This window comes from Pimephales promelas, chromosome 2 (genome assembly GCF_988280905.1).
Source record: "Pimephales promelas chromosome 2, fPimPro1.hap1.1, whole genome shotgun sequence".
NCBI classification, from domain to species: Eukaryota; Metazoa; Chordata; class Actinopteri; order Cypriniformes; family Leuciscidae; genus Pimephales; species Pimephales promelas.
This window is the reverse complement of record NC_142770.1, coordinates 1313255-1457433: the sequence shown is the minus strand read 5'-3', so window position 1 is coordinate 1457433 and position 144179 is coordinate 1313255. Positions and strand designations below refer to the sequence as shown.

At 38.5% G+C, this 144179-nt stretch overlaps 5 protein-coding genes across 34 annotated transcripts in view; 4 read left to right on the top strand and 1 right to left on the bottom strand.

The window, feature by feature from the left end:
• The window catches only part of ptprsa (protein tyrosine phosphatase receptor type Sa), a 363573-nt gene extending 309275 nt beyond the window's left edge, over positions 1-54298 (top strand). For 13 of the 27 annotated variants that reach the window (XM_089133590.1, XM_089133584.1, XM_089133581.1 and 10 more), the window contains 21 exons: positions 5694-6281; positions 7080-7174; positions 8503-8756; positions 9743-9830; positions 10180-10404; positions 10498-10658; positions 11238-11252; positions 13928-14043; positions 17276-17323; positions 23458-23555; positions 26568-26691; positions 31417-31592; positions 34233-34352; positions 36767-36921; positions 37191-37476; positions 39744-39922; positions 40002-40128; positions 40211-40336; positions 45077-45231; positions 50737-50872; positions 50988-54298. In XM_089133590.1, coding sequence (XP_088989716.1) covers positions 5694-6281; positions 7080-7174; positions 8503-8756; positions 9743-9830; positions 10180-10404; positions 10498-10658; positions 11238-11252; positions 13928-14043; positions 17276-17323; positions 23458-23555; positions 26568-26691; positions 31417-31592; positions 34233-34352; positions 36767-36921; positions 37191-37476; positions 39744-39922; positions 40002-40128; positions 40211-40336; positions 45077-45231; positions 50737-50872; positions 50988-51056 — 3341 coding nt within the window. In that variant the 3' untranslated portion in view covers positions 51057-54298. The remainder of the gene's footprint in view (positions 1-5693; positions 6282-7079; positions 7175-8502; positions 8757-9742; positions 9831-10179; positions 10405-10497; positions 10659-11237; positions 11253-13927; positions 14044-17275; positions 17324-23457; positions 23556-26567; positions 26692-31416; positions 31593-34232; positions 34353-36766; positions 36922-37190; positions 37477-39743; positions 39923-40001; positions 40129-40210; positions 40337-45076; positions 45232-50736; positions 50873-50987) is intronic. The other 14 variants (XM_089133664.1, XM_089133656.1, XM_089133661.1 and 11 more) reach the window with 9 other exon arrangements.
• A 12595-nt stretch (positions 54299-66893) lies between these two features.
• On the top strand, positions 66894-82336 carry tbxa2r (thromboxane A2 receptor). 2 transcript variants are annotated; one of them, XM_039683003.2, is made up of 4 exons: positions 66894-67050; positions 71920-72773; positions 77395-77531; positions 79694-79894. In XM_039683003.2, the coding sequence occupies exons 2-4, from the start codon at positions 71964-71966 to the stop codon at positions 79773-79775; spliced, it is 1029 nt and encodes a 342-aa protein (XP_039538937.2). In that variant the 5' UTR covers positions 66894-67050; positions 71920-71963; the 3' UTR covers positions 79776-79894. The 2 variants fall into 2 exon arrangements, with proteins under 2 accessions (XP_039538937.2, XP_039538936.2); XM_039683002.2 differs by lacking the exon at positions 77395-77531 and having other exon boundaries at positions 66898-67050; positions 79694-82336.
• Positions 82337-83468: 1132 nt separating this feature from the next.
• Positions 83469-92211, bottom strand: gipc3 (GIPC PDZ domain containing family, member 3). The gene is made up of 7 exons (XM_039682885.2): positions 91844-92211; positions 90607-90792; positions 88201-88381; positions 85297-85406; positions 85130-85211; positions 84312-84465; positions 83469-84165 (listed from the first exon to the last, which is right to left on the bottom strand). The coding sequence occupies exons 1-6, from the start codon at positions 92126-92128 to the stop codon at positions 84314-84316; spliced, it is 996 nt and encodes a 331-aa protein (XP_039538819.2). The 5' UTR covers positions 92129-92211; the 3' UTR covers positions 83469-84165; positions 84312-84313.
• Positions 92212-94003: 1792 nt separating this feature from the next.
• Positions 94004-111948, top strand: LOC120486523 (GRAM domain-containing protein 2B). 3 transcript variants are annotated; one of them, XM_039682596.2, is made up of 13 exons: positions 94004-94199; positions 102758-102907; positions 105271-105331; positions 105426-105498; positions 106589-106692; positions 106932-107030; positions 107340-107411; positions 107512-107583; positions 109129-109225; positions 109321-109389; positions 109478-109577; positions 111089-111196; positions 111285-111948. In XM_039682596.2, exons 1-13 carry the CDS (start codon positions 94108-94110, stop codon positions 111298-111300), a joined length of 1113 nt encoding a protein of 370 aa, XP_039538530.2. In that variant the 5' UTR covers positions 94004-94107; the 3' UTR covers positions 111301-111948. The 3 variants fall into 3 exon arrangements, with proteins under 3 accessions (XP_039538530.2, XP_039538531.2, XP_039538532.2); XM_039682597.2 differs by lacking the exon at positions 94004-94199 and adding an exon at positions 98272-98409; XM_039682598.2 differs by lacking the exon at positions 94004-94199 and adding an exon at positions 102109-102514.
• A 2520-nt stretch (positions 111949-114468) lies between these two features.
• Positions 114469-119602, top strand: gpr35.1 (G protein-coupled receptor 35, tandem duplicate 1). The gene is made up of 2 exons (XM_039682203.2): positions 114469-114597; positions 118515-119602. The coding sequence occupies exon 2, from the start codon at positions 118522-118524 to the stop codon at positions 119455-119457; it is 936 nt and encodes a 311-aa protein (XP_039538137.1). The 5' UTR covers positions 114469-114597; positions 118515-118521; the 3' UTR covers positions 119458-119602.
• The last annotated feature ends 24577 nt before the right edge of the window (positions 119603-144179 follow it).

The window sequence follows — 144179 nt, the reverse complement described above, 5'->3', positions numbered from 1 at the left end:
ATCATGGGGGTTTTCCTTCTTAAAGGAGTAGTTCACTTTTGAAAAAACTTTAGCTGATAATTTACTCACCCCCATGTCATCCAAGATGTCCATGTCTTTCTTTCTTCAGTCGAAAAGAAATTAAGGTTTTTGATGAAAACATTCCAGGATTTTTCTCCATATAATGGACTTCAATGGGGACCAAACGGTCCAAGGTCCAAAAGACAGTTTCAGTGCAGCTTCAAATGTCTTTAAACGATATCAGACGATGAATAAGGGTCTTATCATGCGAAACGATCGCTTATTTCAAAACTTATTCCAAAAATGTCACTTTTCTAAGGACAAATGCTAGCCTTGCTCTATTCTCTGAGGCGCGTTTGTAACGTCACGTAATACGTAATTACGTTCAAAAGGTCACGGGCGACGTAGCCGGAAGTACAGAGTCAGTGTTTACAAGTTGAACGCATAGGAGAAACGTGCAAACTAACTCAAACGCCGTTTACAAAAAAAAAAAATTAAAAGGTAAAACAACGATGTCGGACGATTTTGATTCTGTACTTCCGGCTACGTCGCCCGTGACCTTTTGAGCGTAATTACGTATTACGTGACGTCACAAACGCGCCTCACAGAATAGAGCAAGGCTAGCATTTGTCCTTAGAAAAGTTACATTTTTGGAATAAGTTTTGAAATAAGTGATCGTTTCGCATGATAAGACCCTTATTCATCGTCTGGTGTCGTTTAAAGCCCTTTGAACAGTTTGCACTGAAACTGTCTTTTGGACCCCATTGAAGTCCATTATATGGAGAAAAATCCTGGAATGTTTTCATCAAAAACCTAAATTTCTTTTCGACTGAGGAAAGAAAGACATGGACATCTTGGATGACATGGGGGCGAGTAAATTACCAGCAAAAGTTTTTTCAAAAGTGAACTACTCCTTTAAATACACCATGGTATTACTATAGAAAAGTGAATACCATGCTAGTGAAACATCATGCTAATCCCATGATATTCTTTAAAGTACCTTTTAAGCAGTATATTATATGTAACCGTGTCGTAGCCTAGCTGTTTTTTTAGCGCTGACGAGACAGGTGCGCCGATCCCAGGTGTCAAGTGTGACAGTTCTCAGCGCTCGTCTCTCTCCCCCTGTGATGTTGGCGCTCAAAGGAAGGATGTCCCTGTGCTTCCCGCCTCCGAAAGTGTGGCGAAACGCTTACAGCAGACAAAAGAAATAAATAAATAAACAAGGGCAGACTCAGCCCTGCTTAAAGAAGCGGCATCACGCTCTTTCAAGTGCCAGAACAGAGGGAAGGCTTGACCAATGGGGCTCTCCGGGGCACTTTCACGCCTCATTTCCGCGACATAATGCTGTCAGACGATTTAAGCCCCGGCCTTATTGTATTGATAAGGGCCGACCCGCCCCTTTCAAACCCAGAACCTTCCTTAAGTCTCGCCTGTCATCCGAGAGCGCCGTCCGTCCCCGAGCTGCCATTCTGCCTGTCGGAGATACACTTCAGAAGCGCGACTCAGTCAGTCAGGCTCTACGCTCACGCCGAGCCGTCATTCAAGCTGCGAGCGGCGGGATAATGTGCGCGTTAGCGTTGAAGTGGGTCAACAACAGCAAAAAATCACAATGATAATATACATTTATTTTAATAGTGCGGTAACACTTTACTTGAAGGGGTGTGCATAAGACTAACATGTCATGCAACATTTTTAATGCAAATATGACATTGTTTGAGTGTCTTTGTCATGACAACTTGACATTACTAAGACAACACAACCTGTCATAAACATGATATTTCAGATTAATGATCAAACTTAAGAAACATAAACATGCATAAACCCTACTCATGTAAACCCTTCAAGTAAAGTGTTCCCCATTGTACATCAATGCAAATCGGGTTATTTTTGAGTCACGTGTCGGCCGTATTGACGGACATTATTAATGCTGCGTTATCGGTTAACCGCGCTTTAATCTCACAGCAGATGTCCTTGTATCGATCTAATTGATGCTCCTGTTGTCCGTGAGGAATGATTGATTCTGTTTTTGCTTCAAAGCCGACAGATTGATTGATGTGTGCTCCGTCAAACGCCTTCGTCGTTAATACGCCGTATCTTTCGCGATGTGCATTAAACGCAAACTGCATCGCCTTTAAGTTTGGAGTAGGAGCCCGTTTCCTCCGGTCTCCTCAGCCGTGTGGGAGATGAGCAGATTGCATGCTAATGCCGAGGCTGGAGGTGTTCTTCACGACTGCCCGCTTGGACGGCCGCCACGGCTCCGGATGTCTCACAATCCTCCCGGCACTGTGGTTATTCCCTCAATTAATCAGCCCACTTAGGGCCACTCGCTCCAGTCCTGATCGTGGAGTTGTTGGTCTCTGGAGCTTCTTGTCCAACCGCGTCCGAAGCCAGGATACTGACCTTTCTGAAAATTGAATTTTTTGGGATTATGGGATTACAAACAGGCATTGTGGCGTTCATAATAGATCCAAAATTAGATAATACTAATAATAATTCATCACATACTAAAGATCTTCTTTAGTTGCCGCGTTAAAAAAAAAAACGTTTGCTGATAATTTACTCACCCCCATGTCATCCAAGATGTCCACGTCTTTCTTTCTTCAGTCGAAAAGAAATTAAGTTTTTTTTTGATGAAAACATTCCAGGATTTTCTCCATATAATGGACTTCAATGGGGTCCAAAAGACAGTTTCAGCGCAAACTGTTTAAAGGGCTTTAAACGATTCCAGACGATGAATAAGGGTCTTATCAAGCGAAACGATCGCTCATTTAATAAATAAATAACAAAGTTTAAGTGAAGAGTCATTTGGTTGATTCAACGAACAAAATGAACGAATTGACTCGGAAAAAGATTCGTTCACAGAACGAACGCTCATCACAGAACAGAGCAAGGCGAGCATTTGAGCTCATAAAACTTCAACTTTGTTATTTATTTATTAAATGAGCGATCGTTTCGCTTGATAAGACCCTTATTCATCGTCTGGAGTCTGAACGGTTTGCACTGAAACTGTCTTTTGGACCCCATTGAAGTCCATTATATGGAGAAAATCCTGGAATGTTTTCATCAAAAACCTTAATTTCTTTTCGACTGAAGAAAGAAAGACTTGGACATCTTGGATGACACGGGAGGGGGGGGGGGATAAATTATCAGAAAGTTTTTCGAAAAGTGAATTTTAACATCTAGCTAGTACCTTGCCGCATTTTCTATTTTCTTTCGAATAATTAAAGACTTTTAATTACGTCGCCCCTTTCGTTATCCCGTGCTGAGGACATTAAGTCGGATGGTTATATTGCCCTTGTCTTTTGTATATTTGATATCAGTTCGGCCCAGAATGCAGCGCTGCAGTTTTTTCGGGGCTAAGTCATGTCAGCTGGCAGTCGTGCTTTATACGCCTAATATAACTCACTGTAAGTCCTGTCGGCAGGTTAATTGCATGTTAGCTGAAGGTTATTTTATTTTGTTCTTTTCCGCAGCCGCACTGACGCTTCTCCTCTACTGGAGATGAGAAGGACAGGGAGCGAGGGGGAAGTAGGGAAGGGGAGGGCGTGAGTTTGAAACGCAATCCCATCTTAATCAGTGGCTGCGGGTCAACAGTGGCCGTTAATGCAAGGCCTAATGGGAAACGTGCCTGTGGTCCTGTGGGGAGGATTGTGTGTCGTCCAGTGGAGTGGACTGGAGTGCTGTTGGTGAGGGGAAGCGCGCTACAATCACACCGTCTCTGACCCTCCATGTCCTCTCGCTGCGGTAGATTGTGATGAGCTTCATCAGCTCGCCTCTTTCTCTGGAGTCATTTGTCCTCATGCCCTCTGTCTCTATCATACGGCTGTTAACCCACCCTCTGTTCAACAACCGTCTAGTCACTTCTGTTTTTCAGTGGTCAATTTCAAAATGTTGGGCTATTTGTCTTCAATAACATGTCTCCTTTCAGACTTGTGGTGAAAAGAAAGTCCAAAATACACTTTTAGGTCTTTATTAGGTCTGTTTGCGTCAAAAGTTGGCGTTCTAAGTCATCCCGCTGCTCTCTCTCTCTCTTGTCGGATCCAAATATGGTCATTTCCTTTTTTAGCAGCAACCAATCGAGAAAGTACAATGGGGCATTTAACTCTAAAAGCGAAATCACATTGGCTGATGTCAATTCTTTAAAGGCCATTTTCTCAGAAATCTCCACTTCAGCATTGCTTACATACACCAAACTCTCCAGTTGTATTCCTATTGTTCGAATATCGTTCAGATTCTGATTTATACAACATTTTATACCTAAAAACAGGGAGAAAATTATTTTTTTATGGTTGCTGAGATTGTTTGTGATAAAAAGAGATCTACCTTTGAGAACTTTGACTCTAATATGTCAACAAAATTCTTTATCCAATGTTCTTCTAGAAATATATGCAAATTAGTGCATATTTAATGAGATCATACCTAATTTGCGTATTTAAAGGATTAGTTCACTTTTGAAAAAACTTTTGCTGATAATTTACTCCAAGATGTCCATGTCTTTCTTTCTTCAGTCGAAAAGAAATTAAGGTTTTTGATGAAAATATTCCAGGATTTTTCTCCATATAATGGACTTCAATGGGGACCAAACGGTTCAAGGTCCAAAAGACAGTTTCAGTGCAGCTTCAAATGTCTTTAAACGACACCAGACGATGAATAAGGGTCTTATCATGCGAAACGATCGCTTATTTCAAAGCTTATTCCAAAAATGTAACTTTTCTAAGGACAAATGCTAGCCTTGCTCTATTCTGTGAGGCGCGTTTGTGACGTCACGTAATACGTAATTACGCTCAAAAGGTCACGGGCGACGTAGCCGGAAGTACAGAGTCAGTGTTTACAAGTTGAACGCATAGGTTGAACGTGCACACGGTTTACAAAAAAGAAATTAAAAGGTAAAACAACGATGTCGGACGATTTTGATTCTGTACTTCCGGCTACGTCGCCCGTGACCTTTTGAGCGTAATTACGTATTACGTGACGTCACAAACGCGCCTCACAGAATAGAGCAAGGCTAGCATTTGTCCTTAGAAAAGTTACATTTTTGGAATAAGTTTTGAAATAACCGTTCGTTTCGCATGATAAGACCCTTATTCATCGTCTGGTGTCGTTTAAAGACATTTGAAGCTGCACTGAAACTGTCTTTTGGACCCCATTGAAGTCCATTATATGGAGAAAAATCCTGGAATGTTTTCATCAAAAACCTTAATTTCTTTTCGACTGAAGAAAGAAAAACATGGACACCAATTATCAGCAAAAGTTTTTTCAAAAATGAACTACTCCTTTAAACATAAATATTCCAAAAACTTGTAATACAAAAGATATTTGTCTTAATGTCAGTAATCAACTGGGGAAATTTCATCCCGATATCTATTAGTTAATTTTCCCCCCTATTGACCTGAGGCGTCTCCCCTTAACTGGAAATATAACAGTGTTGCTGTTCAGACGTAAGACTGTGATTTTGAAACATTTGCAGTTACTCATAGAGTTTATACGTGTGGTTAACACCTTTATGGCAGTTCCACAATAAATGCATGCTTATGCAAGAGTACTTTACAGGAAATGGGTTTGTAATCCTTTTAAATTCGTTTCAGGTGCCTCAACTTTAGTAGGGAGTAACAGGATGAAAAGACATTTGGTTTTGATACAGCAAACTTAAGTGGGATACGGTTCATTTGAACTCTCTCTCTCTCGCTCTACAGTGCCGGGGCCTCCCTTTCTCTCCGTCAACCAAAACTCAGAGACTACCGCGTTAGTACGCTGGCAACCCCCAGATTTCATCGCCCCTGGTCTCGAGGTGCAGGGCTATCGGCTGCAGTTCGGCCGAAAAGACGTGAGCCCCCTGGCCACGCTGGAGTTCGGCCCTCAGGAGTTCGAATACTCCATTAGCAATATCCACCGAGGGGCCGCCTACTTGTTCAAAGTGTCCGCCAAGTCCAAATCGGGATTTGGCGAAGAGGCTACGCGAGAACTTAGAGTCCCGGAAGAGGTTCCTCGAGGGTATCCTCAAATAACCGAAGGGTCCAACATCACCTGCTGCTCGCTCCAGTTCTCCTGGCTGCCTCCGGTGCTAGCGGAGCGCAACGGCGATATAACGGAATACACACTGGCCTATCAGGAGGCGGGAATGGCTCCCAAGGAACTTCGCCTTCCGGCGAGCAAGAACAGCTACACCCTCAACAGCCTGAGACCCAACGCAGTGTACGATGTGAAAATCCGAGCGCACACCAGTGTAGGTCCAGGGCCCTACAGCCCGCCGATCCAGTATCGAACAGTGGCCTACGAAGCAGGTAGGGGTTGCTCATTTCCCCGCCTCAAGGGACAAGCACCTACACCCGATTATATAAAGTTCTCTGGGAGCCACATACCTCACTAACACCCTCCCCCACGACAAGGTAAAATGAGTCAGTAAGCTAAAGTCAGTCAGTTTTGAAAGGGGAGGAGCGTCAATTTCTGCGAGGTAAGTGCCGATTGGTCAGACACGCCCAGCACATTCACTCATCCAATCACAGAATGTCCCTAGTATCAAAGGCAGGCGAGAACCACGTCTATCTGAAGGGTTTTTTCTCATTTATTTTTCGTTTTTTGGTCTCTTTTCTGTACTCACCTCCCCCCCCCCCCCCCTCCGCTCCCACACTGGGATGGTTTGAAGCATGGTGTCCCATGATGCACTGCTAACAAGTGTGGGCATGACAATTGCAATTGTGTTTTGGGGTTTGTCCTCGTTCCTGTCGGGCTTCCTGCCACGGCAGTGCCTATCCAAATTTAAGAGTGCGCAGAAGCGTAATGTTGGGGGAAGCATTCAGGGGGGATTATGGGAACTTCTTGTTGGGGGGCGGCACTGCCGGGCCAGGGCAGGCAGAGTACTGTGCGATCCTGTGGTTCTGTGTTCACCAGTCCAGTCTAGCGTGCTGTTTGTCCCAACTGAGCGCCTCCCTCCCTCCCCTTCACAGCTAACGCCACACTCCGCTCACTCCGAGGGACCAAAGCCCCGTTCCCTTGGGAAAATCATTCAGTCAGCCTTCTTTCCCTTCAGTCCTCCTGTACTTGTTTTTCTCAATTTGTTTCCTCCATTCACTTCTGGACAGATGTTCCTAAGAACTTCACCGTGAAGCTGGTCACCAAGACCACGGTCCTGCTGACCTGGAAGTTTTCCGATAGCCGTTCCCCATACCGATGCATGGTGAGTGATTAAACCGATGCATGGTGTCAATTTACGTTATTGTCAGTCCCTCTAGAAAATCGCGACTATTCGATCACTGAATTCAATGCAAAATCAGCCAAAGTCCGGGGGCCGCATTTTTTCAAATACGCCGCGCTTTCGCCGCATAAATTGCAAAATATGCGGGGTTTGCATAATTTCATAAAACTCGCATTTTCGTTGCAAAAAAAGTCACATGTATCGTAGCAGAAAGTTGAAAAATGTTGCGTTTGCTTCACACAAGAGCAGCCGTTTCCCCCGGTTTCCATGGGAACGTTATGAAGTTCCGCACATATAACACTGCAGAGAGCTCTTAAAGGGGCCACACCTTATTTGCATGGTGTCAATTTACGTTATTGTCAGTCCCTCTAGAAAAACGCGATTATGCAAGCGCTGAATTCAATGCAAAATCAGCCAAAGTCCGGGGGCCGCATTTTTTCAAATACGCCGCGCTTTCGCCGCATAAATTGCCGAATTCCGTGCAAAATATGCGGGGTTTGCATAATTTCATAAAACTCGCATTTTCGTTGCAAAAAAAAGTCACATGTATCGTAGCAGAAAGTTGAAAAATGTTGCGTTTGCTACACACGAGAGCAGCCATTTCCCCCTGTTTCCATGGGAACGTTATGAAGTGACGCAATTACGCGACGCCAGACGGACTCACGGAGGCGATTGACATCTCACAAATCGAACTCGTATAACTGTCTGTCGCACGTTCTACCGTCACATCGTTACTTAATAAACAACATAAGATAAAAGAAGTAGCATCAAACAGACATGGGGTGTTCGAGGCGCACATATAACACTGCAGAGAGCTCTTAAAGGGGCCACACCTTATTTACAGTCTGAAATAAAACAAGATGAGAAAGTAAATATTCCCAGCACTTTCTACGATGTAGTATGCTTGCATATCAAAGGAATGACTCTTACATTAGCCTAGTGAGAACAGGATGTTGGGGAAATCCCTTTTTTTTCTCTTTTTCATCAAACCGCAATTTTTGCAAATTCCTGCAATTTCATCGCATAAAATTGCATAAATATCCCGCATATTCCATCGCATTTTTAAAGAAAACGAGCCGCGTAATCGATCAATTTTTCCCCGCAACAATCACAAAAAAACTCCGCGTTTTTCTGGAAGGACTGAATACTATTATGGTAAATGTTATATATAAATCGCACATTTTTTCACAAATTTTTGGAAATTACCACCTCAAAATCAGTCATTTTGATTGCAAAAATCACAAAAAAAAAATCGTGAAATCCTGGAGGGACTGTATTGTGAACACTTTATCCACGCACATCTTCCACAGATTGAGTACAACCGGCAGAAGGTTGACGTTGATGCGAGGATGACCAAAGCTCTCATCACCAATTTACGACCCAACGTCACCTATGAGTTCAGAATCACCTGTCAGGAGAGCAGCGACGGTGGACCCAAACACAAGCTCATCGCCCGAACGGCGCCGGCTATCCTGATCCGAAAGCCTGAGTTGGACCTGAAAAGAGAGCCGGACAGTATGCTGACCATTCTCTTCCCGCCGCTGGAGGCCAAAGACTTGATCAAGTGAGGAACACCGACCTCTACCCAAGAGTACATGTGCAAATGATGGATCCGTTTTTTAAGAAAGATTATGCTGTTGTTCTCTATTGTGCCCCTTGTGGCCATACTGAGAATGCAGAACCTGTGTTAAAGGAGTCGTTCACTTGTGCTGATGATTTACTCACCCCCGTGTCATCCAAGATGTCCACGTCTTTCTTTCTTCAGTCGAAAAGAAATTAAGGTTTTTGATGAAAACATTCCAGGATTTTTCTCCATATAATGGACTTCAATGGGGACCAAACGGTTCAAGGTTCAAAAGACAGTTTCAGTGCAAATTGTTCAAAGGGCTTTAAACGACACCAGACGATGAATAAGGGTCTTATCAAGCGAAACGATCGCTCATTTAATAAATAAATAACAAAGTTTAAGTTTCAAAAACTCAAATGCGTTCATGCGTTCGAGTCATTTGGTTAATTCAACAAACAAAATGAGCGAATTGACTCGGAAAAAGATTTGTTCATTTTGATGAACGAGTTCGAACAGGAGAGTCACGAACGCGCATCACAGAACAGAGCAAAGCGAGCATTTGAGCTTAGAAAACTTAAACTTTGTTATTTATTTATTAACCGAGCGATCGTTTCGCTTGATAAGACCCTTATTCATCATCTGGTGTCGTTTAAAGCCCTTTGAACAGTTTGCACTGAAACTGTCTTTTGGACCCCATTGAAGTCCATTATATGGAGAAAAATCCTGGAACGTTTTCATCAAAAACCTTAATTTCTTTTCGACTGAAGAAAGAAAGACGTGGACATCTTGGATGACACGGGGGTGAGTAAATTATCAGCAAAAGGTTTTTTCAAAGTGAACTGCATTCACATGGTTGCATATTTTTTCAGGTTTTGTTTAGCTAGATATTCCCATTTGTAATGCTCTGATGGATACAGAAATGTAGATAATGTGTTTATGATCTACTAACGATTTCTGTTGTTCACCATCTTGACCTCTTGCAGGGCGATCTATATCGTGGTGGTTCCTCTGAAGAAGGGAAGAGGACCGATCAGACACATCAAGAACCCAGATGAGCTGGACCTGGAAGAGGTGAACATGCCCTTTTTCCCACAAGTCTTTGTCCTTGAGTCGCAGACACAGTGGAGCCACAGCCATGGAAAGTGTTCTCGCAGGAGCATTGTGGGATTGTTCCCGAGGGGTTTGTCAGGGAAAAAGGGGACAATTACACAGCTCTCATCCTCACCCGCTGGCAAACTGCAACGCTTAGCCACTTGACCTTGAGCTGTGTTAGGTTACTTTATTCATTGGGACTTAGTTTTTAATAGTAGATAGCCCATTTTTGGCCCACTTTGGCACGGTTTGATGCAGATTTGGTCCATATGTTGTGTTTTAGATGCTGGTTTCAGTTCTTCTCAAGCAGTTTTTTTTTTTCCCACAGCTGTTGGGCGAAAGAAGACTTCAACGTCACGCTCGCACCACCCGTCAGCTCAAGCAGGTGGACGGAAAGCGGCCCTACATCGCTGCCAGCTTCAAGCCCTCATCCATGCCGTCGTCCTTCATCCTGGGCGACCAGAGAGTGTACAGCGCCTTTGAAAACAGGGCTCTGGACCCTGGACAGGAATACGTGTTGTTCATCCTAGCTGAGCTTAACACTACTGGAGGGGTGAGGGCCTTTTTAATCCATCACAAATTGGTGTTATGGCAACCGAAAAGTGACAAATGCACATGACTTTAACCTTTTTTTGTGCTGGTGCAGAAGTCGTTTGCATCGAGCCCCTATACGGACCCAATCATGGCTCCTGATGTGGACCCTCAGCCCCTGGAGACGGGAGGAGACGGACTCATCTGGGTGGTGGGACCCGTTCTCGCTGTGGTCTTCATAATCTGTATTGTGATTGCGATTCTCCTCTACAAGAAGTGAGTGGACTTATTTTTACATCCTATTGAATTTATGCTTGTATAGTACCAGCAATCTCCATTTCTGACCTGATTTGTTCTTTATATGGAACTATCGTCAAGCTAGCGTTGTGTAAATGCATCATGAAATGCTAAAAGAATGATTTTAGAGAGCCGTTTGCCTCGTGTGGAGATCTGAGGAGAGCAGTCAATTCGATCTTATCAAAATTTAACGAGGTGATGGCTAATAGCTAATAGCTATTAGCTTCAGAGCACGGCCAAAGCAGATCGCTTTGACTTTTAGCATGCTAACGTGCGGAAGCTATTGCTCATTAGCACCTCACGGACGAGGTTAAAAGCGAACGACTCCTGGTTAGCATTTTCCTCCCTCGGCAGGCCCTTGAGTTTGACCTCTGGTGTCTGGAGATGCGCAAGCACACATCTTTACAGGTCTGTCCAAATGCAGATGAAGCTAATCCGCCACTGCTAGCCTGCCCTGTGAATTTAAATGAACTCTATTGATTTTTTTCTCTCCCTTCTTCTCTTGTTGTGTTTTCTCTCTTTTATATATTTATTTCACTTCAATGCTTTCTTTGGAAGCAGCAAGCCTGACAGGTAAGGCTTAGCTGTACTTTTTTGCTGTTTTCAGGGGGCAAAAGAAAACAACCTGCCTCAGCATAAAAGCGAGTTTTAATTAGATGGCACTGAAATAGCGGGTTCAACCAATGTGCCCCTCGGCTGTGTTGTGCTGTGGACAGAGCTTTGTTTGTGCTAGCATCTAGCTTCCTCTATATTAACTATAAACACAGTGTGTGTGTGTGTGTATATATATATATATATATATTAGTGCTGTCAAATGATTAAAATAGTTAATCGCACTAAAATCATAGTTAACTCGCGATTAATCACATTAAAGTCGTAGTTAACTCACGACTAATCATATTAATGCCATAGTTAACTCGCGATTAATCGCATTAAAATCATAGTTAACTCGCGATTAATCACATTAAAGTCGTAGTTAACTCACGACTAATCATATTAATGCCATAGTTAACTCGCGATTAATTGCAATTAATATCATAGTTAACTTGCGATTAATCACATTAAAGTCACAGCTAACTCACGATTAATCACATTAAAGTCGTAGATAACTCGCGGTTAATCATATTAATGCCATAGTTAACTCATGATTAATCACATTAAACTCATAGTTAACTCACGATTAATCACATTAAAGTCGTAGATAACTCGCGATTAATCACATTAAAGTCATAGTTAACTCGCGATTAATCAGATTAAAGTCATAGTTAACTCGCGATTAATCACATTAAACTCATAGTTAACTCACGATTAATCACATTAAAGTCATGGTTAACTCGCGATTAATCACATTAAAGTCATAGTTAACTCGCGATTAATCACATTAAAGTCATAGTTAACTCGCGATTAATCACATTAAAGTCATAGTTAACTCGCGATTAATCATATTAATGTCATAGATAACTCGCGATTAATCACATTAAACTCATAGTTAACTCACGATTAATCACATTAAAGTCATAGTTAACTCGCGATTAATCACATTAAAGTCATAGTTAACTCGCGATTAATCACATTAAAGTCATAGTTAACTCGCGATTAATCACATTAAAGTCATAGTTAACTCGCGATTAATCATATTAATGTCATAGTTAACTCGTGATTAATTGCAATTAATATCATAGTTAACTTGCGATTAATCACATTAAAGTCATAGTTAACTCGCAAATAATCACATTAAAGTTATAGTTAACTCACAATTAATCGCAATTAATATCATAGTTAGCTCGCGAATAATCACATTAAAGACATAGTTAACTTGCGACTAATCATATTAAAGGGTTAGTTCACCCAAAAATGAAAATTAAGTCATTAATTACTCACCCCCATGCTGTACCAACCCCGTACTATTTCTTTTCTTCCTTGTAGGCCAGAACGAGACTTCCTTAGATTTCCACGACGCATGCGCGAGAATTGCGATCTGAAGTGGTGTAAGCTGGTGTGAGCAGATCGCAATTCTCGCGCATGCGTCGTGGAAATCTAAGGAATTCTCGTTCTGGCCTACAAGGAAGAAAAGAAATAGTCGAATAAACTCGTTATTTTTGTTTGTTTTTTCGCACAAAAAGTATTCGCGTCGCTTGATAAACATATAGTTGAGCCACGGTAGTCACTTGGGATATTTAAACATTTTCTTCATTGACTTTCTGGGCCGTCAAGAGGCAGTCCCTTAGGAGCCAATGTGGTAGTTATACAGCTCTCAAATTTAATCAAAAATATCTTCATTTGTGTTCCGGAGACGAACGAAGGTCTTACGGGGTTGGTACAGCATGGGGGTGAGTAATTAATGACTTAATTTTCATTTTTGGGTGAACTAACCCTTTTAATGCCATAGTTAACTCGCGATTAATTGCAATTAATGCCATAGTTAATTTGCGATTAATCGCAATTAATATCATTGTTAGCTCACGATTAATCACATTACAGTCATAGTTAACTCGCGATTAATCACATTAAAGTCATAGTTAACTTGCAATTAATCACGATCTATTCCATAGTTAACTCGCGATTAATCGCAATTAATGACATGGTTAACTCGCGATTTATCACATTAATGCCATTGTTAACCCGTGATTAATCACATTAAAGTCATAGTTAACTCGCGATTAATCACATTAATGTCATAGTTAACTCACGATTAATCACATTAAAGTCATAGTTAACTCGCAAATAATCGCAATTATTCGCACATTTTTATCTATTCTAAATGTCCACGCTCACCATCCACTCAAAACGTAATGTTAACCAACTATTTGGCGGCTTGCAAGCCCAAACGAGTGTCTGCGGCGTGCTTGTTGTTTTGTTTCCGGTCTAGCTAGATCCGCTTGCGCTTTGGTCGACGAAGCAACAAAACGTCCTCGCACGGCGAAAGCCATTGAAACGAATGCGTGCATGCCGCATCCTGTTGCTAAAGCATGTGAAAAAAAAACGTTTGCTAGGTCATTAATCGCGCGATAAAATTCACGCCGTTCACATAGGTTTGCGTTAACGCCGTTAATAGCGCGTTTAACTGACAGGCCTAATATATATATATATAATTACAGATGCACCGATATATCAGTCAAAAATCACTAAATTCAAATAATAAATGTCTTAAATGTGACATGGTAGATCGCTGTAGCGCCTCTTGTTCTTCTTCCATCTCATTTTTCAGTTTTCATTTAGTCACCACGTTTCCCTTTCCTCTTTTAAAGCAGCAAACGGAAAGAGTCAGAGCCACGGACGAAATGCCTTCTGAACAACGCCGAGATCACCCCTCACCACCCCACTGACCCCGTGGAGATGAGGCGCATCAACTTCCAGACCCCAGGTACATAGATACTGTCCTCCTACTGTAATCTGTCATCTCACCAAACCTGTCATATCTATTTTTACATCATATTTCACCCTCAAATCAAAATAATTACGAATTTTGACATTATTTTCCTTTGAAGTGTGCAGGAGTGACATATATTGTCAGTTAACTTTAATTTAACTGTCAGTTTCAGCTGCCATCTCTGCCTATGCGGTTTATTAGTTAATAATTGTGTGCGGCCTGTCAATCATTTTCTGTTATATTTGGTTCAACAACTGAGATGTGTTTCCTCTCGACGATCTCGTGTCTCGTCCGAATCCTCCAGTTCAAAGAGCGCTCTCATTTTCGTCGGCTTTGGACGTTAAACCCAGTCTGACATTTCTCCGCGGCTCCTTGAAGTGAATCTGTCCGCTCTCTCCATCAAACAGCTCTGGTTTCAAAGGCGGTAATCTGGCCTCGGCCGGCAGAGGAGGTCGTAACTCGGAGCTCTCCTCCTTCAGCGGAGATAAAACGAGAGCCGGATGAGAAATGGAGGTGGAGAACGCGAGAAAGCCTCTATCAGAACCTCATTTCCCATAATCACCTGTCCATTGTGGGGCATCTTGTCCGGCGGCCGCCTAATAACACATCTGAGATGAGCCTGGCGAGCTTTCATCTTACTCCTCGCCTCTCTCGTCTGCTTCAACGCTATCAGAGGTTCGCCTCGTTAAAGTCGTCCTCGTCGGACTTTATTAATTGAGGAGCGTTCGATTTGTGACGCGGCGTTGTTCTTTTTAAGCGCGGGATGTCATTATCTCTTTTTATTTAAGAGGACATTTTAGCTCAATTAACTGGGACGGGGAAACATTGGCGACATTTCCATTAGCTAATAGGGTCCATTGTTCAGAGGAGCACACTTCAGTTCACATGGATGACTGGCACATATGGCTCGACCACTGTGCTCATCCTAATGAGACGAGACACACGCGTTCTGTTTGTTTCGTGGCACATTTAGGGGTCAGATTGTGCTTGATTCCTCCTCTTTAGTCTGCTTGTGTTGGTATTATTAAGTCATTTAGAGCACAAAGACGTTTATGAGCAAACTGTTTAACGTGACAGCGCTCAGGGTGTCTCTAAGCCTGTGATGAATCGTGTCTGTGAATAGAAGATTTGTAATCCTTGTCTTTTATTTATTTATTTTTTTGGCTGCCTGCTAAAATCTTGATGCATATCACTGTATATTTATTTTTGTATTGATTTCTTGGTTTATTCTCTTTTTCCAAGAAATATGTCACATTATAAAGGAAAAATGGCTGTCATATTGACGTTTAATATTTACATAAGACAAACGATGCTTATTGTAAATACTGTTTAAATCTTGTAATTAAAGCGATGCACCGATGTAGAACATTTTAAAACGGTAACTGATAATTATTTTAATATTTGTTTAAAAAACTGTTTTTAATGAATAATTTTTTTGTTAAAACGAATCAATTATTTTTAAAATATAATCAAAAAAATTATCTAAATTAATGTTTAACATTTATTTGTTTTTTTGCATGCATTAATATTAAAAAATTTAAGTTATTAATAATTTGAATTTTAATGATAATTCATCCACTCAATAAAGTATTAACCTTAATTTCTGCTTTACCAACGCACTTATTTTCAAATTTTGGTTGATGTACATAACCGATAACTATTTTTATGTTACAAATGATAAACGATGGGACTTTTGAATTTATAAATCTGTACAGTTTTGCCTTTTTTTGGGGCTGATGTAAATATGGTCGCCATCAAACATAAATAAAGGGGAAAAATATATAAATAAACAATCATTTTTTACCTATATATGTTTTATGCATTCATAATATAATGCTAATTAAAATAATAATCAAGTTTTAGCTTTAATTTGTACTGGCATTTTGGCAGATATAGATAACCCATAACTATTTTTATGTAAGAAATGATAACCAATATGACTGTCGAATTTATAAATCTTTACTGATTTACTTTTTTTTTTTTTATTTTAACTAATGCAAACATGACCACCAATAAAACATACATAATTAAATAAAAAAAACATCATAATTCAAGTATATATTTTTAGCTTGACAACAGTCACGTTAGCCAGCATACAGCATAAAACGTAATTTTTTGTCGAAAGTCTACTTAAAGGGATAGTTCACTTTAAAATTAATTTTTGGTATGTTTTATCTTACCTCAAGGACGTCCGAGATGTAGTAGATCCGCAGTATTTTCAATTTTAATATTTTTAGGTCAAACCGTTCTTGTCTGTCAGTCATATAATGGAGGTCTATGGTCACCACCTCAAAGAGCATGCACAGAGAAGTCCAAATTAAACATGATTTAATGACTCGTAAATGTAAGTACACACTGATGGCCTAAGACACGAAACGAGCGGTTTGTGTGAGAAAACCAACAGTATTTATATCGTTTTTACCTCTCTGTGCATGCTCTTTGAGGTGGTGACCATAGACCTCCATTATATGACTGACAGACAAGAACGGTTTGACCTAAAAATATTAAAATTGAAAATACTGCGGATCTACTACATCTCGGACACCCTTGAGGTAAGATAAAACATACCAAAAATTAATTTCAAAGTGAACTATCCCTTTAAATTGCTAATTATAATGCTCTGATCCACTTGCTAACATGTTAATCTGACCCGTCTGCATAGGTGTCGTGCGCCTAAAGTCATCACAGATGGTTCAGACTTCAACAACAGAAGCTAAAGTCATTCCTCATCCGCTCGCTATGCAGGCAGACGTCGAGCGCTAAACACTGACCGTATGTGGTTTTACCGCTTCATCGACGCTGCCATCTGATATTTTGCGAATTTATTCCTTTAAAAAAACGAACATGGAGTCAGGTCGATGCTATAGTGGATTATATTGCGTCTTAATGTTGGATTTTACAAATGTCACGTGGTATAAACAGCGTCTCCACTGGTTCACAGCGTGGATCTGTGTGTGTAATAAACATCTGATGTTAGGTTGTGTCCTACTTCCACTGTCTGACAGACGGCTTGGCGTCGGATCCAACACGAGGACCCTCGCGAGGATTACCGCCTTCATTCAAAGCAGGGGTGGTCCTTAAAAATGCACAATATAGTGTGAAAAATTAATTAGGGGGAGCAGATGTATAAAAGAGAAGCTAATTCATTTCCATTTATTTCAATCCATTTCAGTGCATTTAAAAGGGATGCTTTTATTTTATTTTTGGTGTTTGCTGTTTTTCACAGATTCGGGCCTAAGCAGTCCTGTCAGTGAAGCTGGTTTTGACTATGAAAGTTAGTGCTCACATCTCGCGCTGAGCTTTGGTGTTTTCTGATCTTTTTTTAATGCGTCTGCCCCACATCCGAAATAATGGGTTGTGTTCTCCGACTACATTTGCATATGACTTCTGTTCCCCCTCCCTTCACAAATGCCGGATCTGCGCTAATGTTCACTCCCGTAACCCTGGGAAAGTTAAAAGGAGTCAAGCCTCAAATGAAACCTAAAACTGAATCTCATTAGCAATTGCTTTTCTTATAAGAGGTGCATAATTTAGGGTAAATATTACCTTCCTGTTGGTGCTTTAAAGACATAATGTTAGCCAGCATGAAGCATAAAAAGTTCATAGCGCATTGCATTCACTTGAAGAAAAAAAGTACTCTGTTTTTCTGACTTGATTATCTCAAAAACTAGTTAATTCAGAGAAACAGAGCAAAAACTTTTTCCCATGAAAAATTATCTCGTAATTAAATCGTTAATTCAGAAAAACAGAGCAAACTTTTTCCCGATATTACGAATTACGATAATTAACTCGTTAATTCAGAAAAACAGAGCAAAATTTTTTTCCCAATATTACGAATTACGATAATTAACTCGTTAATTCAGAAAAACAGAGCAAACGTTTTTTCCCGATATTACGAATTACGATAATTAACTCGTTAATTCAGAAAAACAGAGCAAAAATTTTTTCCCGATATTACGAATTACGATAATTAACTCGTTAATTCAGAAAAACAGAGCAAAATTTTTTTCACAATATTACGAATTACGATAATTAACTCGTTAATTCAGAAAAACAGAGCAAAATGTTTTCCCCGATATTACGAATTACGATAATTAACTCGTTAATTCAGAAAAACAGGGCAAAATTATTTTCCCGATATTACGAATTACGATAATCAACTCGTTAATTCAGAAAAACAGAGCAAAAACTGTTTTTTTTCATGAAAAATTTTCTCATATTTCTGAGATAATTAACTTGTTAATTCAGAAAAACAGAGTAAAAAAAAATTCCTGATATTATGAATTACGATAATTAACTCGTTAATTCAGAAAAACAGAGCAAAAACTTTTTCCCATGAAAAATTATCTCGTAATTAAATCGTTAATTCAGAAAAACAGAGCAAACTTTTTCACGATATTACGAATTACGAAAATTAACTCGTTAATTCAGAAAAACAGAGTAAAATGTTTTTCCCGATATTACGAATTACGATAATTAACTCGTTAATTCAGAAAAACAGAGCAAAAGTTTTTTCACAATATTACGAATTACGATAATTAACTCGTTAATTCAGAAAAACAGAGCAAATTTTTTTTCACAATATTACGAATTACGATAATTAACTCGTTAACTCAGAAAAACAGAGCAAATTTTTTTCACAACATTACGAATTACGATAATTAACTCGTTAATTCAGAAAAACAGAGCAAATTTTTTTTCACAATATTACGAATTACGATAATTAACTCGTTAACTCAGAAAAACAGAGTAAAATGTTTTTCCCGATATTACGAATTACGATAATTAACTCGTTAATTCAGAAAAACAGAGCAAATTTTTTTTCACAATATTACGAATTACGATGATTAACTCGTAAATTCAGAAAAACAGAGCAAAAACTTTTTTCTGTGAAAAATATTCTCGAAATTCTGAGATAATTAACTCATTAATTCAGAAAAACAGAGCAAAAACTTTTTTCCGTGAAAATTTATCTCGTAATTAACTCGTTAATTCAGAAAAACAGAGCAAATTTTTTTTCCCAATATTACGAATTACGATAATTAACTCGTTAATTCAGAAAAACAGAGCAAAATTTTTTTCCCGATATTACGAATTACGATAATTAACTTGTTAATTCAGAAAAACAGAGCAACATTTTTTTTCCCGATATTACAAATTACGATAATTAACTCGTTAATTCAGAAAAACCGAGCAAAAATTTTTCTTCCGTGAAAAATATTCTCGTAATTCTGAGATAATTAATTCGTTAATTCAGAAAAACAGAGTAGATTTTTTTCTTCAAGTGAATGCAATACGCTTCCGTATATACATATATATATATATATATATATATATATATATATATATATATTCATAAATATATAAAACATATATTCTTAAAATGTATATGCATAAACGATACACCCACAAATTTGTTCTGCATTATGCATTATGCAAATGCATCCTAATTATGACTGCTTTTAACTTTCTTTCGTAATGCGGCTTTTGATTTTTCCTTTTTGATGTGTTTAGTATTTCTGCTTGTCGATTGCTTTGTTCTCACTGGCTGTTGGCTGAACTCTATTAATCCACAGTAAAGCACTGCAGTCACAGCTGATGATGTCGAGACGGTTTTTGCACAGGTCTTCACATATCCCAGCATCCTCTTCCTGGCCTCCAGCTCAGCTGTCCATTTGGCCCCCCTCCCCCGATGGGGTCGCTCTGCAGGCAGAGATAACGAGCCGAATTAATTAAACCCTCCGCAAACAATAGTCCGACATTTGATACGTCCCTCCCGCCCCCCAGCGAGGCAGAGCAAAGAGAAACACGGCTCACTTTTTTTCTTGTTTTTATGGGGAAATATACCAAGTGTTTTTCCCTTTTATATGTAAATGAACAATCGCATAAAAAAAGCGGCGGAGGATATCAAAAGGATTTGTTATTTGCATCACCTGTCAAGCACAAATAAGAGACTGAAAATACGTAATTAGACAGTTTGCTTCTCTCGCGCTCCGTGATCTTGAGCTTGATTGCATGGGATAAAAAGAACGAGAGAAAGTCAAATCCTGGCAGAGAAAGCAGAATTAACAACGGGAATTTGTCCTTGAAAGAGTTATATAGCTTTCTTAAACAGACTTGAAATACACTTGTTAGTATCTGTCACTAAATACTTGAAATTGAATATGGCTAACCCTCTGGAATGACCTTTTAAATTTAAATTAAATGATTGTACTATATTTTAGTTTGATAATATTTTTTAATTTAATAGATTGTATTTTGGGGGGAATTTCAACCAGATCTCACGGCAATTCGTACGAATTTTACAAGGTGGCTAATTCGTAACAATTCGCTTGACCTCATACGTACGAATTAATAAGATTTTTGCTAAATCGTACATATTTTACAAGTTGGCCAATTCGTATGAATTCGTACGAATGACCTACCCCTGACCCCGCCCCTAAACCTACCCATCACATGGGTTTAGAAGAATCGTACAAATCGCACGAGTGAGATCGTATGAATTAGTACGAATTAGCCACTTTTTAATCACTCGTACGAATTGGTCGTGAGATAGCGTTGGGATTTTATGGTACTAAATAATATTTATGCATTAGTCATTACCGTTTTCACATTCATTTATGAAATTTCCAACAACGTTTGGTCTCTTTTTAAAGATGACACTTGAAAAAAAGTTGTAAAAAGTTCACTTGAAATTCAGTGTTTGTTGTTGTTTTTTTACCGTTTTTAATTTTTAAAAGCAAAAACGTTTTCCCATGAAAAATTCTGCTCGTTTTAATTAACTCGTTGATTAAAAAAAAACAGAGCAAAAACTTTTTTCCCTGAAAAATTATCTCGTAATTCTTAATTTTTATGTGAAACAGAAAATCAAACCCATAAATCTAAACAAGCTGTGTTTCATATATGAGGTTGATATCTAAATAAAATAAAATGGACGAAACCCGAACAGCACCGAAGAGTTAATTTTGATAACAGAGAAAACTTTGTGTCATCAGCAGAGGTTAAAGCATTTTTTTTGCTCCCCGATCGGATTAAATATAATTGATTCGGGAAAAAATTCCTGAGAACAAACAAATAACAGCCTGCTCATGAAATAGAAAAATGGATGACGAGTAATTGTTGTTGACACGGTGCAAAGTTGAGGAATAGGTTGACATTGGAAAGAGTTTGTTGGGCTTCGATTGGCCTTTCTCATTGCATTATGGGGGTTTTGTCATTTAGCATGCAGGTCTGATCTCAGGTTGTTTGCCAAAGTTGCCCTTCGCATCTTTTTCGGGAGTGCTTTGGCATACATTATCTTGGTTCACCTTAAGAGGTTAAAACTGATTCCAGACAATCTCTTGGCTGGTGAAAATAACGTTTTTAGACTTAAAGAAGCGTTAGCATCCGGTAATTCAACCAATTCTCCCATAACAAAAATGGGACATCTCGTTGAGTGATCTCAATCAAACCCAAGCAAACTCATTTGCAGCATACAACATTTAGAGAAGAAAAAAAAAACGTGTCAAATTGAGCGTGGCTAATGTGATTATGCAGATTATTTATGCCTAATTAAATCACAGTACTCTTGAAGGAAGATGTCAACTTTTGACCTCTGAAGTAGACCAGTGGCCTCTTTAAATAAGTTAGCGTCCATTTATTCCATTACTAATTAAGAACTAGATTAACTCCAGCACGGCCTAGGGTTTTTTGGCGGGGGTCTGAGCTAACGTGTGCTAACTGGTGCTTGATTGAGGAAAGGTCTTGCAGGGTTAGCATGGGTGGCTGCTTCTGTGACACGCTTGCTCAGCTTTGACTGATCTGAAGCTGAGAGCACCGGTACCATCAGGTCATCTTAACCCAGGCCAGAACTCTCGAATAAACCCCCCACCTTACCCTGATTACCCCCTTCATCAGCCCTCACCTCACGAGCTTTATTCGCCATCACTGCTCAAATGAAGGGTTACATAAGGAAATTATTGCAAGCCTCTGCCAAAAGGATTGCTGCTGGAAATATTAAGGCAAGACGTTTCCTCTGGGAAAGGCAATATTATATTTTTCTACCTCTCGCTTGCTCATATTTTTCGTGTTTAGTGTGGAAACTTTCCAGATTTTCCCCCCGCAGAATTCGTTTTTGGAATTTCGTTTGTACAAGATGACATGCAAACGTGTCTGTTTGGTGAAATACAAGACGGAAGCTTGTGTACTTTTGTGTTCAAGTCTACAAAAGTCACTCCCTACTTGACAGGATTAGAGTTATGGTTAGGAGAGGGGTGTCCAATCTTGGCCACTTTCCTGCCTGGATGTTTCTGGTGATCCGCAAGACCTTAATTGGATGTTTCGGGTGGCTTTAATTGGGGATCAATCTAAACCCTATTGGTAGGTAGGAGTGTACTCCCCTATTTTAGAGTAACTCTACATAGGGAACACAGATCCCATCACCATCGTTGTGAACAATGTACATGGGGTGACAAGCATCAATCTTTTATGGTGGTTTTAACCTTTTGTCTCGCCTCGGTGAAATAGATTAATCAAATGCAAATCTGAAAACTTCTATTATATTTTGGCTCTGTAGACATTAACTTATTTCCCAAAGGCTCATGTTTGGGGGCTGCCTTTGTGACTCATTTGTTTGTTTTCATTAAAGAGTTAAACAGTTGGGTTTTTACCATTTTCTAATCCATTCGGCCGGTTTTCTGATATTTAGAAGAATATCAGTTCCCAGACAGTTTTTGGTCCCATTGACTTCCATAGTATATATTTTTCCCTACTATGGAAGTCAATGGGACCAGAAACTGTCTGGTTACTGATATTCTTCTAAATATCGGAAAATCTGCTGAATGGATTGGAAAACTGTAAAACCCAACGGTTTAACTCTGGGGGAGTTGTAAAATGAGTCAAAAAAGTGGAGTATCCCTTCAAGGCAACCAAGCACATTGTTCTCTTTGTCTTAGTCCGTTGAGTACAAACTTATGTTTTGTCAGAGTGCATGCTCATCATTTTTAGCTCTAGTGGAGTGAGACGGAAGACATTTCATTGCTTTGGAAATATTGCAAAGCTATTAGGAACCATTTGACCCCTGTCAGCGTTGTAATTGGTCTGGGGTTTAAGTAGCACCTTAGCAATGGTCCTTAGGTCCTTGCCTTCATATTGTCTGTATAAAGACAGTCAGATTTTTTTGTATTAGAATGATCCTGATTGGACGGATTGATGATGTAGAGCTCTGGCCTGGTCACACTGTGTCCCTAACATCACCTACTGTTCCTCACTACAGTCCCACCTCATTATCTTCCCTGCTTGGGTGTCTTCCCCCACCCCTGCCCGCATTCTCCACCAGTATTTGGGATTTTGCTTCTAACTGCCTTTCTTGGCCATGGTGGTCTTAATGACCTTGTCTTTCTGTGTCGTCTTCTCCTGATTGGTGCACAGGTATGATGAACCACCCTCCCATACCCATCTCAGAGCTAGCCGAGCACACCGATCTACTGAAGGCCAACGACAACCTGAAGCTCTCCCAGGAGTACGAGGTATGGCGTTTTTTGGTAAAAATATTATTTGCAGGGTATAAAACTAACTTTCTGTCACACCAGCCAATAGTCGGTGACTTAGGATCATTTATATTATGTATTATAAATAGGGCTGTGCAAAAATTAATTGCGATTAATCACATCCAAAATAAAAGTCTGTGTTTACATAATATATTTGTGTGTGCTGTATATAATTATTTTGTATATATAAATACCTATGCATGCATGTATATATTTAAGAATTATTTGCTTTTAAATTCTATATATATATATATATAAATACATAATTTATATAAATATAAATATTTTATATATGAATAACACATTTTCTTAAATATATACATGCATGTGTGTGTATTTATATATATATATATATATATATATATATATATATATATAAATAATATTATGCAGCACACACAAATATATTATGTAAACACAGACTTTTATTTTGGATGCAATTAATTTTTGCACAGCCCTAATCATAAAATGTTTTTTCAAAAGCAGGCAGTAATGACATTCATTAGTGAAAATTCTAGTGCTGTCAAACGATTAAAATATTTAATCGCGATTAATCGCATTAAATTCATAGTTAACTCATGATTAATGAAAATTAATCTATTCTAAATGTCTTTTGATTTATTTTTGTCACATTATTTTTTCACTTCACTTCGGTCTTGTCAATGGACTTTTTAAACAACTTTTTAAAAGTTAACTTTCAATTCAGAATCTTATTGGCATCCATTTTGGCGTCTCGTGCTTGTCATCCACTCAAAACGTTACGTTAACCAACTATTTGGCCGGCTCGCAAGCCCAAACGAGTGTGTGCGGCGTGCCTGTTGTTTTTTTTTCCGGTTTAGCTAGATCCGCTTGCGCTTTGGTCGACGAAGCAACAAAACGTCCTCGCGTGGCGCAAGCCATTGAAATGAATGGGTTTCATAGCGCAACGCCGCGCATACCGCGTCAGGTTGTGAAAGCATGTGAAAAAAAATGACAAAGTTTGCTAGGACAAAAAGGCCGTTAATCGCCCGATAAAATAATTAACGCCATTAAAATGGGTTTGCGTTAACGCTGTTTAAGTTAAGGCGTTTAACTGACTGCCCTAGAAAATTCACAATTTTCACAATTTCAAGACCACAGCTAAAACTACAAGCCTAATTACTAACTTTAAAGCATTATTAAAGACAAGTGAAATAACAATAACAAGTCAGTAATAATCAAACAAATATTCAAAATTACAGGCAGAAGCACAAATAAATACAATATAACAAAGATACAAATTAAATAAAAAGTGCTTTCAGGTTTTTCAGGCAGGTCTTATACCTGAAGTTATTGAATAAAGTAACCAAATGTAAAATAACACTGCATACTTAGATAACACTGGCCTTGTTAGAATTCATAAAAATGTTACTGGCCAACGGCGATTGACACTGTTTTGTATACTCGCCAACACCGATTCATACTCTCATTTGGTGCTTAGTGAGTGTTAATTTTAGGCCCTGCTATATGAGATTTGTTTTTTTCATTCCAGTTACTCATGTGCCCAGGGGTTTTGCAGTGGCACGGATGTCTCTGTTTGGAGCGCTGGGCTCGTACATGTAGCGGCTGCTGATTAGCCCTTACTATTGCTGAATCAGCCTTAATTTGCATAGTGCAAATGTCGTCGTCCATCTTAAATCACAGTGTGCGGTGCCATCAACGCCCCCCGGGGCTTAATGCCATCCTAAATGGCTCCCAGCGTGAGCCAGACCCAAAATCCCAGCAGGAACATGGGCACGCTTGAGTTGAGCCATCCCGCTATCATTTTTGGAACATTGGCTTAGCATATAGATTAGCATTCGCTGCGTATGCTAGCCGACGGAAGGAAAGTCATTCTTAAGCAGCCTTGAATATTTAGTTTCTGACCTCGCTACCTGCAAAAAGTGAGTAAACAATGGCGTAAATTGTTACAAGAAATTTAAACTGCGGAGTAGGGAACCCCTAGAGGTTTACAGTAGAACTGCAAAGTTGAAAAACCCTTTAAACTTGCATTTCAAGTACATAATTGAGGTCCGCTGATGATAACGTTGGGGAACTGCCGCTCTATAAGGGAATGTAGTGTTTGATCTACTATGCTAATAATAGCTAGTTAAATCAAAGAGTGATGTTTGGTAAAAACGGGGGTAGAAAGGAAAAAATAAACATTAGAGATGATGGATGCTGATTTGGAGCAGAAAAAGTCCGATATGAGGATGTGAGCAAACTCCCTTCACACGTGATCCACTACATTACAACGCAGTCTGACCAGAACCAGACCAATGCGTTAAAACCCACAGGCGGTTGATGATAAGAGAGACGTGTTCGAGAGCATGGACAACCTGCGGAGGATCGGTGCTCTGTTATTCGTGCCTGTAATCATCGCAGGGTAAACAGTTACATCAAACCCCTCATTGTGGGTTATTTAGTCCCAGTTTCAGCATGCAGAGATAGTCGCCTAAATGAAAACATCCCTCAAGCTAGAAGAGCTGGGACGGAGCCATCGCCCGAGAACAGGCTCGGAATCATAATGGAATACTAAATTACCCCGACAGGGGAATAGAATATTTATTCAGAAATTCTCATATTGGGAATGTGGTGGCATTTATCTTGCTGGCGCCAGATAATTCACCCCTCACAGGAAGGAACAGACTCTTATATCAGCGTTCCCTTCCCTATTATTCACTGTCCCGACAAAGCTACCTGGCCGAACGCTGGTGAATATTTTAAAACGATAGCAGACGGCTTTTAATTACACTTTAATGTGCGGACTTTTATCTCGTTTGTCTCATTTCGTTCCCATCCGCTAGTTTTAGTCCTCGTGGCCTCACTCAACCCCGCATTCTGAGAGTTGAACTCTCCTCTGTTTCTCCACCTTCTTCTGATGTTCTGGCGGATGCGGACTCGCTCTCTTCTCACATTAGTATTCATGCCTGTGATGCCGAGGGATTGGGAAAAGCCCTGAGGGTGGTTTCAATCCGTGCTTTCTCTCCACAGTCCATCGATCCGGGTCAGCAGTTCACCTGGGAGCATTCCAACCTGGAGGTCAACAAACCCAAGAACCGATACGCCAACGTCATCGCCTACGACCACTCCCGCGTAATCCTGGCACCCATCGAAGGTCGGGCACAACTGCACACACACACACACACACACACACAGATTTTTAGAAAAGAAATCCGTCTCCTTAAAGGAGAACTCCGGCGCAAAATGAACCTTTGGTCTAATTACACATTGTTACCTAGTCAACCGTTATCTGAGATTTGTTTTCATGATTGCCGATTGTAAATAGTTTTATCTCTAAAAACAATTTAGCCTATAACGCTAGTATATAGGGCATAGAGTAATGACAAATAAAAATCGCTTGTTATTACCACTAACAAGGCTCAAAATAGCCCCACACCAACACAACAGCATAATAAGAGTCCCTACATTCAAACCGAAACATTGAGAACTTTGTCAGTGTCCACACAGTTTAATAAGAAGATATTTTATACACACAGTCAATTTCGCGAATACAGGAAGAAGCCATCTTTGAAAAACAGTCTCTACCAGTCGATCTACGAACGCCGATCCAAGTGCGCTGAACTGTGCAGAATCTCATATGGTCCGTTAACTCCGAAAGAAACACAAACACAAACCGTTTTCTTCTCTTCTATATGTACACGTAGACTACTGTTCGCGCTCACCGTATCACCTTATTTATATCTCACCAGCGCACTTGGATCGGCGTTCGTAGATCGACTGGTAGAGACTATTTTTCCAAGATGGCTTCTTCCTGTATTCTCGAAGTTGACTGTGTGTATAAAACATCTGCTTATTAAACTGTATGGACACTGACAAAGTTCTCAACGCTTCGGTTTGAATGTGGGGACCCTTATTATGCTGTCGTGTTACTGTGGGGCTATTTTGAGCCTTGTTAGTGGTAATAACAAGCGATTTTTATTTGTCATTACTCTATGCCCTATATACTAGCATTAGCGTTATAGGCTAAACTGTTTTTAGAGATAAAACTATTTACATTCGGCAATCATAAAAAAAAATCTCAGATAACGGTTGACTAGGTATCAATGTGTAATTAGACCAAAGGTTCATTTTGCGCCGGAGTTGTCCTTTAAGGTTTAAGAATGACTGCCCCCACAGATTTGTCTGGCTTCACACAAGAAAAGCAGTTTAGAGAAATGTATCCTAAAGTCTTTCAGAAGAAGCTGATCTAGCAAATGGGAGAATCGCCATCCATTTTTATGTCTTCATTATACGTTTTTATCCGTATAAATCAATTTATTTTCTCTTCTTCCCACACGATTTTATTGTCCGCTCACACACGCCAAAGAAACAGGAGTCAGATAATTCACAAGCAGTCAAAATTAAACCAGCAGGCAAATGGTGTTATCCCTTCAGTTGGGGTATAGAAGCTGTCAACAGAAAACCTCACTGTAAACGTTCCCATCACGAGGCGACTGTCGACGCTCTCTCAGACATTTTTCCCCGGGGTTCCCTCGCTCGTCGTCACGTCACCTTGATTTTTGCCACAGTTCACCACGACCCAATTTAGATGAGCAATAACGCAGCGTAACAGAATCATCACAAAGACAGCGCCCGTAAATGCATAAATTAATCAGGTTCGAAATTTCCATTTTACAGTGCAGTGATTTCGCCATTAGACACAGCGGTGGAACAATTCGTGCAGGCAGCCGTGCTCTGTTCACTTAGCTATGACTAAAGCCAAACACTCCCGCGATCGCTTTGTGAGACGGGGGAAGAGGCTTTTAATGGCATTCTTTTTTCCCCCTGATTGCTAATTTTGTCTTTTTCGCCGTCGTAGCGGGGGCTAGAAAATGAGCACAGCCAAGTGTTTCATTGTTCGTTGTTAAAGCACGAAAACAACAATTTAGCACCGTGGGCCTGTGTTTGTGATTGAAGCTTTTGTGTTGGATAAACTGTACAATTAAATATGCCTCTTGTAGGTTATTTGCCAGAGGTCTGAAGCGAGTGCGGACCCCGAGTGTAATTACAAGTGACTTGTTTCAGAGAACTGATGGAATTACTGAGGATTTGAACAAACCCCAAACCTTAAGTGTTGAGTTTCTTCTATTAATATCCCCCACAAACATAAATGACATCAAATCATATAAATATTTACATTTGCTTGTTGAATCGATGATTATGAGAACTGCATGTTGGTACCAAAACCAAGACAGTTGGGTTTTACCATTTTCCAATCCATTCGGCCGATTTTCTGATCAGTTTCTCATCAGTTTCTGGTCCCGTTGACTTCCATAGTTGGTAAACATATATATACTATGGAAGCAAAATCTGAAAACTTCTATTATGTTTTGGCTCTGTAGACATTAACTTATTTCCCAAATGGCGGATCTTTGGGGCTGTGTTTGTGACTCATTTGTTTATAGTCATTAAAGGGATACTCCACTTTTTTTGGAAACAGGCTCATTTTACAACTCCCCCATTGGGTTTTACCATTTTCCAATCCATTCGGCCGATTTTCTGATATTTAGAAGAATATCAGTAACCAGTTTCTGGTCCCGTTGACTTCCATAGTTGGTAAACGTATATACTACGGAAGCAAAATCTGAAAAATCTGGCTCTGTAGACATTAACTTATTTCCCATTGGCTGATCTTTGGGGCTGTGTTTGTTTATAGTCATTAAAGGGATACTCCACTTTTTTTTGTAAACAGGCTCATTTTACAAGTCCCCCATTGGGTTTTACCATTTTCCAATCCATTCGGCCGATTTTCTGATATTTAGAAGAATATCAGTAACCAGACAATTTCTGGTCCCATTGACTTCCATAGTATATATTCTTTCCTACTATGGAAGTCAATGGCACCAGAAACTGTCCGGTTTCATCTAAATATCAGAAAATCCGTTGAATGTATTCGAAAATGGTAAAACCCAACAGTTTAACTCTGGGGGAGTTGTAAAATGAGCCTATTTCCAGCTTTATTTTATAAGATCCCAATTTTGAGGGCCAAGGCCACATGTGGTTTTGAGAGGTCAAGTCAAGTATATTTATACAGCGCTTTTCGCAATATAGATTGCATCAAAGCAGCTTCAAGGTATCAATCAAAACATAAAAACAATGTTCATTTCTTAGTGGAAAAACATCCACGTTTGGTAGAGCTAATTGGTTAATTAATTTGAGTATCCCCAATTGAGCAAGGAACCGAAAAACTCCATCAAGTGACCTAATGGAGAGGAAAAAAAACCTCTATGGTAAAGATCTAGACCATAAGATTGTTACCTCTAGCAGTAGCACACAAGGGCTTTACCTTTATTCCCGCCGCCTCACCAATCCTGAGCTTAGACGAGAGAATGTTTGGCTGCTTTATGGGAGATTTACTGCGGGCCGCCCAGAGCGATGGCAGAAAGAGAGCGAGTCAGGGTCCGGCGTGGGTTGTGCTCGCTGATTTAGTCCTAGTCCAGCCTAATTCCGTCGTATAGCATCTGGTCCTAAATCAGCTGCAGTGGAAGCCGTTGGCCGGCCCTCGGAGAGCTAGAAAGGGCTGAAAAAGCTGGACGGAAGTGAGAAAAGGCAGTGAAGGGGCTCAATGGCTTTTCTTTCATGGGGATTATTTTCTATGATGGATATCTGTCACAAGCTCTGCAATAGCCTCTAACCAGACTGTGACTGTATATCACGTTAGTGGAGTCGCAAGTTTTTCACCAGTAAGGAGACTCACACAGCAACATTGTCGGCCATTTTGGAACTGTCGAGAAACGGCTATTAAACCACACTTTTAAAGTCAGCATATAAGGTTATTCCAGTGTTCTTAAAGGATTAGTTCACTTTTGAAAAAACTTTTGCTGATAATTTACTCGCCCCCATGTCATCCAAGATGTCCATGTCTTTCTTTCCTCAGTCGAAAAGAAATTAAGGTTTTTGATGAAAACATTCCAGGATTTTCTCCATATAATGGACTTCAATGGGAACCGGATGGTTCAAGGTCCAAAAGTTTCAGATGCAGCTTCAAATGTCTTTAAACGACACCAGATGATGAATAAGGGTCTTATCATGCGAAACGATCGGTTATTTCAAAACTTATTCCAAAAATGTACCTTTTCTAAGTACAAATGCTAGCCTTGCTCTATTCTGTGAGGCGCGTTTGTGACGTCACGTAATACGTAATTACGTTCAAAAGGTCACGGGGGGCGACGTAGCCGGAAGTACAGAGTCAAAATCGTCCGACATCGTTGTTTTACCTTTTAATTCCTTTTTTGTAAACGGCGTTTGAGTTAGTTTGCACGTTCAACCTATGCGTTCAACTTGTAAACACTGACTCTGTACTTCCGGCTACGTCGCCCGTGACCTTTTGAACGTAATTATGTAATACGTGACGTCACAAACGCGCCTCACAGAATAGAGCAAGGCTAGCATTTGTCCTTAGAAAAGTTACATTTTTGGAATAAGTTTTGAAATAAGCGATCGTTTCGCATGATAAGACCCTTATTCATCGTCTGGTGTCGTTTAAAGACATTTGAAGCTGCATCTGAAACTGTCTTTTGGACCCCATTGAAGTCCATTATATGGAGAAAAATCCTGGAATGTTTTCATCAAAAACCTAAATTTCTTTTCGACTGAGGAAAGAAAGACGTGGACATCTTGGATGACATGGGAGGGAGTAAATTATCAGCAAAAGTTTTTTCAAAAGTGAACTAATCCTTTAAGACATCGCTTTTGCATGTGAAATCAGATCTGATCGGTCATATGTTACAGTCTAATATTTGTGTTACACCAATCAAAATCCTGCTTCTTTATGATGCGTCCCTTTTAAAGTGAACGTGTCTAACTTTCACAGTTACCAACCTTCATGCTTCGTTTCAAGGTATCACAGGCAGCGACTACATCAATGCTAACTACATCGATGGCTACAGGAAGCAGAATGCATACATAGCCACGCAGGGGCCGCTGCCGGAGACCTTCGGAGACTTCTGGAGGATGGTGTGGGAGCAACGAGCCGCCACCGTGGTCATGATGACCAGACTGGAGGAGAAGTCACGGGTGAGGCTAGTCAAAAAACAGACTCAAAGGAGACTCATTCTTTCTTCAGTCGAAAAGAAATTAAGGTTTTTGATGAAAAAATTCCAGGATTTTTCTCCATATAATGGACTTCAATGGGAACCAAACGGTTCAAGGTCCAAAAGGTCCAACTGTTCAAAGGGCTTTAAAAGATTTCAGACGATGAATAAGGGTCTTATCAAGCGAAACGATCGCTCATTTAATAAATAAATAACAAAGTTTAAGTTTTATAATGCGCGTAAAAGTTCTGTGATGCACGTTCGTGACTCTCCTGTTCGAAGTCGTTCATCAAAATGAACGAATCTTTTCCATAGTCAACTCGTTCATTTCGTTCGTTGAATGAACCAAATGACACGAAAAAAGATTCGTTTATTTTGATGAACGAGTTCCAACAGGAGAGTCACGAACGCGCATCACAGAACAGAGCAAGGCGAGCATTTGAGCTTATAAAACTTAAACTTTGTTATTTATTTATTAACTGAGCGATCGTTTCGCTTGATAAGACCCTTATTCATCGCCTGGAATCGTTTAAAGCCCTTTGAACAGTTTGCACTGAAACTGTCTTTTGGACCGTTTGGTTCCCATTGAAGTCCATTATTTGTTTTAATAAAGTGCAAGTCGCCTTCTTGAGTCCTCTGCAGTAACTTCAGCTGTGAGCTATCCCTATTTTTCCTCCTGACACAACGCGTTACATAACCTTTGCATACGGAGCGTGCTGGTGATTCCTTCAAATACTGTCTAGCTATGCAGCTCACTAGATTGCGGAAGAGAGCTAATAGGCCGTCTCTTTTACCCTTGTTAAAAAGACTGAGCTTCATACTGAACAAATTGACATTATTCCAGTTGAAATGCCATTGCCGGTTGAATGGATGAGCAAAAAAAGATGGAAATTAAGACATAGGCTCTCCGATAACAACCTGGGAATCATCTCTCGGCTCTATCAAAGAGAGAGAAGACTTGAAGACTTCCTCAGCCGTGACGTCCAGAAGTTCATTGAAGACGATTCCGTCACGCCCTAGACTGTCAGGCTCAGCAAACTCAGTATCTCGGGACACCGCCTCTTGCTCTCTCTCACCATCTTAGCGGGCGCCACATGGTGTATTAGAGCTCTGTCACATGCGATCACAGTGAGCCATTCAATCTGCAGCATAAGCGCAAAGAACGCATTAAACCTGCGCATTTTTTAAGCACTGGGCTGTCGCATCGCATCAGGGCACAGGGGCGGCCTGACTGCTTGCCATGCTCCGTATTGAGCGAGTCTTTATTTGGGCTGTGGCAGGCCAGGGGTCAGGGGTCAGGTGGGAAAGGAAAACATTATGTCAAGGTAATTGATCTGACATGTGCAGGAGAGAAGGGTTTGTGATTGCAGGAGTGAAGTCTTACTTCTCATTTTAAGAATCAAAATGTCCTTGGAAAAGGCTTTTTTTTTGACTCCCTTATGGTGCGTTTACACCGTACGCGAATAGCGCGTCAGGCGCAAATGATTTCAACGTTAAGTCAATGCAGAAGACGTAAAAAAAATTCCTGCGGCGCAAATGAGGCATGGGCGTGCGGTAGACGCGAATACACCGCGCGAATGGTGCAAATTGAGCGTCTGGCACATCAAACGTGTTGCGCGCGAATGATTTAATCAGTGCTATTTGTGCACTCACGCGTTTGACGCGAATTCGCGCCTGCCGAGTTGAAAAATCAGAACTTTGGCATCAATTCGCGCCAAAGTAAAAAAAAGTTTCACTCTTGACGCGAGAATTAACACAAAGTGGTCAAGAGTCAAACTAGACGCGGTAGACGCAAATTTGATGCGCTATTCGCGTCCGGTGTGAACGCACAGTTTCTTCTCATTTTAAGAATCAAAATGTCCTTGGAAAAGGCTTTTTTGACTCCCTTATGGTGCATTTACACCGTACGCGAATAGCGCGTCAGATGCGAATGATTTCAATGTTAAGTCAATGCAGAGACGCGTTACACGCTTGAAAAAATTCCTGCGGCACAGCTTAGGCATAGAGTGCGGCGCGGTAGACGCGAATACACCTCGCGAATGGTGCAAATAGAGCGTCTGGCACGTCAAACGTGTTACGCGCGAATTATTCAGTTAGTGCTATTTGTGCACTCACACGTCTGACGCGAATTCGCGAGTTGAAAAATCTGAACTTTGGGGTCAATTCGCGCCGTAATAAAAAAAGAGTTTCACTCTTGACGCGAGAATTAACACAAAGTGGTCAAGAGTCAAACTAGACGCGGTAGACGCAAATTTGATGCGTTATTCGCGTCCGGTGTGAACGCACAGTTACTTCTCATTTTAAGAATCAAAATGTCCTTGGAAAAGGCTTTATTTTGACTCCCTTATGATTATTTGTCCAAAAAAAGATGAGCTGGATCGATGAGCACCGTAATTCCTCAGCACACTGAAATTTGCATAGAAATAGGTAAATGAGAGCCAAAGACATCCAATAAAGACAGAAAAACCAATCTGGGTTGCATTTCCCAAAAGCACCGTTAGCCAACTATGGTCGCAAGTTCCGTCGTTACCAATAGAGTTCAATGGAAATTGCGACCATGATGCTTTCGGGAAACGCCCCCTGAATGACATCAGATATGCTGACGTTCCCTCACCCTCTGCAGATAAAGTGCGACCAGTACTGGCCGAGTAGAGGGACGGAGACCTACGGTATGATTCAGGTGACGCTCTTGGACACCATCGAACTCGCCACCTTCTGCGTGCGCACCTTCTCCCTACACAAGGTAAGACTTTTTGTGTCCAGCTGTGTAACATGATCTCATATCAAAGAACACAGCCAAGCACACTGTGTACTGCAGGGCTCCAGTAGCTCCAACCCTAATTAAACTAATCAAGTTCTTCAGGAAACATTTGGGCAGGTGTCTCTGAGGGACTTGGTCTACACGAAAGATAAGTGCGCTCCCTGCTCCAGGAACATTTTGCTTTGGCTGTTTTACGTTGTGCATGGGCCTGTTATTTCCCTCTGGACTTCGGAGCAGACACATTACACTGTTTCGCCTTAGGACCCCCACAGACGCACGCAACCAGGATAATTGCAAACGGTTGAGGCGAACGAGACATTTGTTCCGTAACCCTCGCCGGGTTCTCATCTCCACTGCGTGCACCAACACACGCACATCTTTTTATAATCTCCTCGTTCCACATCCATCATCTTTTAATGTTACGCCTGCCAAAGAGAGGCACTTAGCTAAGTGGCCAGAGCAAAACGACTCCTTGCAAAATTGGCATCCCAGACGGCACAGCGGTCAAGTAAACATGAAGTGGTTGGAAGGGAGGAAGAGGAATAGAGCGGGGTCAGCCAGTTGCACGGTCAGACCGTAATGTGAATTAAAATGGATTGAGCTTTTACTGTAGTGAAGGGCGCCCATAAGACACGAGCCGAAGCATTGATTAAAGAGAGACTGCTGTAGAGAGCATGAAGAGTGTGCTCATGGTTACGGGATTAAGCTTTCGCTTTAAACCCACTGCAAAGAGAAATGAGATCTCTTCAATATCTCAATTGATTCTCCTAGACAGCACGGACAGTAATTGGATATTCCCTGATTTGTCCCCGAAAGAATAATCCGCTAGTTTCAGTAAAGATCTCAAGAGATCTCCTGAGCTATGCATAAGCAATTAAACTGTCTTCTTGGACGGTTTAGATTAAACATAATGGCTTATTTAGTCATATGGCAGTGGGACATCTTCGAATACAGATGTTTTTGTTGCACCATTGCATGGCTGAATAGTCAGAGTTTGCTTAAAACCCTTACACACACACACACTCGCTGGAACACTGAGGTTTATTTATGTGTGTGCATGTCCTGCAGTCGCACATACAGTAAAACCAGAGTCATGAATTCTTAAAAACAATCCTGCACAAGCCCATCCACTGCGGAGAAACACAGCCTGCAGACGACAGCCGTGGGGAAAAAGTATCCGGCAAAACTGGGCCAGTTTGCTCTTAATTACATCGTTTATTTATTCATTTATTCAAAGGGAGCCTCTGTTGAAACAGCAGCGACATTGAAATGCAAAACCTCCCTTTAAAGATGCCCAGAAATGCTAGCAGTGGAACTAGCAGGACACTGATGTCTCTCCCGCTTCTTGCCGAAATGTCCTATGCGGCAGACATGTTCCTGGCTCTCTCGCCCGTGTCGAAATACAATTTAGAAGACATTTCGGTGGTGCTAGAACACACGAGTACATGTACCACTGCCTCATGTCGATCTAGCATGACTTGTGAGGTGCTAACACAATTAAATCATGGGGTGGTGATGGCGGAGTGGATAAGACACATGCCTTTGGTGTGAGAGACACGGATTCGAATTCACTGTAGCCCCTTTTCCACCAAAGCATTTTGAGAGCCGGTTCTGCGCGCGAACCAGTTCTTTGTGTTTCGACAGCCAAAGAACCGGTTCTCGGCCGGGAAAACTGGTTCCAAAGCGGCACCAACTCTTTGCTGGACTAGAACCGTTCTTTTACCACGTCGGGGGCTTGGCCGGGTTTAGATGTGCTCTAAACATCTTTTCTGACCATAATAAAGGATCGCAAAGCCAGGAGAAACATTTGCAGAAACACGATAGAGTCCGCCTTTGTTGTTAAGCTTGAAGTTGGCGCAAGCCTTTTTATTTTTTATTTGAAACATAAGCAAAGAAAACAGTCACGATATAGAACAAATAAATGAAAAGAAAAAAAGACACAAGACAGGGGTACATAACTTATCAGAAAAGATTACATATCAAAAACGAAAAGATGAAAAGACTTTTTAAAGCCTTCTTGGTACACGAGTTAGAGATAATCACAAAGTAATGTACTTGCAAGCGTTTCTAGCGACGTACACAGTGACGTAACGACGTCGTTCCCTGGGCGCTCTAGTCAGTGGAAAAACAAACAGGTTCTGAATGGGTTCGCAAGTTGAACCAACTTTGAACCAGCACCAGTTCCGAACCAGTTCTTTTTGGGTGGAAAAGGGGTATGTGAGACACCAATGTACTCCTGAGCAAGACACTTAACCCCTAGTTGCTCCAGAGGCGTGCGAACTCTGTCATATATAGAAATTAAATAATAAAAGCGTCAGCTAAATGTAAATCATGCATTACTAGAACTAGGACTAGATGCATCACTATATAACCCATAGGACTTGCTCTCGTTTCAGAATGGTTCTAGCGAAAAGCGAGAGGTTCGACAGTTCCAGTTCACCGCCTGGCCGGACCACGGCGTTCCCGAGTACCCCACTCCGTTCCTGGCTTTCCTCAGGAGGGTGAAAACCTGCAATCCACCGGACGCTGGTCCCATCATTGCCCACTGCAGGTCTGAACCCTGTTCCTACTTCTCAAGGCTCCTGATGCCGGAAACTTTAGGTCTAGAGCAAAGTTCATAAACTAGATGTTCTCCTATGAAAACGTCTCAGGTTTCTCATGTAACCATGGTTCCCTAAGAAAGGGAATGAGGCACCATGTCCCCTAGAGGACACTGTGCATTCCCCATAGTGTCCTCTAGGGGACACATTGCAAGTTCCCATTGGAAAGGGAAGCCTGCAACTTTCTTTGATCCCTGATTTATACAACATGTGTTTACAGTGCTGGTGTGGGCCGCACAGGCTGCTTCATCGTGATCGACGCCATGCTAGAACGCATCAAGCACGAGAAGACGGTAGACATCTATGGTCATGTGACCCTCATGCGCTCCCAGAGGAATTACATGGTACAGACGGAAGACCAGTATAGCTTCATCCACGATGCCCTTCTGGAGGCCGTCGCCTGCGGGAACACGGAGGTGGCAGCACGAAGCCTCTTCTCCTACATCCAGAAGCTGGCACAGGTGGAGGTCGGAGAGCACGTCAGCGGCATGGAACTGGAGTTTAAGGTAACCAGAAGACATTGCAATTAGGGAACGCCAAAGATAGAGTCTTATTGTGTGCGACTAGCCAAGCAAAAGTAGTCCTCACCTCTAATTGCAACTCATCAGACGAGATGCTCTGGAAGGTGTTGATCAAGATAATCGAGAGTGCCACATCGGATAGTTAATAACATTCTGTCTCTCTCGGGGGCATGTGTTTGTTTTCCGAGGATGCAGATGTGAAAATCAAGCTCTAGTTGTGACAGAGTCGACTGAAAGTTGTCGCTGAGTTGAAGACAGCCAGAGAGGGATTCTGGGAAGGGTAATTAACACCCGATGAAGGAGAAGCGGATGCCTTCGCTAATTAGCAGACAGGGATTGTGGGATCCATTTGGCAACTTAAACACTCCTGCAGGTTTCTGGCCTCTAAGACCTTGAAAAGCTTCTCCTTCTTTCCTGTTTTTTTTCCCTCTTTCTGGCTTTGTCACTCAATCTGTGTCTCTTTCTTTAGCCTGGAACAAAGTAATGCTCACCAGCTCCTATGTAACGGGGTTTCAAAGCAATTAGTTGAGCAACGGGTCTCACTATCAATGTACCATTGCCATTTTTGAAAATTATCTAAACTTTCAGTAGTATAGCCTTATGTTTTCTGTCAGCTAAGGCCACGTTTACACAAAGCCGGGTATTTAGCGAAACGAATGTTTTCCCCCTCTCCGTTTTCATCGTTTACACACCCGCATAAATACGCCGTCGAGCGCCATCATAACTATGCCAAACCTATTGGCGGCAGTGTAGGGGTTAAGGATAAAGCCATGCGAGCCAATCAGAATCCTGGATTTGACTAGAGAGAACCTAAAGCGCCGTTTCTCCCAGTTTACACGGCAACACAAAACCGGCGTTTTCAGAAATCTCCACTTTAGTTTTTAGAAATAATCGTTTTCAGTGATAAAAACGCCGTTTTCGTGTAAATGAGAGGGCAAAACGCAGAGAAATATCTGCGTTTTCCCATCGTGTAAACAGGGCCTAAATCTCAATTAGCGATGTCAATTTGTGAATGAATGAGTTCTTTGTAAAGGTATCGTCAAAGTGCTTAGTAAAAGGTCTGAATTGGTTTTCCAATTAATTAGAATCAGTTCCTCACATAAATCCTTGTGAACATCGAAGTGGCGAGATGATTGGGTAGTGGTATGCATTTCTAGCCAGAAAATCAAATAGTGGCATGCTAAGCTAACAGGCTAATCGGCTAGAGGTATGATGAGATGGCACACTAACCAAGTAACTAGCTAGCTAGCTAAAAAACAGACTGAGGATAGGTTAATTTGACCATTTGTACGTAAATATGACATAATTGAAAAGATATTATTATCCTATTTACGTGGAAGGAGAGGACTCAACAGGAATCGAATATTTCCCAACGGCAGTATGAGAGATGATTTTATGTAAGTGTTAATAAGGCGCCTGAGTAATTGGGCTAACCATATCACAAACCACTTTTAAACTCGACGTGGACCGCTAAACCAGCCAGCTAAAGTGTGTGTGTGTGTGTGTGTGCGTGCTTATTATTTCAAGAGCTCGGTTCATGGCTGCCGCTTCCCACCGGAATGCCTCATGCCCTTCCAGGTCCCTCTTTGAAAGCTACTCAAAGACTCAAAGGAAAGACAAACAGCCAGTGGCCGCTTCTGAAAGAAAGAGAGAAAGACTAGGCCTGGAGCTGGAGCTGAATGGATTTATATCGGGGCAAAGGCATTACCTGGCAGAACAGAGGAGAGAGAGAGAGCGAGCGAGAGCAAGGCACCGTTTCTCGTCCGGTTAAAAGGAGACAATACTTCCAGACAACTGACCCAGAAACGGAGGAGAAGTGCGGCTACTGTGGCCTGGTTGATGCTAATTGATGGTTACAAGCTCTAATTTGGATCATGACATGAGAGTACGAGGTGAATGTGTGCGTACAAAACGGTGGTGTCCTGCTGTCACAATGTTGAACGGCATCCTAAAAGTGACAGTGACCCATTTCGCCGATTGTCACCAAAGTTTGGCCTGAGTTTCCAGTTTTTTGGGGCACCTGATGGACGAAAAACACTTTTTTTGTTAATTTTAACAGAATCGAGCGATGGAGGGTTCCTGCAAACTGGGTCATCCAGTCTTGCCCAGACAAACAGGTGGAGTGGGAAAAAACAGAGCCATTAGCCATTGGTTAAATGAGTGTCTGAGATTCCCATGAAGCTAGTCATGCCCTTCTGTGTTGGAAATTGGCTCAATTTAATCCTCATGTTTGTGTTTTTCTCTTCCCACAGCGTTTGGCGAACTCCAAAGCCCACACATCCAGATTCATAAGTGCCAATCTGCCATGCAACAAATTTAAAAACCGCCTGGTCAACATCATGCCGTACGAGACGACTCGAGTGTGCCTGCAGCCAATCAGAGGGCTGGAAGGGTCTGACTATATCAACTCCAGCTTTATCGACGGATACAGGTACGCCGACATTGAAGTCGTTTGTTTTGCCAATCCTGCTGCCTTTGATTGGTTGGGATTGACTTTGTCTTTCCTGTAGACAACAGAAGGCGTATATAGCCACACAGGGCCCATTAGCGGAGACCACAGAGGACTTCTGGAGGATGTTGTGGGAGAACAACTCCACCATTGTGGTGATGCTGACCAAACTGAGGGAGATGGGCCGAGTGAGTGTTGCTCTTCTTCAAGACCAGCGGCTTTTGGCTTCCGGATGATGGACTTTAATTGTGCTTTGACGTGTTTTCGCAGGAAAAGTGTCACCAGTACTGGCCGGCGGAGCGCTCGGCTAGATATCAGTACTTTGTGGTGGATCCAATGGCGGAGTACAACATGCCACAGTACATCCTCAGAGAGTTTAAAGTGACGGATGCCCGGGTGAGTCCTCTAGAACTGAATGTTCATACAGCTTACGAAAGGTATTCACTTGGTAAACAATTATTATTTTATGTTGAAAATCTGTCTAATTCAAAATTTAATGTGACTCGCTATTTCTTTATAATTCTTTATAATCAATTGCTCGGTGAAAATTGTTTCAAAGTAGATCCTACAACAAAAGTTTCAGGGAATACCATGGAAGCTTGTTTCCACCACAGAATGAAAAATAAAAAAGTTAATTGCAACTTTTTATCTCACAATTCTGACTTTTTTTCTCACAATTGCAAGTTTACATCTTGCAATTCTGACTTTATTTCTCAGAATTGTGAGATATAAAGTCAGAATTGTGAGATAAAAAGTCAGAATTGCGAGATATAAAGTCAGAATAGTGAGAAATAAAGTCAGAATTGCGTGATATAAAGACAGAATTGCGAGATATAAAGTCGTAATTGCGAGATATAAAGTCAGAATAGTGAGATATAAAGTCAGAATTACGAGATATAAAGTCAGAATTGTGAGAAAAAAAGTCGTAATTGCGAGATATAAAGACAGAATTGTGAGAAATAAAGTCGTAATTGCGAGATATAAAGTCAGAATTGTGAGAAAAAAAGTCGTAATTGCGAGATATAAAGTCAGAATTGTGAGAAATAAAGTCGTAATTGCGAGATATAAAGACAGAATTGTGAGAAATAAAGTCGTAATTGCGAGATATAAAGTCAGAATTGTGAGAAAAAAAGTCGTAATTGCGAGATATAAAGTCAGAATTGTGAGAAAAAAAGTCGTAATTGCGAGATATAAAGACAGAATTGTGAGAAATAAAGTCGTAATTGCAAGATATAAAGTCAGAATTGCGAGATATAAAGTCACAATTCTGAGAAATAAAGTCGTAATTGCAAGATATAAAGTCAGATTTGCGAGAAATAAAGTCGTAATTGCGAGATATAAAGTCAGAATTGTGAGAAAAAAAGTCGTAATTGCGAGATATAAAGACAGAATTGTGAGAAATAAAGTCGTAATTGCGAGATATAAAGTCAGAATTGTGAGAAAAAAAGTCGTAATTGCGAGATATAAAGTCAGAATTGTGAGAAATAAAGTCGTAATTGCGAGATATAAAGACAGAATTGTGAGAAATAAAGTCGTAATTGCGAGATATAAAGTCAGAATTGTGAGAAAAAAAGTCGTAATTGCGAGATATAAAGTCAGAATTGTGAGAAAAAAAGTCGTAATTGCGAGATATAAAGACAGAATTGTGAGAAATAAAGTCGTAATTGCAAGATATAAAGTCAGAATTGCGAGATATAAAGTCACAATTCTGAGAAATAAAGTCGTAATTGCAAGATATAAAGTCAGAATTGCGAGATATAAAGTCACAATTCTGAGAAAAAAAGAAAATTGCGACTTTTTATCTTACAATTCTGACTTTATCTCGCAATTACGACTTTATTTCTCACAATTCTGACTTTATATCTCGCAATTACGACTTTATATCTCGCAATTCTGACTCTATATCTCGCAATTCTGACTTTATTTCTCACAATTCTGACTTTATATCTCGCAATTACGACTTTATATCTCGCAATTCTGACTTTATATCTCACAATTCTGACTTTATATCTCGCAATTCTGACTTTATTTCTCGCAATTACGACTTTATATCTCGCAATTCTGACTTTATATCTCGCAATTCTGACTTTATTTCTCACAATTCTGACTTTATATCTCGCAATTCTGACTTTATATCTCGCAATTCTGACTTTATATCTCGCAATTCTGACTTTATTTCTCGCAATTACGACTTTATATCTCGCAATTCTGTCTTTATTTCTCACAATTCTGACTTTATATCTCGCAATTCTGACTTTATATCTCGCAATTCTGACTTTATTTCTCGCAATTACGACTTTATATCTCGCAATTCTGACTTTATATCTCGCAATTCTGACTTTATTTCTCGCAATTACGACTTTATATCTCGCAATTCTGTCTTTATTTCTCGAAATTACGACTTTATATCTCGCAATTCTGACTTTATATCTCACAATTCTGACTTTATTTCTCACAATTCTGACTTTATTTCTCACAATTCTGACTTTATATCTCGCAATTCTGACTTTATATCTCGCAATTCTGACTTTATTTCTCGCAATTACGACTTTATATCTCGCAATTCTGTCTTTATTTCTCACAATTCTGACTTTATTTCTCACAATTCTGACTTTATATCTCGCAATTGTGAGATAAAAAGTCGCAATTATTATTATCTTTTTTATTCAGTGGTGAAAACAAGCTTCCATAATTTTGGAAATTTTCCATGGATTTCACTACCATGGTATGTCAAAGCAATATTATTACCATCTCTCTACCATGGTACCCATATAGTGTTTTTGTAAAGACTGGTACATGTCCAAAAAAACGCAGTATAATAACGCGGTACCATGTTTGAAATAATCTAAATAACATGGCATATTGACATTGCGGTTGGAAATATTACTACATTCAATGGTACCATCCAAGCTACAACAACGATTATCATGGGCAAAACTTGGTAATATCATGGTATTTATGTGATAAGGGCAAAGAATGTGGGTAAATCATGGTATTTGATCTATAGTCTGAAATAATTGTTGCATTTTTAACGATTACACAGATCACGAAGTGTTTTAGGAGAAAAAGACATAATGTAATTGTGCTTTTTATGAGTCTCAGAGCTGACCGTTATCAGAAGCTCTCACCGAACGACTAGAGCCCTCATCAGTCGAGTGTCTTTCCAGAAAACCGCTAAAGCCAAACACTCTGACTGTCACCGTACGGGCAAACGAGCATCCCGAGCGTCGCTCACTCCAGCCAAGCACTTTAATTGTGATTGAATCATCCAGACAGACTCTCCAGTAATCAGCCCGCCGAATCAATGAGAACTTTAATCAGAGCCGACTGGTGGAGGCGGGGCCTGGACTGAGGCATGATGGGAGGATGCACGTCTTTAATCAAACCGCTCGCCCTGTAGGTTGTGTGCGGCCTCTTTTCCGCCTCGTTCTCTTTCACCCTTCGTGTTTTACAGCAAAAACAAACTACTTGTTTCAATTGATCAGAAGAGAAAGAAGAATGACTCGATCAGGCCTGGCCAACACAACCACTTACATAAAGAGCAACCGATTATCTGGTGTCTGAAATTTTTGGTTTGACTGTATATTGATGTTTAACCCTTGTGCATCCTTATGGACATTTTTGTCCTTTTCAGTTTTGTTTTTTTGATCACTTTGCCTGTGTTAAAGCTAACTGCAAAAAAACTTGGCACAGGTGTGTATTTTTATTGGAATTTTACTATTTCACAGTCATTTTCTTAAAAAAATATTTTTTGCATTAGGTACAAAAAAATACTCCCTCTCAGCACCTTTTGGACGAAAATGTCCCCATTAAAACTGCCATTTTTAATCCCCGGTTCAGTTAACTATAAAATTATGCAATCTTTGTTAAGAGGCTTTCATTCTGATTGCAAGGCTTCAAAATTTTATTTTTTACTATTTTTTTTTTATCAGATCGTGCCATTTTTTTTTTTTAAGTTTGGCCTATAAAACAAATATGGCTTTATTCCTGTTTTCTGCTTCGGCATATTATAGAGCCAACTGGATAAATTGTGCAACGATATTTGTATGGGTGTGTTGGTATGGATGTCAGAGTGTTATAAAAAAAATATAATAGAGAAAAACTGCAAATTGAAAGAGCTCCAGTGGGGTTTTGCTGGGACCCAATGGGGAAAATATGTTACTACGCCCAAACAAACTGTTACCGAAAGCTCATTTTTGGAGATATCATCCTCAAATTTGGAACACAACCTATTTAGATTTATGGCTTTGATTTTATTGCAGTTTTGAGTTCAACCTGATTTCTAAAATATATATATATATTTTTATAAAATATTTTTTATAAATAATTTTCATAAACTTATACCTATATAACTTTTTTGGGGGATTTACGTATTATTATTTTTTTACTTCAGCAATAATCTGCAACGGGTCTTCTTTAAAATGATACCAAACTTAAGTCTGTGCTCCAAAGAGTCCAGTTTTTTGACATGGACATTTTTGTCCTCTTTTTTACCTATGTGTAACTTTTTTAATTGATGCACAAGAGTTAAGCATTTGTTCTGGAAGCAAGCATATCAATCGTTTCGAAGAGCCAATGATTTTGGTTGACTCGTTTGATAATTGGCGGGTGTTTTAATGAACGAAAGGGAAATTCGTTGGATTAATCGAAACCTGTGAAAGCGAAATAAAAAAACGCCCAGCCTAGGAAATAGAAATGTAGAGGAAGTGCTCCGTAATGCATGTGTGATCCACAAAGCCTGTGATTGAGTTGGGACTGGGATCCGTCGGCCTCTCTTCACTGCAGGGATGAGTGAATATTTCCATTTAATTGTGCCTCGTTCTGCCTGAGCTTCCCTTCGATTGGGGAACAGGCCTCATCCTCTCATCCGTCAGTGCCAGAGCCGCTGGGTTTCTCCAAACCTCGAGTCGCGCCATCGATCACTCCGTTTAGCAGCGTCTCCACGAGACGACGCTCGTCACACCATCGATTTCCCTTAACCCAGAGTTATTCCAGCCAAAGACGAGAGAAGAAACAACAGGAGCGCGTGGAGTCGGCTCAGATCGCAGAGGAGATGTTCTCCCGTATCTGCTGTGCCTGTCAGCGGACTCGTCTTGACGTTTGCGTATCTGTGTGTGTTTGTTCTCTCGCTCACAGGACGGTCAATCCAGGACCGTACGCCAGTTCCAGTTCACTGATTGGCCGGAGCAAGGCGTTCCCAAATCAGGAGAGGGATTCATTGACTTTATTGGTCAGGTGCATAAAACTAAGGAGCAGTTTGGCCAGGACGGGCCCATTTCTGTCCACTGCAGGTGAGAACACACGCAAATGAGCTCGTTCACACATAGATTGTTTATTCTAACCAATTAGCATTTTATTTTATTCTAAGCTCACGCTGCAGTTTTGTCGACTGTCGCTTTAAATGCTTGATTGATTCCGATTGGCTGTCGATGTTTGTTTTATCGTTAGTTGTTCTGAAAGTGAGTTAATTTCATTGATGTTTCTCTGTGCCGTTATTGTTGTGGTGCGGACCTGCTATTCGTTTATATTTAGAACGATTTTTAGAACTATATTTATTGTTATAGTTATTCCATTACAAAGCATATATATATATATATCCCAGATAGCAAACTGACATTGAATCAACGTGGAAACATGACATCGAAACAACGTTGATCTGACATTGTTTTGCTCATCGAATTAACGTTGAACCAACGTCAGACGCGTCATTCTTTCAAAACTAACGGAAAATCAACTTGAAATCAACGCGTTGTTTCAACGTTATGAAAGCAAACCAATTTTCGATTTTCATTTAGCTTTGAAGAATGCCGCGTCTGACGTTGGTTCAACGTTAATTCGATGAGCAAATCAACGTTGTTTCAATGTCATGAGAGACGTCGTTTCCACGTTGATTCAATGTCAGTTTGCTGTCTGGGATATTAGGGCTGTCAGTTTAACTCGTTATTAACGGCGTTAACGCAAACCCATTTTAACGGCGTTAATTTTTTTTTCGCGCGATTTACGGTCTTTTTGTCCTAGCAAACTTTGTCGTTTTTTCACATGCTTTTGCAACAGGACGAGGCATGCGTCCTGATCCATTTCGGCATCTCGCGCTCGTCATCCACTCAAAGCCGGCTCGTAAGCCCAAACGTGTGTTTGCGGTGTGCCTGTTTTGTTTATGCTCTTGATCCGTTTGCGCTTTGGTCGAAGAAGCAACAAAACGTCTTCGGGCGGCACAAGCCATTGAAATGAATGCGTTTCAAAGCGCAGCACGAGGACGTTTTGTGCCGCACACACTCGTTTCGGCTTGCGAGCCGGCCAAATAGTAACGTTACGTTTTGAGTGGATGACGAGCGCGAGACGATTCTGAATGGAAAGTTTACTTTTAAAAAGTTGCCAGATTGTCCCATTGACGAGACCAAGTGATCTGTGTGTTTTGTCGTTGTGAACTGAGCGATCATCATCGCGGCACGTCCAGTCTGAAACACCACTTGATGATGGCCAATCAAACACACACACACAGATGATGCGAATTCTCCGCCCCCTCGTCAATATCAGGACCTCGTCAGTATTTCTTTCACCCTTTTTATGATAGACAGTGTTACATTGTGTGAGAGATTATTTATATATGTTAGTGTGAAATTGAGCACTATTCCAATGTTATTTTCAATAATAATAAAACATTTGCACTAAACAAGCCGATCCACTTTTCCATGTTGATAAGAGCATTAAAATAATGTAACAAAAAGAAATCAAAAGACATTTAGAATAGATAAAATGTGCGATTAATCGCGAGTTAACTATGACTTTAATGCGATTAATCGCGATTAAATATTTTAATCGATTGACAGCACTACTATATTTGTATCATATATGTAAACTAGTGCTGTCAAATCGATGAATTAAAAGTTTGATTATGTAATATGTGTGTACACAGACGCGCACACATACATATTACATAAACACAAACGTTCACGTTAGATGCGATTAATCGATTTGACAGCACTAATTTAAATATATATTAAACAAGATTTTTATAGACTAAACAAACAAAAAACATTTACTCAAAATTATACTTAACTGAAATAAAATGTAAATATATAAATTTAAAAATAAATTTCCATTACGTTTAATATAATGAAAAATATAAAAGTAAACCTGAAATAAAACTACATAAATATTTTTTAAAAGTATTAAAAATGACAAAATCCAATAAAAACATTTCAAATATTTATAAATCTGTAATAATATTTTAACGATACTAAAAAAAAAAATGTATATACCGTATTTTCCTAAATACGGTCACATCTGACCAATAAAATTATTCAGAAATAATATATTTTTTTTAAATAACAGTAAATAAAATACTGTATTTTAGTTTCCCTCAGTGACCGACAGATGTAATGGTATTAGGGTTACACTGATATTGTCCAGACTCTCTGTTTCTGCTGTAACTCTCCCTCGTCTGAGGATCTTATCGCTGCTGTTTCTCTCACACACTCCAGACGCAGTGATCGCTCACACCTGTTTCTGCTCACACACATCTGTGTTTATAGAGCTGCTGGAGTCTTCACTGGCCATTTATCTCTCTCTCTCTCTCTCCCCTCCGCTTCTCCAGCAAAGACATGATTTCATAGTCTTTTTTATCCTTTTTGGATCAGCATTGCATCACAAAACAAAAATACCTTTCTAAATCAGTCTTGTTTTCCAGTGAAAACATCTAAACATCATTAAAACGAGTTATTATATTTACTTGAGAAGCAAAATATCAAGACTATATTTTGATTGATTCTGCTCATCTCGTTTTTTCTTGCTAGAAAAATTCACAAACACAAACTCAATGAATTAAACGTGAAATAGTATTTTCATAAAACACACTCCAATATTATTTCTTTTATTTACAACTTTCTTTTGACGGTGTAGAAAAGGTGAAGGATACACTTGCGGTTGTAAACACACGCAGTTTTGCATTGAAAAGGATGTTTCACTAAGAAAAATGATTATTAGATGAATTCAAATCAATCAAATTTTCAGTGCCGTATTTCTCTCGTCTCCATCCATCTCTCCCCCAGATTTGATATCTAATAGAGCCACATGGTTTTGTCATTAATTGCATGATTACGTACACTGAATGGAAGTGTAAATCCTCTCATTCACTGCTCCTTCATGCCTGTCAGATTTGAAAGTCTATCTATTTAACCAGCGCTTCGCTGAAGTCTGAGACCACTTCTTTCTTTCTTCTGCCCCCTTTCTGGAGGATTCTGGCATCACTGACGGACAGGACCGTCAAAAGCATTTTGTTTTCCTGACAGTCACTGTTGGCTTCTCGTTAGATTCCCAAACTCTTGCGTCATCACAAACGCTGCGCTGTGATTGGCTCCCTCCCCACTTTTCCAAGCCATTTTTGTCACTTTCAATCTTGGCAAAGTGGAGGCAAAGGGAAAAATAAGCCCGTTGTCATATCAATTATTGTTGGCTTGGTGAAATCGCTCGGTGCCAGAGCAGCTTATGAAGGAGCCTTGAAAAATCAGACTTAGGACGCCTCCTATTTCCAGCGCTGTCACCGCGAGAGCGGCTTAGCATGTTCAGACCAAACGCCTGTGCTTTATGCTAGCGCTCTGCTGTTTATGTAGATGCCGATAAGGTGAATTCCTGAAATAATGTAGCGTGCCCTGTGTGTATATATATATATATATATATATATAGACACACAATGCACTTACAGTGTGACAAATGAATGGACACAATACTTTAAAAAATATAATAATCTCTCCTTATTTATTATTTGATCATTAAAATTTACTTATGTATTTATTATTGTTATTGTATTATTTTTACTTATTATTTGGGTTTATTTATAGATCATTAAAATATAAAATAATTAAAAGTGCAAAAAAATATTTATTTCTGCTGTTACTGTTTTACAAATATTTTTTTTTTCATTTTTACTTATGTATTTACTATTGTTATTGTATTATTTTTACTTATTATTTGGGTTTATAGATCATTAAAATATAAAATGATTGAAAGTGCAAAAAAAAATTTATTTCTGCTGTTACTGTTTTACAAATATTTTTTTTTTCATTTTTACTTATGTATTTACTATTGTTATTGTATTATTTTTACTTATTATTTGGGTTTATTTATAGATCATTAAAATATAAAATGATTAAAAGTGCAAAAAAATATTTATTTCTGCTGTTACTGTTTTACAAATATTTTTTTTCATTTTTACTTATGTATTTACTATTGTTATTGTATTATTTTTACTTATTATTTGGGTTTATTTATAGATCGTTAAAATATAAAATGATTAAAAGTGCAAAAAAATATTTATTTCTGCTGTTACTGTTTTACAAATATTTTTTTTTTCATTTTTACTTATGTATTTACTATTGTTATTGTATTATTTTTACTTATTATTTGGGTTTATTTATAGATCATTAAAATATAAAATGATTGAAAGTGCAAAAAAAAATATTTATTTCTGCTGTTACTGTTTTACAAATATTTTTTTTTTTCATTTTTACTTATATATTTATTATTGTTATTGTATTATTTTTACTTATTATTTGGGTTTATTTATAGATCATTAAAATATAAAATGATTAAAAGTGCAAAAAAATATTTATTTCTGCTGTTACTGTTTTACACAAAAAAAATAATTTTTACTTATGTATTTATTATGGTTATTGTATTATTTTTACTTATTATTTGGGGTTTATTTATAGATCATTAAAATATAAAATTCAAAAAAATGTATTTCTGCTGTTACTGTTTTACAAATATTTTTTTTTTCATTTTTCCTTATTTATTTGTTTATTTATTATTTTATTTGTTATTTATGGTGTATTTATTTTATCATTATTAATTTAATTTATTCTTCAATTATGTTTTAAAAATGGATTAAAAGCACAAAAATATATATTTCTGATATCTTAACTGGATGGAATTTTAGTGAGGTCATGTGACAACAATACTGCATACTATTTCACATATTAATTTTTAAAAAAAATAGTGTAACGCTTTATCTTAAGGTGACATAGTTACTAACAGTAAATTGTGCATAGTTGCAAGTTACTAACCCTAAGCCCAACCCTAACCACAACTCTATAGTAAGTACACATAATTAATCAATATTGCTCAGTACATACAGTATTTGAGTAAGGCCCTGTTTACACGAGAACGCTCGCGGGTGAAAACGTAAAAATATTTTATCGGATGTGCCTTTCGTTTACACGGCGACGACGTTTTTGAGGCTTAAAAATGCAAAAACGCTCTTAAAAACGCTCCACCGCCGCGTTCCCGTGTGAACGGTAAAAACGCAAAAGTCTGCTTGACAGTGAAGGTTGTACGCAGGCGCGTGGACTTGGTGTTGTTGTAGTATGCACTCCTAGCCGCCTGAAGTGCACACTACATTGAATTTCACACACTTTTGCGTCACCATTTGCACGCGGATTTCCCACACAAAACGCTCGTCTAAACGCAGAATAAAAAGTGATGACGCAACGCCACTTTTGCGTTTTCTCTTCAGAATCGTTTCCGAGATGAATGTAACTACGTCACCTTAAGATAAAGTGTAACCAAAAATTGTCTGTGTAAATAGCAGTCTGCTAATATCCCGTTCCAAACGCAGATTTGCACCTAAAATAAGATCAATTAATAGTAGGATAAGAAAATTTGAAAAATAAATAAACACAGTTATGTTTATAAGTAAATGCATCTCGTTTCAATGATATTTCCGATCATGAAAACGATTTTTGCAGAAAATATTTCTCAGATACATTACCAAACTGTACATGTTTTCCTCAACGCAGTGCCGGTGTGGGACGGACCGGGGTCTTCATCACGCTAAGCATCGTGCTGGAGCGAATGCGTTACGAGGGTGTGGTGGACATCTTCCAAACGGTCAAAATGTTGAGAACACAACGGCCAGCAATGGTGCAAACGGAGGTGAGAGTCTAAAGCTTCAGTTTTCATGCAGATCGCCTTGTTTAATCGCCGAACGGCTGGCGATTTGAATTTCTAGCGAGCGTTCATTCTCACGTCTTTGCGTTTTCCTCTACAGGACGAGTACCAGTTTTGCTATCAGGCGGCTCTGGAGTACCTTGGAAGTTTTGATCACTATGCAACGTAAAAAGCCATTTTTTGTTCCCCCCCGCCCCACAATCCCCCTCCCCCCAACAGCCTCCTGAGCCATAAAAACTTGCTTGAAAACATGAAACGATGACAACTATACAAAAATTCATACAATTTTTTTCAACGACTCGTCTTTTGGAACCAATCAAAACATGTCGTGAGAAACCCCAATCACACTGGAGAAGCGCAAACGGATCCCAAACACTTCAACGTCCCAAGCTCACGATGGAGGAACCAAACGTTTTGGCTCAGGCTGGAGGGTGGGAATGATGGCGGCGTCGGACCGCTAACCTTACCTCAAGTGTTCTGATGTGGAGGACAAACGTAGTTTCTTTCCAAACTAACTCTGTGAACAAAAAGTACACGAGTAAACGACACCGATAGATGGAGAGTACCTAATTGGTTGGTTGGCATCTGAAATCCTTGTTTACTGAAACGGACGTCAGTGGCGTCTGTATTCAATGGAGAAGTTGGAGGAAGGGTACAAACGAGACTTATTTTGCTGCTCACGTCTTGGGTTCAAGTGACATGTTGCCATTCGGACAAAATTGGGAGCCACTTTAGAGCAATTTCGAGGCGAACCGATCATCCACTTGAGAAAGTAACCCTCCCTTTGAAACCACTGGAGCTGACAAGCACGTCTTGAGGCATTTAAGGAAATGGTCGAAAACTAATCGGATCCCGTAAACACGTCCGTTTTTTTAGTGCATTCAAGGACACGCTAGAAAACGTTTCCACCAAGAAACGTAGCTCCTTGTTAAGAGCCAATGGGAGTTGAACTATTGGGTCAGATGGAGATTAGGGGCAGAGGAACCACCACTGAAGTCTCAAGTTACACCGGATAGGGGATGCGTGGCTACGTCTCCAGTGACCAACGTTCATTGCCATCGTTTCAACCAACTTTTGATCTTACAACTATGTTTTTTTTGGTTTCGTTTTGCTCTTGATACCAAACATGCTGCTTTCGCTCCATTATGCTGTACGTGTACATGTGAAGAGTCCGATTTAACGGATGAAGTGTGCGATGTTACGTGTGTTGGTCCCACCTCTCAATCCATTTCCTAATGCCCCAACGGTCGCCCAACTTTATTTAGTCATCAAAACGGCCCATTCCTGGTTACTTTGGGATTACTTGCGTTTCTTTTTTCTTTTTTTACGAACAGCGAGAAACGGGCATGTATTTGCGTCATGAAATTGCGGTACAACTATCTTGTGAATCTGTTGTTGTAGGTGGGACTTGTTTTACGTGCTCATGAGGGGGAGGGGTCTCCTCTCCGCAGTCAGTGCTGATTGGCTGTTCTGGAGAAGGCCTGAACTCGGAGTGTTCTGATTGGTGAGAGAATGAAAGGAGCCGTGTGTAATCTTATTTCCAAAAAGCCTTATTCTTGTAACATCATAGGGAAAAGAAAATGCATTACCGTTGTATTATTTTGACTATTATGACTATTATCTCCTTACTTAACAAACTTTTGATTTATTTCTTGGTTTAGTGTTTTTTTTGTTTGTTTTTTTTAACAAAGATACCGTAATCATTTTTTTTTTTTATTAGCAAGAAAAATAATGCTCATTTTGCTCATATTACGTTAAAAGACATTCTATTTTTTCAGTGTAGAAATGCTACGTGAGATGTGTTTGTGTGCATGTATACATAGACGAATGGGACATGAATGTATACATACACACTCACAATATATTTAAATGCAGAATATAAAGATGTATCCAAATCTTCATATGAATAGCCTTTTTTTCTTTTTTGAAGTGGGCACTCATTTTTATACCACCATGAAATTATTGCGTGTATGAAATCATGAATTTTAGTTTTTATTTCTTAAAAGAGTTCTTTGCGAGGAGAACTTTGACTTCCTGTCGGCCAATAATGAAGGATGGACTACGATTTCAATCCTATTGTTATTCATCAATAGTACTGGTATTAACTGAAGTATTACTTTTATAAAAGATGTAGAATTGGTTTGCTAAATATTCAATTGAACAAAAAAAAATGTACGTTCCAAATTTTACTAAAAAAAAACTCTAATTTTGTTACAACCCATCGTTGTGAAAGCGTTCATTTTTTTTTTTTTGGAATCTTTAGTTTTTTTACTTTTCAAAACCACCGAATGTTCGATCGTTTGTTAGATATCAACTATGATCCTAAATATAATGCCTGTAAATAAACAAATATATATTATATGTATTTGTATAATTTGACCCACAAGATGTATGTCTTTGAACAGTACTGAGATAAACTACAACAAAGAGTTTATGCTAATGGGAACCTTCCACAGTTTTGAAAGAAGCTTTGTCTCACGCTAACAGCTCTGTTTATCTCTCTTCCCTTCATTCCTCTTTTTTTTTTCCCCTGATCCATTTGTTCATTTATTTTTTCCCCACACTCTTCACTTTTTATTCTTATCTTCGCCTCCACACACTGCGGTCCAGTGGTGAGAGAAATCACGACGCTTCTCCTTCACCAATAAGACTTACTGCTAATAAGACTTTGCTCAAAAATAGACTTGGCTTTCCCCAAGCAAAATATAATTTCTCAATGAAATTTACCCGTTTTAAGCCTAAAGCAGTAATCATTTAGTGTTTTCCTCATTTTGAGTGAGATTCGGATGCCCAGTGCCTATAAAATGCCATTTGAACAGCGAGAGCGAATTGCCTTGAATCGATTAGCTTCACGTCATTATCGCTAGCATTATCTCTCACCACTGCCTCTGTGTTCCATCTTTTATTTAAAGTTATAGTTCATTACAAAGCTTTAGAAGTTTACAGATGCATGCCATGTTTCTTCATTTGTTTTTTTACTCCGTTGAGGGACGAAGTACGATCTGGAAATTTCAACGCTGCCTTTTAAACTGTTGGGAGTTTTGTGTGTTTCTAACGAACTTTTCCTCGGGAGGGAAAACGCGATGGACTAATCTACGACGGCAGAGGTGCTCAGAAGTTTGTCTTGATGCAAAGGACCTTGGACCTTTCGACAACAGGAGCCGATTGATTAGCGTGCAAATCATGAAGAACCAATATTCAAAAGTGAACGTATTAATACCACGGCCAACAACAACAACAAAAAAGAAGAAGAAAAAAAGCCAAACTCGAACGTGAAAATAGTTTTCTTTGTACAAAAGGCCAAGTGCTATCGCTTTCAAACTGTTACTTCTGATGGACACAATAACTGGTTTGAAACCACTGTGTATGTAGATATGTTGACTTTGTATTAAAGAACTGTTGTCTGAAAACGATGGTGTGCCTCATTTTTCGTTCAGTTAATATTAATAAGTCGCATCCAGCAACATGTTTGCATTACATTTCCACAAGATCATTAAAATTTCATTAGCTCGGTTTGACAAGGCAGATGGCGAAATGAAATTGCATATACGAGGACCAATCAGCTGTCATCGCACATGGCATCTCAACAGAACAATCAATTATTTCACAATCTGGCCTGATACCTGAATCATAAACACCTCCATAAGCTCAACATGCTTCATAATCTAACATCTCATCTTGATGCGTCCTGCCACCCGCGGCTCACAATTTTATTTTAACATGACGACCCCGGGATGTAAATGACATGTAGATTGCCAAGTTTGTGCATAAACCACTAGATAACGCATCTGATTAATTGTTTTTACAGCCAATTGACCTATGGCTAAGCCCCGCCCCCTCCAGTCACTCGGAAACATGGTCAAGTTACGTTAATGAAGCTAACCCAGATAGCAAACTGACATTAAATCAACGTGGAAATATGACATCGAAACAACGCTGATCTGACATTGTTTTGCTCATCGAATTAACGTTGAACCAACGTCAGACGCGTCATTCTTTCAAAACTAACGGAAAATCAACTTGAAATCAACGCGTTGTTTCAACGTTTTGAAAGCAAACCAATTTTCGATTTTTATTTCGCTTTGAAGAATGCCGCGTCTGACGTTGGTTCAACGTTAATTCGATGAGCAAAATCAACGTTGTTTCGATGTCATGAGAGACGTCGTTTCCACGTTGATTCAATGTCAGTTTGCTGTCTGGGAAGTGACATGATGTACAACGCAGCTAGAAGCTTAACGTTTTTAATGTTAGGCTAACGTTAGCCTAAAGCTAAAAAGCTAAAGCTAAGCTTAACTTAGAACAGATTGTTTAATTTATCTACGTTTAGTAGATACGTTTAGTAGATTCCAGAGCAGACACTTATCTCAGTTGAGATGTGGCTTGGGAGAGGGTAAAAAACACACACACCGTCACCCAGCCTCTCAAGAACCAAGTGTCGGAGCTGTATGAACCCCATACACACCGTTCGACCATTTTACACTTAAAATAACAAGAAAAAATGAAGGAAAACTGACTAACTGCAATACATTTCAATGGATGTGTAAGCAGAGAATGCGCGAGTGAATTGGGTTAGATGCGCACTGTGATTGGCTCATCGCGTTTGGGGGCGTGGCTTAGCGATAGGTCAATTATATGCATAATTAGTCAGTTGAGGTAGTGATCAGAACCACTTCATATGCAAAGTCAAGAACGAATGATCTTTTGCTTCATCATAGATTTGTATTGTGCCGGTTTGTGTTAATATCACGTGATTCAGTGCAAATCTTTTTGTCCCTTTTCTGAAGACAGTCGAGAATGGTTTGTTCAACATTAATTTGAATAGAAGTGTTTTTTTGTTTTGTTTTTGTTTTTTATTCCACTGGCTTGCGTCTCGCATTTTTAACCGCAATAAGGTGTTCTGTGTGAACCGGCCCTTAGAAACTTAATTTTCTAGACGATTCAAAAGAGAAGGTGAAGGAGATCCAGGGCTAATTGCTTTTCTCGTCACTCATCTAACTCATTAGCACTGTTCCTCGGGAGCCCATCAAAGCGCCGTTTGCATCAGAGCAGCCAAAAGCCATGGAAATTTCTAATAAATGAGATAGAAGTAAATTGGACCGTCCGCCGCCCGTGGCAGAGCTCAGCTACAAATGGCGCATCAATTGAATCAAGGCATGGAAAAGTAATCCTGGAGAAAGAGCCAGACATCATCTATGGGAGATGAACAAGATAGAATGCATTTTGCCCAGAATAATTGCTTAGAAATATTTCAATGCACTTGTATTCGGAACTAATCAAGGCTGAATACTTTCAAATGCATTTGATCCAACAATGCGGCTGATTTGTTTTCTTGAGATCTTTTGGATTGACGCAGCACTGATTCTTGAGATGTGGGTCAACAACATTTAATATTAGGCCTAGTTTGGAAAACAGCAACGTTTATACTTTAATGTGAATCGAAATTATAACTAGAATTGTGCACCAGTTTATTCAATTATCACTCGTAGTCTTTCCCTCTGAAACTAGCCTACTTGTAAGACCCCTTTATCACTTTTTACTAAAAAAAAAAAACTTTTTCTGATTTATTATGAAAATATTTTTGAAATTTGACTATCAAAGTCAGTCTTAATCTTGAACATCATATATCCACAATACCGGAGTTATGACATAAAAAGTCGAAATTGAGAGATAAAAGTCAAAATAATGTATTTTTTGTCAGTTTCAACATTATATGTCAAAATTCGGCTTTTCATTTCATAAATATGATTTGGTAGGCTATATCATAATTTTGACTTTCATTTAATAATTATGATGATGTAATTTGGGTAGTGGGCTGCCAACACCTCCATTCCAGATGTTTCTCAACGTGTCTGCGTATGATCGTATACTGAATTCAGCTTTAATTATCTCGGTAACAGAAAGGTTTGAGTTTTCTGTTATGTTATGCTAATCCAATTCTTATGCGACCTTAACCGAGCCCTTTTTGGGGAAGCAAATGACTTCTTTCTGAAAATTCGCTTGAATACACTTACGGTTTATCTCGGCGTGAGGAGAGTGGCTGCTCTCCGAGTTTATTATGCAAATGAGACAATTTGACAGATTGCACGCAACCCTTCATAATCACTGTTCACGGACGACTCGCTGCGGCAAGAGCCGTTTCGCATGTTTATACGCAGCTTCTGGGCTCTTTTAACTACATGTTCTCAAAAACACTTTCACGGCACTCACTGCTTTATCCCAAACATGATGGGTCAGCTGCTTTTATTGGTCCTGGAACTATCATTAACCATCAGCTTTATTGTGGGTGTATGACAGGCTACTGTAGCCCTACTATTTCAAATGTCCTTCATATCATTATCAATATCATATTTTCCATAGAACGTGAACTAACAACGTTCTAAGAACGACGTTGATGTCGTGAGTAAGTAACGGCTGAAGGGGTTAATCAGCCGTTACTCATCTCATTCACGATACAGCACATGCCTCGAGTACCTTTGCTTTTATAAAACGGTTACCAAACAATAAAAATATTACAGTTAAAAAAAATATATGTATTAGTGCGATTTTCATGAAGTAAAATCACAAGCCTTCCTTCCGCTAGAAAAAATAGTCCCTGACGTGAACAGCGCAACGTTCCAATATGCATAAAAAAACTCAAATAAAAACAACATAGATGCAGTGTTGCGCAGTGATACATAGAACCGTTGAGTGAAGCGGTCATGGCCGTGTACTTTTATCATGAAAAAACACAGCTATTGATCATCAGAATCAAACTAACCGTTCTATAAATGACCATATCGAATTTTCCCTTAACGTTCACACATAGATTTTTATAAAAACGTTCTGAGAACATTCAGTGCATTATTATTCAAATGACTCCTTGCAATAATTTACTTTTTCCTCAGCTAAAAAAAAAGTAACGTGTCTACCGCGCATGTGCTTCAGTCTAACCAACCCGATCTCACGACCAAGTCGTACGAATTCGACGAATGATTAAAAAGTGGCTAATTCGTAACAATTCATATGACCTCACTCGTACGAATTAATACGATTTTGCTAAATCGTACCCCAGACAGCAAACTGACATTGAATCAACGTGGAAACGACGTCTCTCATGACATTGAAACAACGTTGATTTTGCTCATCCAATTAACGTTGAACCAACGTCAGACGCGGCATTCTTCAAAGCTAAATGAAAATCGAAAATTGGTTTGCTTTCATAACGTTGAAACAATGCGTTGATTTCAAGTTGATTTTCCGTTAGTTTTGAAAGAATGACGCGTCTGACGTTGGTTCAACGTTAATTCGATGAGCAAAACAATGTCAGATCAACGTTGTTTCGATGTCAGTTTGCTATCTGGGACATATTTTACGAATTGACCAATTCGTATGAATTCGTACGAATGACCTAACCTAACCATCACGTGGGTTTAGACAAATATCGTACGAATTAGTACGAGTGAGGTCGTACGAATTAGTACGAATTAGCCACTTTTTAATCATGCGTCGAATTCGTACGAATTGGTCGTGAGATAGTGTTGGTCTAACTTGTTATTTGAAGATATTTAGTGTTTTAAGCTAATTTTGTTTGTTCATTTTGCTCTTTTGCGGGTTTTAGGGTTATAAAGCAAAAAATGAATGTGCGTTTTATAATTGCTCGTTTTTCATGTTGTGCAAATAGGCGTCGATTTCGGTGTCATGCGTCATCTTGGAGGTTCGAACTCACTTCGAACTCAATTGCGCTGGATACACGCTTCTGTTCATAACACTGCAACAACTGTAGTGTTTTAGTGGTAGTTTAGGTAAACCACGTAATGTTTTTTCATGTTAGGCTATATAAGAACCGTGGGGAGTCAACCCTCCGCCGCTCCCCTGTGAAGCAAAAACGCTTAATGAAAGATGACGTCCATAATAATTGGACTTTGGGTTTGATTTTTTTGACCGTTTTCAGTGGTTATGAGGAGCAATGTGAGAGGGAAAACATTGTTTAGGTACATTAAACCACGTAATTGTCCACATGGAGCAGCTATGAAGCAGATGTCTAATGCTTCTTGAAAACTTAAGGCTTATTTCTTCTTCAGGACATCATCCTTCAAAACATGACCACCGCAAAAGAGAAAATGCATCATTGTACTCAGCACAACCATGAGTGTGCTTCATTGGAGGATTGGAAGTGAAAGAGTAAGATTAAGAAAACCATTTCTGCTGTCTCTCTCTCTCTCTCTCTCTCTCTCTCTCTCTCTCTCTCTCTCTCGCTCGGGATTTTAGTTTTCTCCACTAACTTGACACTGTGCTGCCCTCTTGTGACAGACACTGGAAGCAATTTCATTTTTGGAAATGATTTACTGTAAAACGAAGCCCAAACGATTTCAGGTCCATATAAGGGACATATTGCTAATGTTGGACACTAAATATGCTCTTTATAATAAATATGAAACAATAGCAATCAAGTGACATGAGATGATATCTATTAATGGATTCTGTGGAAATGTCTGAAACAGAATCTTACTGTGGACTTTTCCTTATTTGTGGTTCAGCTTAGCTTTCGATACGTTCTAGTCCAACTGTGTTTAATATTTCACAGGTTTTACAGAAGCTAATGTGGATTAAGGTGGCATTGTGGGATATAACTGCATGACAGTTGACAGATAATATTGTTTTATTCTCATTATAATTATATTCCCTGGTGTTGCCAAATGTTCATTTGATGTTATCTGACTCAGCTCTCTCTCTCTCTGCTTTTACCCTGACTGCTCTACTATTTTGCTTAAGATGTGTGTCCTCGAGGTTGCACCCCTTATAACACATATGATAGCCTATACTGTAGTTTGGCTTCCACCACTGTCCCAGCAGAATTAAAAATGGCTCCCATTCTTATAAAAACAGGCCTTGACCATTCAAATTTATTCATTCAATTTTTATTTAATTCAAATTTATCTCATCACCAGCTCTGATTGGCCCAATCCCGGACATTTTGAGTAATCTCGAAACACATTTTCGGGGCAGACTCATCACGGACTAGACTAGGCTTGTTGTTTGTTTAACGACTACGCTCTGTTACCGGTAGGCGTGGCCTCCTAGGGCAGCGAAGCAAGTGCATTCTGGGAGTTGTTGTCTTTCATCCACATTAGCCAAAATTACATTTCCTGGCTTTTCTCAGTTTAGAAAGCTCCAAATTCAAAAATAAATTCACATTTCTTCGACATAAATGACCCATTTTAAATACACATTCATCTTTTCAGAGTTGAAGTATCGCTTTAAGGCACCTCCATATCTGTCTGATCTGTACTCTCCCTCAGATCAGCTGAACTCATCCCTCGTTTACGGTAGTCTACTGTAAGTGGGAGGTCATCCTCCGAAATTATGGAATTCACTACCCAATACAGTTTGTAATATTTGATCTGTGGGTACATTCAAGACTCGGCTAAAAACTCGAAAAATTACAACATGGTGCAAAAGCTCATTTATTTCAGTAATTCAATTTAAAAGGTGAAACTAATATATTATATAGACTCAATATATGCAAAGTGAGATATTTCGAGCCTTTATTTGTTATCATTGTGATTATTATGGCGTATAAAAACCTTTTCACATTATTCTAATTTTGAATTTGGGGTTTTCATATCTGTAAGACATAATCATCAACAATAGTACAAATAAAGGCTTGAAATATCTCACTTTGCATGTAATGAGTCTATATAATATAGTAGTTCCACTTTTTAAGTTGAATTACTACTGCAATGCACGATATTCTAATTTTTCGAGTTTTCGAGATTCTTCTAGTAGCAATAACATTGGTTGTGAGTTACCTGGTCTTTTTATACGTATTCTTCAGATAACATTTTAGTTGGTAATGTTAATTTTTTAACGTTACTGCTCGTTTGAGAACGTTCAGACGTCACATTATAATAATGTTTACAGAATGATCAAACGGATCGTCCGCATAACAAACAAACAAGAAACACTCAGAGAACATTAACGAAACCGTCTTAATGTGTTTTTTTGCTATGAGCTGCGGCAGATCTAATGGTCTAATGGTACCTACTTTGAAATATACCAATATTTCTCTGAATGCCATGATTATGTAGGCGGCTACAACCATGGTATATTTCCCAGAAAGGAAAACTGATGATAATAGCAGGCTTGGTTTCGTAAGCGGGAGGATGGACAGAACTGTGTTGACAGAGTGTGTTCTGCATGAGCTTCCTGAGAAACATGATAAGAAGATCCTAATGATGACGTGTGTGAGAGCTCAGATCTTCACACACACACCCGCACAGTGATTTCAACTTCAGACATTTGCTTGTAACTAGTCAAAATTAAACTTTTTTTTTTCAACACTGAATCTAATACGACACATATGGTCAATCTCAGGCAACTTTATTTAATTCTTTACAAGGTTTGTAAGCAGAAGATGGACGCATGTTTTCCTGTCACCGAAACTGGAGCATGTCCATTCATTGCTTTGTTGTCCCCTAAGAAAGTGTTTATTTGAAGTAAATTGTTGCACTGTAAAAAAAACTTAAAGTAACCTGGTTGCCTTAAAAATTTAAGTTGATTGAACTGGAAAAAGTGAGTTAATACAATGAAGGAGATTAATTTTACCATCAAAAACTCAAAATTATATGTTATCTAAACTAAATAAATTATTTAAGTTGATTTGACAAAAGAAAAAATGTTGTGATTACTACACTGTAAAAAAATATTGTTGGTTTAACTTAAAAAAGTAAGTAACCTGGGTTGCCTTAATTTTAAGTTGATTAAACTGGAAAAAGTGAGTTAATACAATGAAGGAGATTAATTTAATCATCAGAAACTCAAAATAATACGTTATCTCAACTAAATGAATTATTATAAAGTTGATTTGACAAAAGAAAATATGTTGTGATAACAAATCTTGAAAATATTTTTTACACTGTGGTTATTTGTTCAAATAATTGATATTTGTGACCAATATATTGTGGCGAGGTGTACTTTAATAAAAAAACACAAAGCCATTTTTCATTTTAAAAAAGTTTCTATTTTTTTTTATAAATAATTTAATTTATTAAACAATTGTATTAATGATGGACCAAACAGAACTGGTTTAACATTTTTGTTTTTTTAGAAAATAAAAATAGTAACAGGAATGGGTGAACATACGTGTGTGTGCATGTGTGTGTGTGAGCGAGAGAGAGAGAGAGTGTGTGTACATGACTGCACTGTAAAAAAAAATATTGTTGGTTTAACTTAAAAAAGTAAGTAAACCTGGTTGCCTCAAAATTTTAAGTTGATTGAACTGGAAAAAGTGAGTTAATACAATGAAGGAGAATTATTTAATCATCAGAAACTCAAAATTATATGTTATCTGAACTAATAAATAAAAATAAATTAAGTTGATTTGACAAAAGAAAAAAATCTGTAAAAAAAATATTGTTGGTTTAACTTTAAAAAGTAAGTAACCTGGTTGCCTTAAAATTTTAAGTTGATTGAACTGGAAAAAGTGAGTTAATACAATGAAGGAGAATGATTTAATCATCAGAAACTAAATAAATTATTAAAGTTGAATAAAGTTGTAAAAATAATAATAATAATAATAATAATAATAATAAAGTTGATTTGATAAAAGAAAATATGTTGTGATAACAAATCTTGAAAATATTTTTTTTACAGTGTGTGTGTATGAGATTTCTGTGTGAAGTGATGTGTGTTCGTGCAGCGAAGGAGGTGAAAAGAGAAAAAAGGAGAGAGAGAAGAAAAGAGGGATGGAGAAAGAGAGGTTTGCATGTGCGTTTCGCTCCGTCCAGTGTGTGTGTGTGTGTGTGTGTGTTTCTGGCCCCTGTATGGGGTTTCTCCATCTACAAAATACAAGAAAGACGAAGACAGCATAAGAATGTCGCCTCTAATCTGAGCTCATGCATATATAATGAAAGTTTCAGATGAATTATAACAGTCAGTCAGTGTGTTTAAAGCAGATCTCCGTCATGTTGGTCTGGATGTTGTTATTGTAATCGTGCCGTGAGATTTTTCCCAAATAAAGGGCGTCTGTAACGCTGGGTTAAATGATGAGCGAGCTGCTCTGTGTGTGTGTGTGTGTGTGTGTTGTGACCTTGATCTGTGCCCGTGTGCCAGGGCGCCGGTGTGGGCATCAGGTGTTGGCATGTGCGCTGCTGGTGCCCGTGCCCAATTAAAGGGGCGGCTTGACAAGCTGCCCGGTGGGCATGGCAGCAGGCCTTTAATTTAATTACATGGAAACGCACCGATTCAGAGTGAAATGAAGCAGAACGTGTGTGTTTGTTAGCCGCAGATGACTGACAGAGCGGCTGGATTCAGGTGTGGGCTCATGATGATCATCAGACCTGCCTGATCACGACAGAAATAGCTGAATGTAAGCTGAACATTTATTTATAGAGAGCTTTTTACAACACAGCAGCTTTTCAGAGATAACAGGAAAATAAATGCAACAAAGTGTGTTTCCAGAAGAAAATAGCCTATCGCCATACACTGTAAAAAAAAATATTGATGGTTTAACTTAAAAAAGTAAGTAACCTGGGTTGCCTTATAATTTTGAGTTTCTGATGGTTAAATCATTCTCCTTCATTGTATTAACTCACTTTTTCCAGTTCAATCAACTTAAAATTTTATGTTATCTGAACTAAATAAATTATTTAAGTTGATTTGACAAAAGAAAAAATGTTGTGATTACTGTAAAAAATATTGTTGGTTTAACTTAAAAAAGTAAGTAACCTGGGTTGCCTTAAAATTTTAAGTTGATTGAACTGGAAAAAGTGAGTTAATACAATGAAGGAAAATGATTTAATCATCAGAAACTCAAAATAATAAGTTATCTCAACTAAATAAATTATTATAATGTTGATTTGACAAAAGAAAATATGTTGTGATAACAAATCTTGAAAATATTTTTTACAGTGTAGTCCAGCTTAAGTTTCGTTCAGTGATGTTTCATTTTTGTTGTAAAAAAATTATTAATTTAGTTCATTTAAGACCCGTCCACTCCAAGGATGACGTATTTCAGCATTTTAACTAATCGAGTTGCGTCGTCCAGAAGTCAATGGGTTTTATTTGGCCTTAAAATAAGGTCTGTGGCGAATACAAGCTCAAGATGTTTCTCGTTTATTCTAAAACATAAAAAACTAGTAATATCCCCTACTAGCTTTTTACTTCTTCCACTTAAATTTACACTTCAAAATTCATAAAACAAAGAATATCGTGTTGGACAAAGGGTGTGAGAATCATGAACTTTTGTTGATTACAAAGCTTATTTTCAGCAATAAACCAAAAGCCAATGGAAAAATACAACGCATCCTTATCCCAAGGCGTCATATAGTGACGCACATGGCACCCTTTAGTTTAGCGTCAATATAACACCCTTTGGTTAAGGGTAGGTTTAGGTCTGGGGTAAGGTTAGCGTTACACCACTAGGAGGCGCCTTCTGGCCCATATATATCTTGAAATCAGCCAATAGCGAACCAAAACCATCCAATCAGTTCCCCCCGAGACAAAATCAAGCCCCGCCCACATTTGTTCTTGTATCAGAAGCTTGATGGCCACTTTTAAATTGAAGTTCTACACTCTTAAAACTATATTTTCAGTTGCATTTGAACATATATTTTAAGTGTTCTGTGTGAGAAAGTTTGTAAAAGGCCAGTGAAATCGCCAATAGTTTAATGTTGCTAATCTAAAAATAAGAAGCTGTTCAGAAGCAGCACATGTAACTTGGAGGAAAATCAAAGTGTATGACGCAAGCGAACAATAATCCTGTAATATATCATACCACCCTTCCCTGGAGACACAGTTCACAATCACCCCTCTGAGAGATCGTTCAGATGAGTTATAAAACTGCTCTTAACTTGGCCGAGAGTCAGCGTCTGCAAATTACCGTAGACTTGCCATAAAAGTCTGCAGCTAAAGTAAACCAGGTCACAAGTTCAGTGCGTGTGTTTGGGTTATAGAGGCTCATTCGCTCATATGGTGTGTGTTATTCGTGAGGAGGTGATCGGCAAAACCTGACAGGCCTCGTGAAGACATCTGAATTCAGTAATGCCGAGGAGAGCGTTAATAATCGAACATATGTCTTTACGGAAGAGTTTATTTTTAAACCGAAACTATGCAGAGAATGTTTTTCTTGCTAATTGCTTAACGGCAGATGTTTAGCAGTAATGGCAAATGTTTATTGTCGCATGATGTCAAATGACCCAGCTAACGGAAATATGTCATGAAAACATTAATTCTGAATGTTTCTTGGTTATTTGAACATGTAACATTCTATTTAATACCTCAAACATTCCATTTTATTCCTCAAACATTATTGGAACGTTACTTTCAAATCTTCTCTGAACATTCTAAAACAATCAGTAACATTTAAAAAATGTTCCATGAACGATGTATAGATAATGTTTTTTTTTTGTGTGTGTGTGTGTGCTAACGTTTTATGTTAACGGTATACCGAACGTTAGCTAGTTCTAAAAACGTTCTCTATTTTGCTGGGAATAAACGATGTGTCATTACCTAAAACACTGATTGTTCCATAGATGTGTAAAACTAGAAAGAGATTTCACGTTGATTTCTCAGTGTTGATGGATGTCAATTCCATGGCTTATTGAAAACAGATGTTGTGTCCTCTGAAGGTCCAGCAGAAGTTATCAGCTCTGGCCATTTATGGTTATAAATCCCGAGGTGGCGTTTAGCTTCACCCCTTAGAAATCTGATAGCACTAATACTTTGCAGAAGAACAGACCCTTTGAAGATATAAGGTACCAGAGTGAAAATAAAAGTTGTAGAAGTAGACTTGAAAGATCTATTTAGAAGCTTGTTACCGCATCAGAATAAAAAATAAAATATTGCGACTTTTTATGTCACAATTCTGACTTTTTTCCTCACAATTGCGAGTTTGCATATCACAATTCTGACTTTTCCCCTCAGATTTGCATGCTAGAAACTCACTATTGTGAGAAATAAACTTGCAATTCGGACTTTTCCCCTCAAAATTGCGTGCACGCATAAATTCCGCATTTGGCGCAAGGATGCTCGTCAGTTTCCGGTTGGGGAGATTAAAGCGGAGGAAAACCGAGGAAAACGGGATTATGGCTGTCTTCAAAATTTACTGGCAAAAATAATCTTTGAAACGAAACGTTCATACGTTTAGATGTAATTTTATGTTTAATATCATTTTAAAAAGAAGCATAAACACAACGAGGGATGTCTGTTCTTGTGACTAACGTTTCTTTAATAAAACCGTGGAGTATAAAATTTAATAGAAATTCTCAGTATTGCATTGGACTACGATCGGCGGAAGTTATCGAGCATCCTTTCATCTTCACCGGAAATACCGCCGTGCATAGAGCCGATTAAATTCAGAATTGTGAGATAGCCATAAACTTGCAATTTTGAGAAATTTTCTCACAATTCTTTAAAAAGTAGTCCGAATTGCGTGTTTATTTCTCTCAATGAGAAATCTCACGAGTCAAATCATATTGCGAGATGGTGAGAATACAATATCTTCCATAAATATCTTGCTAACCACAGGGTGAGATTTTGGCTAGGTTTTTTAGACAACATTTTTGGTTTATTTGTTGACTAACTAGTTTATTAGTGATTGCTTGCGTGTGTTTTATTAGGCTATAAAGATATTTCCTCAATCACAAGAACACTTCAGTCATTAGTCACTTTTATCAGGTGCTTTAAAAAGCCCTTCCAACATTATTAAAACATGAAGATGCAAAAGCATTTTCCTACAATCAATATCCAAAAACAAACAAACAGACGATTTAGAGGCCGTTCATCCAAACATGTTTTCGATCAATCTAAATTGTTGGTATGCTGTCGGCTATGAGCCATTTCCATTAGCCTATATAAGAACAAAAAAAAATGTTACGGAAATGAGCTTCCATTTCATATAGGAGAATTTCTGGTTATTGATTTTAGTTTTAGAAGTTGCTGGCGGAGGTCCAAATACTCTTTCAGGATGATCCGGCTCTTCCGGGAATAGTGGCGCTAAAGCGCGAGGAAGGAGGAACAGGATGATGTGTTTCAAGACCATCATCATCCTCACAGTCGTGCGTGTATTTGAGCCGAAGAGCGGAGGAGTGTGTGTGTGTTTATCAGGATGGAGGTGATGGAGGCAGAGCTCGAGGATCTCTGGAGACTGACGGAATTCGCGCCAGACTTTCGCGGGTTCTTCTCAGGTAAACGTCACGTTTTGAATTCATTAATGTTTCTCATTGTCGACTTTAACGGACGAGTTGAACGGCGCGCGGAGGAGTTATGTTTATTTGGATGTTTTACTCGGCGTGGATGCACTTCTGTTCAAAAGAATAGGCTACTTTTGTAAACTTGTCAACCACAACAACATGAATGCCAAAATTGAATCAACATGAACATGTAAGTGGTACAAAGTTTAACGAATAGTCGGCAGGTGCAAAACTTCACCCTTACGAAAACGATCCATGATTTTATTGTAAAAGTGTAACCACGTCTTTGGCGGATTGATTGCCATTTGTACAACCACCGTTAACTACTAGCCTATGGTTAGTGTAGGAAAAACAAATATGTTTTTAAAACAAGGGAACTAAATGTTACATATAATCCAAATTATATCTTTATTTATATCTATGTTACAAATGGGTCATATTAGTGGATTATTTTAATCTTGTGTTTGAACTAGGGGAGAACGCTTTTTGACTTTCTTTTGTCTGTGTAACGCTTTTGTTTGTGTAAATCCACTTAGGGTTTAGAGTATTTATTTTTGCTCACATTAATTTCCCACACGTCTAGTACAATTATGTGGTTTTGGTTTATTAATACAGTGTATATTTTTTCTTGATTTACCCTGAAAGAATGGAAGTGGAATGTGACAACATGCCCCATAGGTGTGGTTCATTGATACATGACCAAATTACAGATTAAAATGCTATCTGATCTAATAAAAAAAAAATATATATATATATACAAGTCAAACCAAAATATTTCCTTAATAAAATACAATAATTAACGTTTTAATATAAAATAATGGCATTTTTAATAATTAAAAATAAATAAATTTTTGAGTTTCACAACAAACACACTGGAGAACACAGCTATACAGCATAGTTCAAAACAAAATAACAATTAATCATTTCTGAACATTGACTCTCAGTCTTTATTTACATGTTACAAGTCATACAAGTATAGAATATAATAGCATATTTGTAAGTAACATAGTGTGACAACATGCCCCAACTGCACAACAGGGATTTAAACCCTACTAGTGTCGAAGCATTAAAGAACTATATCAACTGTTAAAAAAACAGATTGGAGATTAAAATAATATCAGATTTGTCTCATTTTAAATAAACATTTAGTATATGTGGTTCTATGAATATGTAAATGAGTCCCGCCTCCACTCACTCACTCAGCTCAGGTCCACTGGCTGATGATCACAAGAGACTGTCTTTTGGTTCTCTGCAGTTTTGAGGAGGAAATACTCAGCAATGCTGTCCACTTGTGTCTTAAGCACATTAAAAACACCACATAGGCTTATAAACAACATTAAAAGCTTGATTTTTCAACACAGGGGGATTAAAGTAGTTATTAATAATAAGTGTTGTTGCAAGAACCTTTAATCTTTAGATGATAATGAATCATATAATGGTGTGATGCACCTTGAAATTCAAAGTAAGTCACTTTGGATAAAAGCATCTGTCAAATGCATTCAAATATAGCCATAATCACATTTGATAAATAATGTCACATCTCTCTTTTGCTGATTTTTCACCCACACTGAAATCCTTAAAGATGAGAATGCGTACGCATGGAAACGAATCCTGGATTTCCCAGCCCACTCTCTGGCGCTGACATTCGCTAAGCTTATTTCTGGGGCTCATTTTATCGAATTCGATTACAAGCGCACCGTGCAAAGGTCTCTGTTTGGCTAATGGAGTTTGTTTTGGAATTATGCTGCTAAGAGAGACACATAAACACCATTACCAGCCTCAGGTTTCTGTCTACTCTATCCTCATTAGCAGCGATTACAGGAACCCACGAGTGGAGACGGCATCCTCAGTCCCCGAATGTATTCCCATGTTTAGCCTTTTGCCTGATGATAAATAATGGTATCGATCTGAAGGGTTTTGTGGATGAAGCCACTCATGTTTAATGGCCAAAGTGGAGAGGAGCTACTTCACATTCCTTAGGGAAACACCGGAGGCAGATTTATGTGTCGTTAAATAAGGGTGTGGCTCATAGACATTCATGAGATCCTGGTGTTTTTGTGTAGATCCACAACGCTTCTACTAGCCTTAGGGCTACAAGTGTGTTTTTAGCATGAATTAACATTACCGTTAAAGTGAGTTCAAATGGTTAAGTGATATTATTGTAAACAAAGAATCCTCTTTGTCATGTTAAAATCACTGTAACTCGTGGCCTCAGCTGATAATGATACTCCCTTAATAATGTTGGGTTAAAAATTTGCTATAGCACCTTCCCAACTGTGGGTTATTTAAACTCAATGCATTGGATTAAAAACCAGTTGGGTTAAAAGTAACCCAGCAGTTGAGTTAAATTTTATTACATATAGAATGTTTTATAAAATAATTAGATGGGAAAGTTTGTGAACCAAATTAGCTGTTAGCTTGTCTGAAAGTGTAAATAACTTAAAAGCACATTGCTAGCATGAATTACTAGTTTCTAGCATTTTGCTAATATGATTTTACATTTTGCTAGCATGGTTTGGCATGTTGCTAGCATGATATAACACATTGTTAACATGATAAGCATGTTGCTACTATGATTTAACATGTTGTTTTCTAGCATTATTTAACATGTTGTTAGCTTGAATACAGCATTGCTAGCATGAAGCAAAGCATTATTTTAACACACTGTTAGCATATTTAACATGTGTGTTGCTAGTATGATTTTACATGTTAACATGTTTTAACCGGTTGCTAGCATGATTTAACACATTGTTTACATGATAAGCATGTTGCTAGCATGATTTAACACATTAGCGTGTTTTAGGTTAATTATAGTTCTACGTGGACTAATTGTTTACGCAAATGTTATGTTTGAGTTTGTTTACTGTTGTTATGATGGTACACATTTGAAAGGAACCGTCACAGTACCATACATTTATTTTGTAGATTGGACTCGTCAGATATTTGACGTTTCCTGTTGACGTCTAATATAGCCTAGTCCATGTTTTAGCCTCTGTTTTGCGGTTGAACGTCTGCTTGGAATCAACTGTCCTGTACTATTGCTCAAGACGTTGGGAAAACAACATGCAGAGATGTGACTAGTTTTTCCCGTTTGCCTGCAAAACAATGTTCCAACACATCATGTGGCGTACATTAGTACACAATCCTGGCAAATACAGTGCCTAGCAATGTTTACTAAAGGGTTAGTTTAAACAAAAAAGAAAGTTCTGTCATCGTTTCCTCGCCCCCATGTTGTTCCAAACCCACTTTCATTCATCTTTGGAACACAAATGAAGAAAAGAGATTTCCCTCCACAAGTCTGTTCACCCAAAACTTGCATAAAGAGTTCGTAAACGAACAGATTTAATTTAAGTAAGGTGAATTTTGGTTTAGGGTAAATTAGTAAGTCCCCGGTAAAGGCAATTCTAAAAAAAGATTCTAAACACATTATAAATGTTAGAAATGTATTGCTAAAAAACATTACAAAGTTTGTGAACAGTGAAGTACTGAATTGTGGAGTTAGACAGTTTTTTTACCATTTCTGTGTTCTGGATTTTGTGGGCGGGGCTAAAACGGGACTCGATGACGCACTTGGACACGCCCCTACTTGATGACACTTCTTGTTGAGGAGCATTCAAGTTGGACTTGCGGGATATACTAAATATTTTTTAAATAAATATGGTGGGTAACAAGATTAGTTTGGAAGCTCAGGTTTACAGATGGTTTTAATTTGCGCGAGTGATGTGAAAAACAAGAAACATTCCGCGAATGATGCAATGCGAATTTTTGCTTCGCTTTTGGTGTGCACACACCATTATGAGTAATTTTGATGAACTAACCCTTAAAGGTGGAATACCTAAGATTTTATGCCGCTAGAGGGCGCTACATTCAAAACAACGGCCTTGTGCTTGATGACGCCGTGGAGGAACGCGGAATGATGGGAACTGTTGTTTTCAACTCGACAGTCAGACGGGAATCGAAAAATAGTTGTCATGGATGAGGTAAAGTTCGATTTCTATAAATGTTGCGTTTAATGACATGCTTGTTTTTCATTAAACTGAAATAACCGCAAGAAAAGTCAGGTTTAAAAGTAGTTATCACAGATGTTACTGTACGAGTCACTGGACGAAGTGACTTATTTTTGTCTCAAATCGTTGCTAATGGATCCTGATGCTGCAATATGCATTTAGTTTTGCATTCATTTACAGAAATCAGCTGCTTGAATAACAATAGCTGATGCTATTCGATTTTTCAGGTGAGATTCTCAATTCATTCAGTTAACGGATGCTCTGAGGTAAAGTTTTCAGAATGCAGACTCAGCAACGATTGTATTTAATTGTACAGTACAATCATAACATAGAACAGACATTATCTTCATTTCATGTCATTAAACATAACAATATTGCTGGCCATACACTGATGAGAAAGTGCGCGTCCGGTGTACGATGTCCTAGACGTGGCGCGACGCTTCTCGTCCGGTGTGCGACCCCCTTTACAGCCAACAGTTCACATTCTGAGAATAATTGAAAAGAGTAATTGTGCTCCATTCCATAACAAATGCGCGAAACAAGCAGACGTTTGTTGCTTGATAGACGCTAACGCACAACTACAACTACCGCATTTGTCCAGGACTACACGCAGTACGAGCGGAAACCGAGGTAAGCGGATATGACACGATTGACTCGCGACTCCCAGCTCACACGCCCTTGTTGTTTCCTTGGTTAAAATTTAAATTTTCTCGCGATTTAAACATTGTTTGAAACATTTGGAATATTGTAAGTTATCATCTTAACTAAATATATAACACTGGCCTTGTGATTTTGGGATATTTGAATGCAAAAATCTTAGGTATTCCACCTTTAAGCGTTGTCTTTGTGTCCACAGGATGAAATAAAGCCCCTGGAGAAGAGAACTCATCAGCCGCCACCATGGTTTCATCATTGCTCTCCGTCGACGAAACAGTCGCGCTAAGCAACGCGACTCCGCTTTGCTTCTCCATCAACAACCTTACTTCCAACCACACCATCGCCTCGGCGTACTTCTCAGCAGTCTTCAGCGGAGTCGGATTGAGCTCCAACCTCTTCGCCCTGGTGGTCCTGGCCAAGACTTTCCAGCACACCAAGAGCCGCTCGCGTTCCTCGTTCCTGATCTTCCTCGGCGGTCTGGTGTTCACCGACTTCATGGGACTGTTGGTCACCGGGTCCATCGTGGTGTCCTTCCACATCACGCACTTTAACTGGCGCCATCTGGACCCTCACTGCCACTTTTGCAACTTCATGGGCATGTCAATGGTCTTCTACGGGCTTTGCCCGCTTCTTCTCGGCGCCACTATGGCTATGGAGCGCTACATAGGCATCAACCGACCCTTCTCGCGTTCAACCGCCATGACCAACTCGAGAGCGTGCTCAACGGTGGCCATTGTGTGGGTCACAGCCGGTTGCATTAGCTTGTTGCCATTGGCGGGGTTGGGAAACTACCACCTCCAGATACCCGGATCCTGGTGCTTCCTCAACATCAGCTCCAAACCTCTAGACATGACCTTCGGCTTGATCTTCTCGCTCGTCGGCCTGCTCTCGCTGGCCGTGTCGTTCCTGCTCAACACGGTGAGCGTGATCACTCTCCTGAGGGTGTGTTGCGGACAGGACAGCAGGCAACGGAGACGAGACTACGAAGTGGAGATGATGGTGCAGCTCATCTTGATCATGGCCATCGCCTCCATCTGCTGGTGCCCTTTACTGGTGAGTTCCTCTGTATTAAGACCGCATTGACCAATTGTTCCCGAAATCTTCTCTTAACGATTGGTTCCAAATGTTGTTGTTGTTGTTTTTTTTCACAGCGATGCGACTTTTGGTTCCCCAAAGTTCTTAAAAGAACAATTTTTTCCAGTTTTTCCCTCCCTTTTTCACTTTTAAAAACAAATGTTCTTTATTGGCATCTGTGGTTCCATTAAGAACATTTAAGTTCCATCATGGAACCTTTCCATTGCACTTTAGTGGGAAAAGGCTTTTCATAATGCCTTAGAAGAACCATTTTTGGTTCCCCATAGAACCTTTCAGTGAGGGTAATTTTTTTCATAGGGTGAAGAACATTTTAAAATTCTTGGAACCATCGATTTCCAATGCCAATTGTTAAGTTTTAACTTAAGTTTTAAGACTGTAAGATACCTTGATAGTATATTTGGGCTGAAATTTATTAAAAAGAGAATGCACCAAGACTAAATTCAATGGAATATGTGTCACCCAGCTATTTTTTGGTACAACGCCTAAACAAAATCTCATGGGAACTTAAATTTTTGTGATATTAACTTCAAATTTGGAACACAACTCGGTTAGATATCTGGCTTTGGTTTTACAGTAATTTTAGAGTAAAAAAAATGTAATAATAATAAATATTTAGTGCATTACATTTGATTTACAGTAAATTTTCATAACTTTTTTATAATTTCTTTTTTTTTTTAAGTGGCACTGTGTTTTACTCAGTGCCATTTTTGGTTCTCCAAAGAACCTTTCAGTAACATTGTGGAAATCTAAAGAACCTTTTTTTAAACTTTTTTCACAATGAAAATGTTCCACAGTTCTTTGTGAAACCATCAATGTCAATTAAGAACCTATTGAGATACCTGGGTTAGTAATCGAACAAGAGAAATATTATGGCTTCAGTACAAGTTAAATAATGTTGAATACATAATGAACTTCCCTGGAAGTGAATGGGGCCAATCCGCACACGTCACAATACTCTGTTTCAATGGTATAGTTATAAGATATAAACATGCCAACATGATTTTAGCATGTAAAAGTCCAGTCATGTCCAATTTTACAACTTTGCTGCAATGACAATGCAACAAATTTCAAAAATAAGGATTTAAGCAGCTTTACAGATCACATAAATAGAAGAAATTGAACAGAAGAAATACAGTTATGAACAACAATTTCTGCTTTCTTAAAATGGTCATTATTGGTAATCAATATGCCACAAATAAGCTCAACTTGTTCTGCAACTTCTTCCGTTCTGCTCAGCTGATCCTGTAGTTTGACGTTGGTGCATCTCTCCAGAATGCATAAAAATTGGAATAATTTCCAATTGCAAAAGTATTTACCATTGATAGCTCTAAACGACTCGTCCACCATCTTGAATGTATTTTCCATTTAGCTCAGCGCAATGCATTCTGGGATTAGTGTGTCCTTCACCGTAGAGGACACATGTGCTTCTGCATTACAGTTTGGCCCAAGAAAAGTATCTTAGGACCATAATTATGCTGCCTATCTTTAACACTTCCATAGGCACTATGTTTGGAACAGCCTCAATTTGCTAAAAAAAAGTCGCTTTTAACGTCGATCTGATTTCAACTGCACAGACTTTAGTTCCATGCCGTCCTTATCTGACTTCAAACGATCTGTTTACTTGGCATGCTGTTCTGTAAATCCAGCCCGTTTTAGATCCAGATGTCGTGGCGTCTGGTACCTACTTGCTCTGTGATGTAATGAGAACTGCTTCTCGTAACCGTCCGAATCCATTTTCAATCGTTCGTGACGCTGCTTGTTTTAAGTCCTGCCTAATGTTAAGTATTTGTTTGTTTATCGAAAATACTGCTGTGCATTACTGAGGCCGTAAAGTCTTATGCTTTACTTGTCAAATGACGCATTCAGAGCTTCTTCGCACAGGAAACTCTTCCATGTTTTGCGAGTTGAGGAACATTTAGGAGCTGTGTGAGAACAGCTGATAAGACTAATGGGGGGAAAGCCATTTCCTGTTGAGGAGAAGAACAGGAAGTGCTCACCAACAAACACACGCTCAGATTATTTTGAACAAACTAAGAATACCGAAAGCCAATCGTGTGCTAAATGAACTCTCGGTAGAGTATTAGTAGACTCTGTTGGGTTGGGGTTAGTTGACATGCACTTGCAATGTTACTTTATAAAGTTACAATTAGAGCCCGACCGATAAAGGATTTTGAAGGCCGATACCGATGCAAATATTTTTGGTTTTAAAATCCGATATATCGGCCGATATTTTATTTCTTTATTTATTTTTTTTAAACTGGACACGATAGTCACAAATTTTGTCCTGCTTATTTGAGTTGAGAGAACTGATGGGGATGATCTTTTAATGTATGTCTCGTGAACCAACAGGAACGGTGTAGAGCGCCCTCTGGTGGACAAACTATACAACTCCAACACTCATGACATGGTTCAAGCGTGTTTCGTCCATTTTTATTTTATTTTTAAAAAATATTAATTTATCGGCCATTATAACTGCCGAGACCGATAGTTTGGAAAATGCCTAATATCGGTCTGCCGATATATCGGTCTGGCTCTAGTTACAATATGAAGTGATAGCAGATATTAAAGAATTAGTTAACTTCAGATTTAAAATTTCCTGATAATTTACTCTCCCCCACATCATCCGAGATGTTCATGTCTTTCTTTCTTCCTTAAGTGGAAAAGTAGTGAAGGTTTTTGAGGAAACAATTCCAGGATTTCCTCCATATAGTGACTTCAATGGAGTCCAATCGGTCCAAATGTGAGTTTCAGTGCAGCTTCAAATAGGGGTGGGCGATATGGAAAAAATATCATATCACGATTTTTTTAGGAAAATCACGATCACGATTTTTTATCACGATTCTTTATCAAGTTGGTTTTAATATTTTGCAAGTGGCTGTTCATTACAGCCAAACTAATGTCCCTATGTTAAAAACAAAGCCTTAGGTAACAAAAGAAAAAAGAAAGCCACACATTTAGGCCAGTGGCGAAGATAAAAATCTTTGTCATTATTTTCTTTGTTATTAAAAAAATAAGACAAGATAAACATTACACAAATTAATATTCATATTAAATAAATAGTGCTTTATTTTTTCAGATGCAGTAGGTGTATTTAGCAGTAGCATTGAAGTAATTAAATGAACAAATATGAAATTAAAACACTACATAGACTTCACTGAATAAATTGATTCTTATTTAAGATATATTTAGGTTCTCAGTCAGTGAGTGATTTTCTCCTTGTGTTTTTGTTTTTGTTTTATTAACACTAAAGGGATAGTTCCCTCAAAATGAAAATTGTCTTAATTTACTCTCTCAAGATGTTTTAAACCCGAATAAGTTTCTTTCTTCTGTTGAAAATAAAAGTTATTTTGAATAATGTGGGTAACCGAACAGTTGCTGGTCTCCCTATAGTTTTTTATAGGTTCTCTCCTGGAAGTTAATGGGGACCAGCAACTGTTTGGTTATCCACATTAAAAAAAATTGTCTTTTGTGTTCAGCACAAGAAAGAAATTAATACAGGTTTGGAACAACATTAGAGTGAGTAAATAATGACAGATTTTTTTTTTGTGAACTATCCCTTTAAGGACAAGCGGCAGTAGGCTACTATTTATTCCTGTTGCTATTAGACCAGCACGCGACGCGTTTAATATAGACGCATATTACACCAGATATTCTCTCAAATGTTTGCTTTCACTTTAGACATAGCCTGTTTATGTAAACATTGTGTGTATTTAACAGTATTAGCTTAATAAGACTCGAGAGATAACTTAGTCCAGTATTCAGGCGCTGTTTGACAGACTTCTAGTTCCTGTGAGCGTCGGGGGTTATGCGGTCAGGAAAGCGCACGTTAGAACAGCGCATCAGCGCGTGAATTAAATGTTTAACCGGCAAGGCTTATGCAAATAATGAACTTTTGCGGTGTCCCGTACCTATTCCTTAACGTGTGATCATGTGTAGGCTACGTCGCGTTATACAGTTGAGAGACGGAGGCGCCAGAACTGAACTGATAGAATGCACTGTAACACGATACTACGATTCTTCAAAAGCAGATCGTGGAGACATTTTAATCGTCCACGATTAAAAATCGTCATATCGCACACCCCTAGCTTCAAAGTCTCGACACGATCCAGCCGAGGAATAAGAATCTGATCTAGACAAACCAGCGGACGTTTATAACAAAATAAACATTTATATAGTTTTTAACCACAAATGTTCGTCTTGCACATCCTCGACTAGGGTAGGGCGAAAAATATAATGAAAATTGACATGTAGGTGCGTAGAATGTCTAAAGTGGACCATCAAAAAAAAAAGTGTTATTCTATAACGTCTAGAAGCATTGGGCTACTTTTCTACTTATTGGGCTTAAAAAGTTTAGAAACTCTCTCCTTCATATAATAAGGGATTACTGTCACTGAAAATCAAAGAAAAGGTTTGGAGTAAAAAGTGGCCAAACGCCGCTCGCCTGTGATGATCTGAAATGGAACTTTGGGAATTACCACTCTGGAATTCCAGTGTTCTAGTGTGATGATGTCATGATGATGTCACTAGACGGAACACGCTCTCTGGGAAATGACCTCTAACCTTGTTTCTCCCTGGACAGATGTACATTTTGAAGAGCGTCGTCGCGTCGTCCGTAGCCGCCGACCCCTATAGCGTTCTGTTCTACCTCCGCTTGGCCACCTGCAATCAGATTTGTGACCCCTGGATTTACATCCTGTGTCAGGAGTCTAGACTGAGGCGAGTAAAGCGGGCCGGCGGGTAATTCAGATCGTGATCCGGATTCACACTTGCTCCTCACGATTGCTTTGAAGTGTTTGTGGCGCTGGGCTGTTCATCTGGGAATCGCCGCTGGTTCACCCACGCTAATCAGAGTTTCTGCCCAAATAGCATATTTATAATACTTTATGCATACAAAGGAGTATATATATACATATTTAAGCAGTAATTATAGAAGCTATTTGGCAGAAACTGTACTCACCATGGCTAAATGTGTCTTTCTGTCATGTTCCATCAAACGCAATGTGTGTGTGTGTGTGTGTAAACACTGTAAAGGTCATCGCTAAGCTCACTCCATTGCCGCTGTATTCGCTACATCATTGCTAAGTGTTCATGTTCACCACAAACACATTTGATATCTTGCTGGAATTGGAAAAATATCCAAGAAGGTGGTGTGAGAGCAGCTGGCTTCATCCTTAACACAGCGTCCACATGATAAACCCCAGCTGGCCTCACACACACACACACACACTCCTCCAGCCTTTCTGTTTGTTTTGCTTGAGTTTTTCACAACATGATTAATCGTAACACTCAAATCAGAGGAAATTGTATTTTATTATTTTTCATGACACTTAAGCGAAATTCCCCACATATTCTACATCATTTTATGTTTATTTGAACTCTTGAAATATGACAGATCCTATCCTGACAGATTTTGTGGAGATAAATTAAAAACATGACCGATTATATTTAGTAATCGGCATAAAGCCAGTAATCATATTCCAGGAAACTGTTTATTCTGGTTATTCTCATTGCTCATTTTCATAAACATTTCGCTATGACAAAGCCCGCAGTGTTTGCGTCATAATCACTGTGTTTATTTTATTAAAACCCTCATCCTTCCCTCGCACTTTCTATAGCACATCTTTCCCTCGCGGGTCAAAATGCCTTGAAGCCCAAAAATTATACTTTTATTTATTTTCGTACAGAAAGCCTTGTTTTTCTACTTTTTAATGACATTTGTTGGAGATTTTGGATTTGATCAATAAATAATAAATAGTAATTTAAGCCCATTCCTTCAACTTGAATTCAAAATAACTCAGAATTTCATGCATTACCCTTTTATTTCAGCTCAAAATATCTTACATTTTAGTGTCTTTGCCGACCTCATGTGGAAAACAATAATATAACATGATATTTCATGACTCTAGATGGCCTTGCGTCCAGTGTTGGGTAAGTTACTCTTAAAAAGTAATTAATTACTAGTTACTAATGACCTCTTCAACAATGTAATTAGATTACTGTACGAATTACTCTGTCTAAAAAGTATTTAATTACTTTTAATTACTAATTACTTTCAAAATCCCATTTCAATCTCAACCAGCTGAATAATACAAGAATAAGTTTGAATAATACAAGAAATGAATCTGTTTTAATTCTTTCAAATAAATACTATAAAATTGCATGAATTATCCTTAAACTGACCAAGATGGAGAAGGTTACATTATAAAAACATTCTTTTTAAGATCAGACAATACATTTTGATGTTAAACCCACTATTGTTTTATGTCTGATCTGACATTTCACACTTTTTTTCCACGCATATTTTACAATAATTACGTACGAATTCACATACGAATTTGTACGAGTGCAGTCGTACGATTTAGACACCTCATAAAATGCATACGAATCGCTGTGAGATCGGATTGACCTATACACAGTATTTACCTCAATTACATCAGAAGTAACTGTAATTAAATTACAGATAAATGAAGAGTAATCCCTTACTTTACACATTTTCAAGGGAAAAGTAATGAAATTACAGTAACTAATAACTTAGTAATTAGTTACACCCAACACTGCTTGCGTCTCAAATTTGAGCAAATGAGCTGTTCCGCTGGGTCCTAAAGTCAGATACACATTATAAAATACATTTTTGGTTAAGTTTCACTTTGAATTTTGAGCGTTTTTAGGTTTTTTTATGAAGCATTCCTCACATTTCATTAAAGCGGGTCAAATTGACCCGTGAAGGAAGGATTTGTTACTTTTTTAAATTTCAACCACAAAACTCGATTGCGATTTAATTCAGAGATGGTTTCAGGTGGCATTGCCCCGCGAGGGAAGGGTGCGTGTATGCTCGAGTGTGTGTTTGTGTTTCTCACTGGTGTGTTTTGCTTGGACAGGTGTTTATTGCGCAGACCGTGCTGTCGGGGAGCGAGCTCAAAGTGCGCCAGCTGCTTCTCTGGCTTCGGTTTGCGACGTTGAACCAGATCCTGGACCCCTGGGTCTACATCCTCTTCCGACGGGCCGTTCTGAAGCGGATCGCGCCCAACATGGACTGGTCCCGCGAGTCGATCGCGAGCATGTCTACATCCTTGCGCAGACTCACGCGCGCCTCGCTGGGGGGAACAGTGGACCGATCGGACAACATCCGGACAAATCCTGACAAAACCGGACACCAGGGGACGCCTTTCCCTGTGCAGAACATCCCGGGCTCGTCTTGCTCTATTTAGCAAACCAGAGGTGTGTTTCCCGAAAGCATCGTTAGCCAACTATGTTCCGTATCTTCATATATGTGTCTGTATGTAGAACACATACAAATGTCATTTACGTCTGTTAGTTTGTCAAGAGAGCCAGACCGATATTATCGGCCGATATTAGGCATTTTCCAAACTATCGGTATCGACAGTTATAATGGCCGATAAATGAATATTTCAAAAATAAAATAAAAACGGACGAAACACGCTTGAATCATGTCATGAGTGTTGGAGTTGTGTAGTTTGTCCACCAGAGGGCGCTCTACACCGTTCCTGTTGGCAACATTCGTTGAGTTGGTCACGATCCATAACAATTAAAAGAACATCCCCATCAGTTCTCTAAACTCAAATAAGCACGACAAAATTTGTGACTACCATGTCCAGTTTAAAATAAAAAAATAAAAATATCGTCCGATATATCGGATTTTAAAACCCAAAAATATTTGTATCGGCCTTCAAAATCCTTTATCGGTCGGGCTCTAATTTAAAGTGTAGTTTCTGAAGAGTGCGCATGTGCGAACGAGCTCTAGTGTGTAAGAAAGAGCCGAAATAAAGCTAAATAACTACGAAAAATGAGAAATATTCGTCTGATGCATGTCTGTAATTTATAGCAAAACATCTAGCGTTAATTCAATCTCAGACCGACTCATTAAAGTATTATTACTCCAACACATGAGTGACATCATTAACCAGCGCGGTTGAGTGTCAGTACGGTTTCGACTCGCTAGATAATTCCTATAGTAGTGAAGCCGCGAGTTACGAGACTCGCTAGATGATTCCTATAGTAGTGAAGCCGCGAGTTACGAGACTCGCTAGATAATTCCTATAGTAGTGAAGCCGCGAGTTACGAGACTCGCTAGATGATTCCTATAGTAGTGAAGCCGCGAGTTACGAGACTCGCTAGATGATTCCTATAGTAGTGAAGCCGCGAGTTACGAGACTCGCTAGATGATTCCTATAGTAGTGAAGCCGCGAGTTACGAGACTCGCTAGATGATTCCTATAGTAGTGAAGCCGCGAGTTACGAGACTCGCTAGATAATTCCTATAGTAGTGAAGCCGCGAGTTACGAGACTCGCTAGATGATTCCTATAGTAGTGAAGCCGCGAGCTACGAGACTCGCTAGATGATTCCTATAGTAGTGAAGCCGCGAGTTACGAGACTCGCTAGATGATTCCTATAGTAGTGAAGCCGCGAGTTACGAGACTCGCTAGATGATTCCTATAGTAGTGAAGCCGCGAGTTACGAGACTCGCTAGATGATTCCTATAGTAGTGAAGCCGCGAGTTACGAGACTCGCTAGATGATTCCTATAGTAGTGAAGCCGCGAGTTACGAGACTCGCTAGATGATTCCTATAGTAGTGAAGCCGCGAGTTACGAGACTCGCTAGATGATTCCTATAGTAGTGAAGCCGCGAGTTACGAGACTCGCTAGATGATTCCTATAGTAGTGAAGCCGCGAGTTACGAGACTCGCTAGATGATTCCTATAGTAGTGAAGCCGCGAGTTACGAGACTCGCTAGATGATTCCTATAGTAGTGAAGCCGCGAGTTACGAGACTCGCTAGATGATTCCTATAGTAGTGAAGCCGCGAGTTACGAGACTCGCTAGATGATTCCTATAGTAGTGAAGCCGCGAGTTACGAGACTCGCTAGATGATTCCTATAGTAGTGAAGTTACGGCGCATTGCGGGAAACACACTCCTGGACTTGCATCTTCCTCTGCTTCTGTGATGCTTAAACGTCTCATGGAAAGATTGACACTGATAATAATCATACATGTTTCTTGATCATCAGTGATTTCTGAAGGATCATGTGACACTGAAGACTTTGATCTCAGGAATAAATTACACTATGCTATATTTACATAGAAAACAGTTATTTTAAATATTATTTCACGATATTTCTTTCTTTTTTTGTGTGTGTGTATTTTTTGCATTTTGAATAAAATAAATGCAGCCTTAGTGAGCAGAAGAGACTCTTTTGACTGGTAGTTTAGGGCTTTTTCTCCGTTTGACCGTTTCCTTGATTTGCTGGCCAGGGAACTCTTCAAGGCGTGGTGAACTCGCATGCACTCGCAGAGGAAGACGTACAGTAGAAACTTTGGGAAAACTGCAGTTTTGGCTCGTTTCCTAGACATACACTCCCTTTTCCTTGCTGATAAGACGGAGGACCACACACTCGGGGAAAATGCCTACCGACTACTCTTGGATCAAATTTGTTTTATCTATTTCTAGCACAAAGTCGGTTATTCTTGTGTGAGGAAACACAAGAATAAATTCTTTTATTTGGATTGCTTTGGTCAATTGTTCTCTCAAGTATTTGGATCTTTGGTAGAGATGTTTTTTTTTTTTGGCAAGTAATGTTGCTGAGGCTAGAGCCAGACCGATATATCGGCAGACCGATATTGTCGGCCGATATTAGGCATATTTCAAAAATAGAATAAAAACACGCTTGAACCATGTCATGAGTGTTGGAGTTGTATAGTTTGTCCACCAGAGGGCGCTCTACACCATTCCTGTTGGCAACACTCGTTGAGTTGGTCACGAGACATACATTACTTGAATAACAATTAAAAGAATATCCACATCAGTTCTCTTAACTCAAATAAGCATGATAAAATTTGTGACTATCAGTTTGTGACTGTCCAGTTTAAATAAATAAATAAAATATCGGTCGATATATCGGAATATCGGATTTTAAAATCCAAAAATATTTGTATCGGCCTTCAAAATCCTTTATCGGTCGAGGCCTTGCGCACACTGAAGCTCATCCGATGGCTAGAGCCGCACGATTAATCGCGAAAACATCTCGATTCTAAACACTGATGTCTACGGTAACGCTTAAACTAGAGTAAATCACCTTTTCAAAGTAACTTGATGCTTCCGATAAAGTTTGTATCGTTACACCAGTAGGTGGCGACTCTTGCGTTACTTTTAGAAAAACGTTTATCATTAAATCCTTCATTCAAGAGATTCGATCAAAAATGCTGATTCACACAGTCATGAAACAAGTGTATTTATGAGTGAGTCACTGAATCAATCAAGAGATTCGTTCAAAAATACTGATTCATCTAGTAATGAAACAAGTGTATTTATGAGTGAGTCATAGAATCAATCAATTAAGAGAGTAGTTCAAAATTGCTGATTCATCCAGTAATGAAACTAACCAGTTCTGAGGTGAATCTAAATACTACAAAATTTGATTAGAAGCAAAAACGTATTTGAAAATCGGACAAAAGTACAGGAATGTACGTAACGCTTTGGTGAGGGAAAGAACAACAATTCCATTAAAATTATCAATTATCATTAAAAAAAAAAACAGTGCGCTTATGTAAAAAAATAATGGGATATTTACATCCAGAACAAGACCGTTGCTCTATAAAAGAGGTAGAAAATGAAATAAGAAAGTAAATTTTGCGTCAATTTTGATTTCACGTTTACTTTGTCAGCCATTTTGTGAGCGACCTTCTATGATGTTTATGTCTTACGAATGTACAAAGTCTCCGGATATAAAATTTGTGATATGCTGGAGTGTTTTTAATCTTTACACATACTCAAATATGTCACATCAGGTCATCCAAAAGGGGTACAGACATTGAACACGATATGCAATACACAAACACTTAGCAGATTTTTGAGTTTAATAGCTACACATTAAATGTGTACATATAATAATTCAACTGTGTCAATAAGTGATGATTCATATATACACAAGCCATCCGTGTCACAAGATCTCATTAATCGTGAAAGATCATTCATTTCACCTGTAACACGATGCATAACACAAAAGACAAAAACAAACAAAGGCTAGGCTAGGCTAAGCTAAGCTAATGTCTGCTATCATATACTTGATTGTAATGCTTTTAAAGTCAAATATATAATGTAAAACTTAAAAGATTGGTTTAACCCCTAGTTAGCTATACAGATCGGTGGGAATTGCAGTGTGACCAACTTCGTACTGCTCTACACATTTAAATGTTTACGTTAGCCCGTTGTTTAGCCGCTAATACCTTGGCGTTCTCCATTCTTCCTCGGGATCGGTGTGGGAATTGTGAGGATTGAGTATATGAAAACAGATGACAGACGTCACAAATCAACCTCTCAGATGTCTTGACTTACTCTGGGGGGGGGGGGGGGGAACAGAGGAAGAAAAGCATGTGTTCGTGTAAGATAGCGTTAGCATGTTTAGCATTTGTCGCTAATGGTTTTCTGTAAGGACTGGATTTAAATAAAGGGTGATGAGATGATCTGGTTCACTTTTCTTACCTCTAAATCCGGCCGTTCTTGACGTCTCCAAGAGCGCCCCACACTTCAAACAGAAAGACGTCAGGAAAACCGAAGTCGCCCAGAACGGAGTCGAGCGCCTCTGCGAAGTCATCCGGGTTCTGCTTGTTCCTCCCGGCTTCAACTATGGTCGTCGCTATAGGACACAAGATCAAAAACACCTCCTAACAAAGTGTGTTACTGTGTTTGTGACGAGGTTTTACATCATGTTACGACTTGCAAGGTGAAACTCGAAAAAATTTGAATATGGTGCAAAATTTCAATTATTTCAGTAATTCAACTTAAAAGTTGAAACTAATATATTATATAGACTCATTACATGCAAAGTGAGATATTTCAAGCCTTTGTTTGTTATAATTGTGATGATTATGGCTTATATGAAAACCCCAAAATCAAAATTAGAATATTGTGAAAAGGTTTTCATAAGCCATAATAATCACAATTATAACAAACAAAGGCTTGAAATATCTCACTTTGCATGTAATGAATCTATATAATATATTAGTTTTACCTTTTAAGTTGAATTACTGAAATAAATGAACTTTTGCACCATATTCTAATTTTCGAGTTTCACTTATACATGTTGGCGCTACATTCCTGCCTTTCTGAAGACAGACTAAAAATAAATGTTACTGTGTAATCTTATTAGATTTTTGGGAATTATTCCATCCCGGTTCCCGAGGGCCAAGCTATGTTTTCCCCGATGCTAATGATGAAATGCAGTGAATTCGTGGGAATTAAAGATCGTTTTCCTGCGGGCTTTTACGGGAATATCCGGAGCTAAGGCCATCTGCTCTCACCGAGCTCGAGGTCGCGGATCCCCATGTAACTCTCCAGAAGATCGTCCACCTTCTGGATGGCCTTGTCCTCGACCTCGCTGGGCTGGTGGAGGACACACGGATGGAGAGATGAGTGGAAAGAGTTTAGAGAGCAAAAGTTGTCCATGAGTTTTCAGCGCTGAACTTACGATTTCCTCGACGGTGGCCGAGCCTTTGGAGCGCATGCGCAGAGTCTCTTTCCCGCTCACCATTTTGCCCTCGCTGGACTTTGGCGCTCGCGTCCTCTGGCCTATCATGTCTGACACACACACACACACACACACACACTTCATTTTAAAGGCAACAGGAAAACAGATTGAATCACCAAAAAGCGATTGATGAAAGCAAATTCCAGGCTTCAGCTTTCTGTTTAGGCTATCTGGGCTTCTCGTAGGTAAATCTGTATTTTATTAATCATATTTTATTGTACTATTATTAATGTATTATATTAGCCATGTATATATAATATAAAACTATATTAGATTATTTTATTATATTTTATGTTGTTTTATTCTTGTGTGTATGTGTATATCAAGGCTATTACAAAAAACAAAAACATTTTTGTTCCTTAAAAAAAAAAAAAAAAAAAATATTATACCTTAAAATAAATATTATTTATGTTAATATTTAATTATATATTTTGAATATATATGTTATGTAATATATATTTATATATATTATGTTAATATTGGTATGTTGTAAAACTACTTTTATACATTTTGCTGTTACATTAATGTTTACAATAATTATCTTAATATATTCTGTTATACATACGCATATTTTTCTATTTCTTTTTTGTTACTTAAAAATAGAATAAATAAAACTCATTTTTGTTACTTAAAATAAAAATTAAATTCTTAAAATTAAAAACGTAAACTTTATATAAAAATATGTTATATATTTAAACATTATTTAGAGTATATAAGCATACTTTTTAATATATGTATGTTATCTAATAAATATTCATATATATTTCAATTAAATATGTTAATGTACACATTTTTGCTGTTAATTATATTGTCTATTTATACTTAGTAATAATTATATTAATATATACATATGCATATTTTTTAATCATATTTCTTTTTTTACTTAAAATACAACAAAATACCTAACTTCAATATTCTATGAGTTTTTAAATATTATATATATATATATATATATATATATATACACCACACACACATTTTAATGTGTTCTGTAATAAATACTAATAAATTGTAAAATATGTTTTATAAATTTTTGCTGGTAATTATATTAATATTTATTTACATTTACTAAGGGAGAGATCCCTTTAATTATAGCTTCTGTATTTTGTGGTATACATTCTTTCAGAAGGTTAGCTTGACTTTAGCTTTGAATGAGTAGCTTGTTGCCAGAGAAGCCACTTTTAAAATATATTTTGTCAAGACACCTAATTTACAGTAAACCACGCTACAAACTGCACTCTTCAAAAATACAATGATAAATGAGAAAATCTAAACTACATTCATGCTATTGAAAAGTAAGCCGCATCACTAGCTTTAGTTAGCTAGCAAGCTACATTAGCGTCAAATTAGCAGAGCTGGCTTTGATCATCTCACACAGAGTGAAGTCAGTGCGCGTTCGGGAGTGTAATTACCCGCCTTTCTCTTACAAAGGCTAATCCATCACTCTAAAACATCCAATTAGCTAATACTATAATGATAATCAAAGGCCTTTCAATTATTAACGGCCGTAATTTGCTGTCACAGAAAGCCGCCACACTCGCATATTAAGGCTAATTCCGAATGTGCTCAGTCTGTCGAGCGTGTCGAGGTGTAGAGATGGAGATTAGTGTTTGTTTTTCAGACCTGTGGGAGGAAAACCCCCAGATAATTATGAGTATTTACTGTTCACAGACTGTAATTACGGCTGAAGAATAAGAGCCATTACAAGCTCGTAGTCCTATATCTATATCGCAATATGCAGATTAAACACATTAGACTTTCTCAGGCAGTGTGCGTTTGTTAAACAGTGTTTCATGACATTTGATTTATTTAGTAGGCTATGTCATACTCTTTCTATTATTGTTTACCCTTTCTCTCTTCACATGTTCCTGATCATTGTTCTGTATGATTTCTTAATAGGCTAATAATAATGAATCAATTAAAAAAGGGATGTCAAATACTCAGACAGCTTCCCGTCTGCCTCGCTTTGAACCCTGGGAACGTTTCCTTTGACAAATAATGCTGGGAAAAGTGACTCTCCGTTCATTTCTGTGATTCAAAACGGAGTCCAGTTATAAAAGTAATTTCAGGAAATCTCCTCTCCAGGATTTTGAGTTACTCCTATGGAATTCGGTCAAGATTGAATGACATTATGTGTTCATGAGCGCCTCAAATGTTACAATGTGTTCTACTTGAATACAATTGATAAAATTCGTTTAATTATGTATATTATATTATTTCCTAAACAAATATTGTGTAAAATACTTTGTGTACATAATATGGACTCACTAGACTTATTTCACAAGTCATAATGTGTTCCACTGTTTGACCACATGATGGCGCTGTACTCTTCAATATAAGGTCTCTTTTATGTGTGTGTGTGTGTGTGTGTGTGTGTGTGTGTGTGTGTGTGTGTGTGTGTGTGTGTGTGTGTGTGTGTGTGTGTGTATTTAAATAGCCTAAATATTAATATAGCCTACTACTCATGTGTCCTCCTAAATAACATGTTTATATCTATCATGAGCATAAATAAAAATACATTTATACATATTTAAGATTTAAATACATATTCATGATTTTACTGATGAAAAATATAAAAGATAAATACATTCATTATTATTCATTTGAAATTATAAATAACAAAATTAGCAATAAAAAACATTTAAATCGTGAATATAGGCCTAGGTCTACATCTAAACAGAAGCGTGTTATTCATAGTCTGACCACACGATGGCGCTGTACTACTATATAAAAGATCTAGCGTGTTTTAGATAGATAGATGACAAGCACTCCATTTGAAATCGTGTGTATTCTCGTTTTATGACACAAGCATTTAGTTAATGTGATATTAATATTCGGACTCACCGAACGCTTTCTTGGGCTCCACCAGGCGCAGGGTGAACGGCGTTCCTCTGGTTTGCTCCTTCAGCATCTTGGCCACTTCATAATGTCGACATCCCACAATGCTCTGGTCATTTACGGCCTCGATGTGATCGCCAACACACACCGTTTTTATCCTGTCAATGGTGCTGTCTTCCTTTATCCTCTGAAAGAAAACGTGTACTACCCTGATATTATGTCCATCGTCAACATATAAAAAGTGTTCTCTGAGCTTTCTGAGACTTTCTTTTAAAGTAGTAAACCGGGATTCAAAAACGTTCATGGGTTTGAAATGAACTTTTTTGCCAACTACATTTTAAGCTACCGGCCATTCAGAACTTCACCTAGCCAAAAAAACAAACCCATATTGAAAAATAAAGTAAATCCAAAAAAAATAAAAATAAATAAAGCCAAAAAAACCCAAAAAACAACAACAAATGAACCAGATTAACTACGTCACAGAGTTTATAAAGTTTGGGTTTCATGCATTCATTTCTTACTTCTAAACAAAATCTTCTCTTCCTCTTTCATCCTCAATAATGTGTTTTAGATTGACAGATCAATAATACAAGACACAGAACAAGGATGTTGGAAAATAACAATGTCTTTTCTCATCAAATGCTTTTTAATCTTCACTATTGCTTCAGTGCAAATGAACAAGCGCGCCAATTTAAGTTGTGTAGTGACGTGTGCGCCAGATATGAGCAGATTCTGAGCAATACACTGTATTTAATAATCATGATGACTCACGAGTATTTGCTTTAAAGGGCATATTGCAGGTTAGAGGACCCAACGAGTCAATGCATAGAAAAACAATGTAGGAACTAGATTTTCTTTAAAATATACGTATAAACACGCCACAGAAGCTTCTGCAGTCGTTTTTGTGAGAAAATTTTACTTCCGCGTCTGAAAATGGGCGTGGCGGGCGTGACGCAATGAGCGGGAGAGCGGTCGATTCACACAACAGGAAAACAATGAATCGCAATGATATTTCGGACGCTGAGGAAATACTCGTATGACGGATCAAGCCATAAAGTTATGAGCCTGCTATGCTAAAGAGATCAGGGACAGGCCAGGATAATGTCAGACAGAATGGTCAGAGAAAAATTGAGCTGTGATGTGAGGAGAACCAGTGGAGAACAGGACAGGTGCCTTTTAGGTGAGAGACGTGCTTATAGTATACACGTTCGCTAACGATATACACTGTGCTCACAATATTGTACAGATTATTATGATCCTATAACAGGCCAGCAGACATTAGTATGTTTAGGGTAGATTTATATACTATTAAATGTATAAAAACTTTACTTGAGTATATTTCTATAGGCTACTAAAAGCATAGGCTATACTCGGGTAAATTTTTAATACATATTTTTCACCTTGGTTATAACATAAACAGAACATTAAAGGTTTGAGTATTTAAACAACCAATTTTGTTTTTCAATTACAAGTTTTATTTAGGGCATGACATGACTAAGTTACCTATATAACACTATTTGATGCCATTGGTAGTATACGACGATCAATATATGCTTCGGCATACCATGTTGAACTCCATCATATTGCCGGGATGCTAATCATTTGATCTGAAGTGAACGCTACACACGACCGTGTTTTCCGAGCCGAGAGGAGAAATCCCGTCTCTTCACCTGCTCAAACCGCACCAGGAACGAAAGATAGGCTATATAGCACAGTTACTTTTATTGTAATGGAAACTTGTGGACTCGATCTTGAAGTCCTGACAGGCTGGAGTTTTTGCAATCTCCACAAACACAATATTTACCATGACGATGATAAATTAAAATGCAAAAACTAACGAAAGCACACTGACTGACGAGCGCTCTCACTGAACACCAGCCTGCTCTCACTGAGCCGAGGCTGCGGCTCCCTGCTATGACGTCAAATGACGCGACGTTGAAAAAAAAGCCGTTTTTACTAGCAGTCCAAGAAACGCTCACTTTATCTTCTAAATTAGTGTCCTTATGTTGTTTTAAAACATTTTAAATCCTGCATTAACTTTTCATATGGTATTTTCATACAAGGTTATCTATAAATTTCGATTTTTTTTTTACCTGCAATATGCTCTTTAAATCTCTCTGACACGAACTTTCCCAGCAAACTGAGTAAACATAAGTAACTGCCCGATTGGCTCGTGATTCGACAGTTTCCCGCCACTGGTGATTTTTATGTACGCATTTGTCGGGTGTTACCGTTACTTTCAAAAACCTGCATGAAACGTTCCATCATCAAACGTTCTGAGAACTGCAATTAACTCTAAACGAACGTTCTTTTGCTAGAATAGCGTTTGTTAATAACCTTTGAGAGAACTTGTTGTGTTTGTTTTGTCTTAGAGCGTTTTGTTCGCTGGGTCACGTGATCACTAACACCCACTTTGATGAAGGCGTATCCCGCGCCGTTGTCAGTGATGGTCAGTCCGAGGGCATCTTCTGTTTTAATGACCTCCACCTCTTTCGTTTCTCCTCTCACATGCGCAAAGATGAAGTCCTCCAGCCCGATCTGGCCGCCCAGCAGCTTCTGCATGTCCACTTTATGGGAGTTTAGCGTGCAGAACAGGATCTGCGTCGGGTGGGGAATCACGCGTCAGAGAGAAAACACACCAAAACATCATTCGTTTTCCACAGTGGGGGTTTCCTAGTACGTTTCATTGCTACCATCTAGAATATTACTAGGTTTAGGAAGTCAAATGTGTAGTTAGCATCGATGAATGTTGATTAAAACATGATCTGTAGTCCTATTACAACTTTTAACTATGCTAGTTAATATGCTAATCCAGTTTGTGTCCTTATTGGTTTTAATTTAAATCCTTTTTCATGTTTGTACTAGTAATATGTGCTGAAGAACTAATGATAGTACATATTTTTAGCTTTTCGGATGTAGAAATGTGAGTAACGCATGTAGGTTTGTTTGAACACTTTCTTCACGCTAAACTTTCGACTCTGAAACTGAAGGTTGTTTGTGTTTGAGATAATAACTCACTCTTTTCTGCTTGTTTGTGTGTTTGAGATTATAATTCACTCTTCTAGCCTTGACCTCTCTCTCAGATGTTTTGATAACAGGTTGTTGAAGGACGTTTTCTATGACGCTCTTGTGATTTTCACAGTAAAGTGATTTTGAAGAAAACTAACTACTACAGATAAAACTGTCTGGTTGTGTAAGATGATCTGATGATAAATACGCAGGGGTAATTTCTTCGAGACTTCCTTCTGTCTTTGGGAATAATATAAACATAACTTTATGTAATAGTTCATGGGTTTGAAAAATTCGTCTTTTATTTATTTATTTTAAAACTTTTCCTGAGCAGTGTAACATTAAATCATTTTTTAATTTAGTATCCACTAGCAGAATACAAAAACATGTAACATTGTTTGTTTGTTTATTTATTCCTCACTGTTTTTTATTTACTAGCCACTGGCATATGAAATTATTGTTTTTGCAACCTCCAAAAAAATACATTTTACACTTTTAACAGCCATAATAATCAAGATAAAGGAATGGCACTATATTCTATAGCAAGTTTCAACCACCTATATGTAAACAAGACTTTTACAACCGTTAGTGTGATCTCAAGAAAAAAATAATGAAAAAAAGCCAGGAAGACTCACGGTACCTCCGAGGCGGAGATGTTGAAGACCTCTGCGATCTTGGCGTAGAGCTCCCTCACGTTGGTGAACCCGTGGATGCGTCCCGTCGGGGATCCGTGCGCCAGCTGCGTGTGAAACACCAGTTTGGGCCTCGGGCACGGCGTGGACTCGAGCGGTGGGGCCGACGGGACGGTCGTCTGGCTCTCCTCGTCCTCCGGGGAACCTTTGGAGTCCTGCGCGTCGGGACTCATGGCCTCTCCGTTCGGCATGGGCTCGCGGTCGCTCGTCCTGTTCTCTGAGTCCTGCTGCATGCTGAAAAGCGTCTGTATCAGGTCTGGCGTGTTAAATGAAAGATGAGGGTAGCCGGGCAACGCTGCACAGGTGAGCGCTCCCAGTGAACCCGACACCACTGGAGCTGGAGATCTGCTGCGTGACACTGGAGAGCCGGACGAACACCTGAAGTGAAGCGACGCGGCTGACCATCTGTCCGTGTGCTGGCGACAGGGCCCATACTCACACCACACACTCCAGAGCCGGCGCGTGTGTGTTTGGTCTGCTGGAGGGGATCGGCTGTTTTTGTGATTGAAGGGAGAGATCATCCCAAAATAAAATAAATTCTGCTTTGTCCTTCTCTCAAAGCTCTGAAATGAGGGAACTAAAAGTTGCTGTTTTTTAAATCCTGGGTGAACTATCCCTTTAAAGCTGACAGAATGATAGATAGACAAAATTTTCAAAATGGTCTATATAGATAGATAGACAGACGGATAGATGGATGGATGGATAGATAGAAACATTATGATGGATAGATGCACCTTCATGATGGATAGATGCACTTTTATGATGATAGATGCACTTTTATGATGGATGAATGCACTTTTATGATGGACAGATGCACTTTTATGATGGACAGATGCACTTTTATGATGGATAGATGCACTTTTATGATGGATAGATGCACTTTTATGATGGATGGATGCACTTTTATGATGATAGATGAACTTTTATGATGGATGGATGCACTTTTATGATGGATAGATGCACTGTTATGATGATAGATGAACTTTTTATGATGGACAGATGCTCTTTTATGATGGACGGATGCACTTTTATGATGGATAGATGCACTTTTATGATGGACAGATGCACTTTTATGATGGATAGATGCACTTTTATGATGGATGGATGCACTTTTATGATGGATGGATGCACTTTTATGATGGATAGATGCACTTTTATGATGATAGATGCACTTTTATGATGGATAGATGCACTTTTATGATGATAGATGAACTTTTTATGATGGACAGATGCTCTTTTATGATGGACAGATGCACTTTTATAATGGACAGATGCACTTTTATGATTGACAGATGCACTTTTATGATGGACAGATGCACTTTTATGATGGATAGATGCACTTTTATGATTGACAGATGCACTTTTATGGTGGATAGATGCACATTTATCATGGATGGATGCACCTAGGATGACTTGAGGGTAAATCATGAGTAAATCATGGGCTAATTTTCATTTTTGGGTGATCTATCCCTTTAAATGACAGAAGTCTCCATGAGGAACGTCCAGAGGTCAGATGGACACCAGGATCTGGTCCTGATATCTGTCCTGTAGTGGTGCAGTGTCAGTTTGAGTGTAACCCGAGCCACGGTTGACTCCTTCCTCCTTACTGACTGCAAACACAGACACACACTCTGCACACTATGTTTAATGCATGAAAGGGTGTATGCAGGTCATGAGATGGCATGTGACCAAAGCAATGGTGTGATCCGAGGAAAAAATGTTGAAATGGAATTTTTGTGCAAAAGAGCATGATTTGATTACCAAATAATGAAGCAGTGTCATTCTTATGAAAAACAGTCTCAAATCCACCTCTAGGTATTATTTAGACACATAATGTGTTAAAGCTCATGACCGTACAAAAACATGCAAAAACACAAGCCCAGTCAGTCAGTAAAACAGACACACAGTGTATATTCAACCATTCACAACACACTAGTTCCCCACCCTGACTTCCTCCCCCTACCACCACGTTACATGCGAACACGCGTCCTGTCCTTAAAAGGGCATGGGTGGAGTCCAAACTCTAGTGTCGCGCCGTGATTGGGCGGCGTGGCTGATCAGATGCGCGCTGATTGGCCACCAGCACTTGGTCCGATTTTGTCTCATTTGTTAATCAGGCCGTGCTCATGGGACGCCGGAGACAACCCGGATCATCGCATCCCCGTTAAACGGCGTGTTTCTGTCGGCGTGTGTCGGTCTGTGTAGAGGAAGAATGCTGGAAAACAAGAGGGAGAGATTAAAAACATTTCTGAGGAAGATCGACGAGAGCGCCATATCGCGAATCAAGCATTTAATGAAGGAGAGGTGAGTGACCGTTATCAGCTGTCGTCATCCGAGAAAACCGCATTTAAATATGTTAATGATGTGTTTATGTTTGAACTATTCAATTATAATATCATATTATAAGGTCTTAGTGTGTTGCTATGATCAGATTATGTGATGTGTACGTTTTGCAGTGATATAGGTCAGAATGTTGTTTTATAGTCTGTGTGTGTGTGTGTGTGTGTGTGTGTGTGTGTGTGTGTGTGTGTGTGCGCGCGCGTGCGTGCGTGCGTGGTGACATTATTGCTTCCTGATGACTGATTTATCTTATTCAAATATAGATTAGAGATTATTTAATTGCTACTTCATGTGTCTGTATAGTTTAATTGTTTGTTTATCTTTTTTTTTTGTTCCAGCTTGTTTTACGCATTTTAATTAGGCCTACTACACCATTATTGTTTTATTGCATTCCCTTTACTACCATGGTACTGGGATGACATTAGGTGTTAATACCATGGAATTTTCTTATTTAAAACATGTTGTTTACATCCTTTACAAAAATTGCCAATGTGTTGTTTTAAATTTACCATGACATTGATATAATACCATGACATCATTTTGATATGCACCACAATAATACCATCGATTTTGACATGTACTATGCCACTATGTTTCTGGACATGCCATGCTATGAATGAACTATGGTATTATCATGGTGTGTATTAGCTAGTCATCCACCTTCAAACGCCTAAAAAACTAGCCCTGGAGCATAATGTAATATCTGCCTTTTATGTGTACTCATGTGTTGGTGTTAGAGTCGTTAAGCCGGTATTGTAAATGGATCACATCGCTCATGCTAATGTACAGGAATTACTGAGCTAGTTTTAGACTAGAGCTGATTTCCCTGCCTCACATTTTCCAATCGCTGAGTTATTTTTGACAGATCCATTCGGTCATTGGATGGAAAATATACCTTGGCCTATATCATACCAAATCAGTCCTTGTATAGTGTGATGTTACCCTCATAGTGATTGTGACACAAACAAACCAATCTTCATCACAGTTATGCTCTAAACTCGTAACCTTCGTCAAGGCACGAGTTTTCCATTCACTTGGGCGATTTAAATATTAATTGGCCCAAACTGTTTTGTCTTCAATGGAGTTTCTAAATGTAATTTGGAGCAGAAATGTGTCATAATCAAATTACGGCATGGGCTAAATGCCGTCATTACATCACAATGCCTCCTAAGTGGTTAAGATTGACAAGCGTTTCTCCAGATGATCTCATTGGTCCTCCATTGTAGTGGTTGTCCAACACATGTGGGTCATGTTATCTGTCGGCACTCTATTTTTAGCCCGAAAGCTTGTTCCAGGTGTGGGAACGTTGTCTGGTCTAATTTTGCAACCCACTGGAGTTGTGTTCGCTTCTCCGGGCCTTGTAAAGAAAACTATGGGCCCACAATGCCTTAGCCGCTTATCGTTCATATAAGTAGATAACCGGTAAAGGACATAAAGCTAATTGTGGTCTTACACAACTTCATTGGAAACTCAGTCTTACACAAGAACCACCTAACTGTATTTTGATCGAGTTGAGGTCATTCGGGTTAGCTATTTTCCCATAAAATACGTAACTTCACAGCAAATTTCTTGATTCTTTGTTTGAAGTCAAACAAACGTCTCAATCTTCCAGTTTGAGAAGCATTTCGCCCAAAATTGGTAAGTTCCATGACACAATAATGACCTTGACCTCTACTGAAGATCTGCATTTCCCCAAGACGGAAATATGATCAGTTTCATGTGATTCTCGGGTGGAATTTCCAGTCTTCTTTTGGACCGGATTGGTCCATGGAAAGAAAGACCTCTTTCTGTTTAGAGCAGTTACATTGAGGAAGTCAGACCGATGCATTCAAATCACATGACTTGCACAAATGTCCTCTGTGTTGAAGGGTTGGCCCCCTTCCACAAATGACAGGGATTGGTGTTCGCTCCGATCGGACCATGTGGCTCGATAGATGTCGAGGCAATAACTCTGGTTTCAAGATTATACCCGTTTTTTTCGTTGGGTAATCTTGATTCTTTAGACCAAATCCTAGTGTAGTTTGGAAGTTTTATTTGTGCTTTGTAGTTTCTATGTTTAGATTTGGGTTTTTTAGAGGTATAGGACTTGTGGATTATTGCCTATATGGTATAACTCAACATTAGTTCTAATAACCTTTTCTCTACACACACCCACGCTGATCATTTATCACAACGACCTTCAATTCTTTACGTGTGGTTTGACCATATTCTCACTGTTTCCGCTCCAGTCCATTCATTTTGTCAGCAGGGAAATACATGACTTGCTCAACTTGAAAATGATCTATGGTTTTCCTGGTGTGCAACCTTGGCACAATTCAACCTGTCGCTCTCTGATTTACATGCCGGCTTCTTGGCAGCAAACCCGAACCGCGTTCAGTTCCTCCCTTCCATCCACCAATGGTGATCTAGACTAGTACCCTTGCAGATCTGCTTAGGCTACGTAATGAAAGCTGACCTGATATTCTCAATATCATGTTATGCTGATACCAGTGTAACACTCGCTTAATCTTCAACCATTAGAACGTGGCGCCTTGTTTATTAACCTAAGTACAGAATGAACTGATAAAAAGAAGTGCAGACAAAGATTTGACGATTTTGTTTTTGCGGCACAGTGATTCACCAATGAGCCAATCAGATTTATGATTCATAATGATTTCATTGGTCATGACACTAGGAGGTCAGGTGTCAGATGGAGAAAAGGTTCAATGGTAGTTGAACTGGAACGTGCTGTGGGCCACATATTAAATTCCCAGTGCACAGCTCGACTTTTGTCAACACTTATTCCTGGTGTGTTTTAATTGTGTTGGTTCTCCTTGCATCTGTACTGAGAAAAGTTAAACTTTTAGCGGAAATCTGAAATCTTGGTTGTTGATTAACTTTTATACTGTGTCTGGTTACCAGTTTTGTATGATTTTCTATTTATGGAATTGATAATTTCATTATAATAGCTTTTTTGCACTCTGAATCTGTTAGAAATAAGGGCGTACCGATGGCCTCATGTCACGATTCAATACATATCACGATACTGAACTCATGATATGATATTATTGCGATACTCCAAGATACAGTATATGGTAAAAGGTTAAAGGTTTTTCACTGTTCATTAAAATCTTAAAATTGTTATTACATTGGGTGTAAAATGGTGCTGAAACCCAAAACACAGGACAATAGAGACACCAGAAAAACAATATTCATGATTCTGAAGCGGAAAACACTGAATTATTGTCGACGAATATGCTTGCACTGATATATTTACAATAACGTAGGGCTTTTTACTGGTACACTCTAAAAAATGCTGGGTTGTTTTAACCCAATTTTGGGTCAAACCCGAAATGTTGTGTTAAAAACGTAATGTAAAAATTTAACCCAACGGCTGGGTTAGTCCATATTTGACCCAAAGTTGGGTTAAAACAACCCAGCATTTTTTAGAGTGTAGCATCAGATATTTGGCATTATCCGGACACATAAATATCTCCCCATTGCATTATTATACATTATATTCAACATTACATATAGTAGATTAATGTAGTACTGACACTAAAACTCTGAAAACTTGATATTTTTTATTTTTATTTTGGGTGAACTATACCCTACACAATATTGTCACTATCCACAATACATGCGTTTTTGTATTGCAATATTGTTACAGCCCTAGTTAGGAAAGCGTCATAAACCTGTTCAAGTCATATCGAAACCTTGGAGAAGGAAAATGTACTTTCTGATATCCAACATTGGTCAGACCTTTGGTTTGGTTGTTGGTCTCGCTATAGATGGGTTTGTTGACGACCTACCCCATCATAAAGACAATAGCTTGGCCTTTGTTTGGACTTCTTCTTGTCTCACTAGTTTGCATCCTTTCAATGGTATTTAAATGGGCTATTATGGGATGCCACCATCACCCACTCGTTTCCATGGAAACCCCAGCTGGTGAGCGGAGTGGGCCGGCGGAGGATTGTTTTAGCCCTCCCTCGGCTTCAACTTTAACTTCCTTGTGCTTTATTATCTCGTCTTGTCCTGAAGGCCTGATCGAGCTTATGTAACGGAGCAGCTGTAAAGCAAACCTTTAGACCCCATTGCTCAGCAACTGGCTGAGAGCGATTCAGTTAGACGTGGCGATGGATCGCGAGAAGGACTCGAGTCGAATGGACGCGGTTGTGTGTGAAGATTTGAGAAGGTAGGGGACGATTATAACGTGGTCTCTGGGATGAATAGTCATGATTGGGTGAGAGATACGTCATTGAACCCACTTGTTTTGGGGGATTGATTTGTTGTTGTAGCTGTTGGATTGAATCTGAGCTTTGTTTGGTTATGGGTATAGGCCTGTATTGTTGCAGCTTTTGAATGAAATTCATAAAGGAAGCAAGAAAATCGTTTTAATTTTTTAGTCATTTCAAAAGAATGTACTTTCATTCTCAGCACAAAGGGAAGCGTGATGAAAGTTTATGGCTGGGAACAGGCCTTGAACTTTAACACATTTCCTTGTTTGGCATATTTATGAAGCTTCTCATGCCACTGTTTGGTGCTAGTTCAAACCAGATCTAGATATCCATCGAGAAAGGCGCGTTAGCTCTTTATTATCAGCATCTGAATGAATCAGCGGGCGACATTTGATGCTCATCGTCTTTGTTTTCAATCACTGCGTGTCTTGAGGCTCGCTGTTCATGAGATAATGTAATGGAGGTAATAGGTGTGTAAACAACATTAGGTGTGCAAATAGGATCTCTAGGTCCTTTAGTATTGTTAAAATACCCATTAAACAGTCCATTTTCCAAATGTCAAACCTTAATGTTTGAACAGGGCGTTCGAATTATATAATGCTTGGCAAACAAATGGTTTAAAATGGTTTCATTTACAAAAGAGGAGTGTTTTGTGCGTGTGTTTCCTGTAAACGCCCATACCGGGGCAGTAGTTTCCCTGAATGCCTCCATTTGGCCAGAATACACAACTGGACCTCAGGCTCAGACGTGCAAAAAACGCCACACAGATTGGCTTGACTGGAGTTACAGCTGGTGTTCTGGAAAGTGAACTGGAAGAGATGTGGTTGAGGGTTTAGCCATGTGGTTTAAGTAAAACACTGGGTTAAATCGGGTGTTTCAACCCATAGGCTGGGTATATATAAGACTGAACACATTTTAGCAAATTGGGTTGTTTATTTAACCCAGGAAAATGGGTTAACTTGACCCAGCAGTTGATCAATTTTTACTATAATACTGGTGTTTTTTTATGCATGGATTAACTTAAATACTTGACACAACCACTGGCTTGCATGATAATTCCTTCATTTTCAATCATATTTTAAGTTATATGAACAATATGCTGTGACTGGCTCAATAAGCTGTCCATAAACAATCGGAGAACTTTTTTTTTCACCTTGTACGTATTAATTATCTGTACATTTGAGTAATTTCATAAAATGTAATGGAAGACATCAGTCAATTGTATCGTGAAAAGATTGACGAAGGATTGACGTGACTTGTTTAGGTGACTCGCCCCTGTTTGTTGCTTTTCTAAAATGAAACGAAATACAGAACAATAACGTATTTATAGATACAAAAATGTATACAAACCTGTATTTTACAAAAGACATGCAGCAATTTGACAAGGTCGCACAAAGCCTACTATAAATGACTGAACCCCTGGGTGGTTATATCTGATCCAGAAGCTGGCGACCCAAAAAATTACCAAAACATTGGATCTGGGTAAAAAAAAAAAAAAAAAAAAACGTGTGATCTGACTGTCACTGGGTGTTTTAAATAGTTTTGCCGTACTTGTTTTCATTTCTTAAATGCATTTGTCACGATGCGAATTTTGTGCAATCTGTCAAAAAAACGTGCTCATTTTACCCCAATAGAGTGAAGTTTAAGAAAATGTAAGTTTTATGGTTGTCTTTTGAACTTTGAATCCTTTTTAAGGCGGGGTATGTGCTTTTTCTTTTTTGACCGTTTTTTCTAAATCACATGTTCGAAGCACTGCAATGAAAATTAAGCAATACAATCATCATTAGAACGGGCAGGACTCGAAAAACTCATCAGCCAATCATTTCCAAGACCACCTACAATCATTGGTCAGTAAGTGCGCCAATCAAACGGTCGTACCATCCCCCCCCTCGCGCGCATATTGTGTCCATGTTCCGAATGGGTGGAGTCAAGGCCAGCGTTAGAGGAGGATCTTTTGAGTTGTGTATTTTCTAAATCTGCCGTCTGTTTTGCGAATCCCAAACCCTTCCTTTAAATCTGAAGTGTCGTAACTAGTAGGACAAAAGTTCGTTGTTTTTAATTACGTTCACTTCCTCGTAAAGATGTCCCGTTTGATCGCTTCTGTAGGTCAGAACAAAAATCTCAATCTCATAATTAAACGAAATGATATATGCCGCTAGATTTAAAAGACCGTAAGCAATGATACAAGTGCGTTACGTTGTTTCCTGGTGTTTCTTCATACGTTGATGCACCTTAGAAATTTCTTTAGCGATTACCGTTAGTCAACATTTTTCACCCGTGGCACTTTGTACCGTCAACTTTTTAGCCATGTATGTATTTCCGAAGGTTTCAAAACAAAAACGGGCAAACGAAAGTTGGCTAAGTTCGTAGCCCGTCTTAAAACGCTCGTTTCCTCGTGTGTCGTGACCTTTCCCCTCAGGAATGTTTCCGTTGTCTTTGAGAGTAATTAGTCGTCATTACGCCCAGTGTATCTGGAAGCTGTCGTGTGATGCATAGCTGGCGTGCCGAAGTGTTGTCATTATTACACATCACATGATGTCTTTTAGCCTATATATGTCAGCACGTCACACCTCTTTTCTGGAGTCATGAATCTGAATGCTGGAAAGACGAGGATTAGTTTGAATATGTGGTCTACAGGCACTGCGCTTTGCATGTAGACACCACATGTGTGTGGTTTTATTTCCTGTGGCTTTATAGAATGACATTCATTTGTTTAACCAGGTCATAAAGTCATTGAGATTAAAATCTCTTTTACAAGAGTGACTTGGTCAAGAAAGCGGCTATAATTTATTGTTATTGATCCTAATGGGCCAATTAGTTGAAACCGTCATGCTGCTTCACCTATAACACACTTAACACACACATCCTAATACTCACAACTACACAAATACATCAAATAATTAAAAAAGCGAGAGAGAAGAAAGAGAAAACGGGGACAAAATAATAATAGACCTACAAATAACATAACTGATAACATGGACATATATATATATATATACATACATAAATAATATATATGTATATATATAAATATATGTATGTATATATATATATATATATATATATATATATATAGTATGTATATATAACTATAACTATATATATATATATATATATATATATATAGTTATAGTTATTATATATATATATATGAAGAGTTCAGATGCAAAAGCCTCTAAATGCCATTTGAAATTTTCTTCTTTAATGATGATTTTTATCAAACTTGTAGATTTAAGTTCAGTGATTTCACTTAAATGGCAATGATAATTACCTATTAATTGTTATTTAAGTGAAATTACTGAACTTAAATATACAAGTTTGATAAAAATCATCATTAAAGAAGAAGAAAATTTCAAATGGCATTTAGAGGCTTTTGCATCTGAACTCTTCATATATATACATACATAAATGATATATATATATGTATATGTGTGTGTGTGTGTATATATATATATATATATATATATATATATAGTTATTATTTTATATATATATATATATATATATATATATATATATAAAACATTGCTAATAACATGGATGTATGTATATATATATATGTCCATGTTATTAGTATTATATTATGTAGATTTTTTACACTATGGTGATTCAAAGCACTAAAATCTCAAAACAAAAGCAAGGAAATGAAACGGTTATAAAAGGAATCAAGAGTAAAAAGATGATTCTCATCTGGAAAATAGTTTTACTGTGAGATTTTCCAGATGTTAGAAAATACCGCTCTGTTTCTGAAATGACTTTCAGTCCGGTTTGCTTTGGCTGCTGCTTCTCTCGATCTGAAGTGTGTTTCTAGGCTTGTTTTCACATGCAGGTGTGCCGTTACATCAGCTCACACCATCTGACGTCATAAGCCCCGCCCACGCTCATTTGCATACAGGAGGTCAAGCGTCTCCGCTGGAGATCTGCTCAGTCGCTTCTCGTCTAGGTTTGCTTTATTGCTCCAGTGTAATGGCTTGAGGCCAGTCGTGAGTCCGTCTCACTCTGGAGGATGCGTAGATCTCTGAGTTTGCGATTATCTCGCAGAAATGGAGTTCATCTGTACAGGTATGGTTTGATCTGTGTGTTTACTTTGACTCTCATAGAGAAACTCATAACCTGGAGCTGTGTGAGTGATGTTCCTGGTATTGAGCGTATTAAATAACCACGACGGCTTCTATTGGCCATCTGTGTGTGTGTGTTCAGTGTTTTATAAGTTCTCGTAAAGGCAGATCGGTGTGTAAGGTTTGAGGGAACGTCAGATGGATGGATGGTAATGAAGCTGACGCTGGTTTTCCCATGTTTCCACAGTTACGCGGTGGACGCTGGGACGATCCCCGGGAAGGTGAAGAAGGGGAGGACGAAAGCCAGACTGGGAAGCAGGAAAGCGTTCAGCTTGGAGGAAAACCCGCTGGAGATTCAGCAGCAGCCCAAGAGCCTGAGCCGGCTGGTCCTGCCCAGGTACAACACACACCGCTCCTGTGCTGGAGATATAACAAATGATATATTTTTAGATTGTGAATTATTGTATGTGTATTTATTTATGTATTTAAATGCATTTAGTTAATTTTTACCTACCATATCTAAAATGTGACTATAGCATATAAAAAAATCTTTTTTTCCCTTCAAAAAAATCATTGAGAATTTGTTTTCTTTAAATTTAATGTTTTTTTAAAAAAAAAGGGATATTTTTTTTCAATGTCAGAAAAATTTGGTTGTTTTGATAATTTTCTTAAACAAATGTTATTAAAAAAAAGTATATGATATACAAGTATTATGCATGTATTTAATATTTACAGAAAATGCTTTATTTAAAGTAGAGCCAGACCGATATTATCGGCCGATATTAGGCATTTTCCAAACTATCGGTATCGGCAGTTATAATGGCCGATAAATGAATATTTCAACAATAAAACAAAAACAGACGAAACACGCTTGAACCATGTCATGAGTGTTGGAGTTGTATAGTTTGTCCACCAGAGGGCACTCTACACTGTTCCTGTTGGCAACACTCGTTGAGTTGGTCACGAGACACACATTAAAAGATCATCCCCATCAGTTCTCTAAACTCAAATAAGCATGACAAAATTTGTGACTATCATGTCCAGTTTTGCTGCGGTTAAATAAGCCGAGAGTGAAGCGGAATTAGCTAGTAATAGTTACGTTACGTTGTTAGTGTAGTTGACAGACTGTCCTTTTAACTTTTGACGATGTGACTGAAGTATTTCTTTAATAGCGCGTGACGGTTATAGCAATGAGACGAATCATCTCTCCTTGGCCTGTTATATTGAAAATGTATGTTTTACCATTTGCAGTATGACGTTATCCATTGCTAAATTATGGCTCATCATAGACTAGCTAAACATAAAGCTAGCTAACGCCACTATCATCAGTCTGTTCTGTTGTGACAATAAAAAATAAATAAATAAATAAATAAATAATTTTTTTTTTTATATATTTATATATATATCGTCCGATATATCAGATTTTAAAACCAACAAATATTTGTATTGGTATCGGCCTTCAAAATCCTTTATCGGTCGGGCTCTAATTTAAACTAAATTAAACTATTTTTAGAGAAGTGTAAGAAATGTAAATATTATCTACAAGCATATATACCAGTTATATATATATATATATATATATATATATATATATATATATGAAGAGTTCAGATACAAAAGCCTCTAAATGCCATTTGAAATTTTCTTCTTTAATGATGATTTTTGTCAAACTTGTATATTTAAGTTCAGTAATTTCACTTAAATAACAATTAATAGGTAATTATCATTGCCATTTAAGTGAAATCACTGAACTTAAATATACAAGTTTGATAAAAATGATCATTCTAGAAGAAAATTTCAAATGGCACTTAGAGGCTTTTGCATCTGAACTCTTCATATATATATATATATATATATATATATATATATATATATGTGTGTGTATATAATATTTAATTTTCTTTAAAAAGTAAGCATATATTCCTGTTATACTTGTATATAATATTTATTAAGTTTATTTAAAATGTAAGCAATTATTCCTGCTATATATGTATATGATATTTAAATTTCTTTGAAAAAAAAGTTTTTATAAGATATAAGCATATATTTCTGCTATACATGAATATAATAATTAAATTTCTTTGAAAAAAAAAATCTATAAAAATTAAGCATATATTTCTCCTATACATGTATATAATAAGTTTCTTTAAAATATAAGCGTATTTTTCTGCTATTTGAATATAATATAATTATGAATATAATTAAATTTCTTTGAAAAAAATTAATAAATTTCTATAAAATATAAGCATATATTCCTGCTATACATGAACATAATATTTAAATATTTTTGAAGAAAAAAGTTTCTATGAAATAAGCATGTATTCCTGCTATATATATTACATTTCTTTGAAAAAAAAAAAAGTTTCTATGAAATAAAAGACTTATAGTTCTACTATACATGTATATAATATTTAAATTTCTTTGAAAAAAATATAGTTTATATAGAATATTAGCATATATCTCTGCTTTACATGTATATAATATTTAAATTTCTTTGAAAATAAATAAGTTTCTATAAAACATAAACATATTTCTGCTATATGTGAATATAATTAAATGTATTTATTCATCTTATATATGTATATAATATTTAAATATCTTTGAAAAAAATTAAGTTTATATAGAATATAAGCATATATCTCTGCTTTACATGTATATAATATTTAAATATCTTTGAAAAAATAAGTGTCTATAAAATATAAGCATACATCCGTGTTACGTGTGTGTATATAATGTAGTGTTCGTGCTGTGGTTTGGCAGGTCTCACACTCTTGACGTGGACAGGCCGCTGGAGAGAAGTGTAAGCCTGAACTCCAGAAGTGTAAGACAGCATTTCATGGCTCTTCTTCTCAACACTGGTGTGTTTTACATCAAACCGGTTCTAAACTCCCGTTTCCTATCGTTTTCCTAATCAGAGTTTCGTAAAGCACAACAAAACATTCCACAAACTCTTCCCGGAAATCCCCGAGAGCGAGGACTTGCTCCATGGTGAGGAACAGGAATGTGTATCTCATGTAACGATTGTCATGATGTCAAACACAGTTTTACATTAGTTTTTTAACTGTCTTAGGCTAAAGCCATTATTTAAAGGATTAGTTCACTTTTAAAAAAAACTTTTGCTGATAATTTACTCACCCCCATGTCATCCGAGATGTCCATGTCTTTCTTTCTTCAGTCGAAAAGAAATTTAGGTTTTTGATGAAAACATTCCAGGATTTTTCTCCTTATAATGGACTTCAATGGGGACCAAATGGTTCAATGTCCAGTGCAGCTTCAAATGTCTTTAAACGACACCAGACGATGAATAAGGGTCTTATCATGCGAAACGATCGCTTATTTCAAAACTTATTCCAAAAATGTAACTTTTCTAAGGACAAATGCTAGCCTTGCTCTATTCTGTGAGGCGCGTTTGTGACGTCACGTAATACGTAATTACGTTCAAAAGGTCACGGGCGACGTAGCCGGAAGTACAGAGTCAGTGTTTACAAGTTGAACGTGAAGACTAACTCAAACGCCGTTTACAAAAAAGGAATTAAAAGGTAAAACAACGATGTCGGACGATTTTGACTCTGTACTTCCGGCTTCGTCGCCCGTGACCTTTTGAACTTAATTACGTATTACGTGACGTTACAAACGCGCCTCACAATATATTACAAGGCTAGCATTTGTCCTTAGAAAAGTTACATTTTTGGAATAAGTTTTGAAATAAGCGATCGTTTCGCATGATAAGACCCTTATTCATCGTCTGGTGTCGTTTAAAGACATTTGAAGCTGCACTGAAACTGTCTTTTGGACCCCATTGAAGTCCATTATATGGAGAAAATCCTGGAATGTTTTCATCAAAAACCTTAATTTCTTTTCGACTGAATGACATGGATGACATGGGGGTGAGTAAATTATCAGCAAAAGTTTTTTCAAAAGTCAACTAATCCTTTAACAAATTTTACATAACAAATTTTTATTTATGGGCCTAAAAACAGCAGGAAAAACCCCCCAAAAATGATTATTATTTACTAAAAATGTACATGTTTTTGTTAATAAAGTGATCTTACAGTCCAAACTCTCTCTCTCTCTGTAGCCTACATCTGTGCGCTGCAGAAAGAAGTGCCTTATCATGGGCGTCTGTACATCACCGACAGCAACATGTGCTTCTTCTCCTCTGTGCTGCTCAAGGACACCAAGGTAATAATCCAGAAATGCAATCCTCATTTATTTGTAGAGCACATCGTGACTTCAAAGTGCACGAGTCCATATTACAGTTTAGGAAACTGAACACTTAAAAGTATTCATTTAAACAGTGCAGAAATAATGAGCTCATTGACGTAACGAAGACTTTGACAAATGATTATGACATTTAGAAAAATGTAGCATTGGTGCATGTTAATAAACTCAGTCTAACAGTGTGTGTGTGTGTGTGTCAGGTGGTCATCCCGGTCTCCAGTGTGATTGTCCTGAAGAAGCAGAACACTGCGCTGCTCGTTCCCAACGCCATTTCTGTTCGCACCGCTGACGGAGAGAAGGTCAGTTTCTGTTCCGAACACACGCGGGGTTAACCCGGATCATGCGCAGACACAATAAACATATTCCTGATATATTTTGTGAAACATACTGATTAATGCTAATTTAAAAAATGCATTAACATATACATTTATTTTTATGTAAATGTTCTGAATAATGCGAATTATAAAAAAAAGACTAACACAATCTTTATAAAAGCTTCACGAAAAGTCCCGAAACATCACATGAATTCTCTTTTAATGATTATTTTGGCGTGAGATATGAAACGGACAGTGTGTTTAACGTGCGCATGAAACCCTTGATCGTTGCAGTATCTGTTCGTGTCTCTGAGGAACAGAGAAGGCTGTTACAAACTCCTGCGCTCCGTCTGTCCTCAGCTGGAGGTGAGAGCTTATCATTATTATCAGTGTTATTATCATCGAGGAGGATAGGAGTGTTTGACGATGATGATGTCACGGGTCACATGTTTCCTGTGCTCTCCAGGACGGCAGTGCCAACAGTAGCCCTCTCTTCTCCTCCACCGAGAACAGCTTCGACCACACGCCCAAACTCGTGGTGAGAGAGCGCACCTTTATAATAACATTACATAAAACAATAATTATTCAATATTTACTAAACACTTTGTTAAATATTCATACTTATATTTCCAAAAATGAGAATGAATTACTTCCTAAAAACATTTAGTAGAACATGTATACTAATATTTCCCTAAAATATTTCCTAAAAACACTTTGCAAAATATTTTCTGAAATAATAAGTATTAAATATTTCCTAAAAAGATATTCATAAAATATTTCCTAAAACACTTTGTAAAATATGTATACTAATATTTCCCTAAAATAATAAAAAATATTTCCTAAAAACACTTTGCAAAATATTTTCTAAAATAACAAGTATTAAATATTTCCTAAAATAATATTTCCTGAAACACTTTGTAAAATATTTATAAATATTTCCTAAAATAAATATTAAATATTTCCTAAAGCACTTTGTAAAATATGTATATTAATATTTCCTAAAATAATAATTGCATATTTCCTAAAAACACTTTGTAAAATATTTATACAAATATTCCCAAAATTAAGAATTAGTTACTTCCTAAAAGCACTTTGTCAAATATTTAGAAATATTTCGTAAAATATTTATACAAACATTTCCAAAATTAAGAATTAGTTACTTCCTAAAAGCACTTTGTAAAATATTTAGAAATATTTCCTAAAATAATAAGTATTACATATTTCCTAAAAAGATATTCAAAAAATATTTCCTAAAACACTTTGTAAAATATGTATACTAATATTTCCCTAAAATAATAAAAAATATTTCCTAAAAACACTTTGCAAAATATTTTCTAAAATAACAAGTATTAAATATTTCCTAAAATAATATTTCCTGAAACACTTTGTAAAATATTTATAAATATTTCCTAAAATAAGTATTAAATATTTCCTAAAGCACTTTGTAAAATATGTATACTAATATTTCCTAAAATGATAATTGCATATTTCCTAAAAACACTTTGTAAAATATTTATACAAATATTTCCAAAATTAAGAATTAGTTACTTCCTAAAAGCACTTTGTAAAATATTTAGAAATATTTCCTAAAATAATAAGTATTAAAAATTTACTAAATCACTTTGTAAAATGTTTATAAATATTTCCTAAAATAATTACATATTTCCTAATATTTCTACAAATGTTTCCAAAATTAAGAATTAATTACTTCCTAAAAAGAACTTTGTAAAATATTTATACAAATATTTCCTAAAAACACTTGATAAATATTTAGAGAAATTTCCTTTAAAAAAAAATCCTAAAAAAATGTAAATATTTCCTAAAATAAGTATGAAATATTTCATAAAGCACTTTGTAAAATATTTATAAAAATATGTCCAAAAATAATTAATTATTTCCTAAAAAAAAACATTTTGTAAAGTATTTATACTATTATTTCCTAAAATAATAATTGCATATTTCCTAAAACAATATTTATTCAATATTTCCTAAAACCCTTTATTCAGTGTGTATCAACATGAGTATTGAGTGTTAACGCAGTGTGTGTGTGTGTGTGTGTGTGTGTGTGTGTGTGTTTCGGCAGCTGAACTCGAGTCAGTCGAGTCTGGAAGACTCTTTCGATGTGAACGGAGAACGTGTGTGTCCTCAACCAGAGCTTCTCGTCTCCAGACTCACACAAGGTTTGTTCAGACACACAAATATCTCCCTTTATCTCTCTCTCTATCTCTCTCTCTCCTCATCTCGTCTCTCTCTCTCTCTCTCTGGTGTGTTTCAGAAGGTCCTGCTGCTGGATCAAGCCCGACCGTGGGGATCTCAGAACTGGTTGAGGACGACGAGAACGCAGGTACGGCCTCGCGATGAGCTCGTGAGTTTATGACTTCATCATGTTGTGTTTGATTGGCTGACGGAGATTCTACTTCCTGTCCCCGCAGGAAGTTCGTGGGTTTGGACTGTGACGGAACGAGCTCGATCGCTCCTGATCCAGAGAGAAGTCAGCAACCTCAACACACTCCTCCTCGTATACCTGATCCTGTGAGTCCGAACGCCAGAGCCACATTTACACACACACTTACGATATTTTACACAAATAAATCAGAAAAGATATTATTAAAAATTTAAATAAATTGTATAAATATTTTACAAATTAAGTTTTTCTTTAAAAAAAATAATTTATTTTTAATAATTTATCATATTGTTATGCAAATATCTAGTAAATGTAGAAAATGTATTTATAATAGCTATAGAAATATTTACTAAAAATGATTCACACAAATATTTCCTACAAATAATTCGTAGAATATCAAGCATTAAAAAATGTTTAATAAACAAGTGGTTACTAAATATTTACTAAGTATCTTATTTTAAAAAATATTATTTATATAAATATTTCTTTACAATTATGTATTTAAAAATTTACTTAATATAGATTCATACAAAATTAAATAAAAATAACTTGGAAAATATAATTATTTACTAAAAATTATTTATGAAAATGTTTATAAAAGTATTTATATAATAATAGTAACTAAGTCAATATTTATAAAAGATTTATCAATTTATACATATATTTATTAAATAAAAATGTAAACGGTATTTCCAAAAATCTAATTTCTAAAGTAGTTGTATAAATATTTAAAATCTGTACTAAAAATGTTGTACAAATTGTGATTACTTTTGCTGTTTTGGTGCATTTGTTTTAAAAAATGAATTTCCATTAAATCTGTTCAAACTGCATGGACAAATATACCTCAAATATTTGTTACTGTTTAATTACTTGCGTTAAACATATTTAATCTAATTGCCATCGGCATCATTCCAGTTCAAAATGCCTAATATTGTAGCCTCACCCGATATGACGCATCATCATAAGCAGCATGAATATGAGTGGGCGAGCGAGTCTGGTCTTGTGATGCGCAGGAATGTGGTTTCAGCCGGAGACGCCCTCAGGGTTCGTTAAGGGTCATTTAGTGTGTGAACAGTGACGTGTTTCTTCTCCATTTTCTAAAAACATTTCCCGAAATAATAATTAGAATATTTCCTTAAAACAATTAATGTTTTTGGAAATATTTGTATAAATATTTGACAAATTATTAAATATTTCTTAAAAAAACACTTTGCAAAATATTTATACAAATATTTCCTAAAACAATAATTATTAAATATTTCCTAAAACACTTTGTAAAATATTTATAGAAATATTTCCTAAAACAATAATTATTAAATATTTCCTAAAACACTTTGTAAAATATTTATACAAATATTCCCTAAAATAATAATTAAAATATTTCCTTAAAACAATTTGTAAAATATTTATACAAATATTTTTTTAAAGAACATTTTATACAAATATTTCCTAAAACAATTTGTAAAATATTTATACAAATGTCGTCTTAAAGAATATTTCCTAAAATAATAATAAAAATATTTCCTAAAACAATTTGTAAAATATTTATACAAATGTTGTCTTAAAGAATATTTCCTAAATTAATAATAAAAATGTTTCCTAAAACAATTTGTAAAATGAGGTGTTGTGTGTCCTTCAGGGTGTTTCTTCTCCTGCTGTCCTCCGGCTACATCGGCCTGCGTATCGTGGCCTTAGAGGAGCAGCTGACGTCTCTCGGAGCGCTTCCCGAATTCACTGTTCGAAGCGGGTAAATGCTCCGTTCACACACGCTTGAGGTGTTCCTGACTCTGGGGAACCAGACCAATCAGATCATTTGTTTTTATTTGTGCTTTCAGGTACAAAGATACATGAAGAGTCTGATCTCAATCAGAACTGTGGAACGAACACCAAAAAAACAAGCCGGCAGGGAATGCTGGGAAGGACCTTTATTTGCACCCAGAACCAAACTCTGCCTAGTAAAGAGCCAAACGGGACGCTGCTGGATTTAACGATACGCTGGCGTGTTTTCTTTAGCAGTTTCCATCAGCGACTCGCCCTAAACAACCAAAGACAACCGGTTTGTCTCCAAGGAGTGTCAAAAACAACTACTAAACAAACATCTGGTTCTTCTGCGGGAAAGCATTTCATCTGGGATCATTTCATTTCAACTGTTTTACGAACCATCAAAAAAAATGTCGTCCGTTTTCCTCACGAAATCTTTGTGTTTTTGATCGTTCGCTCCCTTTATTCGTTCTGCGACGGCTTCATTCTTCCTCTAGACGTCCATTTTTCGACTTTCTCTCCGTACAAAGGGTTTGCGATATTAAACCGAATTTTGGTTTAACGATAAAAAAAGAAGAAAATCGAAACCCTGAGTATTACTCTATGTATAGTCTATGCACAGGAAAACAAAATGCTCACATCAGGTATTTAACACTTTTCTTTTGTTTGTTTCGTCTTTTTATACCTTACGCAAGTCTCTTCGTAATCCGAACGATAAAAAAAAAAAAAATTTAAAAAGAGGTTAATTTTATTGTATTGTGACGTTTGACGCATCTAAACCGGATTGCTTTCGGAAATAACCAAATTACGACTAAAAAAAAAAACAACAAGTGCTCGCATGTTTACGCAGACCCGAAAAGAACATTTCCGTTCAGGACTCGAATCACGATACTTGACGAAAACGGTCCAAAATATGCATGATTTGTGTGTGTGTGTGTGTTATAAATATGTTGCAATATGTTCAAGAGATTGCTGTTGGAGTGCACTTTATCGTGTGGAGACGCTCTCCCATCCTGAAGGGGGCGCTCTATACTCGTTCTGGGGTATTAGACGGTGCTAAGAACCTCTCACTCAGGGCTGGGACTAACTCGCAATGCATCGTGGGAGATCCTTCAGGCGCTAGGAAGGAACACAAGAGTTTCCCATGTGGGTGATGTCAAGGCATGTCGCTCCTTCAAACATAAACTCTCCAAATGGAGAACTGATCCATGTAAACAAAAGGAAATGGATTTGCACAGCATTTCAACTCGTCGCCACCTCAACGACCACAATGCAAGAATCCCAACTTTCATAACTTGTTTATATTGCACTACTGTATTGTTTTTTTTGTATGGATATGTTGGTAAACATCTTGTTTTTGGTCTATTTATTGCATTGTGTGTAATTCAAAGTAGTCTCTGTGAGACTGGCTTTGGCATTGTTTAAATAAATCAAGTGCTGAGGAAATCCGGTGTCACCGCTGTTTATTCACTGAGTTCAGCCAACTTGTTACGAGTTCAATGGGACGTTAATGATGTTGTAGGCTGGGAATTTTTTTTTACATTAGTTGTGTGAAATAATGCTGCTTTACATATATGGTGCAAAAGTTTATTTATTTCAGCAATTCAACTTAAAAGGTGAAACTAATATATTAGACTCATTACATCCAAAGTGAGATATTTCAAGCCTTTGTTATAATTGTGATGATTATGGCTTATAAAAACCATAATATAAAAAATATTCTAATTTTAAATTTGGGGTTTTCGTAAGCTGTAAGCCATAATCATCACAATTATAACAAATAAATTTTTGAAATATCTCACTTTGCTTGTTACGAGTCTATATAATATAGTAGTTTGTCCTTTTGAGTTGAACTATAAGTGAACTTTTGCACAATATTCAAATTTTTCGAGTTTCACCTGTATGTCATGTACAACTTGGTGACGGTAAAAGAATGCCTTGTTTATGTAAATCAGCATGTTGAAACGCTGCCAAAACAGTTTCTACCAAGACTGTACACGTTTTTACCACGACTGTACACGTACACGGCCAAAACAACTTCGCATATTTAATCTGCGAATCAAGTTCGAAAACTGCTTGTGCTGCAAAAAGATGCGCAGATTAAAGCAAACATTAGTGGGGTTATAAGAAAGCAAGACTTGTGCTTTTTGTGTGTGTGATGCTGTGCAATAAAACCCACGCCACAGAATTCCTGAAGCCTTCTGTAACACTGCGGTGAACAAAAGGTGCGCGCGCCTATTATTGGTATTACGGTAACAGCGGACTTTCTCTGTTTGCCATTTCATTTCTTTTACTGACTGGAGAGTATTAATCAGTAAAATGAATCACATAGCCTATTGACAGTCCAACCTAACAATTTTTGATTGTCTCAATTTGAGTAAATCCACTTGGATTTCAGATATATTTTTTTTCATAGGCTATATCTAGTACAATTATGTGGTTTTGTTTGATTAATACAGTGTATATCTAAATCTTAAATTCAAATCGTTCGTGCGTGGCTTCGCTGAGCCAGAGACAGTCATATAACACAACAATTCAGAGTTATCAACCACATAAGGTTTATTTATAAAGTTTATAAAGTTTTCAGATTCTACGAATACGTTTATAGCTTAAAATACTGTTGTGGAAGTGCCAGTAGCCTTTCAATTATAAAACGATGACGTGTTATACACATTGTTCAGTAACTTTCATTAATGCATCCCACTTGTGAATTTACCTTCGAATTTTTTCCAAATTCCAACATTTGATAATCATAAATACATGTATAACAAGTTATATGGATATTATTAATATTACAAGCCTTCAATGAGTCTATAAGAAAGGTTATTATTTCTGAGGGGAAAATAAGGTTGAGGCCAACTTTCTTTTTTTCTGTTTGGTATTGTAACTAGACTTGGCTTTGACTTGACTTGTGACTTGAACGTGTTAGATCAACTACCATGAATCATGATCATTATAAAGGTTTCTTAAATGACAAAACATACCGTTTTAAAAGTATCGATTTGGCACCGTTATCAAGAAAACTCACAATTCCCGAGCCTATAGTCAAAGCGCGTTCTTTCTCAAGTGTTCCTGAAATTACCGTAATCATAGTAAAAGGTGCATAGGTATTTGTGTTTTTGGCGGCTTGCTTGGCCGCAGTGTTGTCCGTTGTCTGACCAGAGAATTAGTGTAATTCTGCAGAAACTGTATTTTAGTTTTTTCGGAAGGACGGACGTGGCTCATATTTCTCTCTAAAATGGGGCTGGAAAACATTGGCATGTTCCTGCAGATTTAGTTTGTAGCGTAACGAGGACCTTAAACTTCAGACGAGCCCACAACAGCCCTGCTGTGCTGGAGATACTGGCTGCAGATTTCACCAGCAACGGACGGATTTCAAGTGATAAGGTAAGAGATTGTGTCTGATATTGGAGATTTAGGGGAGAGCCAGGACACTTTTCAGATAAACCTCGTTTTCTAAGATAGGCTTATAGATATATTGTGATCAACAACTCGCATATGTTTTCTCTTATATCATGTGTTATTCGTTAGGAATATAGAATGATTTAAGTCCAAATTGGCTTTGAACGGTAGCTAACTTGTGCTTTGTTTCACAATGGTGGGACGGATGAAACAGAACAGTTTAAACGTATATATTTTTATTATGTGTTTATTATGTGAGATGATATGCAATCAGCAACTAAATAAACCCTGGTGGATGCAAATTCAAGTTCAGTAGTCTGGAACGGAATGTGGCACTCTTCTGTTCGCAAAACTCCGATGGATGGGGGCTAGATCGCGTAAAGATTTATAAACAAATAAAAGCGTTTTAAAAATCAGTTCTGAATTTATAGCAAATGAAGGGTCCGTTGCAATACATAGGCTAGTATAGCCTAATATTAAAACTGTTCTCTAATGTTTTTTCAGTGCATTCAGAATCACATATTATAAAGCCATATAATAAACGTAATTTAGTTGTTTATTTAATTATTGAGCTTAAATATGGTTATTATTCCCTTTATTATAATCGACTAAATTTATATTTTAATCAGTAAAATGTTTCCTTACATGAAATACAAAATGTATTTCTTGCAGTGTTGTAGTACTCGAGACTCGGACTCGGTCTCGAGACCATATTTTAATGGTGTTGGTCTTGTCATGGACTCGTGTGCATTTGGACTCGGAATTGACTCGTACTCGAACATTTTTTTTTTAGGACTCGGACTTATTCCCGAGTCCACTCGAGTTCAATTCAAAATATTTTTCATGATTATTAATGTATGTTAATAAAATATTTCTTTAAATTGATATTTCTTAAACTCGGTCTTGACTCGGACTCGACTCTCTCTGGTCTCGGTCTCGACTCGGACTCGAGTGAGGTGGTCTCGACTACAACACTGATTTCTTGATTAAAAATAAAACCGGATTAGTCAAGCAAATTGCTTGATGTTTGAGAGAAACCAAGGCATACAAAGGCCACTTTTACTTTCGGCACACGGACCTCAATCGAGTTTGATGTTTGGCCCTTCCTTCCTCTGATCTAAAGAAACTGTTCACATAACTTTTTATGCAACAGAAAGATTCCATAAGCTTTATTTTAAAGAGTGTGTGTTTGACTGTTTCTTATAAGGTTATGAAAATGAATATTGTCATCATCTACCCGATCTGATGTCACTCTAAACTAGGGCTGGGTAAAAAATGATAGATTTCTCAATTTAAATCGATTCTCATTTTGAAGTACCAATCGATTCTTAAATCTCAAGAATGTTTTTAGTCTTCAGTTGATGAATGGACAAACTTTGTAGCGCATCATCCATCCATTCAATCTCAATAAGCTTTGCGAGTTACTTCTGATATAAAACAAAGTTTCAGCTTTTAATTTCTGTCCATTTAATTTCGAAATACGCTTGAACCGATCGTCCTCTTTACTAGCCTACTATATCACAGCGCCAAATAAACAGGAATGAATAGTATCTAAAGGAATTTTGAAAGATAACCAACCGTGGAAAGACGTCAATGAAACAGCTTAAAGGATTAGTTCACTTTTGAAAAAACTTTTGCTGATAATTTACTCACCCCCATGTCATCCAAGATGTCCATGTCTTTCTTTCCTCAGTCGAAAAGAAATTTAGGTTTTTGATGAAAACATTCCAGGATTTTTCTCCATATAATGGACTTCAATGGGAACCGGATGGTTCAAGGGCCAAAAGACAGTTAATAACAGTTTCAGATGCAGCTTCAAATGTCTTTAAACGACACCAGACGATGAATAAGGGTCTTATCATGCGAAACGATCGGTTGTTTCAAAACTTATTCCAAAAATGTAACTTTTCTAAGGACAAATGCTAGCCTTGCTCTATTCTGTGAGGCGCGTTTGTAACGTCACGTATTACATAATTACGTTCAAAAGGTCACGGGCGACATAGCCGAAAGTACAGAGTCAGTGTTTACAAGTTGAACGCATAGGAGAAACGTGCAAACTAGCTCAAACACCGTTTACAAAAAAAGGAATTAAAAGGAAAAACAACGACGTCGGACGATTTTGATTCTGTACTTCCGGCTACGTCGCCCGTGACCTTTTGAACGTAATTACGTATTACGTGACGTTACAAACGTGCCTCAGAGAATAGAGCAAGGCTAGCATTTGTCCTTAGAAAAGTTACATTTTTGGAATAAGTTTTGAAATAACCGATCGTTTCGCATGATAAGACCCTTATTCATCGTCTGGTGTCGTTTAAAGACATTTGAAGCTGCATCTGAAACTGTTATTAACACTATCTTTTGGACCTTGAACCATCCGGTTCCCATTGAAGTCCATTATATGGAGAAAAATCCTGGAATGTTTTTATAAAAAACCTAAATTTCTTTTCGACTGAAGAAAGAAAGACATGGACATCTTGGATGACGTGGGGGCGAGTAAATTATCAGCAAAAGTTTTTTCAAAAGTGAACTAATCCTTTAAGTGTAAAATTAAAGGGTTAGTTCACCCAAAAAATGTAAACTCAGTCAGTAATTACTCTGCCTCATGTTGTTCAATCAAGACTTTTGTTCATCTTCGCAACGCAAATTGACCTTTCGCTGGCCCCTCCCCCCAAACGACCATTGTCTAATCACACATCATAACAACCGTTACTATGTGAGCAAGTTCGTCAAACATTGACTCCAAGCAAGATGGTGAAGCGGTGCGCCCACGGCGTTTGTAAATCGGATACTAGGTCCCCCTAGAGATTATCTGTAGGAGTTGCGTTCTTTCCGTTTCCAAATCTGCAAACACAACGTGAGTGACGCCGACGATTGATCAAATATTGTGGACGGCACCACTCCCAGTTAAATGTGTCGAACATGATTAACTCGCGTGCAGCGTGACACTGAAACACTGACATTAATCAAAGAAACATGGAGAAAGCAGATCAAGAGTAGCCTAGATATTTGCCCGAACCCCGCACGCAACATTTTTTGTTTGGGACTCAATCCATTGAGGAGCAATTATGATTGGTTCAGAAACCATCGGGCCAATCAAATTGCCAGGGGGGGTTTTATACGATGATGGACAGATGAGCGCTTGGGTTGAACTGGTTTCCCTCAAAGATGGCCGCCGCTGGAGAATTTAGATGTATAGATTCCGCTAACGCATCTGTTGTAAAAGAAATCGACCGCGCGTTCATTTTAAAAGACGAACAGAGAACTGCAATTAAGGCATTTGTCAATTGAAAAGATGTGTTTGCCGTCCTTCCTACGGGATTCGCCAAAAGTTTAATTGATCAGCTGGCTCCGATGGTCGCTATAAGATGGGTCGTTGTGGTTTCTCCTTTGAGGACCAAGTAAAAGAAACAAAACACTCATTATTTTATTACTCCTTCCAGTGTGTGTCCTGTTGAGTTCTGTTGACAACTATGCGTAGCTCAACATACGTCACTAACTGCGTTGTTCTGATTGGTTGTAGGTCTATCCAAATGAGTGCAGAGGGTTTTTTTTTGTACAACCTAGTTGAATAAAGTCGTTATTTTCGCACAGAAACTATTCTCGTCGCTTGATAAACTTAAGGTTGAGCCGCTGTCGTCACTCGGACTATTTTAACGATGTCTTTACTAACTTTCTGGGCCGGCAAGTTTCAACTACAATAGAAGCCCAGATCTCAGATTTAACCACAAATATATCTTAACTTGTGTTGTGAAGATGAACGAAAGTCTGACGGGGAACAACATTAGAATTGTCATTTTTTTGGGTGAACTATTCCTTTAAGGTTCAGTTTACAGCATTAGTTAAGTCACATGGACTACATTCATGGTGCTTTTTCTCATTGCTTTCGAATCCGTTTCCCACAGGTTGAAGATGTCTAACTGCACCCTGAACATCACCGACACAGTTCTGCACCTGCAGACGGCCACTTCGATTCCCACCTTCATCCTCGGGGTCCTGGGAAACATATACATCCTGGTGATGTTCTGCCGGCGTCCCAGAGCGGACTGGACCTACATGAACATCTACATCACCAACATGGCCATCGCCGACTGCATTCTGCTGGTGTTCCTGCCCGTCAAGATTCACTACTACAACAGGCCATTGGAAGATGAGTTAAAGGGACTGTGCAATTGTGTTTTGTCGGTTTATTACATCAACATGTACGTGAGCATCTTCAACCTCACCGCGATAAGTGTGGTGCGATACGTGGCCATCAAGTATCCCATGAAGTCTAGGGTTATTTTATCCCGTAGGAACGCTCTGGTGGTTTGCGTGCTCATTTGGGTCACCATTTGCTCCATCAGCCCGGTTTACTTCGTGACGGACTCTGATAATGATAAAAAAATGTGCTTTCAGAGGGTCAAGTCAGGTTTGTCGTTGCATTTCGTCCTGCTGTTGATCATCGTTGGGTTCCTCTTGCCGTTCCTGATCATACTGTACTGCTCCGTTAGGATCATTTGCACACTGAGGAAACAGTTGGACATCGGAACCCGTTCTGAAAAGATCCAATGCATGTTTATCATCGCGGCCAACCTGATTGTGTTCGTCATATGCTTCCTCCCCGTTCACTTAGGGTACTTCGTTAAATACGTCGTGCAAAACGAGGAGGACTACAGCTGCTCCGATAAGAAGATCGCGCACAACTTCTTGCACTCCGCTCTCTCCATTTCCAGCATGAACTGCGGATTGGACTGCTTCAGCTATTTTTTTGCCACTAAAACCTCCTGGAATATGTGCAGCACAAACCAAAGTGAAAAAAAACGTGAATCTATTTATAACACAGTTGATAGCACGCCATCTACTTAAAGGAGTTCACTTTAACCTGTTAACGGTCACCCACCCTTTTTTGAATAGACATGAAAATGCACATTTCGAACTTAAATGGTTGTAATTCAAGAATGCTTTGGAATATAGACATATGATTGGTCTTGTTTTAAAGAAGACATTTGGCAGATTTTTGTAGAAGTAAAATAAATTAAGAAAGTGAAACAGAAAAAAAGTTATAGAAGTTTGAGTTTATGGAAATGTACAATGTAAAAATATTAATTATTCATATTTTACATAAAATATATATTTTCAAAACCTGGGCTACTCTAAAACGGCAGAAAGATCAAAGCCAAAAATCTGAACAAGTTGTGTTTCAAATTTTAGGTTGATATCTCAAAAAATGAGCTTTCAGTGAGATTTTGTTTGAGCGCAGTACCAAACTTTTTCACTAGGGCACAACCAGACTCCATTACTGCCCATATAAGGGCGCCTGCATTTCCATTCGTGTTTTGAGTGATATGAACCATTATTTTCACAATTTTCATACAATTTCTGAAGTAGAGATCCTATTCAGAAGTAGTATGGGAAGTTTGGCAGATTTTGAAATGAATTGAACCTCTACGAAACACATACAAAGAACACGCATGTAAGTCATAGCTAGCTGCCACGTCACAAATGGTGAATTTATTATTTTTTTCTTGATATTTCAAACTTTTCAGACCTTTTTTTTCAAAATAATTGAATGGATTCTATCTTTTGAACTTTTGGCATGAAAACAAACTGAGGTATCTACCATTTTTTCATGATTTTTCATGTTTACTGCTATTTTAAAATAAAGGTCTGAACACGCCTTATGACTATGAAAATATTCTTGTTTTATATTGATAAATTATGGCTCCTCTGTAATATATTTTGAAAATCAGTCACCAAATATGGAAACTAGAGATTGTAAGCTTTCAAATGATATATAGTTTGTCAATATTATTTAAGGTATTTACTAAGATATTATTGTTTTAAAAATATAGTGGCAAACGTCCCACCTGTGGGACAGTGACAGTTAAAAAGACTTTACTCACCCCCATGGCATCCAAGATGTCCATGTCTTTCTTTCTTCAGTCGAAAAGAAATTAAGGTTTTTGATGAAAACATTTCAGGATTTTTCTCCATATAATGGACTTCAATGGGAACCAAACGGTTCAAGATCCAAAAGACGGTTTCAGTGCAGCTTTAAATGAAGTTTAAAGTTTAAGTTTTATAAGCTCAAATGCTCGCCTTGCTCTGTTCTGTGATGCGAGTTCGTGACTCTCCTGTTCGAACTCATTCATCAAAATGAACGAATCGTTTTTCGTGTCATTTGGTTCATTCAATGAACAAAATGAACGAGTTGACTCTGGAAAAGATTTGTTCATTTTGAAAAAAAAAACACGATTTTCTTTATGAAATTTTTCCTTTTTCAAGTGTTGATTATAAAAGAATGCATGAAGCTTGTGTAAAAGCAGAGGATCCGTTCCTTCTTTTGATATATTGCATGTTCAGATATTCATACAGCGAAATATTATGGGGTTTGTGAAACTTTTGTGAGAATTATCAAAAACGTTGGCGGGGAAAGAGTTAATTGTTCTGACTGGATTTTATTTCATTATAAAATCTTTTTGTTAAAGTTATGTATTGCAATATTAAACCTGGCTTTTACATTAATAAAACCTATATATATTAATGCTAGACTGGCTAGTTCATCCTGACTGGTTTAAGCTGTACAATGAGTCTAAAGTGTTTATCTTTCTACTCTTGAACTGTGTTTTTCTAGTGGGATTTGTTTTTGGAGCACCTTATCAAACAGCTAATGCTACCATTTTCCACAGCTACCAGCTAAAGCTGTGTTAACCTCAATACACTATATTAGCGGCAAGAGCAGTATTTAACAAACCTATTTGTTTATTGGAAACTTAGTGGAACGTGTGTGCGTGTTAATAATCATCAATTTAAATGACGTGGTTCATTAGTATAACTAAATCAAGCATTTCTCGTCACTGTTTTATAACTTACTTAGCACAGCATACATCTACCCGATTAGCCTGCCAGCTTAGCGTATAGTTTAGTTTAGTTTTATATTATATTAGGTTTGTAGGTAGGTTTTTTGTTTAATACATTTCCAAATTACTTATTGAAAAAATATGTTATTATAGCCAAGTACATTACTATTGTGTAAGATTCATCATTGTTAGGCATGGTGTTTTTCAAGTTTGTTTTATTTTGCAATACATGGGTGTTCATTTTATGTCAAGCGTGTTGTTTGCGCACTACGGTTATAATTATAAATAGGTTATAATCATTCAAGACATCGCCATAACTTTTGATCAGGCATTAAAGGAGTAGTTAAAAAAACACTTTTGCTGATAATTTACTCATCCCCATGTCATCCAAGATGTCCATGTCATTCTTTCTTCAGTCGAAAAGAAATTAAGGTTTTTGATGAAAATATTAAGTTTTAAAATCCTGGAATGTTTTCATCAAAAACCTTAATTTCTTTTCGACTGAAGAAAGAAAGACATGGACATCTTGGATGACATGGGGGTGAGTAAATTATCAGCAAAAGTCTTTTGAAAAGTGAACTACTCCTTTACTGCCTGGGTCCTAAAGAAGACCCAATTATGGGGGACTCGATTTTTCATGACACCTGCATTTCGAATCGGATATTATAATTTCGTCCGGCTCCGTAGTGCAAACGGACGAGCTATTTACAGTTTTTTTTTTTTTTGGTTGTTTTTGGCATTTATACTTAAGCTCGCCATTGTGTTATTGAGATGATTGGGCTGCAATGACTCGGAGTCATTGTTCTCTAAAGGAAGCTGCCATGATGACGTAGTTTGTTTTTACACTTCCAGGAAACGTTGAGATTACTTGTGTCAGGGCTCTGAAAAGTTATATCAGAAGTTTCCTAGGGCCCACGCAATTCTCTCAAAGGTTTTGCTAGCAGTCCTATATAGTTCATAATAACTGACCAGTACAAATCGAAATGTATTATAACAATTGATAAAACTGATAAAAGATTGACAAAATCATCCAAATAAAATTAATTGTAAACGGTTAGTTCCAGTCCTTGATTCTGATTGGTCAATAGCTGTTTTATTCACGATATAACCACTTCACTAAACAGTCCTATGAATCACTACATAACACAACGATTACTCACAATTACTGTGAGAGATCGAGTAAGCCTGCATTTACAGTAGATATCATCTTCCATCAGGTCACACTTAAATTAGCATAGATGTAACGAGTACATCAGGATTTATGGGAAGTGTTCCCGGTTCCGCCTGACCTATGCAGCCTAATATTGAATTATTGAAGTTGATCATGTATTATGTGAATGCCAGGTCAGAGAGATGTGTTTTTAGTCTAGATTTGAACTGACAGAGTGTGTCTGCTTCTCGGACAATGTTTGGAAGATTGTTCCAGAGTTTTGGTGCTAAATAGGAAAAGGATCTCCCGCCAGCAGTCGATTCAGATATTCTAGGTATTATCAAATGGCCGGAGTTTTGAGATCGCGATAGACGTGAAGGACTATAATGCGTTAAGAGCTCGCTCAAGTACTGGAGCTAAACCATTTAGTGCTTTATGAGCAATATTTAAAAATGTATACAATGTTTAATAGGCAGCCAATGCAGTGTTGACAGAACTGGGCTAATATGGTCATACTTCCTGGTTCTGGTAAGAACTCGTTTTGGACTCGCATTCCGTTAATTTTGTGAATTGGTAAGTTTCGTTAGGTTTTGAAGAAATATACAGCTGTATATTGTCATCAGCATAACAAGTGAAAGCTAATTCCATGTTTCCTAATGAAATCTCCTAATGGCAGCATGTACAGAGTGAATAGCAGCGGTCCTAGTACTGAGCCTTGTGGTACGCCATACTGAACTTGTGATCGATAAGACATCTCTTCATTTACTGCTACAAACTGATGATGGTGGTGAGTATGATTTAAACCATGCTAATGCAATTCCACGAATGCCAACAGAGTTTTCTAGTCTATTTAAAAGAATGTTGAGGTCAATTGTGTCAAATGCAGCACACTAACAGCGAGATACAACCATGATTTTGCTTCATGAAAGTTGCATTGATACATTTTTTTGGCTTTAAAATTTGTATTAGTATATGTGTTAACCAGTTTATTAAAGCAATAAGGTACGAGAGGCTAGGGCTATATGGTGAATAAGTCATGGCTGACTAGTAACAACACCCTTCAGCCATGACTTATTCACGTTACAGGAGAGCCTATTAAAGATTAGAGCTATTAGACCCATCTCTTAACTTAGCATACATAGAACATGCTATTACATTTCTGTTGAAATCCATTAAAGGATTGTTAGGCTCCATAAATCAGGTCAACCAGACCCAGAAACTGGTCCATGTCCAGATCATATGGAGGGCCTGAACCTTTAGATGACCATAGTGTAGCCCTGAAAGTCAGCAGACAGAGACCGTGACAACTAGAAAAAGACCAGAACCAGTCATGATCTCTGTGAATCTATGACCAGTTTCATCACAACCTAACGAGGGGCTAGCTGTAACACACTAAATCCAATTTTAATAAATCCAATTTTAATAAATGCGAATTGCTACCAATGCAAACATTTCTCTCTTACTTTAATTGAGGATATTACCGTTAAAAATAGGGTAACATATTTTGGTATATAAATTTGATATAATGCAAGATGAATATAGGTTTTTACCAAACTTTAAATCTATTACTACCAAAACGCACAAAATGAAATTGCTGGTTACAAAGGGGTCTGTCCTTAAAAGGCAGAAGAATTCTCACTAGGGCTGAAGTTTGGCAGCTCTGTCTCTTTCTGTGATATAAATAAGTCTCATTAGTCATTACATGAGAAAATGATAAGTTCACTTCAGAATTTATATTTCCTGATAAACCCTGTGTCATCCAAGATATTAATGTCTGTCTTTCCTGAGGAAAAAATAGATTTTAATTTTAATGAGGAAAACATTCCAGGATTCACGTTCTCTGTGTTCATTAGTTTACGAGCTATCTAACACGTTATTAGATAGTTATAACTATAAAGACAGCATATAAAAAGTTTAGCGAATGCCGTGTGTTTGATGTCCAGTATTGTCCAGTTTGATGTCCAGTAGGCCCCTAAAAGGCTCTGTTGAAGATAGCCTCCAGTGGCTTATGGTCCGACTGGTCGACCTGAACAAACCTGAGCAAGCTAATTAAGGTCTTCAGGATCACTAGAAACTCACAGGTAGGTGTGTTTGATCAGGGTTGGAGCTAAACTATGCAAGACAGTGGCCCTCCAGGACCGAGTTTGAGAAACCCTGCTCTAGACCCTTCCAGAGCTGAGATATTGAGATCCCACGTAGCATTTATGCCATTATAAATATCTCAATATCTCAGCTCTGGAATGGTCTAGAGCCTCCATTTTTGCATTCAGGTCTAAGTCCCATGGCCCTCTATCAGAATCCAGAGTTTCAAGAAGATCAGAGAAACTCAAGATTTCAAAAAAAAAAAAAAAACGACAGTGGTACGTACCCCTTTCGGGGTTTTTTGGTGCGAAAATTAAGTTTCTCCAATCTTCTTGAAACTCTGGATTCTGATAGAGGGCCATGAGACTTAGACCTGAGTGCAAAAATGGAGGCTTTAGACCCTTCCAGAGCTGAGATATCGAAACTCAAAATTTCGACCCAAAAAAAAAAAACGACAGTGTTACCCCTTACGGTTTTTTTTTTGGGCGAAAAATTAAGTATCCCCAATCTTCTTGAAACTCTGGATTCTGATAGAGGGCCATGAGACTTAGACCTGAGTGCAAAAATGGAGGCTTTAGACCCTTCCAGAGCTGAGATATCGAAACTCAAAATTTTGATCCGAAAACAAAAACGACAGTGTTACCCCTTACGTTTTTTTTTTTGGGCGAAAAATTTAGTATCCCTAATCTTCTTGAAACTCTGGATTCTGATAGAGGGCACTGAGACTTACACCTGAGTGCAAAAATTGAGGCTCTAGACCCTTCCAGAGCTGAGAAATCGAAACTCAAAATTTCGACCCGAAAAAAAAAAAGACAGTGTTACCCCTTACGTTTTGTTTTTTTTTTGGCCAAAAAATTAAGTATCCCCAATCTTCTCGAAACTCTGGATTCTGATAGAGGGCACTGAGACTTACACCTGAGTGCAAAAGTGGAGGCTCTAGACCCTTCCAGAGCTGAGATATCGAAACTCAAAATTTCGACCCGAAAAAAAAACGACAGTGTTACCCCTTACTTTTTTTGGGGGGGGCGAAAAATTTAGTATCCCCAATCTTCTCGAAACTCTGGATTCTGATAGAGGGCCATGAGACTTAGACCTGAGTGCAAAAATTGAGGCTTTAGACCCTTCCAGAGCTGAGATATCGAAACTCAATATTTCTACCCGAAAGAAAAAAACGACAGTGTTATCCCTTACGTTTTTTTTTTTTTGGCCAAAAAATTAAGTATCCCCAATCTTCTCGAAACTCTGGATTCTGATAGAGGGCACTGAGACTTACACCTGAGTGCAAAAATGGAGGCTCTAGACTCTTCCAGAGCTGAGATATCGAAACTCAAAATTTCGACCCGAAAAAAAACCCGACAGTGTTACCCCTTACGTTTTTTTTTTTGGCCAAAAAATGAAGTATCCCCAATCTTCTCGAAACTCGGGATTCTGATAGAGGGCACTGAGACTTAGACCTGAGTGAAAAAATGGAGGCTTTAGACCCTTCCAGAGCTGAGATATCGAAACTCAAAATTTCGATCCGAAAAAAAACCGACAGTGTTACCCCTTACGTTTTTTTTTTTTGGGCGAAAAATTTAGTATCCCCAACCTTCTTGAAACTCTGGATTCTGATAGAGGGCCATGAGACTTAGACCTGAGTGCAAAAATGGAGGCTTTAGACCCTTCCAGAGCTGAGATATCGAAACTCAAAATTTCGATCCGAAAAAAAAGAAAAAAACGACAGTGTTACCCCTTACGTTTTTTTTTTTTTTGGGCGAAAAATTTAGTATCCCCAATCTTCTCGAAACTCTGGATTCTGATAGAGGGCACTGAGACTTACACCTGAGTGCAAAAATGGAGGCTCTAGACTCTTCCAGAGCTGAGATATCGAAACTCAAAATTTCGACCCGAAAAAAAACCCGACAGTGTTACCCCTTACGTTTTTTTTTTTGGCCAAAAAATGAAGTATCCCCAATCTTCTCGAAACTCGGGATTCTGATAGAGGGCACTGAGACTTAGACCTGAGTGAAAAAATGGAGGCTTTAGACCCTTCCAGAGCTGAGATATCGAAACTCAAAATTTCGATCCGAAAAAAAACCGACAGTGTTACCCCTTACGTTTTTTTTTTTTGGGCGAAAAATTTAGTATCCCCAACCTTCTTGAAACTCTGGATTCTGATAGAGGGCCATGAGACTTAGACCTGAGTGCAAAAATGGAGGCTTTAGACCCTTCCAGAGCTGAGATATCGAAACTCAAAATTTCGACCCGAAAAAAAAACGACAGTGTTACCCCTTACGTTTTTTTTTTTGGGCGAAAAATTTAGTATCCCCAATCTTCTCGAAACTCTGGATTCTGATAGAGGGCACTGAGACTTACACCTGAGTGCAAAAGTGGAGGCTCTAGACCCTTCCAGAGCTGAGATATCGAAACTCAAAATTTCGACCCGAAAAAAAAAACGACAGTGTTACCCCTTACGTTTTTTTTTTTGGGCGAAAAATTTAGTATCCCCAATCTTCTCAAAACTCTGGATTCTGATAGAGGGCACTGAGACTTACACCTGAGTGCAAAAATGGAGGCTCTAGACCCTTCCAGAGCTGAGATATCGAAACTCAAAATTTCGACCCGAAAAAAAAACCGACAGTGTTACCCCTTACGTTTTTTTTTTTTGGGCGAAAAATTTAGTATCCCCAATCTTCTCGAAACTCTGGATTCTGATAGAGGGCACTGAGACTTACACCTGAGCGCAAAAATTGAGGCTCTAGACCCTTCCAGAGCTGAGATATCGAAACTCAAAATTTCGACACGAAAAAAAAACTACAGTGTTACCCCTTACGTTTTTTTTTTTTGGCCAAAAAATTAAGTATCCCCAATCTTCTCGAAACTCTGGATTCTGATAGAGGGCACTGAGGCTTACACCTGAGCGCAAAAATGGAGGCTCTAGACCCTTCCAGAGCTGAGATATCGAAACTCAAAATTTTGAACCGAAAAAAAAAAAACGACAGTGTTACCCCTTACGTTTTTTTTTTTGGCCAAAAAAAAAAGTATCCCCAATCTTCTCAAAACTCTGGATTCTGATAGAGGGCACTGAGACTTACACCTGAGTGCAAAAGTGGAGGCTCTAGACCCTTCCAGAGCTGAGATATCGAAACTCAAAATTTCGATCCGAAAAAAACGACAGTGTTACCCCTTACGTTTTTTTTTTTGGGCGAAAAATTTAGTATCCCGAATCTTCTTGAAACTCTGGATTCTGATAGAGGGCCATGAGACTTAGACCTGAGTGCAAAAATGGAGGCTCTAGACCCTTCCAGAGCTGAGATATCGAAACTCAAAGTTTCGACCCGAAAAAAAAAAACGACAGTGTTACCCCTTACGTTTTTTTTTTTTTTTGGGCGAAAAAATAAGTATCCCCAATCTTCTCGAAACTCTGGATTCTGATAGAGGGCACTGAGACTTACACCTGAGCGCAACAATGGAGGCTCTAGACCCTTCCAGAGCTGAGATATTGAGATCCCACATAGCATTTATGCGCTTATAAATATCTCAATATCTCAGCTCTGGAAGGGTCTAGAGCCTCCATTTTGGCACACAGGTCTAAGTCCCATGGCCCTCTATCAGAATCCAGAGTTTCAAGAAGATCGGAGAAACTCAAAATTTCAACGCTGTTTTATGGAGTTAGATCTATCCTAGTACCCTCGTTATAAATCATTCACCTTCTACCTTATTTTGTTTATTCTCAGGTAAGGTAAAGATGGTTGAATTCTACAATAGATAATAAGTACACAAATTCATACTTACACCCCAGTAGAAAGACCCCTCCGTGGCTAAGTTCTTTACCGCAAGCAGTGACTCTTGGCAGGCAAACTTTTTTTTTATTTATTATTTGTAATTTTATTGTATAAAGTTTTCCAAAGTTTTTCTTTCAAACAGGTTAACAAAATTAGTTCAATAAATGCAGTTCACAAGTTACACCTGCAGGTGTCAGGCTTGGATCATCAAACAATGGAGAGTCTGGTCCAGTTTCCAGAGTCTATCCTCATACATTTCAATGTACTTTTTATAATACATTTACATGTCACACCTCTTTCAAGTCATATGCACAATCAGTCCAATCCTAGACCTGGATTCATATTTAACTCTTTCAGTCCCTTCAACAATCTTGGCCTTCTTTAGCTTGATCTTCCTTCTTCTCACACGGTTTCTCAGCGTCATTCGCCTTTTAGTCTGGAACACAACATTAAGGTAATACATTTTTTTCTTTTACTACCTACATGCATAATACTGGTTCCATTCCATTAATAAAGCATTCTTGTTTTCAATATGCTTCTGTGTCTTTCTTATAAAACCAATAAACATTTGTTACAATATGTTTATGTGTCTTTCTTATAAAACCAATAAACATTTGTTACAATATGTTTGTGTCTTTCTTATAAAACCAATAAACATATGTTACAATATGTTTCTGTGTATTTATTATGAACAGTTTACATATAAAAACTGTATAACAGAACACTATCTATAAAGTTTTTTTACATATGGTTTCATATAAAAGCTGTTTTACATAAAAAATGTTTCTGTGTATTTATTATAAACAGTTTACGTATACAAACTGTATTACAGAAGACTATCTATAAAGTCTTTTCACATATGGTTTCATATAAAAGCTGTTTTACATAAAAGACTGTTCTATAAAGTCTTTACAAGCAGTTTACATATAGTTATTATAAAATAAATTGCATCATTCCACACAACAACGCCAAAAAAAAAAAAAAGACGACAGTGGTACCCCTGTCGTATTTTTTTTGGGGCGAAAAATTAAGTTTCCCCAATCTTCTCAAAACTCTGGATTCTGATAGAGGGCCATGAGACTTAGACCTGAGTGCAAAAATGGAGGCTTTAGACCCTTCCAGAGCTGAGATATCGATACTCAAAATTTCTACCCGAAAAAAAAACCCGACAGTGTTACCCCTTACGTTTTTTTTTTTGGGGCGAAAAATTAAGTATCCCAAATCTTCTCGAAACTCTGGATTCTGATAGAGGGCCATGAGACTTAGACCTGAGTGCAAAAATGGAGGCTTTAGACCCAGCCAGAGCTGAGATATCGAAACTCAAAATTTCGACCCGAAAAAAAAAAAACGACAGTGTTACCCCTTACGTTTTTTTTTGGGGTGAAAAATTGAGTATCCCCAATCTTCTCGAAACTCTGGATTCTGATAGAGGGCCATGAGACTTAGACCTGAGTGCAAAAATGGAGGCTTTAGACCCTTCCAGAGCTGAGATATCGAAACTCAAAATTTCGACCCGAAAAAAAAACGACAGTGTTACCCCTTACGTTTTTTTTTGGGCGAAAAATAAAGTATCCCAAATTAAGTTAAGTATCCCCAATCTTCTCGAAACTCTGGATTCTGATAGAGGGTCATGAGACTTAGACCTGAGTGCAAAAATGGAGGCTTTAGACCCTTCCAGAGCTGAGATATCGAAACTCAAAATTTCGACCCGAAAAAACCCCCCCAGAGTTTCGAGAAGATTGGGGATACTTAATTTTTCGCCCAAAAAAAAAAAACGTAAGGGGTAACAAGGTCGTTTTTTTTTTCGGGTCGAAATTTTGAGTTTCGATATCTCAGCTCTGGAAGGGTCTAGAGCCTCCATTTTTGCGCTCAGGTGTAAGCCTCAGTGCCCTCTATCAGAATCCAGAGTTTCGAGAAGATTGGGGATACTAAATTTTTCGCCCAAAAAAAAAACGTAAAGGGTAACACTGTCGGTTTTTTTTCGGTTTGAAATTTTGAGTTTCGATATCTCAGCTCTGGAAGGGTCTAGAGCCTCCATTTTTGCGCTCAGGTGTAAGTCTCAGTGCCCTCTATCAGAATCCAGAGTTTCGAGAAGATTGGGGATACTTGATTTTTCGCCCAAAAACAAAAAACGTAATGGGTAACACTGTCGTTTATTTTTTCGGGTCGAAATTTTGAGTTTCGATATTTCAGCTCTGGAAGGGTCTAGAGCCTCCATTTTTGCGCTCAGGTGTAAGTCTCAGTGCCCTCTATCAGAATCCAGAGTTTCGAGAAGATTGGGGATACTAAATTTTTCGCCCAAAAAAAAAAACGTAAGGGGTAACACTGTCGTTTTTTTTTTCGGGTCGAAATTTTGAGTTTCGATATCTCAGCTCTGGAAGGGTCTAAAGCCTCCATTTTTGCGCTCAGGTGTAAGTCTCAGAGCCCTCTATCAGAATCTAGAGTTTCGAGAAGATTGGGGATACTTGATTTTTCGCCCAAAAAAAAAAAAAACGTAAGGGGTAACACTGTCGTTTTTTTTCGGGTCGAAATTTTGAGTTTCGATATCTCAGCTCTGGAAGGGTCTAGAGCCTCCATTTTTGCGCTCAGGTGTAAGTCTCAGTGCCCTCTATCAGAATCCAGAGTTTCGAGAAGATTGGGGATACTTAATTTTTCGCCCAAAAAAAAACGTAAGGGGTAACACTGTCGTTTTTTTTTCGGGTCGAAATTTTGAGTTTCGATATCTCAGCTCTGGAAGGGTCTAGAGCCTCCATTTTTGCACTCAGGTGTAAGTCTCAGTGCCCTCTATCAGAATCCAGAGTTTCGAGAAGATTGGGGATACTAAATTTTTCGCCCAAAAAAAAAAACGTAAGGGGTAACATTGTCGTTTTTTTTACGGGTCGAAATTTTGAGTTTCGATATCTCAGCTCTGGAAGGGTCTAGAGCCTCCATTTTTGCGCTCAGATGTAAGTCTCAGTGCCCTCTATCAGAATCCAGAGTTTCGAGAAGATTGGGGATACTTGATTTTTCGCCCAAAAAAAAAAAACGTAAGGGGTAACACTGTCGGTTTTTTTTTCGGGTCGAAATTTTGAGTTTCGATATCTCAGCTCTGGAATGGTCTAGAGCCTCCATTTTTGCGCTCAGGTGTAAGTCTCAGTGCCCTCTATCAGAATCCAGAGTTTCGAGAAGATTGTGGATACTTGATTTTTCGCCCAAAAAAAAAAAACGTAAGGGGTAACACTGTCGTTTTTTTTTTCGGGTAGAAATTTTGAGTTTCGATATCTCAGCTCTGGAAGGGTTTAGAGCCTCCATTTTTGCGCTCAGGTGTAAGTCTCAGTGCCCTCTATCAGAATCCAGAGTTTCGAGAAGATTGGGGATACTTGATTTTTCGCCCCAAAAAAAAAACGTAAGGGGTAACACTGTCGTTTTTTTTTCGGGTCGAAATTTTGAGTTTCGATATCTCAGCTCTGGAAGGGTCTAGAGCCTCCATTTTTGCGCTCAGGTGTAAGTCTCAGTGCCCTCTATCAGAATCCAGAGTTTCGAGAAGATTGGGGATACTTGATTTTTCGCCCAAAAAAAAACAAAACGTAAGGGGTAACACTGTCGGTTTTTTTTTTCGGGTCGAAAGTTTGAGTTTCGATATCTCAGCTCTGGAAGGGTCTAGAGCCTCCATTTTTGCGCTCAGGAGTAAGTCTCAGTGCCCTCTATCAGAATCCAGAGTTTCGAGAAGATTGGGGATACTTGATTTTTCGCCCAAAAAAAAAAACGTAAGGGTAACACTGTCGTTTTTTTTTCGGGTCGAAATTTTGAGTTTCGATATCTCAGCTCTGGAAGGGTCTAGAGCCTCCATTTTTGCACTCAGGTGTAAGTCTCAGTGCCCTCTATCAGAATCCAGAGTTTCGAGAAGATTGGGGATACTTGATTTTTCGCCCAAAAAAAAAAAACGTAAGGGGTAACACTGTCGTTTTTTTTTCTGGTCGAAATTTTGAGTTTCGATATCTCAGCTCTGGAAGGGTCTAGAGCCTCCATTTTTGCGCTCAGGTGTAAGTCTCAGTGCCCTCTATCAGAATCCAGAGTTTCGAGAAGATTGGGGATACTTGATTTTTCGCCCCAAAAAAAAAAACGTAAGGGGTAACACTGTCGTTTTTTTTTTCGGGTCGAAATTTTGAGTTTCGATATCTCAGCTCTGGAAGGGTCTAGAGCCTCCATTTTTGCGCTCAGGTGTAAGTCTCAGTGCCCTCTATCAGAATCCAGAGTTTCGAGAAGATTGGGGATACTTAAATTTTTCGCCCGAAATAAAAAAAACGTAAGGGGTAACACTGTCGTTTTTTTTCTGGTCGAAATTTTGATTTTCGATATCTCAGCTCTGAAAGGGTCTAGAGCCTCCATTTTTGCGCTCAGGTGTAAGTCTCAGTGCCCTCTATCAGAATTCAGAGTTTCGAGAAAATTGGGGATACTTGGTTTTTCGCCCCAAAAAAAAAAAAAAACGTAAGGGGTAACACTGTCGGTTTTTTTTCGGGTCGAAATTTTGAGTTTCGATATCTCAGCTCTGGAAGGGTCTAGAGCCTCCATTTTTGCGCTCAGGTGTAAGTCTCAGTGCCCTCTATCAGAATCCAGAGTTTCGAGAAGATTGGGGATACTTAAATTTTTCGCCCGAAATAAAAAAAACGTAAGGGGTAACACTGTCGTTTTTTTTTTTCGGGTCGAAATTTTGAGTTTCGATATCTCAGCTCTGAAAGGGTCCAGAGCCTCCATTTTTGCGCTCAGGTGTAAGTCTCAGTGCCCTCTATCAGAATCCAGAGTTTCGAGTAGATTGGGGATACTTGATTTTTCGGCCAAAAAAAAAAAACGTAAGGGGTAACACTGTCGTTTTTTTTTCAGGTCGAAATTTTGAGTTTCGATATCTCAGCTCTGGAAGGGTCTAGAGCCTCCATTTTTGCGCTCAGGTGTAAGTCTCTGTGCCCTCTATCAGAATCCAGAGTTTCGAGAAGATTGGGGATACTTGATTTTTCGCCCCCCAAAAAAAAACGTAAGGAGTAACACTGTCGTTTTTTTTTCGGGTCGAAATTTTGAGTTTCGATATCTCAGCTCTGGAAGGGTCTAGAGCCTCCATTTTTGCGCTCAGGTGTAAGTCTCAGTGCCCTCTATCAGAATCCAGAGTTTCGAGAAGATTGGAGATACTTGATTTTTCGCCCAAAAAAAAAAAACGTAAGGGGTAACACTGTCGTTTTTTTTTCGGATCGAAATTTTGAGTTTCGATATCTCAGCTCTGGAAGGGTCTAGAGCCTCCATTTTTGCGCTCAGGTGTAAGTCTCAGTGCCCTCTATCAGAATCCAGAGTTTTAAGAAGATTGGGGATACTTGATTTTTCGCCCAAAAAAAAAAAACGTAAGGGGTAACACTGTCGTTTTTTTTCGGGTCGAAATTTTGAGTTTCGATATCTCAGCTCTGAAAGGGTCTAGAGCCTCCATTTTTGCGCTCAGGTGTAAGTCTCTGTGCCCTCTATCAGAATCCAGAGTTTCGAGAAGATTGGGGATACTTGATTTTTCGCCCCCCCAAAAAAAACGTAAGGGGTAACACTGTCGTTTTTTTTTCGGGTCGAAATTTTGAGTTTCGATATCTCAGCTCTGGAAGGGTCTAGAGCCTCCATTTTTGCGCTCAGGTGTAAGTCTCAGTGCCCTCTATCAGAATCCAGAGTTTCGAGAAGATTGGGGATACTTGATTTTTCGCCCAAAAAAAAAAAACGTAAGGGGTAACACTGTCGTTTTTTTTCGGGTCAAAATTTTGAGTTTCGATATCTCAGCTCTAGAAGGGTCTAGAGCCTCCATTTTTGCGCTCAGGTGTAAGTCTCAGTGCCCTCTATCAGAATCCAGAGTTTCGAGAAGATTGGGGATACTTGATTTTTCGCCCAAAAAAAAAAAAAACGTAAGGGGTAACACTGTCGTTTTTTTTTTCGGGTCGAAAGTTTGAGTTTCGATATCTCAGCTCTGGAAGGGTCTAGAGCCTCCATTTTTGCGCTCAGGTGTAAGTCTCAGTGCCCTCTATCAGAATCCAGAGTTTCGAGAAGATTGGGGATACTTGATTTTTCGCCCGAAAAAAAAAAAAAAAAACGTAAGGGGTAACACTGTCGTTTTTTTTTCGGGTCGAAATTTTGAGTTTCGATATCTCAGCTCTGGAAGGGTCTAGAGCCTCCATTTTTGCGCTCAGGTGTAAGTCTCAGTGCCCTCTATCAGAATCCAGAGTTTCGAGAAGATTGGGGATACTTAAATTTTTCGCCCGAAATAAAAAAAACGTAAGGGGTAACACTGTCGTTTTTTTTCTGGTCGAAATTTTGATTTTCGATATCTCAGCTCTGAAAGGGTCTAGAGCCTCCATTTTTGCGCTCAGGTGTAAGTCTCAGTGCCCTCTATCAGAATTCAGAGTTTCGAGAAAATTGGGGATACTTGGTTTTTCGCCCCAAAAAAAAAAAAAAAACGTAAGGGGTAACACTGTCGGTTTTTTTTCGGGTCGAAATTTTGAGTTTCGATATCTCAGCTCTGGAAGGGTCTAGAGCCTCCATTTTTGCGCTCAGGTGTAAGTCTCAGTGCCCTCTATCAGAATCCAGAGTTTCGAGAAGATTGGGGATACTTGATTTTTCGCCCAAAAAAAAAAAACGTAAGGGGTAACACTGTCGTTTTTTTTTCGGGTCAAAATTTTGAGTTTCGATATCTCAGCTCTGGAAGGGTCTAGAGCCTCCATTTTTGCACTCAGGTGTAAGTCTCAGTGCCCTCTATCAGAATCCAGAGTTTCGAGAAGATTGGGGATACTTGATTTTTCGCCCAAAAAAAAAAACGTAAGGGGTAACACTGTCGTTTTTTTTTCGGGTCGAAATTTTGAGTTTCGATATCTCAGCTCTGGAAGGGTCTAGAGCCTCCATTTTTGCGCTCAGGTGTAAGTCTCAGTGCCCTCTATCAGAATCCAGAGTTTCGAGAAGATTGGGGATACTTGATTTTTCGCCCAAAAAAACAAACGTAAGGGGTAACACTGTCGGTTTTTTTTCGGGTCGAAAGTTTGAGTTTCGATATCTCAGCTCTGGAAGGGTCTAGAGCCTCCATTTTTGCGCTCAGGTGTAAGTCTCAGTGCCCTCTATCAGAATCCAGAGTTTCGAGAAGATTGGGGATACTTGATTTTTCGCCCCAAAAAAAAAAACGTAAGGGGTAACACTGTCGTTTTTTTTTTCGGGTCGAAATTTTGAGTTTCGATATCTCAGCTCTGGAAGGGTCTAGAGCCTCCATTTTTGCGCTCAGGTGTAAGTCTCTGTGCCCTCTATCAGAATCCAGAGTTTCGAGAAGATTGGGGATACTTGATTTTTCGCCCCCCCAAAAAAAACGTAAGGGGTAACACTGTCGTTTTTTTTTCGGGTCGAAATTTTGAGTTTCGATATCTCAGCTCTGGAAGGGTCTAGAGCCTCCATTTTTGCGCTCAGGTGTAAGTCTCAGTGCCCTCTATCAGAATCCAGAGTTTCGAGAAGATTGGGGATACTTGATTTTTCGCCCAAAAAAAAAAAACGTAAGGGGTAACACTGTCGTTTTTTTTCGGGTCAAAATTTTGAGTTTCGATATCTCAGCTCTAGAAGGGTCTAGAGCCTCCATTTTTGCGCTCAGGTGTAAGTCTCAGTGCCCTCTATCAGAATCCAGAGTTTCGAGAAGATTGGGGATACTTGATTTTTCGCCCAAAAAAAAAAAAACGTAAGGGGTAACACTGTCGTTTTTTTTTTCGGGTCGAAAGTTTGAGTTTCGATATCTCAGCTCTGGAAGGGTCTAGAGCCTCCATTTTTGCGCTCAGGTGTAAGTCTCAGTGCCCTCTATCAGAATCCAGAGTTTCGAGAAGATTGGGGATACTTGATTTTTCGCCCAAAAAAAAAAAAAAAAACGTAAGGGGTAACACTGTCGTTTTTTTTTCGGGTCGAAATTTTGAGTTTCGATATCTCAGCTCTGAAAGGGTCTAGAGCCTCCATTTTTGCGCTCAGGTGTAAGTCTCTGTGCCCTCTATCAGAATCCAGAGTTTCGAGAAGATTGGGGATACTTGATTTTTCGCCCCCCCAAAAAAAACGTAAGGGGTAACACTGTCGTTTTTTTTTCGGGTCGAAATTTTGAGTTTCGATATCTCAGCTCTGGAAGGGTCTAGAGCCTCCATTTTTGCGCTCAGGTGTAAGTCTCAGTGCCCTCTATCAGAATCCAGAGTTTCGAGAAGATTGGGGATACTTGATTTTTCGCCCAAAAAAAAAAAACGTAAGGGGTAACACTGTCGTTTTTTTTCGGGTCAAAATTTTGAGTTTCGATATCTCAGCTCTAGAAGGGTCTAGAGCCTCCATTTTTGCGCTCAGGTGTAAGTCTCAGTGCCCTCTATCAGAATCCAGAGTTTCGAGAAGATTGGGGATACTTGATTTTTCGCCCAAAAAAAAAAAAAACGTAAGGGGTAACACTGTCGTTTTTTTTTTCGGGTCGAAAGTTTGAGTTTCGATATCTCAGCTCTGGAAGGGTCTAGAGCCTCCATTTTTGCGCTCAGGTGTAAGTCTCAGTGCCCTCTATCAGAATCCAGAGTTTCGAGAAGATTGGGGATACTTGATTTTTCGCCCGAAAAAAAAAAAAAAACGTAAGGGGTAACACTGTCGTTTTTTTTTCGGGTCGAAATTTTGAGTTTCGATATCTCAGCTCTGGAAGGGTCTAGAGCCTCCATTTTTGCGCTCAGGTGTAAGTCTCAGTGCCCTCTATCAGAATCCAGAGTTTCGAGAAGATTGGGGATACTTAAATTTTTCGCCCGAAATAAAAAAAACGTAAGGGGTAACACTGTCGTTTTTTTTCTGGTCGAAATTTTGATTTTCGATATCTCAGCTCTGAAAGGGTCTAGAGCCTCCATTTTTGCGCTCAGGTGTAAGTCTCAGTGCCCTCTATCAGAATTCAGAGTTTCGAGAAAATTGGGGATACTTGGTTTTTCGCCCCAAAAAAAAAAAAAAAAACGTAAGGGGTAACACTGTCGGTTTTTTTTCGGGTCGAAATTTTGAGTTTCGATATCTCAGCTCTGGAAGGGTCTAGAGCCTCCATTTTTGCGCTCAGGTGTAAGTCTCAGTGCCCTCTATCAGAATCCAGAGTTTCGAGAAGATTGGGGATACTTGATTTTTCGCCCAAAAAAAAAAAAACGTAAGGGGTAACACTGTCGTTTTTTTTTCGGGTCAAAATTTTGAGTTTCGATATCTCAGCTCTGGAAGGGTCTAGAGCCTCCATTTTTGCACTCAGGTGTAAGTCTCAGTGCCCTCTATCAGAATCCAGAGTTTCGAGAAGATTGGGGATACTTGATTTTTCGCCCAAAAAAAAAAACGTAAGGGGTAACACTGTCGTTTTTTTTTCGGGTCGAAATTTTGAGTTTCGATATCTCAGCTCTGGAAGGGTCTAGAGCCTCCATTTTTGCGCTCAGGTGTAAGTCTCAGTGCCCTCTATCAGAATCCAGAGTTTCGAGAAGATTGGGGATACTTAAATTTTTCGCCCGAAATAAAAAAAACGTAAGGGGTAACACTGTCGTTTTTTTTCTGGTCGAAATTTTGATTTTCGATATCTCAGCTCTGAAAGGGTCTAGAGCCTCCATTTTTGCGCTCAGGTGTAAGTCTCAGTGCCCTCTATCAGAATTCAGAGTTTCGAGAAAATTGGGGATACTTGGTTTTTCACCCCAAAAAAAAAAAAAAAACGTAAGGGGTAACACTGTCGGTTTTTTTTCGGGTCGAAATTTTGAGTTTCGATATCTCAGCTCTGGAAGGGTCTAGAGCCTCCATTTTTGCGCTCAGGTGTAAGTCTCAGTGCCCTCTATCAGAATCCAGAGTTTCGAGAAGATTGGGGATACTTGATTTTTCGCCCAAAAAAAAAAACGTAAGGGGTAACACTGTCGTTTTTTTTTCGGGTCAAAATTTTGAGTTTCGATATCTCAGCTCTGGAAGGGTCTAGAGCCTCCATTTTTGCACTCAGGTGTAAGTCTCAGTGCCCTCTATCAGAATCCAGAGTTTCGAGAAGATTGGGGATACTTGATTTTTCGCCCAAAAAAAAAAACGTAAGGGGTAACACTGTCGTTTTTTTTTCGGGTCGAAATTTTGAGTTTCGATATCTCAGCTCTGGAAGGGTCTAGAGCCTCCATTTTTGCGCTCAGGTGTAAGTCTCAGTGCCCTCTATCAGAATCCAGAGTTTCGAGAAGATTGGGGATACTTGATTTTTCGCCCAAAAAAACAAACGTAAGGGGTAACACTGTCGGTTTTTTTTCGGGTCGAAAGTTTGAGTTTCGATATCTCAGCTCTGGAAGGGTCTAGAGCCTCCATTTTTGCGCTCAGGTGTAAGTCTCAGTGCCCTCTATCAGAATCCAGAGTTTCGAGAAGATTGGGGATACTTGATTTTTCGCCCCAAAAAAAAAAAACGTAAGGGGTAACACTGTCGTTTTTTTTTTCGGGTCGAAATTTTGAGTTTCGATATCTCAGCTCTGGAAGGGTCTAGAGCCTCCATTTTTGCGCTCAGGTGTAAGTCTCAGTGCCCTCTATCAGAATCCAGAGTTTCGAGAAGATTGGGCATACTTGATTTTTCGCCCCCCCCCAAAAAAACGTAAGGGGTAACACTGTCGTTTTTTTTTCGGGTCGAAATTTTGAGTTTCGATATCTCATCTCTGGAAGGGTCTAGAGCCTCCATTTTTGCGCTCAGGTGTAAGTCTCTGTGCCCTCTATCAGAATCCAGAGTTTCGAGAAGATTGGGGATACTTGATTTTTTGCCCCCCCAAAAAAAACGTAAGGGGTAACACTGTCGTTTTTTTTTCGGGTCGAAATTTTGAGTTTCGATATCTCAGCTCTGGAAGGGTCTAGAGCCTCCATTTTTGCGCTCAGGTGTAAGTCTCAGTGCCCTCTATCAGAATCCAGAGTTTCGAGAAGATTGGAGATACTTGATTTTTCGCCCAAAAAAAAAAAACGTAAGGGGTAACACTGTCGTTTTTTTTTTTGGGCGAAAAATCAAGTATCTCCAATCTTCTCAAAACTCTGGATTCTGATAGAGGGCACTGAGACTTACACCAGAGCGCAAAAATGGAGGCTCTAGACCCTTCCAGAGCTGAGATATCGAAACTCAAAATTTCGACCCGAAAAAAAAACGACAGTGTTACCCCTTACGTTTTTTTTTTTTGGGCGAAAAATCAAGTATCCCCAATCTTCTCGAAACTCTGGATTCTGATAGAGGGCACTGAGACTTACACCTGAGCGCAAAAATGGAGGCTCTAGATCCTTCCAGAGCTGAGATATCGAAACTCAAAATTTCGACCCGAAAAAAAAAACGTAAGGGGTAACACTGTCGTTTTTTTTTTCGGGTCGAAATTTTGAGTTTCGATATCTCAGCTCTGGAAGGGTCTAGAGCCTCCATTTTTGCGCTCAGGTGTAAGTCTCTGTGCCCTCTATCAGAATCCAGAGTTTCGAGAAGATTGGGGATACTTGATTTTTCGCCCCCCAAAAAAAAACGTAAGGGGTAACACTGTCGTTTTTTTTTCGGGTCGAAATTTTGAGTTTCGATATCTCAGCTCTGGAAGGGTCTAGAGCCTCCATTTTTGCGCTCAGGTGTAAGTCTCAGTGCCCTCTATCAGAATCCAGAGTTTCGAGAAGATTGGGGATACTTGATTTTTCGCCCAAAAAAAAAAAACATAAGGGGTAACACTCGTTTTTTTTCGGGTCGAAAGTTTGAGTTTCGATATCTCAGCTCTGGAAGGGTCTAGAGCCTCCATTTTTGCGCTCAGGTGTAAGTCTCAGTGCCCTCTATCAGAATCCAGAGTTTCGAGAAGATTGGGGATACTTGATTTTTCGCCCAAAAAAACAAACGTAAGGGGTAACACTGTCGGTTTTTTTTCGGGTCGAAAGTTTGAGTTTCGATATCTCAGCTCTGGAAGGGTCTAGAGCCTCCATTTTTGCGCTCAGGTGTAAGTCTCAGTGCCCTCTATCAGAATCCAGAGTTTCGAGAAGATTGGGGATACTTGATTTTTCGCCCCCAAAAAAAAAAACGTAAGGGGTAACACTGTCGTTTTTTTTTCGGGTCGAAATTTTGAGTTTCGATATCTCAGCTCTGGAAGGGTCTAGAGCCTCCATTTTAGCGCTCAGGTGTAAGTCTCAGTGCCCTCTATCAGAATCCAGAGTTTCGAGAAGATTGGGCATACTTGATTTTTCGCCCCCCCAAAAAAAACGTAAGGGGTAACACTGTCGTTTTTTTTTCGGGTCGAAATTTTGAGTTTCGATATCTCAGCTCTGGAAGGGTCTAGAGCCTCCATTTTTGCGCTCAGGTGTAAGTCTCTGTGCCCTCTATCAGAATCCAGAGTTTCGAGAAGATTGGGGATACTTGATTTTTCGCCCCCCAAAAAAAAACGTAAGGGGTAACACTGTCGTTTTTTTTTCGGGTCGAAATTTTGAGTTTCGATATCTCAGCTCTGGAAGGTTCTAGAGCCTCCATTTTTGCGCTCAGGTGTAAGTCTCAGTGCCCTCTATCAGAATCCAGAGTTTCGAGAAGATTGGAGATACTTGATTTTTCGCCCAAAAAAAAAAACGTAAGGGGTAACACTGTCGTTTTTTTTTTTTGGGCGAAAAATCAAGTATCTCCAATCTTCTCAAAACTCTGGATTCTGATAGAGGGCACTGAGACTTACACCAGAGCGCAAAAATGGAGGCTCTAGACCCTTCCAGAGCTGAGATATCGAAACTCAAAATTTCGACCCGAAAAAAAAACGACAGTGTTACCCCTTACGTTTTTTTTTTTTTTTTGGCCGAAAAATCAAGTATCCCCAATCTTCTCGAAACTCTGGATTCTGATAGAGGGCACTGAGACTTACACCTGAGCGCAAAAATGGAGGCTCTGGACCCTTTCAGAGCTGAGATATCGAAACTCAAAATTTCGACCCGAAAAAAAAAACGACAGTGTTACCCCTTACGTTTTTTTTTTGGGGCGAAAAATCAAGTATCCCCAATCTTCTCGAAACTCTGGATTCTGATAGAGGGCACTGAGACTTACACCTGAGCGCAAAAATGGAGGCTCTAGACCCTTCCAGAGTTGAGATATCGAAACTCAAAATTTCGACCCGAAAAAAAAACGACAGTGTTACCCCTTACGTTTTTTTTTCGGGTCGAAATTTTGAGTTTCGATATCTCAGCTCTGGAAGGATCTAGAGCCTCCATTTTTGCGCTCAGGTGTAAGTCTCAGTGCCCTCTATCAGAATCCAGAGTTTCGAGAAGATTGGGGATACTTGATTTTTCGCCCCCAAAAAAAAAACGTAAGGGGTAACACTGTCGTTTTTTTTTTTTGGCGAAAAATCAAGTATCTCCAATCTTCTCAAAACTCTGGATTCTGATAGAGGGCACTGAGACTTACACCAGAGCGCAAAAATGGAGGCTCTAGACCCTTCCAGAGCTGAGATATCGAAACTCAAAATTTCGACCCGAAAAAAAACCGACAGTGTTACCCCTTACGTTTTTTTTTTTTTGGGCGAAAAATCAAGTATCCCCAATCTTCTCGAAACTCTGGATTCTGATAGAGGGCACTGAGACTTACACCTGAGCGCAAAAATGGAGGCTCTAGACCCTTCCAGAGCTGAGATATCGAAACTCAAAATTTCGACCCGAAAAAAAACCGACAGTGTTACCCCTTACGTTTTTTTTTGGGGGGCGAAAAATCAAGTATCCCCAATCTTCTCGAAACTCTGGATTCTGATAGAGGGCACTGAGACTTACACCTGAGCGCAAAAATGGAGGCTCTAGACCCTTCCAGAGCTGAGATATCGAAACTCAAAATTTCGACCCGAAAAAAAAACGACAGTGTTACCCCTTACGTTTTTTTTTTTGGGGCGAAAAATCAAGTATCCCCAATCTTCTCGAAACTCTGGATTCTGATAGAGGGCACTGAGACTTACACCTGAGCGCAAAAATGGAGGCTCTGGACCCTTTCAGAGCTGAGATATCGAAACTCAAAATTTCGACCCGAAAAAAAAACGACAGTGTTACCCCTTACGTTTTTTTTTTGGGCGAAAAATCAAGTATCCCCAATCTTCTCGAAACTCTGGATTCTGATAGAGGGCACTGAGACTTACACCTGAGCGCAAAAATGGAGGCTCTAGATCCTTCCAGAGCTGAGATATCGAAACTCAAACTTTCGACCCGAAAAAAAAACGACAGTGTTACCCCTTACGTTTTTTTTGGGGGGAAAAATCAAGTATCCCCAATCTTCTCAAAACTCTGGATTCTGATAGAGGGCACTGAGACTTGCACCTGAGCGCAAAAATGGAGGCTCTAGATCCTTCCAGAGCTGAGATATCGAAACTCAAACTTTCGACCCGAAAAAAAAAACGACAGTGTTACCCCTTACGTTTTTTTGGGGGGGGGGAAAAATCAAGTATCCCCAATCTTCTCAAAACTCTGGATTCTGATAGAGGGCACTGAGACTTTCACCTGAGCGCAAAAATGGAGGCTCTAGATCCTTCCAGAGCTGAGATATCGAAACTCAAAATTTCGACCCGAAAAAAAAACGTAAGGGGTAACACTGTCGTTTTTTTTTCGGGTCGAAATTTTGAGTTTCGATATCTCAGCTCTGGAAGGGTCTAGAGCCTCCATTTTTGCGCTCAGGTGTAAGTCTCAGTGCCCTCTATCAGAATCCAGAGTTTCGAGAAGATTGGGGATACTTGATTTTTCGCCCAAAAAAAAAAACGTAAGGGGTAACACTGTCGTTTTTTTTGGGGTCGAAATTTTGAGTTTCGATATCTCAGCTCTGGAAGGGTCTAGAGCCTCCATTTTTGCGCTCAGGTGTAAGTCTCAGTGCCCTCTATCAGAATCCAGAGTTTCGAGAAGATTGGGGATACTTGATTTTTCGCCAAAAAAAAAAACATAAGGGGTAACACTCGTTTTTTTTCGGGTCGAAAGTTTGAGTTTCGATATCTCAGCTCTGGAAGGGTCTAGAGACTCCATTTTTGCGCTCAGGTGTAAGTCTCAGTGCCCTCTATCAGAATCCAGAGTTTCGAGAAGATTGGGGATACTTGATTTTTCGCCCCCAAAAAAAAAACGTAAGGGGTAACACTGTCGTTTTTTTTTTCGGGTCGAAATTTTGAGTTTCGATATCTCAGCTCTGGAAGGGTCTAGAGCCTCCATTTTTGCGCTCAGGTGTAAGTCTCAGTGCCCATCAGAATCCAGAGTTTCGAGAAGATTGGGGATACTTGATTTTTCGCCCCAAAAAAAAAAAACGTAAGGGGTAACACTGTCCTTTTTTTTTTTTCGGGTCGAAATTTTGAGTTTCGATATCTCAGCTCTGGAAGGGTCTAGAGCCTCCATTTTTGCGCTCAGGTGTAAGTCTCAGTGCCCTCTATCAGAATCCAGAATTTCGAGAAGATTGGGCATACTTGATTTTTCGCCCCCCCAAAAAAAACGTAAGGGGTAACACTGTCGTTTTTTTTTCGGGTCGAAATTTTGAGTTTCGATATCTCAGCTCTGGAAGGGTCTAGAGCCTCCATTTTTGCGCTCAGGTGTAAGTCTCAGTGCCCTCTATTAGAATCCAGAGTTTCGAGAAGATTGGAGATACTTTATTTTTCGCCCAAAAAAAAAAAACGTAAGGGGTAACACTGTCGTTTTTTTTTTTTGGGCGAAAAATCAAGTATCTCCAATCTTCTCAAAACTCTGGATTCTGATAGAGGGCACTGAGACTTACACCAGAGCGCAAAAATGGAGGCTCTAGACCCTTCC

What these genes read in the sequence shown, in the direction of transcription:
- tbxa2r (XM_039683002.2), top strand. Translation starts at nt 71,964, where the DNA reads ATGGTTTCATCATTGCTCTCCGTCGACGAAACAGTCGCGCTAAGCAAC. An exon ending in TCTGCTGGTGCCCTTTACTG is followed by an intron (nt 72,774 to 79,693) that starts GTGAGTTCCTCT and finishes TTGCTTGGACAG; the next exon opens with GTGTTTATTGCGCAGACCGT.
- LOC120486523 (XM_039682596.2), top strand. Translation starts at nt 94,108, where the DNA reads ATGCTGGAAAACAAGAGGGAGAGATTAAAAACATTTCTGAGGAAGATC. An exon ending in CGTCTCCAGACTCACACAAG is followed by an intron (nt 109,226 to 109,320) that starts GTTTGTTCAGAC and finishes GGTGTGTTTCAG; the next exon opens with AAGGTCCTGCTGCTGGATCA. An exon ending in CTCCTCGTATACCTGATCCT is followed by an intron (nt 109,578 to 111,088) that starts GTGAGTCCGAAC and finishes TGTGTCCTTCAG; the next exon opens with GGTGTTTCTTCTCCTGCTGT.
- gpr35.1 (XM_039682203.2), top strand. Translation starts at nt 118,522, where the DNA reads ATGTCTAACTGCACCCTGAACATCACCGACACAGTTCTGCACCTGCAG.
- gipc3 (XM_039682885.2), bottom strand. Translation starts at nt 92,128, where the DNA reads ATGCAGCAGGACTCAGAGAACAGGACGAGCGACCGCGAGCCCATGCCG. An exon ending in CGGCCACCGTCGAGGAAATC is followed by an intron (nt 85,212 to 85,296) that starts GTAAGTTCAGCG and finishes GTCCTCCACCAG; the next exon opens with CCCAGCGAGGTCGAGGACAA. An exon ending in GATCCGCGACCTCGAGCTCG is followed by an intron (nt 84,466 to 85,129) that starts GTGAGAGCAGAT and finishes TGTGTCCTATAG; the next exon opens with CGACGACCATAGTTGAAGCC.